General features: G+C 51.4%; 4 protein-coding genes and 1 long non-coding RNA gene across 11 annotated transcripts; 3 read left to right on the top strand and 2 right to left on the bottom strand.

The window, feature by feature from the left end:
* Positions 1-10,726: 10,726 nt before the first annotated feature.
* Clec11a (C-type lectin domain containing 11A) lies at positions 10,727-19,193 on the bottom strand. Of its 3 annotated transcripts, none has more exons than XM_052712643.1 (5): positions 17,930-19,193; positions 12,883-14,676; positions 12,533-12,734; positions 12,103-12,294; positions 10,727-11,281 (listed from the first exon to the last, which is right to left on the bottom strand). In XM_052712643.1, exons 2-5 carry the CDS (start codon positions 13,021-13,023, stop codon positions 10,836-10,838), a joined length of 981 nt encoding a protein of 326 aa, XP_052568603.1. In that variant the 5' UTR covers positions 13,024-14,676; positions 17,930-19,193; the 3' UTR covers positions 10,727-10,835. The 3 variants fall into 3 exon arrangements, with proteins under 3 accessions (XP_052568603.1, XP_052568602.1, XP_052568604.1); XM_052712642.1 differs by lacking the exon at positions 17,930-19,193 and adding an exon at positions 17,386-17,496; XM_052712644.1 differs by lacking the exon at positions 17,930-19,193 and adding an exon at positions 17,386-17,496 and having other exon boundaries at positions 14,512-14,676.
* On the top strand, positions 16,671-67,608 carry Shank1 (SH3 and multiple ankyrin repeat domains 1). 5 transcript variants are annotated; one of them, XM_052712639.1, is made up of 26 exons: positions 16,671-16,790; positions 19,200-19,497; positions 19,655-19,858; positions 20,314-20,385; positions 22,671-22,779; positions 22,974-23,125; positions 25,564-25,731; positions 26,135-26,251; positions 31,589-31,666; positions 31,908-31,974; positions 32,256-32,586; positions 33,344-33,537; positions 39,724-39,837; positions 39,975-40,050; positions 40,471-40,497; positions 48,998-49,080; positions 49,327-49,451; positions 49,967-50,102; positions 50,570-50,650; positions 51,157-51,180; positions 51,363-51,431; positions 51,751-51,869; positions 58,260-58,356; positions 58,908-61,995; positions 63,917-63,997; positions 64,409-64,520. In XM_052712639.1, the coding sequence occupies exons 2-25, from the start codon at positions 19,243-19,245 to the stop codon at positions 63,960-63,962; spliced, it is 5,832 nt and encodes a 1,943-aa protein (XP_052568599.1). In that variant the 5' UTR covers positions 16,671-16,790; positions 19,200-19,242; the 3' UTR covers positions 63,963-63,997; positions 64,409-64,520. The 5 variants fall into 5 exon arrangements, with proteins under 5 accessions (XP_052568599.1, XP_052568595.1, XP_052568598.1 ...); XM_052712635.1 differs by lacking the exon at positions 63,917-63,997 and having other exon boundaries at positions 64,409-67,608; XM_052712638.1 differs by lacking the exons at positions 63,917-63,997; positions 64,409-64,520 and adding an exon at positions 62,106-62,545.
* On the bottom strand, positions 65,783-90,325 carry CUNH19orf81 (chromosome unknown C19orf81 homolog). Its single transcript, XM_052712641.1, has 5 exons — positions 89,842-90,325; positions 69,769-69,841; positions 69,539-69,659; positions 68,363-68,496; positions 65,783-67,895 (listed from the first exon to the last, which is right to left on the bottom strand). Exons 1-5 carry the CDS (start codon positions 90,323-90,325, stop codon positions 67,700-67,702), a joined length of 1,008 nt encoding a protein of 335 aa, XP_052568601.1. The 3' UTR covers positions 65,783-67,699.
* Positions 90,326-93,722: 3,397 nt separating this feature from the next.
* LOC128094327 (uncharacterized) lies at positions 93,723-95,864 on the top strand. Its single transcript, XR_008212915.1, has 2 exons — positions 93,723-93,836; positions 94,153-95,864. It is a non-coding gene; the product is annotated as an uncharacterized LOC128094327 (long non-coding RNA).
* A 2,634-nt stretch (positions 95,865-98,498) lies between these two features.
* On the top strand, positions 98,499-112,831 carry Syt3 (synaptotagmin 3). Its single transcript, XM_052763004.1, is given in 18 exon segments — positions 98,499-98,748; positions 99,809-99,955; positions 99,957-99,975; positions 103,661-104,189; positions 105,776-105,875; positions 105,877-106,086; positions 106,088-106,153; positions 106,414-106,461; positions 106,464-106,556; positions 106,559-106,591; positions 106,593-106,630; positions 107,382-107,388; positions 108,594-108,698; positions 108,700-108,715; positions 108,838-109,009; positions 109,102-109,234; positions 111,757-111,844; positions 112,334-112,831. Coding segments are annotated over 16 exon segments (1,767 nt in total). The 5' UTR covers positions 98,499-98,748; positions 99,809-99,823; the 3' UTR covers positions 111,823-111,844; positions 112,334-112,831.
* The last annotated feature ends 5,234 nt before the right edge of the window (positions 112,832-118,065 follow it).

Raw genomic sequence — 118,065 nt, 5'->3', positions numbered from 1 at the left:
TGGGGATTCGTAGAGACAGGATCCCCCATTCGGTCTGAGATTTCATAGAGGTAAGAAGTCTCTGGTGGCTGGCTGCTCTGCTTCTCTGATATTTCAGCGTTCACCCTCAATATCTGACTCCAGGTTTTTATTGCTAAGGTTAATTAGATTCACGCTTCATTGGAGTCCCAACCTCCCTTCAATCATATCATGGCCCTGAGTTTACTTCTCAAATCCCTCAAACTTTATCCAAAGTTCTCGAGATCCCTTGGCATTTCCATATCATCCCTAGTCCTCATGGAAGGTCGAGCAAACCAATCATTGCCTCAAAAACGTTCACAGAACTTCACCTAGACTGGATAAAGCTTGTGCACTTAGCTCTCCTAGGCTGAGGTCCCTCCCCAAATGGCCTCTCTCCACTTCTCTGTTTGAGCTTATGTATGGGCGACAGCTCTTAACTCCTGCTCTCTTATCTCAGCCTTCACATCTCCTCACTCACTTGCTTACCCCCCTGCTCACCTCCCTGCACTCTATTCTCTGGACATTCACCAACCATTCTCTACCATGGCCTTCTGACCACTCCAACCCATCATCTTTTAATATTGGGAACCTGGTCTTCCCTCTTTCCTGGACCAGTGACTCTACCACTCTCCCCCTAACGGAAAGAGACATCCTTGTCACTCCCACTTCTGTTAAACTTGAGGGCCTCCCCCAAAAGGGTATACACCTCACATCTTAAACCCTTCACTCCAAAATTCAAAACAACGGGATGAATCTTTATTTTACACTTCAACTCCCACAGACCCTTGCTCTCTTAAACTCCAGAAGACACAAAGACTGTCTTTGATCTCTGGTTTCACACAGTTGACTATGCTCAACTTCACTACATTGGGCCTTGCTCCCTCCTCCTCTATTTCTTCCTTTTTACACCTGCCTAGGGGTGGCTCTGCATAGGGATGTTTAACATCCAAGAAACCCTCACTTCTAACCAACAGCCCATCCTGTCAAAGGCTGATCCTGTTCCCTAGAACTCCTTTATCCATCTCTCCTTCATGGTCTTACGTAAGTGTTACAGCTCTGAAGGGAAAGGTATCTCAGCAGTCAGAAGTCAAGGGTTACCACAAAGTCATGCCTTACAACAAACTTCACTCACAAGATTTATTGGGAGGGAGTAATCCAGGAGAGTGGCTGTCTCTGCCAGGGTAGAAAAGGGAAGCCCCAAGCTGCTGTGGGATGTTCTGTATGGCAAATGTGTTGCTGATTAGTCATTAAATAAAACATTGATTGGCCATTGGCTAGGCAGGAAGTGTAGGCGGGACAAGGAGGAGAATAAAGTGGAAGGCTGAGTCAGAGAGACACTGCCAGCTGCCAGGATGACAAATAGCATGTGAAGATGCCGGTAAGCCACAAGCCATGTGGCAAGGTATAGATTAATGGAAATGGATTAATTTAAGCTGTAAGAACAGTTAGCAAGAAGCCTGCCACGGCCATACAGTTTGTAACCATTATCAGTCTCTGTGTTTACTTGGTTGGGTCTGACGGCTGTGGGACTGGCAGGTGAGAGAGATTTGTCCTGACTGTGGGCCAGGCAGGAAAACTCTACCTACAAATGGCGTCCAACGTGGTGGCAAGAGTTTCCACCTAAAAACCTGAGAAAAGATTCTAAAACGGAGCTAAAAACAGTTCCTAATTGTCTCTCTCAAATGAGCGGCAGCTGCTGGTTTGAGCTACTGGTGGGTTCCTAGCGTGCGTGCTCGACCTGCCTATGGCGGGAATGAGGCCTTTGCAAGTGGCACTTTGAGCTGCATAGTGGATTTAGCCTTTGCTGGTGCAGAGCAAAAGGGGAGGTTTCTGGGCTACACGCTGCTTGGCTAAAAGCATAGACCCCCGATAGCTCCCAGAGCTGGCGGTAAACCATGGCCATGTTGGGAAGCTGAGGTGGGTGGATCCAGCAGCCACAGCTGCTGCAGTTTAAGGCAATAGATTCACAATAAGACAGATTCAGATGTAATAGTTTACAATGTGTGTAAAAGATACGTAGGCTTGAAAGAGACAAAAAAGATGATATATAGAGTTATAGAAATAAATACATAGTTTTAAAAAATAAAGTCTTTAAAGAGACAGTAAAGGTAGTATAAAAAATAAGCCACGTAAAAATGGATATTACACAGAGAATCTGGATTGTGTTGTCTTTGGGACTTTTAACTGCAGAAAAACATTTGATTGTAAAAGCTGTTGAGTTATGTCAAAATGTATACTTTAAAGGTACCTTGACTTCAAAATTTGGATATAAGGATATGTTGCTTTGGAAAAGAGTCTCTTTTGTTTCCACAGAAAGCCAGAGGCTATGGATTTGTTCAAGATTAAGATACATCAGGTTTGACCAGCCAAGACCCCCTGAAAGGTCTCCTATGACACCATGGCCCAGATGATCCAACATCCAGAATGGTTTCAAGGCAACTGGCTCAGACGATGCAGCCTCATGGACTATTCCATAATCCTAAAATTTTCTTTGTTTCCCCATAAGATACAGCGCCCCCCTCCAGCAGGAAGTAGTAAGAGAAGCTACGCCCAAATTCCCAAATTATATGTAATTTTACTTTGTTAAGGTTAAAACCTTCCTTTTTGAAAAAAAAAAGGGGGAAGTGCTGTGGGATGTTCTGTATGGCAAATGTGTTGCTGATTAGTCATTAAATAAAACATTGATTGGCCATTGGCTAGGCAGGAAGTGTAGGCGGGACAAGGAGGAGAATAAAGTGGAAGGCTGAGTCAGAGAGACACTGCCAGCTGCCAGGATGACAAATAGCATGTGAAGATGCCGGTAAGCCACAAGCCATGTGGCAAGGTATAGATTAATGGAAATGGATTAATTTAAGCTGTAAGAACAGTTAGCAAGAAGCCTGCCACGGCCATACAGTTTGTAACCAATATCAGTCTCTGTGTTTACTTGGTTGGGTCTGACGGCTGTGGGACTGGCAGGTGAGAGAGATTTGTCCTGACTGTGGGCCAGGCAGGAAAACTCCAGCAACACCAAGCTGAACTGGTACAGAGCTTATAGGGTGAAGCTTTCCAAGGTAGGGATTTTCTGGGTAATGATTGGTAGGGTTTCAATGTCAATTTCAAAATTAGTTGGATTTTGTGCTCAGGGATTGGTTGGTTTCATTATCTGGGACTGGCTGTTTTTCATGCTCTGGGATTGATTGGTTTTCAATTCCTGAATTGGATAGGGGCAGGGTGTATTTCTTTGGTCTTAGGTCTAGGATTTTCTTTCACTGGCCCTTTTTAACCCTACAGCTTACCTCCATGCCTGTTTCTCTATGACCAAAGCAAAGATTACCATAAGAAGTGGCCAGAAACTTACCGAGGTTTCCCATTGTGGTCCTGCAAATACCATAAGACAAATGTAAGCTTTTTAATCCCTCCTCTTATCTTTACATACAGAAGGGATCCTTGCACCTCTACATTCAAGCTCCATGGGACACCAGATGGGAGTAGGGTGTCACTGTATTATGACCTATTCAGCAGGTGCCCAGTGAGCACAGTCAAAATACAAAGAGTATATACCCCATTCTCCCAGCATCTAATTACAGAAAAAATAGAAGATGTGATCCAACATTTATCAAAAGTTCTTACCTCCCTAACATATCCCCTCTTAGATGACACTAATCTCAAATTGCTGTCCTCATGGTTACTCCATCTCTTGTTTCAGACCTAAATCTCCATATATCAGTTACTAAATATTGCTCTGCCTGGCTGCTTTGGAGAATGCTGATTGTGTATCCGTCCCAGAACAAACTCACAACTGCCACTTGTGTCTTCATCCATCACCTTATCACCTCTCCCCTCAATACCCCTTGTCAATTGCTCTGAACCAAGTATCACTACAGCCCCTTTTCTTTCCCATATTTTCCTCTTTGATAATGCAGGCTGCTTTAACTCCTCAGGGACACATTTTATGGGCACACAGATTCTTCAAACTATAATGATACCCTAAACCTCAGCACTACCACCCAGTCCCTATGCTTAAATGTTCATGATATTTTCATCCTTTGTGACACTCAGATTTACCAATGCCTTCCCATCTGGTGGTCTGGAACTTGTTCCCTGGTGTTCCTTTTTCCAAAACTAGAGATATACCTGGTGAAGAATCGTCACTGGGTGCCAACACAGAGTTTATAGTGTCAGGGCATGATAAACAAGCTGTTCAAATCTTACCCTTTCTTGTAGTCCAGACAACTGCTGGTATCTCCACTGGAACAGTGAGATTAACTACTTCTCTAACAAGCTATCATCAACTTTCCCCACAGTTCATCCAAGACTTCTAACAGGTGGTTCAGACCATCCTCACCCTCTAGGACCATATATACTCACTGGACACCGTAATGCTACAAAAATCAGTGAGGGCTAGATCAACAGCAGAGAAGGGTGATGTTGTCCTGACTTTCTTTTTAGGGCTGCCAGCTCCCAAATAATGACATGGAGAATTATTATTAATTATGAAAGCTTGGCCTTTGGCTGAGGCTTGTTCCCAACTAGCTCTTATAACTTAATTATTCTGTTTCTATTAACATTTCAACACATGGCTTTTTACCTGTCATCCATTCTGTATGTCCAACTTGTGCCACGTCTCGCTGGCTAAATCCTCATGCCTAGATTCATCCTGCTGAATTCCTCTCTCTGCCTGGAGGTCCTGCCTATCTATTGGCTGTTCATCAAACCAATCAGAATAAAACATCAACACATGTTCACACAGTATGATAAATATCCCACAACATTTCCCCCTTTTTGTCTAAATAAAAGGAAAGGTTTTTAACTCTAGCACAATAAAAATGTACACAATAAGAACAATTATCAAGGGCTGGAGAGATGGCTCAGCGGTTAAGAGCTCTGGCTGCTCTTCCAGAGGTCCTGAGTTCAATTCCCAGCAACCACATGGTGGCTCACAACCATCTGTAATGAGATCTGGTGCCCTCTTCTGGCCTGCAGACATACATGCAGACAGAACACTGTATACGTAATAAATAAATAAAATAAAAAAAAAGAACAATTATCAAGTAAGTATTACTGTGGAGGTCCACAAAGGTTTCCTAGTGAGAACTGAGCTTATTTTACCCAGCACAGCGGCATTAGAGGATGGCTTGACCATGTGCGTGGTTACCAGGTGTTTGGAAGGGTCTGCACTTGGATGTGCAGTATGCTTTGATCTAGCAAGAGGAGGTCTTTTGCTCTGCTCCTTGGCATTCCTTTAAAAAGCCCTTTAGAAGAGACAGAAGGAGCTGGTGGATAAGGATCCAGGCTCTCCAGAGCTATCCTGTGTTTCTATCTGTCTCTTTCCCTCTATCCTTCTATCTAAATATTTCTCACTTCTCCCTCCTCAAGAGTAGTAACCTGGGGTAAAAGTGGGAGCAGGCCTCCCATAGATTACATTCACAATGTCCAGTCCATTTGTATTTGGCAAATTTGGAGAAATTATTCTATTATCTATCCTATCTTGATGAGTCCAAAGTTTTATACCTAAACCACTTTCTATCATAATTGTATTACCATCTTAAAAATATCTTTTTAGACCATAAAACATTTTCTTAGATAGATAACTTAAGCTTTTATGTCTCTCATCCTTTATACACTTTAAATCTCCTTTTTTTTTTTTTTTTTTTTTTTTGGTTTTTCGAGACTTAAATCTCCTTTTAAGTTTGTTTTTCTGAATTTGGTAACAAAGAAAATGGCATAACTATCTAGTCTTCAGCCCCATCAGAGATCCAAAAAGGATAAAATATTACCTAAGTAAGCAGGAAGTGCAAAGCAAACAACTTCTCAAACTATAGAAATGACAGAGACAGCTGGCTGCCTGGACAGTTACCCAAGATTCCTCTGCAATGTTGGGGCATCCATCTCAAGTCTACAGGCCTAGAATATCTGACAGACTTTTCTGTGAAGCATGAATTTCTGAAGGGCTGTCCTACTTTGTCTTGTCCAAGTTCAGCAGTCACTTCCTTTGTGTCCTGCTTGTCCAGTTTGAACAGCATACTGTCTGCAGTTGAGGCAAGGGCAGTTCCTAGCCAAAATGGCTTGCTTTGCCATATAGAAAGCAAACTCCATATGGGGGTTCTTTGACACCCATCATCTTCTCTGAAATAGATCGGTGATGCCAGGAACAGACATGTCTCACTGTCATGAAAAGCCTTATGTTAGTAAAACATCTTCAATGCCATATTTTGTAGCTCTCTGAGGTGTTTGAAGACCACTTATCTTTCTAAAATATATCTGTTTTACCTTTAAAACATACCTAACATGACTATAAGTTTGATTGTAACAGGTGACTACTAACCTGCATTTCTTAACTATCCTAAATAATTTGTAATAATAGCTTTCAAGGAGTAGAACTTTACATTTTTAAATGAGCTCTATAGGTTCAATACCTTAAATGAAAGTAGAAACATATATATACAGGATGTTATGACAAAAAAATCCTTAAATTTGTATCAATATACAAAAATACTTAAAGAAGAGTAGAATCATATGAACAGTATAAAAATAACCCTTAATTTGTCTCAATATACAAAAAATCCATACCAATGTGCAATGTTTGAGACTAGTAGTTGCTTTTTAGTTTAAAAGTAGATTAAACAATCTACCTTTTTATCCTATCATTCCAAGACCCCCTTTTTTCTTTTCAGAAAGAGATCCCTTAATTTAACTTCCTTTGCTTAGCTTCCTCCCCGACCATGTAACAACTTGCAACTAACCTACCTGAACAACGACAGATATCTATAACCCACTGTGTGACCAAAAACCACCCACCCCACCTCTTGGGAATATGGGCATTCTTAAAATTACTTTCTGTTGTCTGGGGGTGATGGCATCTTTAGGGGACCCTGAGAAAATTGAGATAATGGTCAAGTCCTGGGAGAGTTAGCTGTAACATTTGTTGTCCAGTCTCTGTGTGATGGGAAAGTTCAGGGCTTATCTGAAGACCTGGCTAGAGTAGTCTGTGAGGTTGGACCATCTCAGCTGGCAGCTTTAAAGTTGTCTTGAGCAATTTTTTGAGGAAACTTCAGTAGAGGTATTCTGAGAGGCTGGATCACCTGGGCTACTTGTCTTTATTAGTATCTGGTTCTTTTGTTCTTGAAAACACACAAACATTTAAAGGTAAAATACATATCTGCACTAACAGGAGTATAGAATGTGCAGTGTGCATAAATCAGCTAATGATTTTCTGTTCTATGTTTGAGCAGGTAAAGGCATCTGTCAACTTTATAAGTCCATTTGGACTGCATAACCAAACTGTAATATAAATCTCCATCCATGCCATATGAAAGGATGGCATGTAATAATAAGTCATGAGGACTCTGTAGCCAATAAGATTTATCATGTCTCATCCAGTCTCAGAGCTGTTCCCATGGTAAAAAGATCAGCATATACATCACCTGTCTTGTGATTTTTTTCTTGGTTTCTTCCTTCATGTCTGAAGCTATGATTTTCAGGAGGTCTCCCCCTATCAAATCTGATCTTTATTAATTTTGAAGGAATCCATAGCTTTTTGTTTCCTGTGGAAACAAAGGCATAACCTCTCTCCCACAACGCAACACATTTCCTTACTTCCATTCTGAAGTTAAGACATTCTTAAAATATATAGGCTAGTTTGATTTAGTAGTTAATTCCTTAATCCAATGTCTCTCTACAGCTGTTGTTTTTTGTTCACTAGTATTTAAATACTTCAAAGTTAACAAAGCACTATATAAGATCCAGACATTGTGTTATATTTTCATCCTTGCGTGGCTTATCTCCTTACCCTACTTTACTCTCTCTTTAAAGACTTTATTATTTTTAAACCATTTATTTTTTATGACTGTCTATACCCATTTTATCTTCTTTTGTCAACACCTAAGCACATTTTCAAGCATACTGTACCTGTCCAGAGGTTTTCTCGGCCTAGACCTGTTGTTTATTTGTTTGTTGCACATCTGCAGTGTTTCTCTGACCACATGAGCCAAACCTTAACCAGCTGGGCTACCCACTCCGTGTCTCTGCTTAGCACATGGTGCTGGTGGCTGGCTCTGCCCACTTTGGGTCTATGAGAGCTGAGGGTCATGCCTGTGGGTCCCAGCCTGGAGCCATGTTTACCCAGCTCTGGGAATTTTTTTTATCTAGTGCTGAGTAGCACACCACCTGCTCAAGTGCTCAGCTAAACAGCAGGGCCTCTTGAAGGGCCTGGCCTTTTCATGGTGCTGGGGATAAAAGCTCCAGTCCTCACACTTCCAGAGCAAGCACTGTACTGACTGAGCCATCTCCCTAGCCCTCGAGTCTGTTTGTTTTTTGGTTTTGTGGTGTTTGTCTGTTCAGACGGGTTCACTCTGTAATCCAGGCTGGCCTAAAACTTTAGCCTCTGCCTCGTCTTCCTAAATGCTGGGATTGCAGGCGTCAGCCTCTACTTCTGGCTGCAGAGAATTTTCATGTGTGTTTTTGTTTGTTTGTTTGTTTTTTGAGACAGAGTTTCTCTGTGTAGTTTTGGTGCCTGTCCTGGATCTCCCTCTGTAGACCAGGCTGGCCTTGAACTCACAGAGATCCACCTGGCTCTGCCTCCTGAGTGCTGGGATCAAAGGCGTGCGCCACCACCCGGCTTCATGTGTGTTTTTAATATTCTATTCAGTAAATGTTGTGAAGAACAAACCTGCCTCCATCTTAGACTTAAAATCCATTTTATAGTAAAGACAAACTGGGCTTGTCCTGTTTATGATTAAACCTCTGTTTCTCAAGGATTGGGCTATGCCCCACCTGTAACCTTAACTACAAATGGTTCTGTACTGCTTGTTCAGGAAATGGCAGCCATGTCTTTTGTTTCAAAAGACTGCTATAACTACCTTGTTACAATCACCTTGCACCTTTCAATCCTGTCTTTGTTTCAGTAGGTCGTTATGACTAACTTGTTATGCTATGTTCTGCTCCTGTAACCCCAGCTATTTTGCCCATCAAATCCCACATTTGAAAGTTCCCTACCCCTGAGCTATAAAAACCTTGTCCTTCCTCACAGTCAATGCCTGACCTCCCTCTTGAACCCCACCTTAGGGGGAGGCAGCTGGTGTACACAGATAAAATAGCTTGCTTTAATTAATTACATGCTTACTTTAATTAATTTGGCTATAATGATTTAGGATGATGGTCTTTCTCCTCAAATCTTTGGGATTAACAGTCAACACCCAACTTTTCTAACCATTTCCTACACATATGTATGTATTTTACATGAAGCAATTTCACTTTTAAAAAATTGTTACCATCTGCCAATGAAAATTCACAAGTTTTTTTCCGGGGGGGGGGGGGTTGTTTCAACTCTTGTTGGAAAGGCGTTACACAGTAACGATCCAGGGACAGGACACTTCCCTAGGTGCACCGGGTAAGGCCAGTGGGAGGAGAGAACTCAGTTTTCATTGGAGACAGCTGTTCTCTCACTTCACTGCCAAGGGCGTGATCCTCAGGCATACTGGGAAATGTGGGCCAACACCACATGGAAGGAGAAGGTGGGGCTTGCTAGAGGACCTGCATGAGACCTGGGCTCAGGGATGGGAAGACTGACCTGGCTTCTCAGACAGGAAATAACTGAGGGAACCTGAGTGTTCACATGAGGAAAGTTTTGTGTCTGACCACATGTCCTGGAGGTTGTGAGACATAAAGTTGTGGTGGGTGTCTCTGTCTCTCTTCTCTGGTATGGGTGATGAAATGGTGCCCTGCCCCTCACTCGGGAAAGCAGGTCTGAGACACTGGTCAACGCAAAACAAGATTAAATGTCAGTACCTGGAGCAAACCTTGATGTTTCTTGGTTTCTCTGCTCAGGAGTAAAGCCAACGTGTAAAACAATGACAGGGCGCAGGTCCTAAAGGTTCCATGAGGAAGCATGCTAGGAATGTTGGCATCCACATAGGTGCATGAATATGCCAGACATCTGTGCACAACCACGTGTTCCTATGCACAAATGCTCTCCAACATTCTGTATTTTAAAAAGACAGGTGCAAGTATCCAAAGTCAGGGTCTGGTTCTTCCTGATTTTCCCCAGGCAAGATAAAGGCCAGGTGTCTCCACAGGCCCTCAAATTATATTACAGGGTTTATTGGCACTGAGCTTAGCTGGGAGCTTGAAGCTTCAAGGACACTTGGGGACATGGAGAGGTTGCATAGGGTATCTCTCCGGGGAGCCCAATCGGCCGGGACTGGTGGCACTTCGGATCCAAAGAGGGTTCTGGATTCAGGGTGCAAAGTGCAAGGCAAGGCGTACAGTGTGAGGCTCAGGGTGCACGATGTAGGGTACAGTGTGCAGAGTGCACGTTTGTAGGTGTGATGGTGAACATTACACTTAAACGTTTAGACTTACTATGCCTGAGAGACAAAATCAAAAACTGCCTCAGGGTCCTGTACGGACCGTCCCGTCCACCCCCACCCCCGACGTTAAAGACTCTTCTTAAAGTGACTGATCTTGTAAAGTTTGCTGTTCTAGCAAGATAGTAAGACTGCTATTTCTGCTTCTGTAATCAAACTTGCTTCCTCTCCTCAAAAGATGACTAGGACAACTGCAGGACATTCACGTTAAAATAAGCCCCTGCCTACACGTAGGCAGACTACATGTAATCTTGCGGGGGGTTTTGCCCACAAGCATATCAGCTCTGGGCTGATATGGCTAGGGGCTGCATCTTTGAAGTTCTCTCAGGTGCAGACCTGGCCGCAATCAGTCTGGGTGCCAGTATCTAAAATAAAAAGCCTCTAATTATTAAAATTTATTCATGGTTCCTGTCAACCTCTGAGCGACCCCAGACAGTAGGGTGCACCGAGCAGAACGTGTGCTCGAGCTCTGGGGCAAGGACCGGCTCTCTAAAAGGGGAACTCGCAGATGAAGTAGAGGCGCCGCTCACAGTCATGGTCCCACCAGGAACCGTCGTCTGAGGCCTGCGCCACGCAGTTCTCCAGGACGCCGCCATTGGGCTGATTCGGGCTGAGGGGATGTGATGCCGGGCTAGGCTGGGCGCCGGGCTCCGGGCTGGGTGCGCGGTGCCAGGCGAAGAAGGACACGCGCTGACCGTTCTCGAAAAGGTAGAGCCCTTCCGAGCGCCGGTCGTTGACGCCCAGCCACACTGGCCAGTTGTAGGGGGCGAGGGCAGAGCGCAAGTACCTGCCTATGGCATCCATCTGCTGGCGGTCTGCCGGCTGCGCTAGACTCCCGCCCCGCGCCTTGCACCGCGCCTGCGCTGCCGCCTGTGTCTCGAAGTCCCGCGATAGCAGGAAGCACTTGTGGCCCAGGCGCAGGCCCTTCAGGCAGCCTGCGTGCGTGGTGAGGCGGAGTCAGAACACTGAGCAAGAGGGGGCGGGGCCAGAGCTTAGGGCTTCGGGTGATCGATGAGGCGGAACCAAGGTTTCAAGAGGCGGGAGAGGGCGGGGTCCGTAGGTAAGCCAGAGCCGTTGAGCGGTGCATGAGGGTAGAGGGCGGAGCCAGATAAAGGAGGGTTAGGACTTGCGATGGCCAATGAGGTAGAGACAGGCCTACTGGGGGCGTGGCCAAAGCTCGGGGCGGGCGAGACCAATGAAGCAGAGCCAGGGCTGCAGGGGGCGGGGTCAGAGCCTTAGGGGCTGGAAGAGGGCGGAGTCAGAGTTAGAACGGCTGTGACCAGTGAGGCCAAGACCCGGCTGTTGGGGGCGAGGCTAAAAGAAGACAGTCCTTCTGTGGTCGAAACTTATTAGTGGGAGCCAGAGCATTGAGGACAGGGAGGGCGTGGGTAATGGGCGGGATTAGAGCTTCAGTGACCAATAAGGCCTAGCCAGGCTGTCAGGGGCAGGGCCAACACATTTGTGGGTATAAAAACGGTGGGGCCGGAGGGAAGCCTTAGAGCAGCAGTGTCTAATGAGGTGGAGCCAGGGCCTTAGGGGGCGTGGCCAGGGTGTGGGCGGTACCAGACAGTGGGTGGGGCTTCCAGGGTGTGGCACAGGTTGAAGCGAGGACTGTCTCACCCACCTCACAATCCAGCTACAGATGTGCCGACACATCCCAGTTCTATGTGGACCTGACACCCTTGGTCCCCAGGTCTTCAGACTTCCCTGGGTCGCCTCCTCCCACCTAAGCCCTCTTGGTGCTGCTGAAACTCACCCTCCAAGCGGCCGTGCTCCTGCTCAGCACGGACCTGTGCCTCCTTCAGGGCTTGCACGGAGTCGCGGGTGTCACTTGTAGCATCCCGCAGCTGCCGCAGTCCCTGGGTCAGCTGGACCACACGGGTGTCCAAAGCGTGCAGACGAATGTGCAATTGGTGTAGGCCTGCATCCAGGCCAGCCAAGCGGCCCACTGTGAAGGGACAGAATACGCAACTGGAGGCACAATCAGGGGCCCTAAGGAAAAGGGAGGGCATGGCCCTCGGACTCCCAAAGATGGGATGGAAGAGGTAATCTGGACTATGTAGATGAGGTTCAGTGGTTTGGGCTCTTGACAGGCATGTCTGGGGACGTGGGGCTCCCCTGATGTGTCTGCCCTCCAGGTGGGTCAGTGATTGCCACACAGGCCATGCTGGCTTCTGGATACTCACAGATGTAAGTGATGGTGTCCTCTGGTGTAGGAGAAGGGCTGGGAAAAGGATTGGAACTGGAAGTAGGTGCTGTGGTGATTTCCTCTTCCTCTTCTTCTCCTTGAGTCTCCTTGGTCCCCCAGACCCCTTTGCCTTCAGGATTTCCAGCAACACTATCCTTATTTCCCAGCCCAGTGGGTCGCCCCAGGGCCTCCTGTAGATTCTGGGGCAGAGAACACGTGTTAGTCTCCTTCCCACCTACCCTCTCAGCTCTTTCTCTGAACCCATTGCCCCACCTAAGCCCCATTATTTTTCTTTGCCCATCTCTACAACCCTTCATCCCAAGCCCACAGTGCCCCTCCGACACTCACCTTCAACATCAGTGACTTTCGCTCCTCCTCCAAGGCCCCTCCCCAACCTCCCTCCCACTCCCTCCCAGGACCCCGGGCTCCATGGCCCAAACCCAAAACCTGAGGGACCACTAGGGCCCCCAAGAGCCAGGCTGCCTGCATCCAGCTGGGCTTCCCAGCACTCAAACTAATAAAGGTCAGGATGAGTGGGATAGGACTGGGGTCTCGGCTGGCAAGTGCCTCTCAGTCCTCCTTCTGCTGGGCTTTCTCTTCTGCCTCCCCTCCTGATCTGGTCTGTCTCAACTTTTGGTCTCTTCAGCTTCTCTTGGTGTGTCTCCCCGCCCCTCTTGGCTTCCAGGAGGCTCTGCCTCTGTGGCCAGAAACCTCCAACGTTCCAAGGCCTAATCCCGCCTTGGGTTTCTCCACACCCACCCCTTGCTGCTTTCCAGATTTCTGCTTCTGCCCCCACCCCCCCGCCACTTTTCCTCCCTTTTGTAAGTACAAGCACTTAGATGGAGAAAGTTCTGTAGGGTAGCCTTAATACTGGTAGGCCTCAGCCTTGGTCCATGAGCCTTCTCAGAACAAAGCAGGCCATGACAGGATGCTGGCTTTTGCCTCTCTTCCCTTCTCCCCCTCCTGGCCATTCCTAAGGAGGGAGCAGACTGCAGGGTATACTAAGGTTGTTATTATCCTGTGGTCACCACTGACGACACAGCCTAATGAAGGGGACTCTTCTACCATTCTCAGGCTCCAGGCTCTCCCAATCCTCACCCAGATGGTCTATCCTGGCCCTCCCAGCCCTTGTGTATGCCTGCTTGTGGGGACATGTGTGAACAGCATCATGTGTACAGCTTGAAAGGTGTAACTCCAAGATTCTCCTGCAGGTCAGGCCCTGAGCAGGTTAATGCTGGGGTGGGAGGTGGTGGTGGTGGGCCCAGTGGTTCCCCCACCAAGGAAAGGAAGGGGTAGACAGTCAGAGCAGCTATCTCCAGGAAGTGAGCTAACCAAGCAAGGGACTCTGAGCAGAGAACATTCTGCAAGCTGCCTCACCCCAGCCTAGACCACTGCAGTCACCTCCCCCTGCTCTCCCCCTCCTTCCTCCAAGCCCCTCCAATCTGGGCTGCTTGCCTGCTGCAGCCAGAGCAATCCTTCCAAACTATAAATCAGATCACATTACTCCCCGCGCCCCTGCTTCCTCACTTTCCCATCAGAAGCAGGAGAGAAGCCAAACCTGGGCCTCAGTCCTCAGTGCAGCCTGCAGGGCGAAGGCCTGGAGAGAGCTGTTTTCTGCAAGTCTTACCCCATTTCCCCTCACCCTCTACCTCGGCCCTGTCCTCCTGTCCCTTTCCTCCTGGAGACTCTTCCCTCAGCTCCTTCTCATCACTGGAGTTTCAGCCCTGACCACCCTACGAAACGCCCCCTTTTCTTCGAGGTATGGTCCAACCAGTATGGCTTTGTTTATTTACATCTGTCTCTTGCAGACCAAGGATTGGACTGTTGGTTAGTTCTGTATCCCCGAGTCAAAGCAGGGCTTCCTAGTGCCTAGTAAGTGCTAAGTTAAGCCGCTGAGTAAGAAGACCACCGTTCCTGGCAGAGTAACAGCAGCTTGGTCCAAGGCCTCCAAGACAGACTTTAGTGTTTAGGTGGCACCTGAGTTCTCAAGGTGTCTGAAGGCTGTGGGAGGATCCAATGCCAGGGAGTGGAAGGCTGTGCCATGCCCACTCCATGCCAGGACCATGACTCCTGCAGGGCTTTTCCAGCTACAGTCCAGCAAGTCTTGCCAATTCATGAGCCAGAGATCTGGGGGCCCAAGCTCTGCAGGGAGAAAGCAAAGAGGGCTCAGAGAGGGGACATGGCAGCCCTGTGGAGGTCATGGGTGTGGTGGCATCTAGCCAAGGCTGCTGGCTCCAAGCAGGTGCCTCACATCTGCTCTCGGCTGCTGAGAGCCCCATGAGGGGCCTTGGAAAGGAACACACCAGTTTTCAAGAAAGCCTGGTACATGGAGGGCAGAGTGACCTTGGGCAGCCTACTGGCTCCCTCAGAGCCTCTCAGATGCTGGTCGTCGTCACACAGAGGTCCCTCATCAGAGGCTGGAGACCTCCATATAATGCATAACAGCCTTGTAAACTATGGAGTTCTTCATAGCCGCTCAGTGCCTGTGCCAGCACCGACAGCTGTTCTCCACGGGCTCAGCTGCTCAGCACCTGGGTGGGTGCATCAAGATGAGGGCCTCTCTGAGATGGTACCGACTCCAGCTTATCCCAGGATGTTCCCGAGAGCCTGCAGCTGCAGATGAACCCAGAAGCTACCTAGAACTGCCCTTTGTCGGTGCTGGTGTTCCCTAGTGGCTCTGGGGATGCTGCTGAAGCTGGGGCAAAGTGGAAATCAGGACTGAAGATGAAGGATGATGAATGAATCTGCCTTGCCACTGTGAATGTACCAGGCAGGAGAGCGCTAACTACCTGCACATTCTTAGCTTTGTGTGCTCGTGTGTGTGTGTGTGTGTGAAATCAGGGGTGATATATGATGAATGAAGACACACAACCTCAGGCATGTTCTTTGGAATACCACCAGGCTAGTGGAGACTACGGAGACAGCTTCTATGTTCATCATCCTTGACACCACCTCTTTATAGCTGGGTGACCTGGAGCAAGTTACTTAGCCTCTCTGTGCTTGAACAGGAAAGAAGTCCCTAAACCTGGCACCTGTACTCAGGGATAGTCGTGCAGGGGGCGCTATGATTAGGGTGTGCAGTCAAACAGGAGTACACACCTGTGATGGACAGCGGGTGGGTGAGCTCCCTCAGACAGCATGCATGTCTGTCTACTGTGTGCTTCTGTGGACAGATCTGAGCAGGCAATTGGAGTATGGTGTGGGTAAATCTTGCAGGGTGCTGTCGGTATGCTGTGACACTGGGGTGTGACATTGTCCATGAAGCCGGGTGTGTATCTCTGGTCATGTGTACTGGGCAGGCATGCCCTAAGGAGTAGGCAGCTGTGGGTATGCTTCCTTTCCAGGACCAGGTGGGGGAAGGGACATATGCCTATCTCAGGTACTTCCATATGTGGGGGCTCATGTGGAAAGGGGTGTGTGTGTGTGTGTGTGTGTGTGTGTGTGTGTGTGTGTGTGTGATCTATAACCCTCAGCATTCAATTTGGGAATATACAGACTCTCTACAAATACAAACAGCACCCCACCATGTGTAGAAAGAGTGGGGAGCACTCTGGGAGAGGGGCTCCTCTGGGAGGAGCAGGACCCCATTTGGGATACATGGGGGTAAGCAGGGGTGGAATCTGGGTTTGGGGATGGGGCCGTGGAGATGAAGGGTGGAGGAGGGCGAGGGGAGAGGGGCGGAGCTGCGTTTGGGGGAGGATGGGCGAGGTTTGGGGGCGCGGGGAGGGGCGATGTCTCTCTGCGGGCTCCTGGAGGGAGGGGAGAGGGCGGAGGGAGGGGAGGGAGGGAGAGAGGAGAGCAAGAGAGAGAGAGAGAGAGAGAGAGAGAGAGAGACCGGGTGAGGGAGAGACAGCTAGTGCGAGAGAGCGAGCCGGGTGGCAGTGGAGGCGCCGAGCGGGGAGCAGGCGGCGGCGCGGCGGCCCCAGGCAGAGGAGGAGGAGGAGGCAGAGCCGGCGGGAGCCGCGGCGCCCGTAGCCCGGCCGGACCCCAGCCCCGGGGCGGGCGAGGAGGGGCGCGCGGGCGCGGCAGAAAGGGGGGCGCGCTGCGGATGGCCGGGCCCGGCCCGCGGGGGGGGTGAGGTCCGCAGCCCCCCCGCCCTCCCCCCAGCCCTCGCCCGCCCCCTCCCCGGCCCGCTCGCCCTCCGGGGCGGTGGGGCATGGCCTGAGGGTCCCCCGTGAACGGGGGGGTGGGGGGTGGGGGGAGGGGGGAGGGGCCGCGGGCGCCGCCGACCGGGACTCAGCAGCCCCGCCAGGCAGGTAAGGGCACCGGGCACCCCAGGTGGGTTCTGGGGTAGGGTGCAGCTGCGAGAGCTGGGGTTGCGGGAGAGGGCGGGGGCGCCCCGGATGTCCTTGGCCTGGCGCCGGCTCCAGCCTGGGTGTGCATTTAGGGTGTGTGTGTAGGGGGGTGCGGGTGTGGAAGGGAGCGTGGCCCCTACGGGTGACATCAAATTGGGTTGCGACCCAGTCCCGGGTGCCCCGTCCCAGATCGCATCCTTGCTGGGAGGGTGTGACCCATCCCCCACGTGCTGCGCCCCCTAAGCTGTACTGGTCTCTTAGGCTCTTCAGGGCCACCGCTGGGTCCCGGTCCCCGCCTCCCAACCCTGCCGGCCACTCCCCCGTCTCGCCCACTCTGGCGCACCTGGGCCCCTCCCCTAGGTCACCCTGGTCCCGAACCCCTCCAAGCCCAGGGTCTGGGCCAGAGCGTCCTACGCCGCCTAGACCCGCCGCCCCTTCCAGGCATCTCCAGTTCCTTCCCACTCGCGCCTCGTTTGCCCATCGCACCTCCGGTCCCTTCTCCGCGGGCCGGCGCGCCCCTTCTGCTCCCGCCCCCAGTCCCAGCTCCTTCTCTGACCTGGGGCTGTCTGTCCCCTCACCAGTCTTCCTGCCTCAGCCCCAACTCCCGCCTTCCTCCACCTCCATTCATTCTCCCAGGGCCCGGCTCTTGGCCACGCCAGCAGTCCCCTGTCCCCCCACAGCCTCGCAGGGCACCCCCTCTCTCCCCATCGCCAACCCCCCCTTTGCCGATTCCTCAGCCCGTCTCGGTACCAGCTGCGTGCCAGCTATTCTTAGCCGCCGAGCTTTTGATTCATGCCGCCCCGGCGGAGTGTGCCCGCTCCCTCCCTCGAGGCCGGAGGGGGAGGGGCCCGAGCTGTCCTGGGTGTTGGGGCAGTAGTGCCCGCGCTGTGGGTGCCCGGCCCATGCTGACCTTTCATCCCACCTGCCACCTCGTTCCTGTAGAGCTGGGGCTACAGAGGGGATGTCAGCCAGGGTCAGCCTAGGGGGAGTGGCTGAGGTCACACTGCCAGGCGGGATGTGGTGTAGGGCGGTCATTGGACTGAGCTAGAGACCCGGAGTCTCCTCCCAAGCCCGGCGGGTTGGGCAACAAGGCCAGGTACCTGGGCGAGGGGCCCGGAGGGGCTTCGGAGCTTGGTCCCCACGAGGGGGAGGGGTCCTCAGCCCGCGGTTAGACGCCTGCTCGCCTACAGTTCTTGGAACTCTCTTCCTTAAACATTTCGTCTTTCCTTCCCCAACCCTCCTCCCCCCCAGCCCATCCCCACTCCCCCAAAGTCAGCAGTACCCTCCACTGCTTCCCATCTCCATGGCAACGGTGCAGGAGCCGGGCCTGGTGTGGGGTGGGAGGGACCAGACCAGACATTCTGCTTTCCGGTTCTAGAGTGGGGAGTGGGGGGTAGTGAACAGGAGAGAAGAGGACCGCATTTGGAAAGGAGCCACCCCTCAGTAGACCACTTTGAGAGGGACGACCCTCCCACCTCCTGGTCCCCCATATTGCTGCAGCCCACTTCTTAGCCTCCTCCCCAGCCACCCCACCCAATCCAAGTTCTCTTCGGTGGAGCCACGAGTACCAAACAGTGCCAACCCACCCACCCTGCTGTGCCAGTCCTGAAACACACCCACAGGTCACCTGCAGCTGCCCACACCCACCCAGGCCACCGCAGCTTGTCACCTGGACCGTCCAGCCAGGGCCAGCCTCCCTATCCACCCACACATCCTCTTCACATGCCCCAGTAACCTCTCATAGGTCCCCTGGGCACAGCTCAGGGGAACTTCTCTTTTCTGTACATCCACCCACATTTGTATCCCTCGATCCCCTCCAGGGACAGCTCATTCCTCAGCAGCAGCCCTCCAAACATGTGGTCAGCCACACTTCAGTGAAGTCACCAGCTCTCGGGCACCTCCTGCTGCCCCAGGCTCAAAACTCACACCTCCATCTCTCCCTTACTATAAAAGCCAGTCTCAGCCTCCCTGGGGTGAAGAGGCCAGGCTCTGGCCAGGAGGGCAGGATGCCGGAGTGGATTGGTCCACCTGTCTGTCCTTAGCTAATTTTAGCTTCATTTTCTGTGGCTTGACAAAGTGGGCCAGTAGCTCCCGCGGTGATTCTGTGATTTCTGGGACATACTGGGTCAGCCACAAAGTGGAGCGCAGGGGGGGTGGGGGCTGCATGCAGGGCCAAGGACAGGGAGGAGAAGGGTGCCAGGAAGGCTGCTGAGGTGGTGTCAGTTTGTCTGTGCAGAGGTCTGAGGGCATGCCTAATCTCCCTTGCCTCCCAGGGAGGCAGAGGGAACAGGCTGCCACTATGTCTGTCACTGGGTGGTACTGGTAGGCTCTGAATGCCTCTACACTGAGGGACACCCTTGCCTTGCCCAGCTGCCTGTGATGCTGCTGTCCCCCGTCGCCCCGTGGCCCCACGATGACCCACAGCCCCGCGACAAGCGAGGACGAGGAACGCCACAGTGCCAGCGAGTGTCCCGAGGGGGGCTCAGAATCCGACAGCTCCCCAGACGGGCCAGGGAGAGGCCCCCAGGGGACTCGGGGCCCGGGCAGCGGAACACCTGGTAACCTGGCCTCTACCCGAGGCCTTCAGGGACGCTCCATGTCTGTCCCCGACGACGCCCACTTCAGCATGATGGTTTTCAGGATTGGCATCCCTGACTTGCACCAGACGGTGAGTGGCTACTCACCAGTCAGCTGACAGACACATTGACCGAGTCTGTTTCCCCACCCCCAATCCCAGCTCCAGCTGGACGCTACTCCTTTTCAGCCTACCCTTGGCCCTCAGACCCTCGACCCAACCTAGTCCTGGCCATCCTGTCTCCCACCAGAAATGCCTGCGCTTCAACCCTGATGCCACCATCTGGACAGCCAAACAGCAAGTACTCTGTGCCCTGAGTGAGAGCCTACAGGATGTGCTTAACTACGGACTGTTCCAGCCGGCCACCTCAGGCCGGGATGCCAACTTCCTGGAAGAAGAGAGGCTGCTGAGAGAATACCCCCAGTCCTTTGAAAAGGGGGTACCCTACCTGGAGGTGAGGCTACAGAACTCTTAACAGAAGTCATACCTTGGAACACACCCACTCTGACTCCAAGAGAACCCCAGTGGGCACTTCAAGACTTCCCGAGAACTCACAGGAGAGAGATCCTGAGTCCAAATCGCCAGCTGAGTTGGCTCTTTCCCCTCCCTAAGCTCCCTATGCCATCAGCTGGTGAGGGAATCCCAACTACAGTAGTTACTCTCGAACATTCTGTGTGTGTGTGTGTGTGTGTGTGTGTGTGTGTGTGTGTGTGTGTGTGTTACACTTACAAGGCAGGGGTTATAGTGCAACAGACCTTGATGACCTGGTGCGCTTGGAAAGGTGACTCTACCTAGGGCCATTTCCATGCTAACCCTGAACTCATGGGAGGAAGGGAGAAGTGTCAGACATTCTCCAACAAAGAGTCTGATTACAAATCTGTGTCTCTTCAAACCCCACCCCGGTCTCAGTTCCGCTACAAGACCCGAGTCTACAAACAGACCAACCTGGATGAGAAACAGCTGGCCAAACTGCACACGAAGGTAAGAGTGCCCTGGCATAGGCCTCCCCTGGGTGTGCCCCCCCCTGCACCCAGAGCACCCTGTCCATCACCTTCTTTTCCAGTCTTTCCCCAGCAGCTCTCCTCTCTGCCAGTTATGCCAAGTCCTCCATTTAACTTTGAATCCTGTTTGGAGACACCCATCTATCTCCATCATGACCCCTTCGCACTTCCCTCTATTGACCTCACTTGCCCAAACCGATGCCATCTGTGCCTGGTGTGTGCATTTGCAGGGGTGGTGGTGATGGTGGTGGTGGTGATGGTGGTGGCGGTGGTATGAGTGGATGGGAGCACATGTGGAGGCCAGAGGACAGTTTGGGGGGAGTCAGTTTTTTCTTTCCACAACATGGATCTTGGGGATGGAACTCATAGGGTCAGGCTTGGTGGCAAGCACCTTTACCTGGTGAGCCATCTCACTGGCCCCACTTTATTAGTCTGTTACTGGTCTGAGGCTCACCATGTTGGGAGACTAGCTGACCAGGAAACCCCAGGGATGTGGCTGACTCCACCTCCCCAGCACTGGGATCACAAGTGCACACCATCACCCCTGGCTCTCTCATGTAGGTTCTAGGGAATCAAACTAGGGTCTTTGCATGACAAGACTTCACTTCTAGCCCTCCAACCCATTCTTTTAACTCTGCCTTCTCTGCTCAGAGCACTTAGGGCCCTTTCCTTACCCTGCCTCAGTCAATTTCCTGCCTAGGGAGTATTTCACAGACACCCACAATTCCCCAGTCCTGTAGCCTGTATTTCCATCAACCCCAGACTGCCTTTCCTCTTCAGCCACATTTATTCTGCTGGGTCCTTTCCCTCCAGGCCTTGGGTGATGTCCCCCTGTGTCTGCCCTAGTCCCCGAGGAGCTAGGGGGAAGTTGGGAGGCTGATGTGGCCAGAGGGGGACAATTCTTGACGTTTAATGGAAAGAAAGTCTCCCCCTTTCCCCCCAAAGCTTCTCTGTCCCACACCATCCACTCGCTTCTTTTCTCCCTCCCTCCCTGTGCCATTCACTTTGGGAAGCAGTGACCATGTTCAACTCCTTTGTACATGTGACAGGTGTGAATTGAGTCACACTGCAGAAACAGTACAAAAATCCATTTTTTTAAAAGATATTTTATTTTTAATTATGTATGTGCATGTGTCTGTGTGTGGGTATGTGCATGTAAATGCAGGTGCCCAAGGAAGCTAGAAACACCAGATCCCCCTGGAGCTAGAGTTACCTGCCATTGGTTGGTGCTGGGAACTGAACTCAGGTCCTCTGTAAGAGTAGCAAGCTCTCTGAAAAGCTAAGGCTTCTCTCTAGCCCCCATGATATTTTTTTTAAATTTACACTTATTTATTTATTTATTTATTTATTTATTTATTTATTTATTTATTTATTTATTTATTATTGTGTGTGTCTGGTGGTGGGGTGGAGATGGCATGTTCCTGTTACGGCTCACATGTGGAGGTCAGAGGGTAATTTCTAGAGCTCATTTTTCATCCCTCATGTATGTTCTGGGGATCAAATTCAGGTTGGCAGGCTTGGCTGCAAACACCTTTATGGCTGAGCTATCTCATCACCCCCAAACCATGATATTTTAATTATTTTCTTGTGGATCTTTGTGTATCAAAACAGTAACATTAGGGATATATTCCTTTAAGAACATGTGTCATCAGGATGCTTTTCAACACAGTTCACAGTTCCCCTTTGTCTTGGGGTTTTTATTGCTGTGAAGAGACACCATGACCCTTATGGCTACTCTCATAAAGGGAAACATTTAACTGGGGCTAGTTTACAGTTTCAGAGGTTTCAGTCCATTATTGTCATGTGTGGAAACATGGCAGCACACAGGCAGACCTGGTGCTGGAGAGGTAGCAGAGAGTTCTATATCCCAATTAGCAGGCAGAAGGAAGAGAGAGTTCTGAAACCTCAAAGCCTGCCCCCAATGACACACTTCTTCCAATAAGACCACACCTACTTCAATAATACCACTCCTTATGAGCCTGTAGAGGCCATCTTCGTTCAGACTCCCACACCCTTCTATTTCAGAATATTCCTTTTAAGACAGGGTCTCACTGTACAGCTTGGGCAGGCCTAGAACTCATCACCCTCCTGTCTCTGCCCCCAAGTGCTGAGATGCCTGGCGTGACCCACCACACCAGACTTCCTTTTTGCCTTGGGAAGGGGCTGGCTGTGTACCCACTGGGTGGTGCTGTCTCTGATTGCTGCTCTCTTTGCTTGACCCCCTGATCTCTCTGATTCCCCTGCCTTTCTTTGTATGTGATCCAGACGGGGTTGAAGAAGTTCCTGGAATATGTGCAGCTCGGGACGTCCGACAAGGTGGCAAGGCTGCTGGACAAGGGGCTGGACCCCAATTACCATGACTCAGATTCAGGAGGTAGGAAGAGGCATGGGCTGGGAAGGACTGGGGTGAGGAGCAGGATTGGGTAGAGAGGGCAGGGCACCTCCTCAACCCCAGAGGGTGAGGCTGAGTGACCAAAGGTTGTAGGGGGCTGAGCTAGGAGACCAGGGTGGAGTCTAAGAGGCAAGGGCCAAAAGTCCTGCCTCTGAAGGTCTTCTCTTGTCCTTCAGAGACACCTTTGACCCTGGCGGCCCAGACTGAAGGCTCAGTAGAGGTGATTCGAACGCTGTGCCTGGGTGGGGCTCACATCGACTTCAGGGCCCGGGATGGCATGACAGCGCTGCACAAGGCTGCATGTGCTCGGCACTGCCTGGCACTCACGGTGAGGCTGCTATAATCCCCAGGTGGTGGGGCCTCTTCTCCTTCCCCTTTATTTCTCCAACCCTATTTCCTTCATTTCTGTTCAAAAGAATCCCTCTTCAGCAGGTCTGATGTACACGCCTGCAATCCTAGCATTCAGGGGCTCAAGGCTGGCCTAGGTTCCATGAGACCCTGTCTCACTGCCCTCCAACCCAAACAGTACCTCTGTGTCCCCACCACAAAATCTGTTTCTGCACTCTGGCAAATACACAGTTCCTGCTGTCAGTCTTCCAGGTGCCCCAGCTTAGTCTAGAAGCTGGTTGTGACTCAGCCGGGCAGGTCCACATAAGCTTCCTCCCTGGGCACTCAGAATGGCCCCCTTCCCTCTGCCCATCCGGTGTGCACCCTACCTCTGCCTCCCCAAAGTACCTACCCTTAAAGGCCTTAGAACACAGAAAATGAGTCCCTGCTATTCAGGAAGTCCATCTCCATGCACACCCTGGATTTGCTCCTCTGTTCATCCTTGCTAGCTCAGCACCTCACCTCCCAGCACACTCATTTTCACAGGCCATCCAGATCCTTCTTCTCATACCTAAGACACAAAATACACCTCCCCGAAACCAGGTGTGGAGGCACAAGCCTGGTATCTCAGCACTTGGGAGGTAGAAGAAGGAGGATGAGGAGTGTAAGGTCAATCTTGACTACATAATGAGTTTGAGGCTAGCCTGGGCCTCGTGGGACTCTCTCAACAAAGAAACAAAATGTGGTTTCCCAAACAGATAAGCCCTATGTGCCCATAAAATGCACAGAACAAATTTGTGTGCAGTTTTCGTGTGTGTGTGTGTGTGTGTGTGTGTGTGTGTGTGTGTGTGTGTGTGTGTGTAACCCATGAGCAAGCATGTACAAATGTGGCAGCCAGAGAACAACTTTAACTTTCGGCCCTCAGGAACGAACCACCATATTTCTCCAAATGGAGCTCCCTAATTAGGCTAGTCTGGCTGGCCAGTGAGCCCCAGGAACCCACCTGTCTCTGCCTCTCCAGTGTTGATATCGCAGTCGTATACTTTTTACACATGGATTGTTGAGATCAAGCTCAGGTCTCTATGTTTGCATGGCAGACGCTTTGCCATGAGCCTCCCACCCCTCCCCCAGCCCTTGCTTGCAGTCTTATTTTAAAATATTCTTACTCTTCTGCCTCTCCCAGGTCACCTGATCCCTCTTTAGGTATAGGTCAGGACAGGCTGCTTCCAAAGATTGAGGCACCCATATTCACAGACGCCCCAGTTCAATGATGCACCCTTCTTATCACACTCTTTCCCCAAGAGCCCTTGGTGCGGCCAAACACTTGGCATGAAGAATTGTTGTTTATTGCCAGAACCAAGGGATACTCCTTATGTCCCTGTGTGTGTGTGTGTGTGTGTGTGTGTGTGTTTCTAAATCTTTGCTACCTAACCACTGGCCACTCCAGGCTGTTTAGATTTAAATGAATTAAAATGGAATAAAATTAAAATGGCACTTCCATGGACTCACCAGCCCCAGTCAGGTACTCATCGCTCCCCCGTGGCCACCATGTTGGATGACATCACTGGAGACAGGTCATTGTAGTTAGTGTCTGACCACACAGGGCTGCTATGGGGCTGTCTACCCAGGGGCAGCTGTCAGCACTTGTTCTTACACAGGTTTAAACTCCTCCTTCTTTTTCCCCCTTTCTCTGTTTCCCCTAGAACTCCCACTCTCAAGGAGACTGGCTCAATATTTGAGTTCACCCCAGGCTTGCCTTTCCCAGGCTACCTTTTGTGGGAGTCTGTGTAGTGCTCCCGCACTTGATCAGGGGCGTACTTAAACTTAGATCCCATCCGTCTATCTGTCTTCCCTCCAACCATGCCATGTATTAAGGGTCCAGTGGCTCATCAAAAGTCACCCACTAGAGAAAGATTGAGCTGCATGTCAGAGTGACAGGGTCCTGTGGAGGCGTCCACCTTGTCTTCTTAAGGGCTGGGACTCATACAGACTGGGGAGAGTCTGGCTCAGTCTGTAAGACTGTGGGAGGGGCTGGAGAGGCGGCTGTGTCCGCAGAGTACTTGCTGTGCAAGCGTGAGGAGCTGGGTTCAGTCTCAGCACATAAGCAGAAAAGCAGAGTGTGGCGGCACATACCTGTCATTTCAGTGCTGGGGAGAGAGACAGGAGGATTCCCGGGCCTTGTTGGTCAGCTGTTCTATCTGAATTGGTGAGCTTAAGGGTCAGTGAGAGACTCTGTCTCGAAAAAACAAAATGGAGAGCAATTGAGGAAGTTAATTAGCATTAACCCCTGCCTCCTCTATGTGCACACACACAGGCATTGGAACAGAAATGAGACAGGTATGAGCCTCTATGGGTCATTCAAGGCTCATCTCCCTACCAGCCCCTTGGAACTAGAACTGCCATCTGTCCTTTCTTCCTGAGTTGTCTGTCCCTCTGTAGGCACTTCTGGACCTTGGGGGCTCCCCCAACTACAAGGACCGCCGAGGGCTGACCCCCCTGTTCCACACAGCTATGGTGGGGGGTGACCCCCGCTGCTGCGAGCTGCTTCTGTACAACAGGGCCCAGCTGGGCATTGCGGATGAGAACGGCTGGCAGGAGATCCACCAGGTATCCAGATGCAGTCCCGAGCACTGGGGAGAGCTCGGATACCTGGGCTTTGCAGCATCCAAGGGGCTGGGATGCGAACGAGATGGAAGAGATGGCAGGGTTTCTTACAGAGAGGAGAGTGAAATTAACATAGTCTGCCCAGAGGAAAAGGTAAAAGGATTCAGACAATAGATACATAGATGAGGCTGGTTGCTTGACTCACTTGAAGGGCTAGCCTGAGTGTTTATACATTGGAGTAACGGAATGCTTAGAGTCAGGAAGCTAATGTCCTGAGTCCCTGAACAGGAATAAGGGCAAAAATAGAAAGGGTGTGGATGCAGACTTCTAACCTCGAGGAAGAGAGAGGGCCTTGGAAGGATTCAGATGAGGTCTAATCAGGCCTATGCACTCCCTGTACCCCCAGGCCTGCCAACGGGGCCACTCCCAGCACCTGGAACACCTGCTCTTCTATGGGGCTGAGCCTGGAGCCCAGAATGCCTCAGGAAACACAGCCCTGCACATCTGTGCTCTCTACAACAAGGTCAGCCCAAGCAACATCCATTTCCCCTTCAAAGACACATGCTTCACACCAGTTCACTCAAGCCTCCTACCTCTGCAACCTCTGTTCCTTCACCATTTCCACCACCTATCCATCCATCTACCCATTCATCCATCTACCCATTCATCCATCTACCCATTCATCTATCTACCCATTCATCCATCTATCCATTCACCTATCTATCCACTCACTTATCCATCTACCTACCCATTTATCCATCCACTCACTCATCCACCACTTATCCATTCATCCATCCATCCATCCACACACCCACTCATTCATCCACCCATCCACCCACCCATCTATAAACCTATTTACTTATCCATCCATCCACCTACCCACTCACTCATCCATCCATCATCCAATCATCACCCACCTACCTATCCACTAACTTATCCATCCACCTATCCATCATCCATCCATCCATCCATCCATCCATCCATCCATCCATCCACCTACATACCCTCATCCCTCCAGCCATCATCCGCCCATCTACCCATCATGTTTAATGAGCTTCTCCCCTGTGTCTAGCTCCAAGCTTTATACTGAGCTGCTGATCTAATCCTAGGTGCTCAGTAAAGTTATGGAGACTCATGTTCCCTTGGGAGCTGTGTCTGGACTTGGGTGGAGGTGGCTTTCTGAATGATGTCAAGGCAGCAGGGGCAGATGAGGGGAGAAAGAGTGCTCCAGGAGGGGAGCACAAGCTGTGTAACAGCCAAGCGGCTGAGCAAGTGGGGACAGAGGGATGAGAAAAGTACAGCCTGGGGATGAGAATGCTGTACATTCAGCAACTCAATGTTTTGCGGAGGGTCCCCTCTCCAGGAATTTTGGGGAGAGGTGGACTGTAAAAAGGAGGCAAGGATCCCATCAAATGGGACTACTGCCAACAAGAGCTAAGACCCCTTTGCCACCTGAGTACTGAGAGACCCCAGGTGAGCCAGGCCCCTTGGGGCTCCAGCCTCCCCTCCCCTCAGGTTCTCCGAGACCCTTGCCCTTGAAGAACTGCTTGGAGGACTTCAGGGTAGGGAGGGCAGCACCTGCTGGGATGCTGCTGATCTGCCTTCCCTTCCTCCAGGAAGTCTTCCAAAACAGCCCCAGCCCCTTCTGCCTCCTGAGAACTCTCAGTGCTGGGGATATGGCGGGTATCCAAGTGCCGCCTTGTGGCAGTGAGCAGAATGCTCAACGCCAAGGGAGGACTGGTGTTCCTCAAACCCAGCAACATGGTTCTGACATTTCCTTCTCGCTTGCTCCTGCTTTCTCTACTGCTCCTTATGCAGGCCTCTGGGCCAAGACCTCTGACTGAGGCAGGTACTTGATGGAGAGAGCAGAAGCCCCAGCCCCACACACCCAGGAAGACCCTGAACAAGCGCCTTCTACTTTCTGAGGCTTTGTCCTCCCCCAAATGAGAATCATGTCAGCTGATTGAAAGGGATGAGTGATTGTGTTCATTAAGTATTCATCCCTAGAAGACAGCCGTGATAATAATTGTTATTATTAGTATCATCACCAGTGTCAATTGCCAGGATGCGGTCAGAAGGCTGGCATTCATCTGAGCAGGGAAAATTGAGTACAGAGAATTATGCAGCAGCCACTATTCCCCCAAAGAGGGCCAGATGAGCATATTGTTTTGTCTTCTTCAGTTCCCCCACTTCCCGCCATCTGTGAAATGGGTCAGTCATGAATATCCTTCAAAGGATCAAGCAGGTGAACACTCTGCTTGCTATCAGATCAAGTAGATGCTTAGCAAATGTGAGTTCATCTTCTACTTCTCACCCCTGTCTTCTTTCTGCTCATTCTAGCCAGCCACCCATGGACACATCAGTACACCCATCTGCCACACACCCATCTACCACCCACCCATCTACACATTTATCCACACACCCACTCATCCACCTAACAACCCATCCATCCATCCCTCCACCTACTCACCATCCATCCCCTTCATTCATCTACTCACCCATTCATATACAACCAATGCATCCATCCATTCATCCACACACCCACTTATCCATCTACCCACCCATCTACCACCAATCCATCCATCCATCCATCCATCCATCCATCCATCCATCCATCTCTCTATTCATATACCATCTAACCATCCACCCACCTACCCATCCATCTACTCATCCATTCACCTACCTGTCCATCTGTCTGTCCACCCATCCATTTATTGACCCATCCATCCTGCTAGCAAAGGTCAGGTTCCCTAGGCTGTGAGCCTCTGAAGGGTGGGGACAGAATCTGGTAGATTCTGGTTCTGTTCCAAGCCCCCAAAACATAGTGATTCTTTTGCATCCAAACATCCATCCCTGCACCCATCCATCCATCTATTTATATATCCATCTGTTCATCCATTCACCTGTCTGGGCCGGGTCTGACTGTCACCTTTTTCTATCTGTCACCTTGGCCCTGTGGCATGCACATGTAGCCCCTGCTGGTGGTCTGGTCCTAGACTGTGAGTCTCTCTCAAAATGGGGACAGAATCTCATAGACTGCTCTGTCTCAAGCTCCCAGAAAACAGTGATCCTTGATGCCTCTGTGTGCAGTGAGCAGATGAATGAATGCATGACTGAATGAATGATGGAGCTGTGGGTCCCCACCAGAACTGTGCACAGCTCTGGGCTCAGTACTCTTGACAGGTGGCTGCTGTTTTTGACAGATTGAATGACTCAACAAATGAATGAATAATTAAGTGACTTGAGCAAATGAGTTTTGATTGATAGCTCGTCATCCTCCATCTTCATCTCTTCCAAGTGCATTTCTTGAGCACCTACTGTGTGTTTGGTGCCAGGTTCTGGGGATGGGAGACGAGTCAGAGATGGTGACAACCTCAGGAAAGGTAGAAGAAGCTCTCAGTTTCGTGGATGTTTAAGCAAATAATTGCAGTCCCTTGAGATAAGTGCTAGTTTGTAAATAAACACAAGATTCTCCAGGCGCCCAGTGGAGGGAGCTACTCACTAAAGTGGGACATTTTAACTTGGTCAGACAGGGGATAAACTATGAAGCTTGTGAACTACACTGTAGCCCAAGCCCTTCAAGGTGGGGGAGGCGTGAAAGCATGCAAAACACACATATATGACGGCCTGGGAATATATGGCTATACATGCTTACGCACAACACAACCAGAACATAAACTGGACTTGCTTTGCTATCCAGGAAGTGATGTTAGCAGTCAGACCCAGACAGACAAACACTAAGATCTGAAGGCCAAGTTCACACCCCGCCTGCTCCAGTAACAGGCTGCAAGGGTTCAGGCGCAAATGTCGCCCTGCTCTGATCCCATCCTGTAGGACAGGCTTGTACTGAGTGCGAAGTATACACTTAAGGGGGTTCCTGTGTAGAAGGTGTGGTAAAGAGGCACTTATGAATTCACATTCAAGGGAGCCAGAGTGGAATGGAACTGCAGGCCAATGTGGACAAAGGCCAGATGACATTCCCCCACTGAGTGAATGTTCCTGGGCAGTCCCTGTGGGCTGGACATTGCTGTCCGAGGTTGGTGTCACAGACAGAACCATGCCTCTGTATGACTTACCATAGAAGACAGTAACGTAGAATATGGGATGCTGGCATACAGTGTTTTGAAGGAAATGGGTTAATATTGGCGTAGAAGAATACTGATGCATGCAAGAGAGTCAGAAAGAGATAAGGAGGGAGGGATATGTGAACAAGTTCCTGTTAGCACTCAGGAGGTGGAACAAAAAGATTGGCATGCATTTGAGGCCAGCCTGGGCTGCACAGCTAGTGCCAGGCTATCCTGAGACCCTGCCTCAGGCAGACAACAAAAGATAGGACAATGAGGAAAGGGCTCTCTGGAAAAAATGGTGCTTTATAAAATGAAATGGGAGTTGCTGTGTAGAAATCAATGGATGGAGAATTCCAAGCAGCTCTTTAGCGTGCAAAGGTCCTTGAGCAGAAGCTTGTCTGCTCTGGGGAGGAAGTGTCCAGCATGGTTGGAGCAAGGGAATGTGAGAGGTATTGAGGTTGGGGTAGGATAGCCAAGTGGGTTGTTTGGGTGAGGCCTCTTGGGTCATTTCAGAGACCTAGTTTAGTTAAGTGACTGATGGGGTGTGCATGTCCCCACTGTCTCCCACCTGACCTCTACGCTTTATGCTGTGTGTACTATTCCTTCTGAGTCTGGCAGAGAGTGCAATTAAGACAGATTTGGGGGACTGGGGATGATGGCTCGGAGCTTAAAAGCACTTGCAGGCAAGCATGAGGACCTGGATTCAAATTCCAAGAACCTATGTAAAAACAGGTGTGGTAGCATGAATGTGTAATCCCACTGCTCTTACAGGAAGATGGGAAGTAGAGACAGGGAAAGCCTCCCAAACTCATGGACCAGCTAGCCTAACATAGGCAGCATCAAACAAGAGACCTTGTCTCAAACAAAGCGGAAAGCAGCATTGTCTTCTGACCTCCACATGGGCATAGTCACCCACAGGAACACATACACACATACACATATCGTTCACACACACAGACATGCATGCACAGATACAGACCTGGAATGGAATCTGAGGTCAATCAGTCACCAGCCACGTGACCTTGAACAATGCAGAGAGCTGAGTTTCCTTGTCTGTTGAGATAAGCACAGTGATTTCTGCCAGGCAACTCAGTGAGCTGCCTTCTAAAGCTCAGTTCCTGGAACACAAGACAAGGAGCCCTTCACAGAGCCCAGGGGTCCTTCTGTCTTAGCCACATCTGGAACCCAACCCCCTTAGCAGGAGACAGCTACTGGAATCTGGTGGTAGAAATCAGAGTAGTAGTATTACTTCAATATGAATCAACATAAAATTACTAGAGATATATTTTTGCATCCTAAGTCCATGTAACTTCTTATTTATTTATACATTGTAGTGCTGGAGATTGAACCCAGGACTTTCCACATGTTAGGCAGGTAACCTACAACTAAGCCACACCACAGCCCCACAGTGGGGAATTCTAGGCAGGGCCTCTCCCACTGGTCTACATCCTAAGCTCACTTTTTACTTTTTATCTCAAGACAGCATTTTGCTAAGTTGATCAAGCTCGTCTTGGCCTTGTAATCCTTCTGTCTTAGCCTCCCAAATAAACTAGGGTGATGGATGTGAGCCACCAGGCCTAGCTTCCCAGCGTATTTTATACACATAGTCCATCTCTCCCTCCGAATAGCCACATATAAAGAATGAGTCACACTGTCCAGAGGCTGCTGTCCTGGGTAGTGCTGGCTTAGGTGAGAGTATTTCTGAAGCCCCTGGCATAACCGCTGTGTTACTCACGCTAACTCACTTACCATTCATTTTTCTTTCCTCCTGGACCACTGGCTGTCACTCTCAGGAGACCTGTGCCAGGATCCTCCTTTATCGTGGAGCAAACAAGGATGTGAAAAATAATAACGGACAGACACCCTTCCAGGTCTGGGGTTCAGGGTTGATAGGCGCTTGCAGGGACTGAGTGAGGGGACACAGAGGACCAAGGGGACCCGAGGAATGGCGGTGGGGAATGCTGCAAGGGGAGCATGGTCTGGGAGAGGGAGAGGGTCGGGTCAGCGGAGCGGAAGGCGGGTTGATAGAGTGGAAGGCTGGCTTAGGGGAATTCAAGATGTTTCCTGACCTTGCTCTCTGCTGAGCATCTGCCCCCTGCACCCCTCCTACAGGTGGCTGTGATTGCTGGGAATTTTGAGCTGGGGGAACTGATCCGTAACCATCGAGAACAGGATGTGGGTGAGTGAAAAGGAGTTGGGGTGAAGGAGGAACTGAGGTTCATGTTGGGGATTACAGAGTTGGTGGCCCGACTGGAAGGTGCCAGGGTGGGACACAGACTCCTCAAAGTTCCAGAGAGGTCTGAGGTGTGTGTGTGTGGGGGGTGACTCAGCACTGCTCCTACCCCCACTTTCTCATCTCCACCTTTCTCTCTCTCCCACCACCTCTCGCCCTCACGGTCCCTACCTGCCTCTGTTTCCCCATCCCACCTGCCTGCCCCGATCACCACTGTTCACTCTCAGTACCCTTCCAGGAGTCCCCCAAGTATGCAGCCCGGCGTCGGGGAACCCCAGGTGCAGGGCTGACTGTACCTCCAGCGCTGCTGCGAGCTAACAGCGACACAAGCATGGCTCTGCCTGATTGGATGGTGTTTTCGGCCCCAGGGGCCTCATCATCTGGGACCCCTGGCCCTACCTCAGGACCCCAGGGCCAGTCACAGCCCTCAGCCCCCAGCACTAAGCTCAGTAGTGGGACCCTCCGAAGTGCCAGCAGCCCCCGAGGTGCCCGGGCACGCTCCCCATCCCGAGGGAGACATCCTGAAGATGCCAAGAGACAGCCTCGAGGCCGGCCCAGGTAGGCAGGACTCAGGCCCCCAGCCCCCAGCCCAGCCATTTTAGCACCCACACAGCCAGCCCAGCTACCCACTTCCTGTCCCAAGAGTGGTGGGTCCTCTACCCACCTGCATCTCTAATAGTCTTATGGGTAAAATGAGGGTGTTAGGGATGCTTGGTCTCACTCCTGGCATGAGGTGAGATAGGACACTAAAAGAAAAAGCCTGCAACCTATGAGCACAGACAGGTGTCAGGGTAAAGAGAGAGGAAAGAGAGCAGGAAGAGAAAATTGAGGTGGGCAGGGACTTTGGGAACAATGTCCAAGGCTGTTCAGGAGTTCAGGGAGGGGACGCTGAGAGCTGAGGGAGCAGAAGGGACTGTTCTATGGTAAGGATGCCAGGGAGAGAGGGAGGCTCACAAGGTGTGCCCCAGGTCCCAAGAAGGTGGAGAAGACTGGGAACAGTTGGCTGTGGCCCTGGACCTGCCCTAAGAGGAAGCTAGGAGTCACTGAAGGCTCATGAGCTGGGGGATGTACCAGCACAGGTCCCAGAAGCTGAATCAGGCTGCGTTGTGCAGATCATGGGAGGGATAGAATTGGGAGCCTGAAGACGGGAGACAGGGGTGCAGCTGGTCTCCCAAGGGCACCAGAGCTTGGAAAAGCACTCAATCCCTGTCCCCACCCTGATTCTCTGCCTTCCTTCCATCCAAGGACCCTTGTCCCCCCAGAAGTACCCTGTCCCTCCACTCCCCCCTGCCTCTCACAACTTCTGTGTATGCAGCTCCAGCGGGACACCCCGAGAAGGGCCGGCTGGGGGAACTGGGGGCTCAGGGGGCCCTGGGGGCTCCCTGGGCAGCAGAGGCAGACGTAGGAAGCTCTATTCAGCGGTACCCGGACGCTCCTTCATGGCCGTGAAGTCATACCAGGCGCAAGGCGAGGGGGAGATCTCTCTGAGTAAAGGCGAGAAGATCAAAGGTGACTGGATGGGGCTGAGAGGGTGCAAGGGAGGGGACCTCAGTCTGGAGACCCGAGAGCCCTGAGAGGCTCCTCTGGCTCGGAGGAGAGGGTGCAGGGTGAGGGGACCTCAGTCTGGGGACCCGAGAGCCCTGAGAGGCTCCTCTGGCTCGGAGGAGAGGGTGCAGGGTGAGGGGACCTCAGTCTGGGGACCCGAGAGCCCTGAGAGGCTCCTCTGGCTCGGAGGAGAGGGTGCAGGGTGAGGGGACCTCAGTCTGGGGACCTGAGAGCCCTGAGAGGCTCCTCTGACTCGGAGGAGAGGGTACAGAGTGAGGGGAATCTCACTCTGGGGACCCGAGAGCCCTGAGAGGCTCCTCTGACTTGGAGAAGAGGGAGGCACTGTATGGAACAGTGTCAGGAGGAAGAGGGAAACTGAGCAGTGGAGGGAGACCATTGATTGACATGTAGGCTGGATGGGAGCTTTTTTTCTTTCTTTCTTTTTGTGTGTATGTATGTTTATGGTATAGGTGCATGTGTGCAAATGTGTTTGAATGTGTGTGAGCACATGTGTGTGCAGGTATTGGTGCGTGTGTGTAGTATGTATGTGGAGGGCAGAGGCTGACATGGGGTGTCTTTCTCAATCTCTGTCCATATTGATTTTTGCAACAGGGTCTCTCACTGAACTCAGCCAGGCTGGCTACCCACCTATCTCTGCTTCCTGTGCTGGGTGTTACAGACACCCACAGCTGCACCTGGCCTTTTGTGTGGGTTCTGGGGATCCAAACTCAGGTCTTTGTGCTTGCACAGCAGGCAGTTTACCTACTGGGCCATTTTCTCTCGCTCCTGGAGCTTTTCTTCTTGAGGCGGGGGTCTCATGCTTCCCAAGCTTGTCTCAAATTCACTTAGTAACACAGGTTCACCTTGAGCTTCTGGTTATCCTGCCTCCACCTCCTGAGTGCTGGAATTACAAGTGACCATGCCTGGCCATCTCTCCAGAGGGCAGGGACTAGCCCACAACTTGCAGCCTTCACAGCATGGACAGTGTGTGTTCCTGGACAAATGGATGCCTTGGACACAGGGAACCATGTTGAAGGCAATATAATTCATATCAAACAGAGGGTAATTTTCTGCCAGATTCTTATCTGTCCAGGAGCCCTGCAGTGTAGCAGCTGGGCAGCAGGCTGTCTGAGCTCAGATCTTGGCCCCACCACCTCTTAGAGGAAAGAGTTCTAGAAACCAACTTCTCTGAGCCCTGGTCTCACTGTCTTTAAAACAAGACTCTCGGGCGAATCAGGAAAGTCACTAAGTCTCTTAGATCCAGTCTTTGGATGCTATAATGCTGTGTAAGAACCAGCCTTCCTTCTCATAAGCACTTAAAGAAAGACCAGTGATGACTGCCCCAGCAAGAGGGTCCTTCCAGGGGACACAGATGTGAGGAAGGCCTTGAAGGGTGTTCAGAGGGCCTCATCCAGCAAGTTGAATCCTTTATGAACTTAGTGGTCTGTTTTCCCATAGCAAGCAAGGATAGGGAGGTCAGTGTGTGTGTGTGTGTGTGTGTGTGTGTGTGTGTGTGTGTGTGTGTGTGTGTGTGTGCCTGTATCTGTTATCTATCATGTATACATAAACATGTAACTTTGAATCTAGCCTACAATCTGTTAGCTGTATCTATATTATGTACCTAGCAATCCATCATGTATCTATCTGCTTGTCTATCATCTGTATATCTAGCAATCTGTGTGTCTATCAGTCTTGAGGTAAGGTGTCATGCTGTAGCCCAGCGTAGCCTTGAACTGATTCTGTAGCCAAGACTTGCCTTAACTCCCAGCAGTCTTCTTGCCTCAGCTCCCTGAATGCTGGGATGGCATACATGAACCAGCACATTTTGGTTTCTAACATTCTGTAGCATTTATGTAGAAAACGCTTCCATGGTCTCCTTGTGTCCTCAGCTACTAGGGTGCCTCAAGTTTTAGGGATATTTGGATGTCTTGTTCAATTTTCATTTCACATACTGTCATCTGGCCTCTCTCCAGACACCATTTTCTGTCCACCACCACCCCCCATTTAAAAAGGTATTTTATTCATTTATATTTGTATATACTATGGGAATATATATGGTGCCTATGCCTGTGTGAATATGGAGACCACCATTTGCCTGTTTCTTTGAGGCAGAGTCTAGGCTGAAAGCCAGCAAGTCCCAGCAATCCTTTTGTCTCCACCCACCTTAGAACTGGGACTATAGGCATCCAATGGACACCCAGCTTGTTACATAGGTGCTGGGTCCTGAACTCTAGTCCTAACGATTGCACACAAATGTTCTTAATCACTGAGCCATCTCTCCAGCCCTACTTCCATTTCTGAGAGCTTGTTTAGAGGTCCTAGCAGGGGGGTGCAAATACTCACATACCCTTGATTGAAGAATGGTTTTCCTCTGTAAGAGAAAGCCATTTTCTTAGACTGAGTGCACATTTCATGGGGGACGCACATGGAATGGTAAGGAGGAAGGGGACACCTGGCTAGCCAGCCAAGCCAGCCAGATCATCCAAATCCACCTTGGAAATCAGTAGGATGAGAGATGTTACAGCTGGCTTCCCTTCACATCCACCCTCACTATTTTTAAAAAATCGTTATTTATTTTTGGTTTATATGTATGTATGCTTTGCCTGCACGAATGTATGTGTACCATGTGCATGCCCAGTGCTATGAAAGTCAAAAGAGGGCATCAGACCCCCTGGAATTGAAATTATCGATGGTTGTGACCCACCATGTGGTCGCTGAGACTAGAACCTGGGTCCTTTGTAAGAGCAGCCAGTGCTCTTAACCTGAGTCATCTTTCCATCCCCCACTTCCCTATTTTTTTAAGACAAAGTGTCTCACTATGTAGCCCTCCCTAACCTGGGACTCACTGTTGTAGACCAGGTTGTCCTTAGACTTGCAGTAATCCTCCTGTATCAGCCTCTGGAGTGCCGGGGATAAAGGCATATGCCCCCATGCCCAGCCTCTTCTGTCCCCTCGATCAATATTCCCCATGTAGATGTTCCTCCAAGGGCTGCTGGTCTGGAAGCTCTCCTCGGGCGGGAACTACATGGTTGTGTCCAGCTGTGTATCCTGGTACCTGACACTTGATCAGTGCTCAATAAGTGTTTCTGCAAGCAAATGATTGATCTCAAGCCCAAGCAGTCAGGTCTGGCAGAACCGACTGAGAGCACAGGTCCCTGAATGCCCTTTTGATAACTTGCAGCCATGACCCAGGGCTTCCTCTCATGGCATTGCCCCAGATCCTTGGGAGAGGGGGCAGTGTGTAGGGAGAAGTATCCGGGAACCTCATGGCGACTCCTACTGTCATCTGAGCTCTAGGGAGACTTTTCAAGTGTGATCCTCAGCATCTTTGTGTGTGTGTGTGTGTGTGTGTGTGTGTGTGTGTGTGTGTGTGTGTAGCTATGTGTACACTTGATCCTCAGGACCAGTCCTCCTTGCTTTTTTGAGACAGGGACTGTCACTACTCTGGAACTTGTCAAGTAGGCTAGGCTGGCCAGCAAGCCCCAGAGGTCTACCTGTCTGTACCTTCCCACAATGAGATTACAGTATGTGCCACTGTATCCGACTTTCTCCATGGGTTCTGGAGGACTGAATTCAGGTCCTCACACTTGTGAGGCAGGCACTTCATCTGCTAAGCCATATTCCAGCCCTTTAATTTTTTTTTTTCAGTAGTTGGAATTGAGTTCAGGAGACAAGCATTCCATCATTAAGTTAAGCACCCCAGCACCTCACTAGGGGATTCTAGGCAGGGGCTCTACCACTGAGCAACACCTCAGTTCTTCACTGAGGGATTCTAGGTAGGGGCTCTACCACTAAGCCACACTCATAGCCCTTCTTTCACTTTTTCATTCTGAGACAGGGTCTCACTAAGTTGCATAGGTTGGCTTTGAACTCACTCTGAATCCAGAAACATCTTGAATGTGCAATCTTCTTGCCTCAGCCTTCTGAGCGGCTAGGATAACAAGCCTGTGCTACCAGCCCCAGCTTGCCTTCAGATTTTTTAAAAACAATTTATTTTTATTTTATATGCATTGGTGTTTTGCCTGCATGTGTGTCTGTGTGAGGGTGTCAGATCTTAGAGTTACAGACAGTTGTGAGCTGCCATGTGAGTGCTGGGAATAGAATCCAAGTCCTTGGGAAGAGCAGTCAGTGTTCTTAGCCACTGAGCCATCTCTCTAGCCCCCACCTTCAAATTTTTAACCTAGAAAGAGTTGAGGACTGAGTGAGGAGAGAAAATAGGTGAAGGACCAAGTCCAGACAGAGTTGGGGAAAATACTGGAGATAGAGAAAAGACAGTGTGTCTGTTGCTATTAGCAACAGTGTTTAGGTCCTTGGATGGGAATTCAGGCACACAGTAGCCACTCAAAGCTGTATTCCTGGAACCACACAGGCTTGTGTTCGAATTCTGACATGCCGGTAACTAGCCTTGTGACCTGCGGTAGGTGGCAGGTGGCTCTTGGAGTCGAGCTTCAGCTTCTTTGTCACTAACATGGGGGTAGTAAAAGTATCCTCTCTCGAGTTCTAGCCTGGAATCAGAGCCCAGGCTCCTTGCCATCTCTCTCTGCTTCAACCAGACAAGGGACAGGATGGTGACATGTGGCAGGACAGGTCTGCTCAAAGGGCGGAGCGTTGCCGCTGCCGACAGCTGTGGGTGGGGAGGGAGGATGATCAGAGCCAGGGAGGAGACAGAGACTCCAGGGAGCATCGGGGTAGGAGTGGGGATAGCTGTCTCCAGAGCAGTCATCTGAGCCATAGCACTTTGGAAGGAAACACCCAGCTAGGCTGTGGATGGTAACTAGAAGGGACAAGGACCAAGTGTGGACCTGCCCCTAATCAGGGGGGACTGTGCCACAGAATCCACTCTGCTCCCCAAGCCTACCTGATGTGCTCCTCAGGTTCAGGAAGCTCACATGCCGGAGTGTCCCAACTTGGCTCTCCACTGTGCTCTCTCCCATTCCTCAGACCTTCTGTTTTTGGTTTTGAGGCAGGGTCTCTTGTAGCCCAGGCTGGCCTTGAGCTCTCTAGGTACTGAGAATGACGTTAAAGTCCTCGTCCATCTGCCTCCACTGCTGGGGTTATAGATGTGTACCACCATAACAGTTTTGCTTTGTTTGGGGGTTTGAGTGTGAGTGTGGTGTGTGCACACTTGTGTACAGGTGCACATATGCAGAGGCCAGAGGAGGGCTCTGGGTGTCCTGCTGAGTCACTCTCTGCCTTAGTCCCTTAGGACAGGGTCTCTCACTAGACTTGGAGCTGGGCTAGTGACAAGCAAGCCCAATGGTCCTCCTGTTTCCCAACAGCAGTGTTAAAGGTCTGTGTGGCCACACTCAGCTTTTGTTTCAACACAGCTGCTGGCATTCAAACTCTGGTCCTTAGGGTTGACCAATAAGCATTCTTACCCACTGAGTCATCTCATCACCCCCTATCCCTAAGTTTTTGTTAAAATCTTGTGATATAGCCCAGGCTAGCCTCGAATTCACACAAATCCTGTATCAGTTCTTTCTTTTTTCAAATAATTTTTATTTTACTTTATGTGTATGATCACTTTGCCTGTGTGTACACCACTTGTGTGCTCCTGGAACTGAGTTACATATGGTTGTGAGCTGCCATGTGGGTGCTGAGAATTGAACCCAGGTCCTCTGGAAGAGCAGCCAGTGCTCTCAACCTCTGAGCCATCCCTCCAGCCTGCAGTCAGTACCCTTAACTGCTAAGCAATCTCTCCAGCCCCCATGCCTCAAATACATCTTAAGGACATCTTTGGGTGTCGGGATAACAGGATGGTGTGTACCAAGTATGTTGGGAGCAAAAGAGAAGCCTAGACACCTCAAGAAGGGGCTGGCTTCCAACTGTTAGAGGGCTTAGCGGGCATGCACAAAGTTCTGGGTGCTATCCCCAGCACCACATAAACTGGATTTGGTGGTGCACACCTGTCATCCCAGCACTGAAGATGTGAAGGCAAGTGAATCAGGAGTTCAAGGTCATAACCAGCTGTACAGTGAGTTTGAGGCTGGCCTAGAATACATGGTAACTCGTCTCAAAAATATAGTGAGGCAAGGGAGGAGGAGGAGGAGGAAGAGGAGGAGGAGGGGGTGGGTAGAAGAGAAGAAAGAGGCGGGGGAAATAAAGGAAGGAAAGCTCAAAACATTTCCCTGTCCCCACTGTCCTATCCAGTGCTCAGCATCGGGGAAGGAGGCTTCTGGGAAGGCCAGGTCAAAGGTCGAGTTGGCTGGTTCCCCTCTGACTGCCTAGAAGAGGTGGCAAACCGCTCCCAGGAAGGGAGACAAGGTAACAGGGAAAGGTCTCCGTCACACCCTGCAGTCCTCCTGTCTCTCCTGCCCCACCGCATGGGGGTGCAGGAGTCTGGGGGTAGGCTTGAGCTTGCTGTTTACAAAGTGAGGGACCAAGGCTTTTTGTCCCCGCAGAAAGCCGAAGCGACAAGGCAAAGAGGCTCTTCAGGCATTATACAGTGGGCTCCTACGACAGCTTCGATGCCCCAAGGTAAATGTCCCCACACTCTTGGGTGTCCCCCCATTCCCAGCTCCCTTCGCACACCACACTTTAAGGCCTCTCTCTCCCGTCGATCTACTTGAAAGCTGGGAGAAGGCAGAATTCCGTTAATGAACAGCCCAATCCCAAATCTGCCCCTGGCAGCCACTGAGACCATCTAGTTTAGGGATACCCAAAACATGGGTTAGGGTGTCTTGGGGTCCCAGGTTCTTGTGTGGGGGCTAGTTAAGAGCCCTGCTCTCCTTCCTGTTCCCCCATCTGTGTGCAGTCCCATACTGTGGACATATGTACATCCTGTGTGTCAGACAGTGTGTGTGGGGGGGAACCAGCAGGACCCAATGGGTGGGAACAGGGAGAGGGGCACACTGACACCTGTCCCCTCCTTGGCTGCTGGCGGACTTGCCTCTGAAGTCTGATCAATGGGATTGACTCAGGGAGGTGAGAGGGGCGGGGCAGGGTGGGGATTGGGCCAGGACGGGGTGCTTGTATATGGGGGATGAGAATGTGTATGTGTGCATGACCAGAGTTGAGGAGTCCCAGCGCGTGGACATCGTCTCTGCCAGTGTGCATGACGCATCCGCGTGCATGTACAGGCAGAAGGCCCTTAGTTGGATATCACTGTAAATATACCCTAACCAAGGCTGTGTGCGGCAGTCCTCAGTGCACATGGGTGCATTTGTGTCAGTGTTGACTGTGGGGCTGGCTTTGCACATGTGTGCTTCTCTGACTGTGGGCAAGCACTGCCAGAGATGTGCACGTGTCTGCTCACATGTGACCAGGTGACAGATCTCTACACACCCTGTGTCACTGTGTGGGCTGTGTTAGCCCAGTGCTCTGTCTGTCTTGTCTTCTCTTGATTGGTCTGGAATTCAGAACCTGGAATGCTGTGGGAGGGAAGGGCAGAGGAGGGATAGGCTCTAGGGGCACAGGGCTCTGCTGTGGGGAAGAGATGCCATAATCCAGGGTCTGAAAGATGACACCCTCCTCTGCCACCCCATCCCACCCCAATCCAAGGAAGGGTCTCCCTGTTCACAGTATCCCTCCATTAAATGTGTCCAAACCTGTGTCTGTGTTCTGGCCAGTGGGGGAAAGGTCTGGGCGGGGGAGGAGAAAGGAATGATATCATGGGTGGGGACAGGGTGGGGCTGGGGTGCCAGCCACCCTGCGCCCCAGGGTCTGAGGCGGATCATCTTGTGCCTGTTCACCTGGTACGTCTCTGGCTCTGGGCACTGGGTGAGTATGGAGGCTCCCCAAGTCAGCCTCTCTGGAGGGGAGGTGTCTCCTGGGCCTGGGTCTTGGGGTGATGGGAGGGGTCTCTTTCAACCCCAGTCTCCATCTTCCCTTTCTTATAACTACGTTTCTGTCCCTTCTCCGCCTCTCCTGGGGCTGAGATCCAAGTGTCCCTTCAATAATGCCTTCCCTCTGCTCTACCTGACCCAGTCTGCAGTGACCTGGCTTGTGTGCTCACACTCCGCATCTTACTGTTGGTCCCCAGCATCCCAGCTAGAGCTGGGCCGCACTCGCTTGTGTACCTACCCTCGTGCGGTGTGCCACCCTCTCTCCTCCTGCCTGGGGGGGCGGGGCGGGGGGGGTCCCCGGCTCTGGTGAGTTGTGGTGTGTGTCCCCTCACTGCTCTCTGTTTCGGTGTTCTGGGTCCCAGTTGAGTGTCTTGGGTCCTTCACCCCACGCCACCACTACCCCCCCCCACCCGCACCCTGCCTTTCGCCTTTCCTTACTATGTTGGGGATGAGGTGTGTGTGTGTGTGTGTGTGTGTGTGTGTGTGTGTGTGTGTGTGTGTGTCTACGCTGAGGGTGGGCTGTTTGCCCTCTCTTGGGGACGTGTCTGCCTCTCTAACCCTTGGGTGTCCCTTGCCTTGAAAGTGTGGTTCTGTCTGTCTGCTCGTCCCCGCACGCGGTGGCGAGGCATCTTATATGATGTGTGGCGCTGCGTCCTTCTCCCCGCGCTCCCGCTCTCTGGCTCACTCTCTCTGCACCTGCGCGAGAGGACTCTGGAAAGGGGGGGGTATAGCTGGGGGGGGGGACAGACCGGAAGTGACTCCCTCCCCCTCCCCGAGCCTTGCCCCTCCCCCTCCTCCCGCCAAAGGGGCCCCCGCGTTACCCTCCCCCGCCCGCCCCCCCTCCGCCCGGCTGCCCGGCGCAGGACGCCAAGGGGTTAACGCTGGGCCGCTGCTGCCTCCGGAGCTGTCCGCGGTGCTGGAGCCTCAGCCATGCGCTGTCCCCCACGCGCCCCCCGCGGCATGTGAGCCCCCCGGGGCTGCCCGCCTTCCCGAAGGGGGGTGCGCGCCCCCTCCCCCGGCCCCTCCCCCCCTCCCGGCGCGGGTCAGCATGAGGCGGGGCCTGGGGGCCCGGACACGGGGGTTCAGCCGAGCGGGGACGGGGACGCGGCGGCGGCGGCGACGGCGGCCGCGGTGGTGGCGGGGGCGGCCCGGATCGGGACCCGGGCCGGGGCCAGGGCCGCGGTGGCGATGGCTTTGTCTGCAGTCGGGGGTGGCCCCGGCGGGGGCGCCCTACCCCAGCCGCCCCCTGCGCTCTCCTCCAGCTGGCCGGCGCTGGGGCCCCGGCGGCGCAGCGTCTGGTACATTTACAGGTAACGGAGCGCCCCTCCGTGCGTTCAGGGCCCCCAGACCTGTCCACTTTCCTCTTCGCAGACTCCCTTCTCTAGGCCTGAACCCTCCCAGACCCTCTCTCAGCAGCTCAACACCCGCCTCTCTTCCACCTCCCTCCTTCCTGTGCCTCAGATGCGGCTCCAGGGCCTCCTCTGCTCTCCACCAGGACTTTTTGCCCACCCCCCAACGAAAAGACCCCACTGCAGCTAGACTCTGCAACCCACTCTTGCCCTTTCTGGTACCCCTAACTCCTCTACTCTAAGGAGCCCTTCCCCAGGGTCCCTCCCCAGATACCCCAGGCCCCCTATTCCCTCCAATCCTCCGCATCCCCGCCCCTCTTCCTAGAGTCAGCAAGTCCCCCCATTCATACCCCTGTCTCCCATTCACAGTCGGTCCCACACACACACACCTCCATCACACAGGCATCCCGCCCCCAGCCTTCCCTCCCCTCCTCTTTTTCCGCTGCGTGTGTCACTGTGCGGCTGTGCGTGTGTCAGTGATGTGTGTGCCTGTGACCGCCTGCGTGTGTGAGGGACAGACAGAGATGGGAGGCTGTGGGCTCCAAGCCCACCCCCCCCCCGTGTCCATCTGTGTGTCCCTGCGTGGGGGTGTCTGTCTCTGTGTGACTTGGAGCCATAACGAGGCTGTCTGGGGACTGTGGTGCGTATGTGCGCCTGTGTGTCTGTGTGCGTGCGCGCACACGTGTGTGTGTGTGTGTGTGTGTGTGTCTGTGTGTGTGTGTGTGTGATAGAGTGCATCTGTCCCAGAGACTGCGGCTGTGTTTCCCAACACCCAACCTCCTACGCCTGGCCTGCCCCCTTCTCCCCTGCTCCCCCCACCACCAGTTTGCTCTTGTGTTTCTGTCCCCATGTGCCCTGCTCTGTGCCCTGCTCTGTGCCCCCAGGAGTCTGTGCATGGGGACGAACGACCTGAGGTTCTGCCCTCTGTGGGGATGGGGGCACGTGGGCTGAACCTCATCAAGCTTCTGCATGGGGCTCTGGCACCTGCCTGTGTGCTGTTCTCAGCATGGGGACAGAGACTGGCTTCCTTGCATGCGGGGGCCCTGTGCAGGCCGTGGGGAGGCCTGCCGAGATGGGAACACAGGGAGGGAACTGAGGGCCGGAGGGAGCACTGTGGATGGCAGCCGGCTCCAGGCTGTGGCATCCTGAGTGGGCAAGAGGGACCTGGGTGGGGGTGGGGAGCAATCGCGCCGCAGTCTCCAAGAGGGAAGCAGCAAGCCCTGGAGACCTTCTCTGGGACACCGAGGGATGGCCTGGGGAAGGACATGGTGCCAGCTCCTGATGAGCAGGTAGTCCGCACCACATACGGCGGTGCTGGGGGGTGGGTGCTGGATAGAGGGGCAATGGGATGTGTGGAGAGGGGTTAGGTACTGGAATTTGGGGGTGCTGAGTGCCAAGAAAGGAGATGGGATGAGGATAGAAGGCAAGCAGTAAGAAGAGGATTTGGGAGCACGAATGGGGCACCAGAGCCTGGAGTTTGCAGGGAAAGAGGCTGCTGGGAAAACCAGCCCGGTCAGCAGGGCAAGCTGCAGATACCCAAAGGAGAAAGAGCTTCCCATGGCAGTGTGAAAGGAATGTGAGGGCTACTGGGGGACTCCATGAACTTCTGTGTATAGGGAAGCAAGAGAATGTGGAGTGCTGAGGCCCGAGAATTTTGGAGAGGAGGCCGGCAGGGGTTAGGAGGTGGCAGAAATACGGAAAGGACCCCTTGGAAGAAGGGATAAGCAGAGTGCAGGGGGTGGTCTCCCTGCATATCCTAAGGACGCCCCCCAGACTGGCTGGCTGGAGGGGGTAGTTTGGGGAAACATGGGGATGCAGGGCGGTAAGGAGTGAGGTGTAGAAGAGGGAGCAGGCTCCCAGGGGGGAAGGGTGGAGGCGACTGCGGGAGGCTGAGAAGCAGGAAAGCGAGGAGGAGGTCTGGGGATGGGAGTGCCGCACCTGGCAGAGGGCACACAAAGAGCTGTAGAAATAGAGACACTCCTGCAGCGTGCTGGGGTCCATAGGCAGGAGGGACAGACGTGGGGGCTGTGGTAATGGAAGGGCTTGGGTGTTACTGGGGTGTGTGGCTTTCTGGAAACCTAGCTGTGGTCTTGACAGTTCTAGCTGTTGTCATCTTGAGCAGGCCCTTGCTCTGTGCCTTAGTTTACATAGCTTTACAGATGGGAACACTCACAAACAACCCCACCCGGGAATGCTGTAATGACTTAAATATTAAATGACCCAAAAGTGGTTGGCATTGCATGATTCTTGATGTATTTGTGTCACTAGCCGAAGTGAGGATAAACCCCAGAGGCTGGAGGGGCATTTGGGGTTTGTCTTAGTCAAGGGTGTCTATTGCTGAAACAAAACACCATGAAAGCAAGTTGGGGAGGAAAGGGTTTGTTTGGTTTACACTTCCCTAACACTGTTCACTGAGGGAAGTCTAGACAGGAGCTCAAACAGGGAAGAATCCTGGAGACAAGAGCTGATGCAGAGGCCATGGAGATGTGATGCTTACTGGCTTGCTTCCCATGGCTTGCTCAGCCTGCTTTCTTATAGAACCCAGGACTTCTAGCCCAGATATGGTACCACCCACAATGGGCTGGGCCCTTCCCAATCAGTCACTGGTTAAGAAAATGCCCTACAGCAGAATGCTCTGGAGGCATTTCCCAATCAAGGGTCCCTCCTTTCAGATGACTCTAGTTTGTGTGTCAAGTTGACATGAGACCAGCCAGCATAGAGGCCTCCTGCTGAACTTTGGGGTAAACGTATGTGTCTGAGGTATGGGTGGTGTGACATGAAAGGAATTGTAACTGCAGTTACTCAAGTATTTTCTCAGGTATGAAAGAATGTTACTTATCAGCTAGGTATAGTGATGCACACCTTGAATCCTAGCACTCGGGAGGCAGAGGCAGGCGGATCTCTGTGAGTTTGAGGGCAGCCTGGTCTACAGAGTGAGTTCCAGGACAGCCAGAGCTGCATAGTGAGAGCCTGACTGGAAAACAAATACACAATGTTACTGTGTGTCTCTGCAGAGTTTCTTAACCTTTTTGTGTCTTACTTCCTCACCCATAAAATGGAAGTTAGTGGTATTAAGTCTTCTTCCTGGACTGGCTGAGAGGAGCTAACCCAGTGGGTCTGTTGTCAAGGGCTTTCAGCGCTGCCAGACCTGCAGCGAGCCTTGGCATATGATCAAGAGTCTTGTGTCTGAGGACAGGGTACGTGGGAGAAGGCTGATATGTAGAGCTGGGGCTGAAAGAGATTGCAGAGTTGGGTGTGGTGGCTAACACCCATCACCCCAACACTAGGAAGGCTGAAACAAGAGGATTGATGTGAGTTGTAGACCAGCCTGGGTTGCAGGGGGGGGGGGGGGAGGAGAGAGAAAAGAGAGAGAGGGGAGAGAGAAGAGAGAGAGAGAGGAGAGAGGAGGGAGAGAGAGAGAGAGGAGAGAGAGAGAGGAGAAAGAGGAGGGAGAGAGAGAGAGAGGAGAGAGAGGAGAGAGAGAGAGGAGAAAGAGGAGGGAGAGGAGGGAAAGAGAGAAAAGAGAGAGGAGACGGGGGTGGGGGGGAGAAAGGGGGAGAGAGAGGAGGGGGAGAGAGAGGGACTTCAGAGTATGGGGAAAGGTGAGGTAGCAGGCATGCATGAATGACTGAAGGTGACTTGGCTTGGTGAGGTGTAAGGGGGAGCCTGAAGGGCATTGCTGCCTCATGAGGAGGTTCTTGTGGGTGTGGAGAGGGTGACAGAGTAGTAAGGATATAAGGACTTAGAAGAGGTCATCACCGTGTGTCGGGATGGGGATGAGACCGTCACAGAACACAGTCAGAGCCAAACTGCCCTGACCTCTGAATAATCTCCCAGACTGTCCATTCACCTTCCAGCCTCCTTAGACCCATTTCTCCCATCCCCCCGACCCCTCCCCTTTCTTCAGCCCTTCAGTCTTCTCCCAGCACCTGCTCCATGCAGCTGCAAAGACTGCTGGGGGGAACTGGGGAGGGCTGTGGGGGAGGAGGTGAGAACCTATGGACAGGTTTGTTGGCCTCTGGGTAAGCGCAATGGCTGGGGTATGCCTCTGTGCGCATGCATGATGTGGTACCCATTCAACACGGCAAGGACAGAGGCAGCACACAGGCATGTGCACAATACCCACTGATGTATGGGTGCACAGGTTTTTACCGTGGAAGCTGTGGGGGTCATGGGAACTTACAGAGGCATTGGTGGGGGAGGAGGCATTAGAATACAGTAGGCACACAATTAGGTGTTATCCCCGTGTGCTGGGAGGTACTCAGAGGGCGTGTGATGGGAATACACTGATATCAAAGTGAGGCGAGTCAGAATCAGGGCATACTGGGATGTGTGGGGGTGTCACTGAAATATACTGGAGTACTTGTGGAGGGCTGTTAGCTGAATATGTGGGGGTGGGTAATTGGGGAGCCCGCATGGATATTATTGGAGTGGCTTAGAGCCACACAGATCTAGCTGGGATTTGTTGTGTGCGTATGCGCGCGCGAGCGTGCGTGCCTGTGTGTGTGTGTGTGTGTGCATGCGTGTGTGTGTGCGTGCGTGCGTGTGTGTGTGTGTGTGTGTGTGTGTGTGTGTGTGTGTGTGTGTGTAGGGGGGAATGTCTGAGCATTGCTGCAGCACAGAGCGTGTGCATGGCACCGGCCCTGGGTTCTAGATGCTAACAAAGACTGCTGCTGCAGAGACACTGCGGTGTGTGTGTTCTAGTGGTGCATGTGTTATGGGGTATTCTGAAAGGAAGTGGCTTGAGGGAGAGCAGTTCAAGTGTCCCTGCCCGTATACTGGGATGAACAGGGAGTGGCTGTAGCTTGCTGAGGCGGTAGAGTGGTAACCCGGGATCTGAGGCTGTGTTGCAACCAACCTGAGCAAGCGTAGAAATGAGTGCCATGATTGGAACTTTACCGGTTTCCTCTGTGTTGATATCCTACTAAGGTGTCCTGGTGAGGTATATGGCTCTAGAACTGACACCATATTCAGGGAGAAGTGCTGTTTATTTTTTTCCAGTGCTGGTAATGGAACCCAGAGCCTTTGTGCATGCTAAGCAGGTGCTCTACCACTGATCCATACCCTAGCCCCTCTCTGAAGGATTCTAGGCAGATGCTCTAGCAATAAGCCTCCAGCCCCTCACTGGGGGATTCTAGGCAGGGGCTCCACCACTGAGCCACACCCCAGCCCCTCACTGGGGGATTCTAGGCAGGGGCTCTACCACTGAGCCACACCCCAGCCCCTCACTGGGGGATTCTAGGCAGGGGCTCTACCACTGAGCCACACCCCAGCCCCTCATTGGGGGATTCTAGGCAAGAGCTTTACTGCTAAGCTATATCCCCAGCTCTCTTTTCACATTTTATCTTCAGACAGAGCCTCACTAAGTTGCTCAGCTGATCTTGAGCTTTTGACCCTCTTTCTCAGCAACCCCCTCTAGTAACTGGGATGACAGGCTTGCATCACCAGGACTGGTGATTGGTGTGTGACCAGAGTGTGCTGACAGCCTGTGTGTGTGTGTGTGACACACTTGAAACTTAACAAGGGATGCAGCAGTCAGCACTGTCCACCGGAACTTCTAATAACTGACAGGAATGTCCTGTGTCAGCACTGTCATCAGGAACATCACGTGGCCACTGAGAGCTGACACTTTACATTTAAGTTTGATTAATGTTGATAAAATAATAGTCATGTGCAGCTAGCAGCTACCATACCGGACAGGGTAATGTAAACATTGTTTTGATTGGTCCTCTGGAGGTATTCCCGTAGTAAAGGAGATGGGATATGTTTGTACATTCACTCTCTTGACTTGACACTTTGGCCTGAGGACATGGTGTGGGCTTTGTGCTACACTGTGTGTGTAGTACAACTTCTGAACTCTCTCACAGTCTCCTCAGGCAGGTTCCCCCGATAGACTTGGAAACTGAAGCACAAAAGGTTAAAGTCCTAGGTTCAAGGTCACAGACAGGAAGCTGCCAGCCAGGACCCAGGCAGGGCTGTGAAAATTCAGAGCCTCTTCTGCCCACCCCACTGGGTGCCTGGTGCACTGTGGGCTCAGTAACAGCTCTGCTGAATGGATGGGTGGATGGATTCACGGAAGGATGAATGAGGAAAGAGTGGGCGGAAACAAGAGCACCCTGGGCTTTGAGGGGGTGTCTTGAGCATAAGTACAGACTGGATGGGGGTGGGAACTGCAGTGAATGGTCTCCATGCAGGGGCTGGGGCACCCTGTGACTGGGTGGGGCACCGACTCTGTGCCTCATGAGCCCTTCTCCATCCCCCCCCCCATCCCTTCCTCCTGCCTCCTGCCAGTGATTACATCATCAAGGAGAAGACAGTCTTGCTGCAGAAGAAGGACAGTGAGGGGTTCGGGTTCGTGCTACGGGGGGCCAAGGGTGAGTGCTGGCCGGGGAGGGGATGGGAGATCCTCTCTGACCCAAGAAGCAGGGCCTGGATAGGGAGGATGGAAAAAGAGAAGGGACCCCCCTATACACACACCCTTAAGCCCACCCATTGCCCCACCCTGGGGTGCTGGTCCCTCAGCTCCCATGAGTCCTCTGTGACTTGGGTCTGAGCCCCATCCCCTGCTCGGCCTCTCCACCCCCTCCTCTCCGACCCCGCCGGCTCCTCCCCGTCTGCAGCGCAGACCCCCATCGAGGAATTCACCCCCACCCCGGCCTTCCCGGCGCTGCAGTACCTCGAGTCTGTGGACGAGGGTGGCGTGGCATGGCGGGCTGGACTACGAATGGGAGACTTCCTCATCGAGGTGAGCCCCAGACACACTGTCCTCCTGGGTTCCTGGGGACAAGCCCTAAGCCCACAAAGCCACAAAGTCAGCTGCTCTGGTCATCACACTGAGTCTGTGGAATCATCCCGTCCAGCAACTCTTCCTGGACTCTTGCAAGGTGCCCATACTAGTGGGGTGGCTTACACCTGTCAGTCCACCTAGTCGTTCCTGGAAAACTGCCACCACCACTAGTTCCAGGCCAGCCTGGGCTACCTCATGAGTTCCAGGCCAGCCTGGGCTACCTCATGAGTTCCAGGCCAGCCTGGGCCACAGAGTATAAATGTGCCTGAAAATAAAACTAAAAAAGGATCACAGAATTGTCCCCCAATATATGCAATATTGAGACATGAAGGGTGCAGGTCAGCCCATTCCTGGGGACATGGGAATTATAGGGAGCCATGGGAGGGTCATAGGGATGAGAAAGGTTGGCGTAGGAGGTCACTCTGCCAGGGACTCTAGCACTGAAAGTCTTCTACCCTTCCCTCATGACACAGGTGAATGGACAGAATGTAGTAAAGGTTGGCCACCGTCAGGTGGTCAACATGATCCGCCAGGGAGGCAACACACTGATGGTCAAGGTGGTGATGGTGACCAGACATCCAGACATGGACGAGGCCGTCCACAAGAAAGGTACTTCTTCACCGCTGTGGCCTTAGCAGTGTTGGTAGAGAGCTGGCCTGGCACACACAGAGCCCTGAGCTCCAGCCCCAAAGCTGCAGGAAGAGGCATCATGATGCACACCTGCAATCCTAGCACTCGGGCGGTGGAGGCAGGAGGATCAGAAGTCTGAGGTCATCCTGGGCTACTTAGTGAGTTTGGGCTAGCCTAGGCTACATGAGACTTTGTATCAAAATAAAGGGGCTTCTCCAGCCACCAAATTAAGACTCTTAGGGCCACTCCTCAACCCCCCCCCACAAGGCCCTCCTTCCCCTTCAAGGCCTGCCTGTTCATAACTTTCTGGGGAGAAACTGAGGCAGAGAAGGCTCAGCGTGCTGGGGTGCTGTTCTCAGAGTTCTGGAAGCACAGTGAAAGGAATGGGTGTCAAGGGGTCTTCTCCCTGCAACACTGACACCTCCCACCCATCCCCACCTTTCCAGCATCCCAGCAGGCTAAGCGGCTCCCGCCCCCAGCCATCTCCCTGCGTTCCAAGTCTATGACCTCAGAGCTGGAGGAAATGGGTGAGCCTGCGGGGCTGCCGGGGCCGAGGGCCAGGGGCGGCCAGGGGCCAGGGGCTGGACCACCCTTGACTTTGTCAGTGTTGTTAGTCACGAGGGGTCCTTGTCCTCCTCCTGTCCCGCCCCCCCTCCGTGTCCTTGGGCCGGGTTCTATGGCCTGTGTGTCACTGGGGAGTTTTTCAGTCTCGCCTCTGCCCTCTTGTATCTCTGTTTCTCTGTCCCGGGTCTCTGGGGGTCTGTATGTGTCCCCCCACCATGGGTCACTCTCCTTTTGTCCCTTCCCCCTTCACCTGGCTCCCTCAACCAACAGAGGAAGGTTAGCAGCTCCTTGCAGGCAGAATCTCACGACCTGGGGCGGGTCTCGTTTCCCCCTGACCTGGGCCAGTTGGGCAGATGACTGACTGTTCCACCACTCGGGTCCCTAGGGAGGTGGGCATTCCAAAGAGGGGTCCCTCACCTCCCCTTGATGTCCTAACTCTTGGCTCCTCTGCTGTCTACCCCTGGGCTAGTCTCCCCCTGGAAGAAGAAAATTGGTGAGTGGGCTCAGGTCTGGTGGGAGGGTCCCAGTCTCCCGACCCCACCGGCGGATTTACCCTTCCCCTGACCCCAGCCCCTCACTGCCCCACCTCGCGCTGGCCACACCCGCTGGTCCACACCTGCCGGCCATGCCCTCTGCAGGGCAACCTTGATCTTCATCCTTCTCCTTTGCCCACAGAATATGAACAACAGCCTGCGCCAGTGCCCAGCATGGAGAAAAAGCGGACTGTGTATCAGATGGCACTCAGTAAGATGTCACAGCATGGCTCCCCAAACCCCCCCACCCTACAGCCTCTGGGGATGCCGCATGCACTCCTCGCCTCTTACTTCCTGTGAGCTCAGCACTGGGGCCCTGGAACCCCGGTTACTTCACACCATCCTTGTACCACCCACTCTCCTGTGCTTTGTCATCCCCGGGCCCTGCCTGCTGGGCTGGGAGGTGTCCCCAGAGACAGAAATAGGACCACGGGAGCTCTATATCATACCCCTGGGCAGCCAGGTCTCTGCGGCCGGCCAAGGTAACTTTCGCTTTCACTGTCTCTTTGACTGTCTTTACTTCCCCACAGACAAACTGGATGAGATCTTGGCAGCTGCTCAACAGACCATCAGTGCAAGTGAGGGTCCTGGGCCGGGTGGCCTCGCGTCCCTGGGCAAGCACCGGCCCAAAGGATTCTTTGCCACTGAGGTAGGTAACCTGGTGTAGAAGGAAACTGAGGGGATCATGTGCTGATGTGAAGACTCCCAAATGTCTTCTATATCTGAGCTCTACGCTAGTCCAGAGAAGTACCACACTTTCTCCCAAATGTCTTCTACATCTAAGCTCTGCACTAGTCTTGAGAAGTACCACACTCTCTTCCTCCTCTCCCATCTCATCTCCCCTCTTTCCTTCCCACCTTAGGGATCTCATGTAAGACAAAGGGATGCTATAGAGATGTGGGTTCATGCCTATCATCCCAGATCCTGGGAAGCTGAGTCAGGAGCGTTGCTGTGAGTTTGAGATCAGCCTGAGCTACATAGGGAGACCTTTTCTCCAGACCGGGGGGAAAAAAAAGTCATAGTTACATATCCTCAGCATGATCCTGGATGCTCAACAGAGGTTTGATGGCTATTAAAATATTGATGCTGGGACTGGAGAGATGGCTCAGGGGTTAAGAGTATTTACTGTTCTTGCAGAAGACTGACAATTGCCTACAACTCCCACTCCAGAAGTTCTGATGCCCTCTTCTGTCCTCCTAGGGCACAGCACTGTCCACGTGCACGGTCCCACATGCAGACCGCAGACATGTGGACACACACATGATTTTTTTTTTTTTTTTTTAAATAGAGTTGAAAGTAATTGAAGAAGACACCTAATGCGGACCTCTGGCCCCCACACACATACATGTGTGTGCACGCACGTGTGCACACGCACTGTGAACAATGGATTGTGTGCCCTCTCCACCTGCCTTTGGGGTAGCAGGCAAAGGCTGATCTCTGTCAAGTTCAACATATTTCAGATATTGTATTCCATACAGATTACCTCACTCCTGCCTTAGAATATTCTTGTGAGGTATGCAGCAGTGGTTAGCTCACTTACAGATGTGGAAATGAAACTCAGAAAAGACCCAAACCCTGCCTGGGCTCTTCTGGCTCACCCCCATGGGTTTGGCCCTTTGACACCAACACACGCACATCAGACCCGTGTGTGCTATTCTGCCCTCCACCTGTCACTTCTGGAGGTAACCCACTGCCTGGCATCTCCCTTAGCCTGTGCCCTCTGCCTGCCAAGGCTCTGTCCTCAGGCCACACTCACAGCCTGGTGGCCCAGACGCATTTACTCTAAGGTGAGCCCAGGATCTGCTTGGCAGGTTGGTGTGGGCTTTCTCAGCTGTGCTCACTGCATCTGGGTCTTAGATCAAGTGCAGAGTGATGTGTATAGAGACAACCTGTGATGTGGACACTAAAATAACTGTTCTGTGGGGGGTGGAACGTAGGGTCTCACGCATTTTACCACTGAGACATACCTCCAGCTCCTTCACTGGGGGATCCTAAAAAGGGGCTTTACCACTGGGCTATGACCCCAGGCCCTCACTGAGGAGATTCTAGGCCAGCAGTTCTCAATGTGTGGGTTAGGACCCTTTTTACAGGGGTCACATATCAGATACCCTGCATATCAGATATTTACAGAACAGTTCATACCAATAGCAAAATTACAGTTATGAAGAGGCAATGAAATAATTTTAAGGTTGGGGGTCACCACAGCATGAGGAACTGTATTCAAGGGAGGCAGTGTTAAGAAAGTTGAGAAGCTCTATCACTCAGCTACACCCCTATTCCCTCCCTAAAGGATTCTAGGCAGTGACTCTACTGAGCCACACCCCCCAGCCCCTCACTGGTAGGTGTTATGTAAGTGCTGTAAGTGGCTATATCTCCAACCTTCAAAATAGTTTTTGTTTTGTTTTGTTTTGTTTTGTTTTTCAAGACAGAGTTTCTCTGTGTAGCTTTGGAGCCTGTCCTGGAACTCGCTCTGTAGTCCAGACTGGCCTCGAACTCACAGAGATCCGGCTGGCTCTGCCTCCCAAGTGCTGGGATCAAAGGCGTGCGCCACCGCCACCCAGCCCTTCAAAATAACTTTTAAGTGAATTTTGAAGTCAGAAGTAGTGACTCACACCTATAATCTAAGCATTCCAGGGGCTGAGGCAGGAGGATTGCCATGAGTTTTAAGGACCAACCTAGGCTACAGAGTGTGACTGATTCAGAAAACCAAAGGGTAAAACAGATTTGTTGCTACAGCGATATCAGCGTCTTTTGGCCAGCATGTTACCCAGGGAGGCTGGGCTGTGGTGCCTCAGTGCTGAAGCTGCGAAGTCTGCAGCAGCTTAACACTGTTCGTAGAGATGCTGCTGCGAGGAGGGAGGGAGATCTCTGTGATCTCTTGGGAAGCAGGGGTGCAGCCGCCCATCTTGCTGAGACCAGCAGAGCTCACTGCCCGTAGCTTGAAGGGAGAAAAGGGCTGAGTTTTCCACGGGATGGTGTGAAGACACGGGTGTCATTTATTCCCTCAAGACCACACACTCCAACCCCAGAGAGCCCGTGCTTTTATGCAGAGGCAGGGAGCAGGTTTTGCAGCCAGATTCCTGGAATTTCCAGTCTAGAGGCTACTTCTCTGGCTAGTAGAGTGTCCTGCAGGCCCCAGCCCTCCCTTCATGCCCATCCTTGGCTTCTTAAGATGTCTGAAATGTCTGCAGTTGTTAGGGTGGCTTATCTGCTGTGCCATCCTGCCACACAAGTTCAGAGTAAGAAAAAAAAAATGAGAGCTGGGGGTGCATCCCGTGGAAGAGCGCATGCCCAGCAGGTGAAAGGCCCTGTGTTCAATCTGCAGCACCAATAAAAGGGGGGAGGGGTAGGAAGGAAGAAGGGAGGCAGAAAGGGGAGGGAAAGAGAAGGAAAGGAATGAAGCATGGAGGAAAGAGGAGGGAGGCGGAAGAGAGTGTGGAGTGAGAGAAATGAAGGAGGAAGGATGGAGACAGGAGGCAGGCAGAGAGAGGAATCAGAAGGGCACAGGTCCCACAGCCTGGCTGTGCATTCATATCCTGGACATATCCTCTCCCTCTGTGGCTTTGAACCATGCTACCTCATCCCCAGCATTTGTTTCCTGCTCTGTAAAATTGGTTGAAGCCTGGCTGCACTCAGGAGGGTCAAACGAGGTCAACTCCTGTCACGGAGGGCTCTCAACAGCAGCAGCCTTCCTCTGAGCCTGGGTGCAATCACCCTCTGACCTCACGCCAACACTCCCGGGAGCCCGAGCCTTCACTTCCACTTCTGAGTTGCATGGATCCCTAACTGTCATCAGACAGCCTCAGCCCGCACCCAGCCCAGCTCTTACTTGTGAGTGTGCAAGTGTGTATGCACACGTGCCCGTGGAAACCAGAGGACAGCCTTCGGTGTCCATCCTCTGGTGCCGCTCGTACTGTTTTGTGAGGTATCTCGAAAACAGGCTCTCTTGCTGCACCTGGAGGCCACCCATTAGGCTCCAGAGAGTCACCGGTCTTCTCCACCCCGCGCTATGATTGCGCACACATGCCCCACGCTAGGCTTTTCCCGTGGGGTCTGGGAATTGAACTCGGGTCCTTCCTTGCGCTTGCATGGTAGGCACTTTACCAACTGAGCCATCCCCCAGCCTTAGCGCTTAAATTTTGATCCTTCTGTTTCTTTCTTGCTAATCATCTAGCAGATGCTCGAACAAATTTAAAGACAGGAGCTCACAACCTCTTATTGCGGTTATTCTATATATGGACAGACTTCTAGAAAGTTCTTCCTTACATGGACCCCAAATTTACCTTCTCTGAACTTCTACCTTTTCATCATGGTCTTCTCCAACCCGTTTCCTTGGAGAGGAAGGATCACCTCAGTTTTATAGACGACAAATGGTGTTAGGGAATTGACTTGCTCAGGACCCTTGGAAAATGATATCTAATCAAAACGGAGGTCTGCTGAGACAGACCCCACTGTCAGCTAACCCAAGCAGGTGGGGTGTTTTTTCCAAATAATTAATTTTTTAAGTGTGTGTTTGTAGGGGGGGCAGTATATATTGGGCATGTGTATGTGCTGTAGGCATGTGGTGTGTGGCATGTGTATGTATGGTCTATGTGTATAGTGTGGTGTATTTATGGTGAGTGTACATGGTATGTATATATGTGTATGATATATGTGGTATGTTTATGAGTATATGGTGTGTGTATAGTGTGTGTATGTGTGTATGGTGTGGGGTGTGTGGTATACAGTGTACGGTGTAGGGGGTATGGTGTGTGTATGGTGTGTGGTGTGTGTATGATGTGAGAGGTGAGGGTGGTATACGTGTGGTGGTGGTGGGTAGGGTGTATGGTATGTGTTTATGTGTGTGTGGTGTGCAAGTGTGACACATTCCAAGACCAGAGCAGGGCAGATAACTTCCTCCATCACTCTCTATCTTGTGCCTTTGAGACAGAGTCTCACTGAACCAGAAGCTCACAGTTTTGTCTAAATTGGCAATCTGTCAAGATCTAGGGATCCACCTTTTCCCCTCACCACACATGCGCCTCGATGCTGGTATTGCAGGCATGGGCAGCCAGGCCCAGATTTTTAGGTAGGTACTGGAGATTCAAACTCAGGACCTCGCACATGCAGAACAAGTGCTCTTACACACTGAGACATCTCCCAGCCCCTCACCCATTGTTTTGACCTGAGCTTTTCCAAAGGTGTTCTTTGGTCAGGCCAGGCTCCCTTCAGAACCTGCTCTTCTCCCGGGGGAGCCTCCCTCCTGCTCTTATTACCTCAGGGCTCCTCGTTCCGTCCCAGGCACCCTAACGCCACTTGTTTCACACTAATATTTGTGACTCTCACCCCTTCCTTTTTACCACCTCCCCCTCGGGTCACCTTGACCCCTCCCTCATCCCCATGCCCCTTCCCTGTCCAACTGTCCCCTCCCCCATCACCACAGCCCCTTCCCCATCATCCTGACTGTCCTCCTGATCCCTGATCCCTGTGAGGAGCCGTTTCTAGACTCTCGGATTCTTTGCTGGTCTAATGGGGTAACAGGCACCTAAGCTGTTTCTGGGTTGCCTGGGGACCCGTGGAAACAGCACCTCCACAGGGTATCTGTCTTCCCAGGTTTGGGCTATTTTTTTCTTTTTTCTTGAGTGTTGGTTATTTTCCGGAGACAGGGTGTCCTGCTGTAGCTGACTCTGCCTGGAACTCACTTGTAGACCAGGCTAGTCTGGAACTCATGGTAATCCTCCTGCTTCAGCCTCTCCAGTTCTGGGATGACAAGTGTAAATCACCACACTGGACTCTGTGTTCAATTCTCTAATTTATTTGCGGCCTGCCTTTCATATAGATATAGCCAGGACATCTGTGGCTTCTAGAACAGCCCTTGTTAGTGGAATGAATGAGACCCAGGTAGGCCCGTACAGGGATGGCGCACTCAAGATCCAGGAAAGCCTTGAATCTCTCAGGTCATCACTGCCCTCCAGAGCTCTCCAGGAGGATGGAGATAGTCCACATGTCTTGTATGGATTCAGACACAGCCAGTGTGATGAATGGATGGAAAGTCAGATGGACAGAAAAAAATTATGGATAGTTGGAATAATAGATAGAATGGTGGGTGGAAGATAGATGGATGGAATGATGAATAGATGAAATAATGGATGAGTGGTCAGACAGATGGATGCATGCAATGATGGATGGGTGCAATGATGGACACAAGATCAGACAGACGGGTAGGTAGAAATGATGAATGCACAAAACAATGGATAGATGGTCGGACAGACAGACATTTTTCTTTAATGAGATAAATGGGGCTGGAAAGATGGTTCAGAGGCTTTGTTGTGTCATCGTGAGGGTGGCAGTTTGGATCCCAGGCTCACATAGCCCAGCATCCCCCAAATCTGCAACTCTAGCTCTGGTGCCCATCTGGCATCTGTGAGCAGAGGCATGTGTGAGCACCTGCACACACGCGCACACACACACACGCGCACACACACATCCTTAAGATACTGACGGATTGAGATTGAAGAGCAGCTCTTGCGCTGTGGAAGCTCATGTGGGTCTCTGAGGTGAGAGCAGTGGCTGTGTGCCAGTTTGGCTTCATACCTCGGTGTTTCTGTGGGTCTGACATGGGCCGCAGTTGCTGGGATCAGAACTGAGGTCCTCATGCTTGTGTGTGTGTGGCAAAGTACTTTACGGCTAAGCCGTCTCCCCAGCCCTGATTTCTTTTGAAAGATTCTGCCAAGTCTGGAAAAGAGACCAGAAAGGCATGAACAAGAGAAGAGGCAGCTGCTGCAGGCCAGAAGGGTGTCACCTGGGTACAGGCCATGACTGCAGGTGGCACCTGGTTTGGTGGGACAGCTCATCTGCTTGCTTTTCTTTTCTTCTCTGGACTGCCACCCCAGAGAACGTTCTCCCACGAGCTGCTTTCTAGCTTCTCCACGCCGTGTTTCTGCCATGCAGGAACTCAGAGGAGAAAGTAACCCTCAGGGTGTGGAGAACTCTGACTGATCCTCCTCTGCTCTCTTCTCTCTCTCTCTCTCTCTCTCTCTCTCTAACTGCTACACTGAAGTCAAGCTTTGATCCCCACCACCGCTCCCAGCCAAGTTACGACCGGCCTTCCTTCCTGCCTCCTGGACCTGGCCTTATGCTCCGGCAGAAGTCTATTGGTATGTCTCCAAGAATGGGATGTGGCCCTGGTATGTCTCCAAGAATGGGATGTGGCCCGGGAGCACAAGAGAGGACTGTCTAGGTTTGGTAATGTGTTCCAGCACCACATTTGACCCTGGTTAGATGAGGTCGAGTCTGGATGAACCCAGGTTTGCTTCTTCCCAGCTGTGTGACTTGGGGTAGGTAGCATCTAGAAAACCGGGATCTTGTGTTCAGAGGATGGAGCATTGGCAGCAGGCAGGTAGTAAGTGGAGGCAGATACTTGTTGAAGGAGAAGCCAGCTGCTTCCTGCGCGGCTCTGTGTAAAATGATAGATAGCCTTTTCTTCTCAAGCCTGCTTTAAACTCACTCCAAGTCACCATTATCATGTGCGCAGACCTTTGAACAATTAGTAAACGGCGCCCCCTCATGGCCGGATGATGAAATTCCATTTAATTGAGCCTTTTCCCTTGAGCCCTGCTGATGATTGCTGTCGTGCAGTGCGCAGCTTGTATCTAGGAAGAGCTGGGCCAGTTTCCAATGCCTCCCTCGGTCTTGTGTGTCTCAACAGGGGCTGCGGAAGATGACAGACCCTACCTAGCACCCCCAGCCATGAAATTCAGCCGTAGTCTGTCAGTCCCCGGTTCAGAGGACATACCCCCACCACCCACTACATCTCCACCAGAACCTCCCTACAGCACACCTCCGGCCCCCTCCTCTTCTGGGCGCCTCACTCCCTCCCCTCGGGGAGGCCCCTTCAACCCCGGTTCTGGGGGTCCCCTCTCTGCCTCCTCCCCTTCATCTTTCGATGGGCCATCTCCTCCTGACACCCGTGGTGGAGGCAGAGAGAAGAGCCTGTATCACAGTGGAGCCCTACCCCCTGCCCATCATCATCCATCTCATCATCACCATCATCACGCCCCACCTCCACAGCCCCACCATCACCATGCACACCCTCCTCACCCACCGGAGATGGAGACAGGAGGTTCCCCCGACGATCCCCCACCTCGATTGGCCCTGGGACCCCAGCCTAGCCTTCGAGGCTGGCGGGGCGGAGGACCCAGCCCAACCTCAGGGGCCCCATCACCTTCCCACCACAGTAGCAGCGGAGGCAGCAGCGGCCCCACTCAGGCTACCGCCCTGCGCTACTTCCAGCTGCCCCCGAGGGCGGCCAGTGCAGCTATGTATGTGCCTGCTCGCTCGGGCCGAGGTCGCAAGGGCCCACTGGTCAAGCAGACCAAAGTGGAAGGCGAGCCCCAGAAGGGCAGCCTCCCTCCTGCGTCCTCCCCAACATCCCCGGCGTTGCCACGGCCTGAACCACCTCCGGCTGGGCCGTCGGAGAAAAATTCCATCCCCATCCCTACCATTATCATCAAAGCCCCATCCACCAGTAGCAGCGGCCGCAGCAGCCAGGGGAGCAGCACAGAGGCCGAGCCCCCCACCCAGCCCGACGGCGCGGGCGGTGGCGGATCCTCGCCCAGCCCTGCGCCTGCCACGTCCCCAGTGCCGCCGTCCCCGTCGCCCGTGCCCACCCCTGGGTCGCCCAGCGGCCCAGCCACCCTGGACTTCACCAGCCAGTTTGGAGCAGCCCTGGTGGGCGCGGCGCGGAGGGAGGGAGGCTGGCAGAACGAAGCCCGGCGGCGGTCCACGCTGTTCCTGTCCACCGATGCGGGAGATGAGGATGGAGGCGACAGCGGGCTGGGCCCGGGGGCGCCCCCAGGTCCCCGGCTGCGCCATTCCAAATCCATTGATGAAGGCATGTTCTCCGCCGAGCCGTACCTCCGACTAGAGTCGGGGGGCAGCAGCGGGGGGTACGGGGCCTATGCAGCCGGCAGCCGAGCCTACGGGGGCAGCGGGAGCAGCAGCGCCTTCACTAGCTTCCTACCCCCGAGGCCCCTGGTGCATCCGCTGACTGGCAAGGCCTTGGATCCCGCCTCTCCGCTGGGGCTGGCCTTGGCCGCCCGGGAGCGGGCCTTGAAGGAATCCTCGGACGGTGGGGGCACCCCCCAGCCGCCTCCGAGACCTCCATCGCCACGCTACGACGCCCCGCCGCCCACCCTCCACCACCACTCACCCCACTCACCGCATTCGCCACATGCGCGTCACGAGCCAGTGTTGCGCCTCTGGGGAGACCCGGCGCGCCGGGAGCTGGGGTACCGGGCAGGCCTAGGAAGTCAGGAGAAGGCTCTTCCCGCCAGTCCACCCGCAGCTCGCCGCTCTCTACTGCACCGTCTACCCCCGACGGCTCCTGGGGTCGGGCCGCTCCTGCTGCAGCTGGGGCCGGAACCCCCAACTCCCCTTCCCGGGGTGAGCAAGGCCTGGCGCACTGCAGCCCCCGAGGAGCCTGAGCGGCTGCCTCTGCATGTGCGGTTCCTTGAGAATTGCCAGGCCCGGCCTCCCACAGCGGGAGCGAGAGGGTCTTCCACTGAAGATGGGCCCGGGGTTCCACCGCCCAGCCCTCGCAGGGTCTTGCCAGCCTCTCCAACCTCCCCGCGGGTCAGTGAGGAGAACGGCCTTCCGCTGCTGGTCCTGCCGCCGCCAGCGCCTTCGGTGGATGTGGACGACGGCGAGTTTCTTTTTGCGGAGCCGCTGCCTCCACCCCTGGAGTTTTCCAATAGCTTCGAAAAGCCAGAGTCGCCTCTCACGCCCGGGCCTCCCCACCCGCTGCCAGACCCTCCCTCCCCGGCTACCCCTCTACCTGCAGCCCCACCCCCGGCTGTGGCCGCAGCCCCTCCCACCCTGGATTCCACCGCATCCAGCCTGACCTCTTACGACAGCGAAGTGGCCACGCTGACCCAGGGGGCTCCTACGGCTCCTGGGGATACTCCTGCTCCAGGCCCGCCGGCTCCAGCAGCCCCAGCTCCCCCAGCCCCGCAGCCAGGCCCTGATCCTCCACCTGGCACGGATTCTGGAATTGAGGAGGTGGACAGTCGGAGCAGCAGCGATCACCCGCTGGAGACCATCAGCAGCGCGTCCACACTCAGCAGTTTGTCGGCCGAAGGAGGAGGCAACACTGGGGGCGGGGCTGGGGGCGGGGCCGGGGTGGCCAGTGGGACTGAGCTCCTGGACACCTACGTTGCCTACCTGGATGGCCAGGCCTTCGGGGGCAGTGGGACTCCTGGCCCACCATACCCCCCACAGCTCATGACTCCCTCCAAGCTCCGGGGCCGGGCGCTTGGGGCTGGTGGAAATTTGAGACCTGGTCCCAGTGGGGGACTCCGAGATCCTGTCACCCCCACCAGCCCTACTGTCTCTGTGACCGGAGCTGGAACAGATGGGCTACTGGCCTTGAGTGCTTGCTCCGGACCCTCAACGGCAGGTGTGGCAGGGGGTCCCGTGGCGGTTGAGCCAGAAGTCCCGCCTGTACCTTTGCCCACTGCCTCGTCCTTGCCTCGGAAGCTGCTACCGTGGGAGGAGGGTCCGGGACCCCCACCACCACCCCTGCCAGGGCCCCTGTCCCAGCCTCAGGCCTCTGCCTTGGCCACGGTCAAAGCCAGCATCATCAGCGAACTCAGCTCCAAGCTCCAGCAGTTTGGTGGGTCCTCTGCCGCGGGAGGAGCTCTGCCTTGGGCTCGGGGAGGCAGCGGGGGCAGCACAGACAGCCACCACGGAGGAGCCAGTTACATCCCAGAGAGGACCTCCTCCCTGCAGCGCCAGAGGTGAGCAGAGGCCTGTGGCTGGCGGGTGGCGGGTGGCTATGGCAGGTGCTGGAGCCCAAGGTCCCCAAAGAGCCTCGGAGTTACAGAAAACAAACTGGGCTGTTTTGCAGGGATCGGACCTCTAAGAAGCACACTTTCAGCTCCATGGTCACCATAACCCATGGCCCAAGATGAATGGCTACATGTTTTTATTTTGTTTTTGATGGTCCTGGGGATCAAACCTAGGGCTTCAGGCATGCTAAACAAGTGCTCACTACTGAGCCACAGCCACAGCCCCTCACTGGGGGAGTCTAGTCGGGGGCTCACACCCCAGCCTCTTACTGGGGGGCTGTAGGCAGGGGCTCAACTACTGAGCAACACCCCCAACCTTCGTATTATGTTTTGAGTCAGGACCTAATGAAGTTGCTTTGTCTGGCCTTGAACTCTGTTTAGAGTTCAAGAACCAAGTTTAGACTTGTAATCCTCCTGCCTCAACCTCCCCAGTAACTGGAATGACAGACCTACACCACCAAACCTAAGATACAAAATACTAACAACAACAAAAAATGCATTAAGCCGGGCGGTGGTGGCGCACGCCTTTAATCCCAGCACTCGGGAGGCAGAGCCAGGCGGATCTCTGTGAGTTCGAGGCCAGCCTGGTCTCCAAAGCGAGTACCAGGAAAGGCGCAAAGCTACACAGAGAAACCCTGTCTCTAAAAACCAAAAAAAAAAAAAAAAAAAAAAAAAAAAAAAAAAAAAAAAAAAAAAAAAAAAAAACAAAAAATGCATTAAGTGAAAGTGTCTGTGTGGCTCTTCACGGCACCAGGTGGATGACACCTCCCCGTAGAAGGAGGGGGCACAGTGCCTACTTGAAAGGGATTGGGACAGAATTTAACTTGAGCCATTGCTATCAACATGATGGAGGAGGGCTGGGCATCTTTGAAGAACCTAGCACCCACTAGATGGGAAGATAGGGGCCCGTGCTGTTGTTCCCCAAATACTTCTTAGTTGTGGTCTCTTTGAAGCTGTGACCCATGCATGCAATGGCTAGTCACGGGGAATGCACTTTTACTCAGGTGCAGTGAGGGGAGTTTGAAACTCTGTAGTGCACTGTAATTCTGTTCCCCGCTTAACATTCCAGTGTGGATTTAGCAGGCTTTGGAGATACGAACAGTTCACTCATTACTCTCCATGGGTGGATGGAGGATGCTGCATTAGTCATCATATGCTTGGATTAGATGTTTAGCACAGTAGTGTGCCCTCCTGGATAAGGTGAGGGGCCACAGTAGACAGTTCAAGACAGGTCCAGAGTCCATCTTGCTCCTAGTTTATTAAGGCTCCGATGCCACACCCCCAGCCCCTCACTGAGGGATTCTAAGCAAAGGCTCTACCACTGAGCCACACCCCAGCCCCTCACTTGGGGATTCTAGGCAGGGGCTCTACCACTGAGCCACATCCCCAGCCCCTCACTGGGGGATTCTAGGCAGGGGCTCTACCACTGAGCCCCACCCCAGCCCCTCACTGGGGGATTCTAGGCAGGGAAGGGCTCTACCACTGAGCCACACCTCCAGCTAGACAGTAGGCACAATAATTACAGCTACTCTCCCAAAACGACCCAAGAATTAGTTGGTTACAGTTCTTCTCTCAGAAAAGGTCACCAGACTGTGTGGGGGAAGAGTGACCTGCCCAGTGGGAATAGCCAGTTCAGGGCCTGCGGTGTGGCCGTGCTGAAGGGAGCTCAAGGGATGAGGGGAACCTTTTTCTCCCCTTGTTTCTTCTCTCTTTCATCTCCCTCTCTTCACCTCTCTCTCTCTGTTCTCTGTCCCCATCCCCTTCCATCTCTCTCCCCCCTGAATACCCACCCTCTTTTTCGTTTGTTTGTTTTGTTTTGTTTCTGTCTTCCTGTCTTCCACTCTGCTACGACTGACCATAACCAAAAAAGGCAGTATAGAGTAGTGGTTAAGAGCTCAGACTTTGGTGACTTCTAACTGGGCTCTGCCACTCCCTGGCTGTGTGTCCTTAGGCAAGTTTCTTAAGCTCTCTGTGCTCTTGATGGTAATAGTAACCTTCCACCAGGGCTGTTGTGGGGATGAAATTGAGATGTGATTCAGAAAGCCTTTAGAACAATGCCTGACACACACGAGCTGCAGCAAGTGGTGGCCGGTGTTATTGCTATCACTTAACGCTTCTTTTTCTTCCACCTCTCTTGGCTATCACCCTCTCCCTGTCCTATTTCTTGCCCTGTACTTCTCTCCTGCCATTCATCTGACCCTTCCTCACCACCACCCCATCTTCTCCATTTCTGCCCCTACCCTTGTGTCTCTCCCTCTGAATCATGACTTCTGCCTCTTTTTCACCCTTGCCCTCAACACTTCCCCCCAAACCCTTCTCCCCCACCCTTGGCCCCCTACCCCCACCCCTTGTCACATTCCAGGCTCTCCGAAGACTCCCAGACCTCTCTCCTCTCCAAACCCAGCAGCAGCATCTTTCAGAACTGGCCTAAACCCCCTCTGCCTCCACTCCCCACCGGATCTGGGGTCTCCTCTTCAACAGCTGCAGCCCCAGGAGCTATATCCCCTTCAGCCTCATCCGCCTCAGCTTCCACCCGACACCTGCAGGGCGTGGAATTTGAGATGCGGCCTCCGTTGCTCCGCCGGGCACCCAGCCCCTCGCTGTTGCCTGCCTCGGATCACAAGGTCAGCCCAGCGCCCAGGCCCTCTTCTTTGCCCATCCTGCCTTCAGGACCCCTCTACCCGGGCCTCTTCGACATCCGTAGCTCCCCGACCGGAGGGGCAGGAGGCTCGGCTGACCCCTTTGCTCCAGTCTTTGTGCCGCCACACCCCGGGATATCTGGGGGTCTCGGAGGAGCCTTGTCGGGGGCCTCTCGCTCCCTATCACCCACCCGCCTGCTCTCGTTACCCCCCGACAAGCCGTTCGGCGCCAAGCCTCTGGGGTTCTGGACCAAGTTTGACGTCGCCGATTGGCTGGAGTGGCTGGGCTTATCAGAGCACCGAGCCCAGTTCCTAGACCACGAGATTGATGGCTCCCACCTGCCCGCCTTGACCAAGGAGGACTATGTGGACCTGGGCGTGACCAGGGTGGGCCACCGTATGAACATTGACCGGGCTCTCAAATTTTTCCTGGAGAGGTGATGGCTGGCCTGGACGGACCAACCCGTCCATAGGACCCTTGAGCCCGCTGACCTCTTGACCTCTGACCCCTCTGACCATCATTCTCTCCCCACCCCCTCAGGGGGCCAGGGATTCTGCTAAAACTGTGCCCTGCCCCGTCTCCCCAGGCCTGACTGAAGTCCCCAAGTGGACCGGATACAGGCCAGACACTGGCACCTCACAAGAGGTGGGCAGCTGATACTAGACTGCGTGCGAGCGGAATAGAGGGTGGGGGGAGGTTAGAAAATGACACAGGGGTGCTGAGAAGGAGGGAAAGGTTGACTGGGAGGGGGAACAGACAGAGCCATAGAGGGTCAGCCCAGAGCCTGTCCGGATGGGGGGGAGCTGCCCCCCAGACCGCAGGGGAAGGTGTGCCCTCCGATTCCATCACCTGCGCCCCTCTAATAACCCTTTCCGCCTCTCCAGGCCCCTCAGCCTCCCCCTCTCCCTGGCACTCTCAGCTGCCCCGCCCCCTGCCTCTTGCACGCCGCCGGCTTCCCTCCCTGGCTGCAGTTTTGCACAAGCTTGCCCCCTGGCTGTCTTGCACACCGCTGGCCTGCAAGGCCCTCTCAGCTCCCTAACACGCCGCGTTCTTTTCTCTCTCAAGCGCCACGGCCTTTGCTAGCTTGCTCACTGCGTTCCTTTTCTTCTTGGGACGGGGGTGGGGGGGTTGCACCCTTTATTTCTCTGATCACCCTGGACCCATGCTGCAGACACACATGGGACTTTCCTTCCTCTCCTTCTCACAGACCCAGGCATACTCCTGTAGCCCCTGGTCACCCCTTTTTTTCTGCTCTGTCCTTGCACACTCGGAACACATTTACCTCCATTTCATACTTGGGGATACTTTCCTGTCCTGGCGCCCCCAAGCCCTTACTCTCCTTCTCATGATGGCACTCCTGTCCCCTGCCTTCTCCATTTTCTCTGACACATTTTCTCGCACATCCCTGGCACATTCACAGCCCAGGTCTCTCAGTCTCTCTCTCTCTCTCTCTCTCTCTCTCTCTCTCTGGTTATTCGAGACAGGGTTTCTCTGTGTAGCCCTGGCTGTCTCTGGTACTCACTCTGTAGCCCAGGCTGGCCTCAAACTCAGAGATCCACCTGCCTCTGCTTCCTGAGTGTTGGGATTAAAGGCGTGGGCCACTACCCCCGGCTACTTCTGTTCACTTTTATCCTTTCTTTTCTGTGCCCTCTTGCACACTTCCTCTTGTGCACTTACGCTCCCCAGCCCCTTTGCTTCTCCCCAGGAACTTTTTTTTTTTTTTAATGGTGCTCAGGTGCGGACTGTGCCTGCTGCGCTATTCTGGTCTTTCTAGGTAACTCTGCCCAGTTGCCCTGCAGAGCCTGGCCTCTTTTCAGTTTGCACACTCGCCTCTCTCTTACGCACTCTTAGCCAGTCCTCTCCTCCTCTTTTCCTGCACCTATCCTAGGTCTTTGCTCACCTCCTGCTGTTCCTAGAGAGAGGAGACCCTGCGCGTGCACGCTGGCTCCCTGCTCACTAGGCTGTCACTCAGACTATCCATCCGTCTGTCTGTCCATTTTGCACGAAGATCCCCTCTTCCCCTAACCCTTTTTTCTCTCCCAGATTACTCTCCTCCAACCTTCCAGCATGGCTCCTCCCTCCCCGCACGTTCCCCCTTCCCTGCTTCTGGGGCTTAGGAATTTAAAGCCACCTCTCCTCCCCTAGGTAGCCCCCTCCCCTGCTGTGGGTAAAGGGGGAAGGGCATCGCCCTCAGGTTCCCCACCGTGTTCAGCTGCCAAAGAAGGGAGCTCCCCTCCCCCCAGCCCATTCCCTAAAGCTGCCCCCAGGCCCGCCAGGGGCGCTCCGTCCACGAGGGGAGGGCCAGCCCCCTCCCCTCACCACGTCAGGGAAACGCAGGGAACCTTGTGGGAGGGTCGCGGGAGGGGGGAGGGGTGGCAAGGACTGGAGTGGAGGTGGCGCTGGGCCCCTACCCGCCCCCTCCCCCTAGTCGGATGCCCCCCGTCCGCAGGGGGCCTACGCGGCGCCTGTCTATCAAGGGCTTGTTAATTCCGGATGGGTGCCGCGGGGTTGGGGAGGGAGTAGGGGGTGGGATCGGGGGTGGAAGGAGTGGGGAGAGGGAAGGGGGAGGGCCTGAATGGGGGAGCGGGGTGGAGAGGAGAGACGAAGCAAAAAGAAACAATAGCAAAAGAAAAAAACTATACAAATCAAAATAAAAATAAAAAACCCTAGAACACACACAAATCCTAACGGGGGAAAAAAAATCCTGAAATAAAAGCCCTAGAACTGTCTTCCAAGGGGGCGGGAGGGGACGAGAAAGGAGTTGGGTTCCTCTTGCAGGATCGCAGGGATGGGGTGTGACCTGGAGGCAGAAGACAGTGGAGGTCCGCCCCGCCCCCCACGCCCAACAGGACTTTGCTGAGAGAAATGGCTTTTGTATCAGGTCATTCTTTATAATTAAACTCACAGTATCCACCCCCTCGAGCCGGCCCCGCCTCCTTCCTAGGGAGGCCACGCCCCTTGGATTCGCCGGGTCTGGGGGCGGGGCGCAGGTGGGACCCGCCCCCGCCACGCGTCAATCTTCCTCGGACGGCTCCGCCCCCAGAGCCTCGAGCATTCGCCGTCGGACCAGGGATCGGCGCAGGTGAAGGCGGTAGTCGCCCAGCAGCAGATCGTCGTGGCGCACGAGTGGGTGCGCGGTTCCGCGGAGGCTGAGTCCCGAGCGCAGCAGGCGCGAGCGCGTCTGGAAGTCTGTGACCGTGATGAGCCACCTGCGGGCGCGGCGAATACCGAGGGACGTCGCTAGGATTTCGCCCTGTCCGCCTTCGCTCGCGGACGCCGCTGCGGTCTCTGCTGCTCGGTATCTCTTTCGCCTCACCAAGGATGCTCCAGACCCGGCCTCGCTGCTGTCCTTATCGGACTCAGCCAGAGATGCCACTCAGGCCAGGACCCGCCCCTCTGGGTGGCTCTGGGCCTCATACTTCACTGACGCCCTCACCTTCACTTCACCTTCTCTAGGCTTCAGTCTTTCGGTTGCTCTCAGCTCCACCCCTCACTCTCCTCCTTACTCTAACCCTACCCACCAGCCTCCTACTCTAGGCCCCGCCCCTCCTTCCCCACCTCACTCGCGCGGGCTCCGCCTCCCAGTTCCGTTTGCTAAGACCCGCTGCTTGGCTACACCCCTCCCAATTCTATCCGTCGTATGCTCACCCTCGACCACGCCCATGCATGGACTCACCTGTCCCTGCGGCCCGCGGTCCCGCAGATGACATTCATGTTCTCATACCGGATGCTGCTCAAGCGCCCACTCTCCAGGGCCCCGGGCAGCTCGGCCTCCAGAGCCTCCAGCACCTCTAGGTGCGTGAAATCCTCCTGCGTGTGGGTGCATACAGCTTCAGCTCTTTTCTCCCCGGTTGGAGCCTGGCCCAGACTCCACCTGCAGAACACTAGGTTCTGTCACTCTTGTCAAAGGGGACACCACAGGTGTCTCTCGGGTGAGAAGGCATCTGCCACTCGAGGTCATTCTCAAAAACCAGAATGATTACAATTTCACCACCCTACAGGAAAATTCTCCCAGAAACCAGCCATGGTTTAAGATGATGCCTTAACGTTCTGGAAGATTCTCGCCAGAATTTGGACCTATGATCTCATGTTAAGGTGGTGCAGTTATCAGAAGGATCAGAGGAGGTTGTTTCAGGAGATGTGTTGATCACCGTGCCAAAGGGGAGAAACAGTTGTCCAAGCATATGAAACCCATGAGGATGGGCTGGCGGTACAGCTCAGTGGTGAAGGCGCTTTGATGGCTTGAGTTCAATCCCCAGAACCCACACAAAGGTGGGGAGAGAGAACTGAGCTGTCCTCTGACCTCCACCTGTCAGACAGGTGTGTCTGCAGGAAAGGCCGAATGGCCGCCTCCTACCCATGTACTAACCAGGCCTGCTTAGCTTCCGAGCTCAAAAGATCTGCTGTGCCCAGGGTGGTATGGTGGTACACTGGGGTGCCTCCCTCAAAGGCACAAAGGAAAGGAGAAACAGGGTGGGGACTTGTCCCCAAGAAATGAGGACAGCAACCCCCATGACAGAGTAAAGTCACATGGACACCCAAAGAGGTGCCTAGGACACAGTAGGTGCCTCTTACTGTCAGACACAAACAGATATGGTCGTGTGTGTGTGTGCACGTGTGCACATATGCTCTGTTGGAAACAGAGCTCAGGTAGCCCAGGCTAGCCTTGAACTCACTGTGTAACTGAGGCTGACCTCGAACTCCTGCTCCTCCCAACTTGGCCTCTAGAGTGCTGGGATACTGGACCATGTCTGGCCCTTAACCTGAACTTTAACACTGCCCACCTCAGTTCTGACCAGTTGATCCTCTCACTACCCAAACCAAACTGTGCAAAGAGCTGATGGCCTCTCACCGAAGTCTCCATGCAGAGGCAGAGGGGCTGGGCAGAGGGCGGTGCTGAAAACTTTCGGATGCATGGGAGCTCCCGATCCAGTGCCTCGTATTCTGAGATGACCTGCCGAAGGTACTGCTTTCTGGGGGAGGGGGAGCAAGGCAAGGCAAGGGACCTCTGAGGTCAGGGGCTGCTGGTGTCACCTCTGCAAGAGCTGAAGTCAGAGCTCATGGAGCTAGGGGGGTACTCACGAGGATTTGATGGGTCTGCCCAGGCTCCTAGCCATGGGCTCCTCTATAGCCTCCAGATCCACAAGGATGGAGCCTAGGGACAAGAGAACCCAGTGTCACCGGCCAAGGGCCCTTGGCAGCCATGACTCCCTTCAGAAGAGAATCACCCAGCAGTGTGCACACCGCCTCCGAAAGCTAGATCTCAGAGGCCGGTCCCTGAGATACCATCTGGAAGCTACAAAATCCACCCTTCCACTCTGGCTCTGAGATTCCAGATTCCTCATTAGGCTCAGCCTGAAGGAGCCAGCAAGAGGAAATACCACTCTGCCCAGAATTAATACCAAAATCCACCCTGCTGGTTGGAATTTGACTGATAAGTTCCTCACATGTGACTCCTTGTCAACCTTATCATTAGCTAATGGGCCTCTCTTTTCCCCTGGCTAGTGATTGACACACATGACCTATTTCCCTCTTTACTTCAACCCTAGGGGTTGTACAGGCACAAGGGTGTCTAGCCTCCCCGACCAGCTCCTTTGTGGCCTGGCAACCAAGTTCTCACCAACGGTGTGAGCAGGAGTGAGCCATCTACATAAGAGATTGTCTACCAGGCGTGGTAGCACACACACCTGTCACTGCAGCACTAGGAAGGCTGTGGCAGAGGTTTGCCATAAGCTAAAGGCAGTTCGGTCTACACAGTGACTGTGGGGTCAACCTGGGCTTCACAGGAAAGGGGGGGGATGGAGGAAGACGAGGGGGAGAAGGAAGAAGAGGAAGGAGGCAGAGAGAGAAGGAAGGAAGGAAGGAAGGAAGGAAGGAAGGAAGGAAGGGAACTTTCTGATGTGTGGCTCCTTCCTTCAGATGGGCTGGAATGTGAATGGAGTAGTAACCCAGTTTCAACCATGCTGGGATATGCTGAGCAACAATATAGAAGGATCCTGGGCCTATGAGCTGTCTTGCAGAGTTCAAGCATCCCACAACACACTCTGAGACAAATTTAGGTCTGCCTCCTTTATGTTATTGTGTTTCAATGCAGAAGAGAGAAGAGTTGCCCCTGACAAGGCTGTAGGATGCTCTTCTTGGAAGAAACAATTACCCTTGACAGCAACTCCAGACAGGGCCACTAGGGCAAGACCCACTGAGATGAGAGCACTGTGAGATTATGTCATAGCAGGGACCAGACACATAGAAACATAGAAACTGCTGGGTGGTGGTGGCATGCACCTTTAATCCCAGCACTTGGGAAGCAGAGGCAGGCAGATCTCTGAGTTCATGGCTACCCTGGTCTACAGAGGAAGTTCCAGCACAGCCAGGACTACATAGAGAAACCCTGTCTCGAAAACCAAAAACAAAACAAAACAAAAAACATAGAAACTACATAAATGATAGAACAGCCCCTCCTGGCTCAGAGCTGATGGCTGTATCTCACCTCAGCACCCTGTGCTTGAAGACCCCACATGCTCCATCTTGAATTTGAAATAAAACACTTTGTGCACATGTACTCTCCCAAATGTAGTGTGAGGACCTTGTTTAAAGGCAGCGTTCTAATGCCCAGCCCAAGATTAGAACCAGCATTTTGTTGTTGTTGTTGTGTTGCTGTGATTGTTTTTCAAGACAGGGGCTATATAGCACTCACTGGCTGACCTGGAACTCAGAGACCCACCTTCCTCAGCCTCCCGATTACTGGGATTAAAGGAGTGGGCCAGCATGCCCAGCTACTTCTGTTCACTTTTATCTTTTCTTTCCTTTCTTTCCACCACCACCCCAGCTCAGAATGTGCATTTTTAAGAAGATCCCTGACTTACTGCCTCTTTCCCATCTTCTGGCTCTGTCATACTTCAAATACAGAAGTTTTCTGGAATGTATCACTGTAATGTGTCAAGTGATTCATTGATGGTGCTAGGAATCAAACCTGGGGCCTTTCAAAATGCTAGGCAGATGCTCTACCACTAAGACAAGACCCCAGACCCTCACTGGGGTTTCTAGGCCAGCGGCTTCCTGGTAATGTACATGTCTGATCATGTCATGCCACCTTGTTACATGTTGCTTCCTCCCTGAGAATGCTGCAGAAAGTCTCCCATGTACACACACTCTGCTTCATTCTTCATACAGGCACAATTACTTAACTAATTCCACATATTATACAATTGGTTGTCAACACATTTCTGAGCAGTGTAAAGGCCATTTACTCAACTGTGTGGTTTTTTTGTTTTGTTTTGTTAGTTTTTCGAGACAGGGTTTCTCTGTGTAGCCTTGCGCCTTTCCTGGAACTCACTTGGTAGCCCAGGCTGGCCTCGAATTCACAGAGATCCGCCTGGCTCTGCCTCCCGAGTGCTGGGATTAAAGGCGTGCGCCACCACCGCCCGTCAACTGTGTGTTTAGTACATGTCCGTGTGTGTGGAGGTCAGAGGTGAACGTCAGGTGCTATTCCTCAGGCACTGTGTCCACTTTTGTTTTGAGACAGAATCGCTCACAGGCCAGGAGCTCGCCAAGTTGACTAGGCAGGCCAGTCCACGAGCCCCAGGGACCTGCCTGTCTCTGCCTGTGCAGTGCTGGGATTCCAAGTGTGCACCAACATACCTGCTTTGTTTTTGGAATAGTTGTGTTATTTTCTCTTTTTTCTGGAGCTGAGGACTGAACCCAGGGCCTTGTACTTGCTAGGAAGCGCTCTACCACTGAGCTAAATCCCCAACCTCGAAAGATTTATTTTCATTTTTATTTGTGTCTCTCTGTGTATCCCACACGTGTGTGAGTGCCTGCAGAGGCTGGAGGAGGGCACCCGATCTTCTGGAGCTGGAATAATAAGTGGTTGCTAGCTACCTGCTGTGAGTCCTGGGAACCAAACTCGGGTCCTCTGCGAGAACGGCTGAGCTATCTCTCCTGCCCATTTGTTTTGTCTCGTGGGTTCTGGGGATTGGATTTAGGCCCTTTATGCTAGCATGACAAGTGCTTTGCTCACTGAGCCATCCACAGCCCTTTCGATGGTGTTTAAAGGCAGGGCCTCAATCTACAGCCCAGGTTGTCTTGAACTCATTATGTGCTGCGGGCCGCAGGAATATATCATAATATGGCAAAGTCACTACCTGGAGGAATCAGGGAGTTCCTCCAGAGGAAGCCAAATCCCAAGGAGTTTTTGGTGTTACTTGGCTTGTTATATATCAGCTGTATTCTGTTATGAAAATCATGTGTGCCTTCGAGGTTTTCCCAATTGACTTTCCCCTAAGAAGGGCTAATGTGTGTGGACTGATTACTCTCTGGACATACACATTCCAGGTATTTGGAGAACAGCCTCAGGAAAGGCTTTCTCTGGAATCAGATTACCTCCCTTGGCCACTTTCAAGGACTACAGGAAACACCACCCAGGTGGGCGCCCAACTTCTGAGGATAACAATAACAGCCCACGTGCAAGTCTCCTGACTTAAAATCCACAAGGAGACACCGCCCAGGTGGGCCCCAACTTTCAAGGACTAACAGTGATAGCAGCCCACATACAAGTCTCTTGACTTAAAGTAAATTCCACAAGGGGACACCGCCTAGGTCAGGTGGACATTAAGTAATAGCTTTATACAATTTAGCTCAGGCCCGTCTTTCTTACAGCCTTACTAACTTTAGACCTCTAACTCCTTACCTAACCACTTCTAGGAATATTTAGATTTTTAACATTCTTTACCAAACACATTTTAGACTATAGTTGTGCACATAAGATCCCTCTTAGATATTACCCGAATTTAGCCTTTAGTCAATTCATTAGTCACTTCCCCTTTGGGTCGCAAATGGTAATTAACAACTATTGCCCCTCTTTGTGATCCTTATCATCCCTCCATTTGATCCTGATAGGGGACAATCACTGCCTGAGGAAGTTCAGGCTGGGTGTCCTGGGTGGAGGGGAGGATTGTGATTTTTGGGGGGATATATAACTGTAAAGCGAGGGCCGAGGGAAGGATTAAAGCGAATGGACCAAAGAACTCTGCCTGCATAGATTGATTTGCCGACTTTAAAGAACAGATTCTCAGCTGGTTGATAGATTCTTCCCCGGACCCTGGAAAGGAGACTATTAGGGGCTGAACCCCAATAGTCCCCGATAATTATGTAGCCCCGGCTGGCCTTGAACTCATGGCAATCCTCCTGCCTCCACCTCTTGAGTGCTAGGATGGTAGGTGTACAACACCATACCCAGTCAGTCCACAGCCTCAATGTGTTTTATTGTTGTTGTTTTTTAATATTTATTTTTAATTTTGTGTGACATACCCATGGAGGCCAGAAGAGGGCGTCAGATCCTCTGGAGCTAGAGGTGGAGGTGGTTGTGAGGCACCCAGCATGAGTGATGGAAACTGAACTTGGGTCCTTGTCAAGAGCAGCATGCACATCTTTCCAGCCTCAGACTTGGTGTTCTTGCCCTAGCATCCAGCAAAATGCCAAGTGCAGAGATGGCCCCAGATGAGTGCTGACTGGGAAAGTCCCAGGAGACATGAGCTGCAGCCCTTGTGTGAACTGCTTGAGTCCCAACTCAGCAAAGCAACTGGAAACTAACAAAAACAAGCAAATAGATCTGGACAGAGGTTGGGGATTTATGTCCAGATTTAGACATAAGAATCTAAATATGTACTACACAAGGGAATCTCCTGGAAGAATTGTGGATTTTGTCAGCTGTCACTATGACATGGTGGATATGCATCCTTAAAAATTCCTAGCAGAGCCGGGCGGTGGTGGTGCACGCCTTTAATCCCAGCACTCGGGAGGCAGAGCCAGGCGGATCTCTGTGAGTTCGAGGCCAGCCTGGGCTACCAAGTGAGTTCCAGGAAAGGCACAAAGCTACACAGAGAAACCCTGTCTCGAAAAACCAAAAAAAAAAAAAAAAAAAAAAAAAAAATTCCTAGCAGTTGGAATGGGACTATGGGGATGGCTCAGTCAGTAATGTGCTCACCTTGTGTTAGCTTTGCTTTTAATCGTCTACTTGACACAATCTGGAATCGTCTCGGAAGAGTCCCAGTGAGGGACTGTCCGGATCAGGGTGTTCTGTGGGCGTGTCTGGAGGATGATTGTGTTAACAGAAGTGAGTGCACACCCACTGTGGGCAGCATTGCTCTCTGGGCACAGTGTCATTCTCTGGGCATGGGACCCTAGATTGTATGAACAAGAGTGGAGACAGCAAGGAGAGCACCAGCATGCATGTGTGCATGGGCTCACTGCCCTCTGCTCTTGCCACTGCATGTGACCTGACTAGCAGCCTCAAGTTCCTGATGCCTTGACTTCCCTGATGTCATAGACCTGGGACTGTGAGCCAAATAATCTTTTTCTCCCTTAATTTTTCGGGGGGTCGGGGTGTTTTGTTACTGCAACAGGAAACAAAGTAAGAGACCATGCAAGCATAAACACTTAAGTGTGGTCCCCAGAACTCATGTCAGTATATGCCTGTGATCCCAGTGCTGGGGCTATGGATGCAGAAGGACGCTGGGCTTGTTCATCAGACAGTGAGAGAGCCTGTCTCAAAAAAAAAAAAAGTGGCCTGTGATTGAATATGTCAACTTCTAAACTACACACACACACACACACACACACACACACACACACACACACACACTCACACACACACACTCACACACACACTCACATACACACACAGACTCACACACACTCACATACACACACTCACATACACTCATACACTCACACCAACTCTCTCTCACACACACACACACACACACACACACCCCAATATGAAGACACAGCTGAAATCAAAATTGGTAAAAATGATATTGTGTCTACAATTTGTGGTCTGTATAATGTCCACACAAATGTAGTGGGGTGCCTGTGTGAAACACAATTAGGAAAATATTGCTCACATTGCAGCTAAGTATTGCTGGGACAGTGAGTTCACTAAACTATTGTCTTGATTTTGCCATAGGGTGAAACTCTTCATATTAAAACTCTCTGCATTTCTATCCTGATAACCTAGAAGGAAGCTGATATGCCCTGGAAATGTGTGGCCACTTGGAAGATGTGGCATGGCAACCACAGAGACATCTGTGAAGAATGAGAATGATTTCTCAGGAAAGGTGACGTTAAATACATACCAGATTTTTCTAAACTATGGCAGCATTTCTAATCCCCATAACTGTGCAGTTGATTACTAAATAAGTATATTTATTCAGTGGTAGAACACTTTCATAGCTTGCCCATCACCACACACACACACACACACACACACACACACACACACACACACACACACACAAAATCAGGCATGGTGGCCAGGGTCTGTCATCCCAGTTATTCAGAAGACTGCACAAGGACATCAAAAATTCAAGGCTAGCCTGAGCTACAAATAGTGACCCTGCCTCAAATAACAAAAGGCTGGGCATGTAGATCAGTGGTACAGCCCTGCCTAGAACTTCGCAGTGCCTTAGTCACTGTTCTATTGCTGTGAAGAGACACCATGACCAAGGCAACTCTTATCAGAAAAAGCATTTAACTGGGGCTGGCCTACAGTTTCAGAAGCTTAGTTCATTATCATCATGGCAAGGAGCATGGTGGCAGGCAGGCAGTCATGGTGCTGGAGAAGTAGCTGAGAGCTATATCATGATCCACAAGCTGACATGGACTTTTGAAACCTCAAAGCCTACCCCAGTACACTCTTCCTCCAACAAGGTCACACCTCCTAATCCTTCTAATCCTTTCAAATGGTTCCACTCCCTATTGACTAAGCTTTCAAATATATGAGCCTAAGGGACCATTCCTACTCAAACCATCACATTCCACTCCCTGGCCCCATAGGCTTGTAGCCATAACATAATGTAGAAATGTATTCAGTCCAACTTCAAAAGTCCCCATAATCTACCACAATCTGAACACTGTTTAAAAGTCCAACGTCCAAAGTCTCTTCTGAGACTCATGGCAATCTCTTAAACTGTAACCTCTGTAAAATCAAAATAAAAAATCAGATTACATACTTCTAATATACATAATATAGAATATACATTATTGTTCCAAAAGGGAGGAAAAGGAGCACAGTAGGGAAATACGGGACCAAAGCAAGACCAAAAACCAGTAGGGCAAACTCCAAATTCAAATTCAAATGTCAAAGATTGGACATGAAGTTTGCACTCTTCAGATCTCCAACTCCTTCCAGGGGGTGGTGGTGCACGCTTTTAAGCCCAGCACTTGGGAGACAGAGGCAGGTGGATCTCTGAGTTTGAGACCAGCCCAGTCTAGAGAGCTATTTCTAGGACAGCCAAGGCTACAAAAAGAAGCCCTGTCTCAAAAAATAAATAAAATAAAATACAAACAAAAAACAGATCTCCAACTTCTTTAAGCTTTATTGACTGCAACACACTTCCTTCTCTTGGGCTGGTTCCATTCCCTGTGAGCAGATTTCCCCACAACTATAGCATCTCCAACATCTTGGGGTCTCGAACACAATCCAGGCATCACCTCCACAGCTTCATGCAATGGCCTCTTTGAGCCTCCATGCAGGGCCACCCCTACACACACCAGACCTCAGTGGTTTTCCTTAGCTGCAGATGAAGATTTCACAACCGCTCGCTTGTATCCTTGATTCTAAAGCCAAAACCACATGGCCAAACCTGCAAAGTTCTGCTGCTTCCTGGGGTTGGCACTTGGCTCCCTTGTTCAATTACATTTACATTGGCTTTCTGTTATTGATGTTTTCCTTCACTGCTTAAGATTTCCTTTAATTCTGTTTCACAAAGTGGATGTGGTCTTGTCCTGAGGTCACTACTCCCTTTATTCCATTTAGCACCAAGCTTTTCTTTAAGCTTTTTATCTCTTTGGCATTGGATTTAGCTCCATTATACTTCCTTGTTGTGGTGTTTTGAAAGAAAATGCTCCCCAAAAGGAGTGGCACTATTAGGAGGTGTGGCCTTGTTAGAGTACATGTGGTCTTGCTGGAGGAAGTGTGTCACTGTGGAGGCATACTTTGAGGTCTCCTATATGCTCAAGATAACACCCAGTGCCTTAGACCACTTCTTATTGCCTGCAAGATATAGGATTCTCAGGTACCTCTCCAGCACCATGTCTGCCTGCACACCACCATGTCCCATCGTGATGATAATGGCCTGAACCTCTGAACTGTAAGCCACCCCAATTAAGTGTTTTCCTTTATAAGAATTACCATGGTCATGGTGTCTCTTTACAGCAATAGAAACCCTAAGGCAATGGTTCTCCTTTTCTTCTCTAACTGTACATTTTGTATTTTTCTTTGTCCAGCTCCTTCCTTTTCATTGTACATCTGCAGAAGAGTGATCACTACCCAGATAGTGGTGGCACACGCTTTAATCCCAGTACTCAGGAGAGGCAGGCAGATCTCTGAGTTTGAGGCCAGCCTGGTCTACAGAACGAGTTCCAGGACAGCCAGGAGAAACCCTGTCTCAAAAAACCAAAAGAGAGACACAGAGAGAGACAGAGACAGAGACAGAGAGAGAGTAATTACTAATAACCACATGACACAGTCAATACTAGGCTATCTTGACATCTCCTCTGCCACTGCCATTATTAATCCAAAAGTTCTTCAATTTAGTCTCAGGCAGGTAATTCGAACAAAAGGGCAAAAAAAAGACCACATTCTTTTCCAAAATATCACAAGAATGGTGTTCTATTGCTGTGAATAGACACCATGACCACAGCAACTCTTATAAAGGAAAGCATTTAATTGGGGCTGCCTTACAGTTCAGAGGTTTAGTCCCTTGTCATCATGGCAGGAAACAGGGAAGCATGCAGGCAGACATGGTGCTGGAGAAGGAACAGATAGTTCTATGTATGGATCTGTAGGCAGCAGGCAGAGAAAAACCCTCTGGGCTTGGCTGGGGCTTCTGAAACCTCAAAGCCCACCCCTAGTGGCACTCCAACAAGGAAGGCCACACCTCCTAATCCTTCTAAGTAGTGCCATTCCTTGATGACTAAGCATTCAAATATATGAATCAATGGGGGCAATTCTTATTCAAACCACCACAAATGCTCTCTAGGCCATTTTGTTCCCTCTGAAACTTCTTGAGCTGGGCCCCCATGGTTCAAATCACCCTCAACAATGTCTTCCATGTGTAACATACTTTCTTTTGGCCACCAACTAACTCCCAAATCATGACATGGAGACTTCTTATTAGTCATGAATGTTTGACCTTATCTTATGCTTGTCCCACTAGCTCTTATAACTTATTTTAACCTGTTTATTTTGCCTCAGGGCTTTTTACCTTTCTTTCATTCTGTATGTCTTGCTTTTCCTGCTTTGTCTATGTCTAGCTGGCTGGTGGCTGCTGACTGGCTGGCCCTAGGCATCTCCCTCTCTTTCTCCATGTTCTCTCTTCTCATTCTCCTCTGAACCTAGATTCCTCTTCCTTTCTTCTCTCTGCCCCTCAGCCCCACCCATCCCTCTACGACCTGGCTATTGGCCATTCAGCTTATTATTAGACCAATCAGGTGCCTTAGGCAGGCAAGGTGAAACAGCAACACATCTTTACACCATTAAACAAATGCAGTATAAACAATGTAACAAACATTTACATAGTTAAAGTAATATTCCGCAACATTTCCTTCTTTTTGTTAAAGTTTAACATAGTCACACTATATACAATAAGAACAATTATCAAGTAAGAATTACATTTACAATATCCAGTCCTTTGCATTTGACAAATTCAGAGAAGTCACTCTATTATCTGTACCTAATTTACCTTCTATCATAACTAAGGAAAATTGTAACTATCTAGTCTTCAACTCCATCAAAGACCCCAGAAGGATATAATATTACCTTAGTTAAACAGGAAGTGCAGAGCAAGCAACTCCCAAAACTATAGAAATGACAGGGAGCATCAGGCTGCCTGAACAGTCACCCAAGGTTCCTCTGCAACATTGGGGTATCCATCTTCATCCTACAGGCCTAGAAGACCTGGCAGACTTTTCTATGAAGCAAAAATTTTGAAGGACTATACTGCCTTGTTTTGGCAAAGCTCGGCAGTTGCTCTCCCTTGTCCAGTTTGGATGGTCAGCAGTTGGGAAAAGGGCAGTTTCTTGTCCAAATGGCTAGCTCTGTCACAATGAAAGCAGACTCAATATGGAGGTTCTTTGACACACATGTCCTTTTTTGAAGTAGATTGGTGCTGCCAGGAGCAGACGTGCCTCACTGTCATGAAAAGCCCTGTGTTAACAAAACATTTTAAATGCCATATCCTGTAGGTTTTTGAAGTGTTTGAAGACTACCTATCTAAAATACAGCTCTGTATGATCTTGAAAACATACCTAACATAACTACAAGTTTGATCATTATAGGTAACTAACTACTAACCACCCCTTCTTAATTATCCTAAATAGTTTATAATAACAGCTTTCAAGGACTAGAATTTTACCTTATGTTTTCAAATGAACTGCATAGGTACAATGCCTTAAACAAAAGCAGAAACATATATATAGTATGTTATAATAAAAAATAACCTTAAATTCGCATCAATATACAAATCCATACCAATGTAAAATATTTGAGACTAACAGTTTCTCTTGGGGCTAGAGAGATGGTGCAGAGGTTAAGAGCACTGGCTGCTCTTCCAGAGGTCCTGAGTTCAATTCCCAGCACCCACATGGTGGCTCACAACCATCTATAATGAGATCTGGTGCCCTCTTCTGGCATGCAGGCAGAACACTGTATACATAATACATAAATATATCTTTAAAAAAATAGATTCACGCTGGGCGGTGGTGGCGCACGCCTTTAATCCCAGCACTCGGGAGGCAGAGCCAGGCGGGTCTCTGTGAGTTCGAGGCCAGCCTGGGCTACCAAGTGAGTTCCAGGAAAAGGCGCAAAGCTACACAGAGAAACCCTGTCTCGAAAAAACAAAAAAACAAAAAACAACAAAAAAAAATAGATTCAATAATCTACCCTTTTATCCTATCATTCCTATATCCCCCCATTTCTTTTCAGAAACAGATCCCTGAATCCAGCCTCCTTTGCTTAGTTTCTTCCCTTACCATGACCAATAACAATTTGCAACCAACGCCCCCTACATGATGACAAGCATCCATAACCCACTGAATGACCAAACCACCCATCCCACCTCTTGCGAATGTGGGTGTCATGTTCTTAAAATTATTTCCTGTTGTTTAAGGATGATGATATCTCTACGAGACCCTGAGAAAATTGAGATAATGGTTAAGTAAATTCTGGGAAAACTAGCTGTAACATTTGTTGTCCTGGGTCAGAACTGTTCCCATGCAGAGGGATCAGTATATACATCCCCTATCTTATAGTTTTTCTTGGTTTCATTCTTTATATCTGTAACCAAGATTTTCAGGATGTCTTTACTGTGTATCTCTAGCCTTTTTTGACCACCTGAGCCAAACCTTAAACTGCTAAGCAGCTTTGCACTGGTGGCTGACTCCATGCTGCTCAAGCCCATGAGAGCTGAGCTTTATGGCCATGAAGCCTGGCTGACAGCAGCGTTCACCTGGGAGCTGCATTCAACTGCCCCAGCTCTGGGATGTTGGTGCCTACACGGTGGCAGGTATTCCTACTTAGCTTGCTGTTTCTACTTAGCATACCGTACAGCAAAGCCTCTTAAGGGAACAGTGTCCGGGGTGTTTGTTTGTTTGTTTCAGCTTTCACAGGCCCTATGTAGAAATTTGAGCCCCATGTTGGAATGCTAAATGTAACATATTTTCTTTTGGCCACCAACCAGCTCCCAAATCATAACACAGAGACTTCTTATTAGTTATGAATGCTTGGCCTTATCTTATGCTTGTCCCACTAGCTCTTATAACTTATTTTAACCTGTTTCTCTTCATCTATGTTTTGCCTCAGCCCCTTTTACCTTTCTTTCATTCTGTATGTCCTACTTTCCTGCTTCATCCATGTCTGGCTGGCTCCAGACATCTCCCCCTTTCTCTCTCCCTTATCTCTGCAGCCTAGATTCCTACTCCTACTTATTTTCTCTGCCCACTAGCCCTGCCTGTCCCTCTACTGCCTAGCTATTAGCCCTCCAATTTTTTATTAGACCAATCAGGTGCTTTAGGCAGGCAAGGTAAAACAGCAACACATCTTTACATAATTAAACAAATGCAGTATAAACAAATGTACCGCACCTTTACATAGTTCAAGTAATATTCCGCAACGTACGCAACCTACATGCTCGTACTAGAATGGCCCATTGAGCCTCACTTAAAGCACTCAGCTGCTTTTCTAATCCAAACTCCAAAAGTCCACATTCCTCCATCCAGCAGCCTGGTCAGGCTTGTCACGGAAACACCCTGCTCCCTGGCACCAACTCCTGTCCTAGTCAGTGTTCGATTGCTTCGAAGAGACACCATGACCAAGGTGACTTTAATCGGGGTCTTGCTCAAAGTTTCAGAGGCTTAGTCCATTCCCATCATGTCAGGGAGCACGGCAGCACACATGGCACCAGAGCAGCAGCTGAGAGCTACATCCTGATTCATAGGCGGAGAGAGGGCTGGGGCTAGCAAGGGCTTTTGAAACCTCAAATCCCAACTCCAGAAACACAGGTTCTCCAACAAGGCCACACCTACTAATACCTTCAAACAGTTCCGATCCTTGGTGAGTAAGCATTCAAATATATGAACCTATGAGAGCCATTCTTATTCAAACCACCTCATCTAGTGAGGAGCTGGGGACGTGGCTCAGTGGTAGAGCACCTGCCTAGGATCACCCAGTGTAGGAATGAGAGCATGGCTCAGTTTTGGAGCCCCTGCCTAGTGCTCACAAATCCTGAGGTTTGATTCCAAACACTGAAAAAAAAAGTGTTTACTAATTTGTTAGATGCAAGAATTTTACTCCTTAACAGTGGTGATCAGAGTGCAGAGCTAAGCCACTAGAGACCAGGCGGTGGTGGCACACACCTTTAATCCCAGCACATGACTGATCTCATGCCTTTAATACCAGTACTTGGGAGGCACAGGCCTTTAATCTCAGCACTTGGGAGGAAGAGACAGGAAGTGATATGGCTGGGTGGGGAGAGGAAGTGAAAAGGTGGGGTGGAGACAGGAGCTGACCCCTTTCGGTCTGAAGATTTGGGAGAGGTAAGAAGTCTCTCTAGTGGCTGGCTTCTATACTTCTCCAATCTTTCAGCATTTATCCCGATATCTGACTCTTATTTTTATTAAGACCAATTAGAATTTGTGCTATATCTGATGCCCAACATGGGGCACGAATTCACGAAAAAGTCTCTTGCCTGTGGCTTTGCAGCCACCAGCACAGGCTGGAACTGCACTCAGACTGAGTCTCTACCCTGCCAGCTAAGGTTTTCCTTTCTTTTCCTCAAGCCTCTGAGCGAGTTGGGATTTTCTGTTGCAGCCTCTCTGCAGCAAACTCCATAGGCATTTGGGCTCTAAACACCGCAGGAGTTAGCTGCTTTCTCACGTTCTCCCAGGCAGATGGCTGGCTCTTTGGCTTCTTTTCTCCCGATGGGTTGTAGGCTTTCCCTGGACCCCCTCCTCAGCCTGCTGCCACACTAGGTAGGTACCTTGAAACCCACTCAGGATTCTACTGTTCTATGCAGAAGCAATCAGCCTCACATCTTTATCATCATTGTCAGCAGATTTGGTGAGACAATTGAGAATTCTTAAAGGGAGGAATTAGTTAAAAGAGAGAGGGTTTTTTTCACATTAAAAAATGGGAAACACTATTAAAATGGAGGGAGTTAGGTCTCTGTATGATAATATGCTGGACAGTTTGAAGATGGAGCAATTAAATGAAAGGATAATTAATTTGGATGGGATTTATGTATTGTCAATTATAAATATTATCTGTTTGATCATTTTCGTTATATCACTAAAGAAGTTAATATGAGTGCAAAGATAAAAGTTTTAGAAAAACTTATTAAAACAGATCATAGAGATATTCAAACCCAGACAGAGGAATTTAAAGGAGAACCAACCTCAGCATTGCATTATAAGATTACAGAGGAACAGCCTAAGGTTTTCAAACAGCCAACCTTAATCTATCCAGTAACCTTATAGGAACTGCCAAATGATAGATGTCCCGAGGCTGTGGAAGAGCTGAATGGACTCCTGGGCAAATGTTAGATTTGAAGCGATTCAAGGAAGTGATATTCTCATATGGCATGCATTCACCTTTTGTGAAACAGATGTTAAACTCATGGTCAACTTGTAATATACTTACCCTTCAAGACTGGAGAGACTTGGTTACAGCAGTTTTGGAGCCTGGTCCTTAGTTACAGTGGAGGACCTTGTGGAAAGATGAGGCTAAGACCATTGAACAACAAAGTGGGACTAGAGGCATAGAAATCTCCCAAGACCAACTTTTTGGAGAGGGAGATTATGCTAATGTATAAAAGCAATCTCTATATGATGACCATATCCTGGCTTTATGCTGCATGGCAGCCTTGAATGCTTGGGACAGAATTGAAAAAGTAAGAGAGAAACCTGAGTCATTTGCTAACATTATACAGGACCCAAAACAAACTTTCACTGATTTCTTACAAAGATTGACTCCAGCAGTAAATAGAATGATACCAAATTCAGAAGCTAGACAAATAATAATTGAATCTTTGGCTTTTGAGTGCTAATGCACAATGCCAAAGAGTAATTAGGCCTTTAAAGGCAAGATCCACCCCCTTAGAGGGATGGATCCAAGATACAGTCAATATTGAATCTCATAATCATGATGATGCTTGGATAAGAGAGGTGATTTCCAGAGATATGAAGAAAAATTGAAATATCAAGTGTTTCAACTATGGTAAGCAAGGTCACCTAAAAAGGGATTGTAAACAGGGCATTCCTAGAAACAATGTTTTTTTCTAAGAATAATCCCAATAGAACACCCCTCCCTTCTGGATTTTGCAGAAGGTGTGGCAAAGGCAGACATTGGACTAATGAATGTAGATCAACAAGGGACAGACAAGGTAACGATTTGCCATCGGAAAACCATGTCAAATTTGGTTCAATTGTTTCCTGTCACCATGGAGGAAACTCCTTCCCAGAGCAATCAAAGAACCTAATGCCTATTGTAAGAAACCACACTGCTCTGGATGATAGAACAGCTATAAAAGACAGAACAAAAATATTCAGAAGAAATCATAAAGTAAGTATTATAAAGATTAGATTTGAACGAGAGACCTCTTGATTAGAAGAGACGATAGTTCATCAAACAGCATGACCGTTCAATCTAAACTAACTTGTACAACTAACAAATGCTTCTCATTTGATCAGACATAACTTGCAAAAAGGGAAACTCCCAAAGTTAGGGTTGAGGCAGGTTTTTTTTTTTGTCTTTTCAGGAAAATGAAGGCAACCAGCTAAGGAATCTGAAGACCACCTGACAAATGAGACTTATGAAGAAAAAGGATAAATCATCCAGAAAAAAATGTCCCAAGAAGAGTAAATTGACCTATTGCTATATCATATCTCCAACAGGATAAAATTTCATAAATTTTTCCAAATGTTTGTTTCTGCTGTTCTCTACAGACACATAATTCAAATGGTCTTTTTGTAACCCCAGTCCAATTAAAAATTAAAGCTGGCTTTGGAGTTGGAGTGTGGCTCTCTCCTTCTCTAAAACCAAGCATGGAAGGAAAATCCAAATCTCTGTCTTATGTCAAAGATCCACCTGCCTCTGCCTCCCAAGTGCTGGGATTAAAGGCGTGCGCCATCACTGCCCAGCTTTAAAGCTTTTCTTAAGGTATAAATATTATCTCAAAATTTATAAGATTAATATATATTTTAAACTTTTTGTCATGATTTTAACGGTCATATAGAGTGCTAACTAATTCTACAAAAAGGCTTCATCTATATTCCTGTATATGACTTCAGGTTTGAGTCTCTATCAGGAAACTAGGAATTAAGTTTTTGTACTTTGGATGTACATAGCAAATATTTATCCTTTAACCTCTTTGAGATCTCCTACATATGACATTTAAAATGTTTAAGTTTTCTGCAATGAACCATGGCCATGCTTAACAGCAACCTTTGAAGTCTCCAAAAGGATGATGTGGCCCCATAAAAATAATTCCATCAGGGCTATGATAACACCACAAAGCTGAAAAACACCATCTAAAAATCGGCTTTGGATTACAAATTGCTCATGACAATTTCATGGTGGCTAGCTGAGATGATCCAGCCTCACACACTACTTTAGCCAGGATTTGAGATAAGCCCTGCACTTTCCCATTTTGCAGAGACTGGACAACAAATGATACAGCTACCTCTCCCAGGACTTGAAAATTAACCAAAATTTTTCTTTTCAGGATCCCCTAAAGATGCTGTCACCCCTAAACAGCAGGAAGTAAATTTAAGAACAGGATGCCCACATTCCCAAGAGGTGGGGTGGGTGTTTTATGGTTGCTCAATGGGTTATGAATATTTGTCATTGTTTAAGGTGGTTGGTTACAAGTTGTTATTGATAATGGTTTAAAAAAAACTGAAGAAAGGAGATTAGATTCAGGGTTCTAAGAAAAAAAGGGGACATAGAAATGATAGGATAAAGGGTTGCTTATTGAATCTACTCTGAAAAGAAAAAAGGAGGATATAGATGGGATAAAAGGGTAGATTATTAAATATACTTTTAAAGAGCAACTATTTATTTTAAATATTTTTACATTGATATGGATCTTTGTATATTGATATAAAGTTGAAATTATTTTTGTTAGAACAAACTGTACATACATTTCTAATCTTGTTCAAGGTATTGTACCTATACATCTTATTTAATAATGTAATGCAAATTGCTAGTCCTTGAAGGTTATTATTACAAACTATTCAGGGTAATAAAGAAATGTAGGTTAGTAATTAGTCACCTATTACAATCAAACTTATAGTCACATTAGGTATGTTTTCAAGGTAAAAAAGAGATATATTTTAGATAGGTCATCTTCAAACACTTCAGAAATCTACAGAACATGGCATTTAAGCTGTTTTAATAACATATGTTCTTTTTTTGTGTGTGGGACAATGAGACATGTCTGCTACTGGTAGCACCAATCTATTTCAGAGAAGATTATGAGCATCAAAGAAACTCCATATGGAGTTTACTTTCTTTGTGGCAAAAATTAGCCACTGGGCAAGAAAATGCCCTTGCCTCAACTGCTGACAGTATGCTGTCCAAATTGGACAAGCAGGACAAAAAAGAAAGTGACTGCTGAACTTTGCCAAGACAAGGTAAGACAGCCCTTTAGATTACCCTGCTTCACAGAAAAGTCTGTCAGACATGGTAGGCCTGTAGGCCGAAGATGGATGCCCCAACGTTACAGAGGAACTTTGGCTGACTGTCCAAGAAGTCAGCTGTTTCTGTCATTTTTCACATTTTTTTTGGAAATCGCTTGTTTGCACTTCCTGCTTACTCAGATAATATTATTTCCTTCTCTGGTCTCTGATGGAGTTGAAGACTTTACAGCTATAGTTTTCCTTGTTACCAGATTCAGAAAAGAAATTCACTAAAGAGGTGTAAACTGTATAAGGTTGAGAGACATCAAAAGATAGTTTTGGTTGGTAATACAAATTAGAATAGAAAATGAATTAGGTACAACACTTTGGACTCACCAAGATAGGATAGATAATGGAGTATTTTCTCTGAATTTGTCAAATGCTAATGGACTAGACATTATTGATGTATTTATTGCCTGTATACATTGTACTTATTTTATGTAATTTTTCTTTTCTTTTTTTTTTTTTAAAGATTTATTTATTTATGTATACAGCATGTTTAACTGCAGGCCAGAAGAGGGCACCAGATCTCATTATAGATGGTTGTGAGCTACCATGTGGTTACTGGGAATTGAACTCAGGATCTCTGGAAGAGCAGTCAGTGCTCTTAACCTCTGAGCCATCTCTCCAGCCCTGTAATTTTTCTTATATTAGTTATAACTTTTTTGTTTTGTTTTTGTTTTGTTTTGTTTTAGACAAAAAGGGGGAAGTGTGGTGATATTTTTGTTTGTGCTCTAACAAATAAAGCTTGCCTGGAGATCAGAGTGCAGAGCTAGCCACTAGAGGCCAGGCAGTGGTGGCACACACCTTTAATCCTAGCACTTGGGATCTCATGCCTTTGATCCCAGTACTTGGGAGGCACAGGCCTTAAATCCCAGCACTTGGGAGGAGCACACAGGAAGTAATATGGCTGGTTGGGGAGAGGAAGTGATAAGTCTGAGGATTCAGTAGAAGTCTTTCTAGTGGCTGGCTCATTTACTTCTCTGATCTTTCAGCATTTATCTGATATCTGAATCCAGGTTTTTATTAAGACCAATTAGAATTCGTGCTACACTTAACAGCGTCTCTATGGCTTTCTATGTATCCTGGAGAACAATGGAAAGCACCCATACACCAGAAAACTTGAAACAGTATTAGCCAAATGACTGATACCCACTCTTTCCCTGAGAATTTCCACTCTAGCAGAAATGGAGAGGAAATCTTTCCTCAGGGCAAGCACAGAATGCTTCCCTAAGGAGGTGTGGTCCATAGTGGGACTTAAAGACTGTAGGAATATGTTAAGTTTAGATGTGAAGTGTCCCTACTGGCTCACAGTTTGAACACATGATACCCAATTGGGGGTGCTATTTTGCAGGCAATGGGATCTTTTAGAAGTGGGGGGTTAGGTGGAGGAAGTGGGCCACATGGGGGGCAGGTCTTGAGGTTTATAGTTTTGCTCCCAGGTTCTCAGAAATATTCATTATGCTTAAACCAAAATATCCCAGCTCCAGTTTGTCAGCACCACCTGACAAACATTTTAAAAACTAGGACTGCTTGAGTCCTAGTGGTAGAAAGTTTTGTTAAGTGAGCCGTGGGTACAGCTAGAGCTGGAAGTCATAATAAGGTTCCTCTTGTTAGGTAAAACAAGGTGGATAAATGAGTGTTTGCAGCTGAGATGAGAGAACATCTGGGGAGCTCTGAGAATGAAGACTTCTGGAAATGATGGTTGAAATTATGAAATTATGAAACCATGAGGTGGGCATGAAATCAGAACTCTGAGAGATGAAAGAAACTGGGTCCCTAATGGTGTCACTAAATTTAACCTCTCTCTGCTTTTTGTGTAGGACAATGTCATTTCTACTCTGTACCGAGTAAGTTTCTACTATTTATAGCCATGCAGAGTCTTACTGGGATGTCACTCAGCATTACTGGGTGAACTGTGCTGAAAGGGGCTGCCAGCCTGGGACTGACATGAGCAAGAGGCAGCCGTGGTCTGGCTGTATGTTAGGAAGACTCCCTGGAACCAGGCTGGGCCCCGGCGGAACAGAGACTAATGACAGGAAGGTAAGGTCTGTGGACAGAGAAAAGACCCAGAGACAGCCAGCGGTCAGTAAGACAAGGATGATGGGCTGTGGAGGGCCAGAGGAACTGGGTAGGGCTGAGGTGGAAGATTGGCACCTGGGGTCTGGTTCAGTCTCCGTCCGAAAATAAGAACCAGGGACTTAGGAGAACGGGAAGACGTTAAACTATTGTGCAAAACCAAGGAGTGAAGGTATCCAGGGGCAAAATGGACTCGGAGGCATTGTTGAAGTCCGGGAAGCTCATGGGAACTGTAGTTCTGGGCCCAGAAATATTAGCCAGGACACTGCAGCATTTCATGGTAAATTCTTTGTAAACCGAGGGTATTTGCCAGGGAACTGCAGAGGGTGATAGGAAATGGGGTTCTAAACGCAGAGCATTAGCTAGGGAACTGCAGTGTGTCCTGGGAAATGTAGTTTTAGGCCCAGAAGTGCGTTCAGAGCGGGGCAGAACTTCGTGTAAAGGGTTATTAATTAGCCCGACAACTGCAGAGGCTGGTGGAAAATGTAGTTCTGGGCCCAGAATACTGGCCAGGGACCTGCAGAGTCCTCTGATAAATGTAGTTCGTACACCAGAGTCTTGGCTAGGGATCTGCAATGCCTCCTGGGAAATGTAGTTTGATTCCAGAATATTAGCAAGGGAGCCTCCTGGGAAACGTAGTTATGTGCGCGGGGAAACTGCAACGTCCTCTGAGAGACATAGTTTGGGGTTTTCCACACTGGCCAGAGACTTTCAGAGTCCCAAGGGAAATGTAGTTCTGTACCCAGTCTCAGCCAGGGAAGGGCAGGGGCTCCTGGGAAATGTAGTTCGAGGCTCGAGGGCCGACTGTACCGGAAAGCAGGTTCGCCTGCTCCCAGGCCTGCTCACCTGCCTCCCTGTGCAAGCCGGGGGCGCCCAGGTTAGGGGAGCAGAGCGGCTCCACTTCTGGCTGCATCCTGGAGAGGCGGGTCGGAGGAGGTCCAGGAAGAAGGGGTGAGGTGCTCACACTGGGCCACACACCCCAGATCTTTTCCTCGGCTTCTGCTTCTTGCTCTTTGAAACCACGTGGGATAAACCCGGAACTGGAAGGCTGAGACCACAAGGACACGCGCGTTCCCCTAACCTCGGGGACTCGGTGTGCGCCCCAGTTCCTGCGTCCCTTCTTCTCTGCTTCCTTCCCCGTCTCTCCCTGTCTCCTGTCCTCTCTTTCTCCACCCCTCCTGCCCCATCCTTGTCCTCGGTTCTCCCCCCACTTCTCTACCTGCCTCCCTCCCAACCCCAGGCCCCAGTTGTCCTCTGGACTTTTCCCAAAAGTCTCACCCCTATTCCCCGCCTCACTGGTCTCTCCCTCCATCTCCCCACCCTTCTCCATCAGCCTCCCCAGCACCTCCCCAGCCCCCCGAATTGCCCCCTCTTCATTCTTTGGAGTCTCTCCCCAACCCTGTCACCCTCTCTGAGCCCCCCTGCTTCCCCTTCCCCTTCTCCCAGGGCGATTCCTCAGTCTCCCTTCCATAGCTGCTTCTGCCCCCATCCCCGCTGCCCCACCCCGCCCCTCTCTCATCCCTGCTCTGTGTCCACTTGCCCTCTGCTCATCCCCGACTAGATACCTGGAGACAAACAGAAACTGGGTTCTCTGGGGTGGGGGAGGGGACGATAGGCTGGGCCTGGTTACCATGGTGCCGGGAGGCGGGTGGGGAGCAGGGCTGGGGCGATTATTCCTGAATGTGGGGAAAGTGGAACTGAGGCCAGGACTGGAGGCTTTATGCAGGCAGGTGCCTGGTGAGGCCATCCTTTGTGAGTATGTAAGTTTCGTCTATGTGCCCCCAGGCTCCCTCTTTGTGTCTTGTATCTCCCTCTTAATTATCCCCGCCCCCGCTTTGAGCCGGTCTGCCTCTGTCTGGCCCTTGCCTTCCAGCTGAAGAAATGATAGTGATGTGTCACCACACCCGCCCGGGACTGGAATCCTTACTCTCCTTCTCCGGCTGTCACTCCAGACTGCTTCCTGAGTTTACAGATCCATCCCAGATTCTGCAACCAAAGCTAAGGAGTCTCGTTCTCTTTCTCTAAGGGTGGTGGTGGCCAGTGTGTCACCCTGCAGATACAGAACTTGCTTGAGAGCAAAGACAAATGGTGGGGAAGGCAGCCAGCTTTCCAGTGATTGGCATGGCTGGGTCCAGCTGTGCCTGAAGCTCAAAATTCTGTTAGGAGTCGAGAAACTTAAACTTCGATCAGTTTAACTGTTTTTTTTTGGGGGGGGGGATTGTTTTTTTTTCAAGACAGGGCTCACCATGTAGCCCTGGAACTTACTATGTAGACCAGGCTGGCCTTGAACTCACAGTTGTTGGCCTGCTTCTGCCTGCTGAGTGCTGGGATTAAAGTCGTGCCCCACTATGACTGGCTGTTATTGGCAATTTTAAAAGTCCATACTTGAATGGTCTCAGTCAGTCTTCTGTGGCCATTGTAGTGGGTAGATGTTTCAGCTTTGACCTGCAAGTACTACCCTTAGTGAGGCTTCTAGTAACTGCCATGCCTACCTATGAGGGTGGTGGGATGTTCTGTATGTTACATGTGTTGTTCTGATTGGGTAATAAATAAAACACTGATTGGCCAGTAGCCAGGCAGGAAGTATAGGCGGGACAAAGAGAAGAGAATTGGGGGAAGTGGAAGGCTGAGGCGGAGAGACCTACCAGCCTCCCCTGTGACAAGCAGCATGTGAAGATGCCGGTAAGCCACGAGGCAAGTGGCAAAGTACAGATTAATAGAAATGGGTTAATTTAAGATATAAGAACATTTAGCAAGAAGCCTGAGCCATTAGGCCAAACAGTTTAAAAAATATAAGCGTCTGTGTGTTTATTTTATAAGTGGGCTGTCAGACTGCCGGGGCTTGGCGGGACCTGGAGAGAAAACTCTCCAGCTACACTCAAAGCCTGCCCCACGAGACACACTTCCTTCAGCAAGGCCACACCTAAACTGCCCAAACAAACGCCACAACTGGGCATCAAGTTAATTAAATGCCTTGGGGAAACATCTCATTCAAACCTGATGTTCTTTTGGATCATTTCTCTCATCTCTTGCTAAGTGACAGTGGCTCACTGAAAGTCCTCTGTCCTGGTTAGCTTTAACTGTCAACTCCACACAGCTTAGAGTCGTGTGAGAGAAGCCTCATCTGAGGGATTTCCTAGCCCAGATTGGCCTGTGGGCTTTCTGGATTTTTAGTGGCTGTTGCAGGACCCAGCCCACTGTGGGTGGCACCATTCCTTAGGCGGTGGGCCTGGAATTTATAAGGAAGATAGCCAAGCAGAGGCATGGATGGCAGGCATGCTAGGAAGCAATTTTCCAACATGGTCCCCGCCTTCAGGACTTGCCTTGGCTTCCCTCTGTGATGAACCGTGCCCTGCAAGTGTGAGTGAAAAAAGCCCTTTCCTCCCCTAAGTTCCTTTTGGTCAGAGCATTTTATCACAGCAACAAAAAAGTAGCTAGACCTTTTGTAAAACAGGAGACAGGCCTTGGCGGGTGGAGCCAGGGAGCCTCACGGTGGGTGAGGGAGACACACCATGCAGACATGGCATTCATGTAGAAAGTTTTATTAGTGGGGGAAGGGAAGAAAACAGGCAAGGTCTAAGGAGAGGAGAGGAAGAAGAGAAAGAAAAGGAAGGGAGGAGAGGCGTGCTACCTCCTGGCAATAGAGAGGAAGGAAGAGAGAAGAGGAGGGCTTTCTCTTAAAGAGGACTTTAAGATGACGTTGTCAGGGCACTGGGTGGGCCAGGGGTGGGTCTGAACGCTAACAAGAACAACTATCAATCCTCCAAATTCTGTTCTCACTTCTCTCTCTCTCAAAGGTAAGTAAGTAAAATCAGATACACACATGCATACATGTGTTTTATTTATTCTTTGGCAATTTCATATATGTATAGAATGTATTCTGATAAAGCTCGGGCTCTCTGCACCTCCTCAGCCCCCAGTCTGCTGTCTCTTCTTACTTTGGAACCTCTCTCCAACATTGTCACCCTCTCTTATTTCCCTCCCAATCCTGGAAGTCTTTCCCCCAACACCTCCCTCTCCTACTTTCGTGGTTTTTTTTTTAATAACCCCGTATTTAATTAGAATTGCTTGTATGAACATGGGTGTGGTTATTTACCGGAGCACAACAATCTGCCAGTAGCTACACTACTGAAGAAAAATGGCTTCCCCTCAACCAATAACCATTGACCAACAGCCCCTCAGCGAGGGGAGAGGTCCCCTGAGCCTCTCCCACTTCCTTGCCCCCCACATTCATCTCTTTCTGAATTGGAATCACCAGACTTCCACCAGCCTTCTGCGTCTTCGTCACGCTCTGTGTTCCTACCTTTCTGTGTGTCCTGTACACCTCTGTCTAACGCATCTCTCCCTGTATCTCTCTCCTCCTCCCTCTCTTCCTCTCTATTGCTGTGTCTCCAATTCTTCATTTCTCTGTCTCTGTTCCCTGGCTGGTGCCTCTGCCAAGCTGCCAACCACTCCTCTCTGCCACTCTGCCACCCCTGTTAGGCCATCAGCAGCCCTTGGCCACCAGCCCAGGGCCCACGTTCCCGCACCAGCATTTTCCTCTAGCTCTACAATGATGTCAGTACTGCAGCGACGCTGGCCACAGCCCTGTTTGGAAACTTTCCTTTCCCACTTGCCTCTAGACAAACCCTGGCAGCTTGGCTGACCTCTCTCTCGGGGTTAGCTCTTGCTACCGAGCACCGGGAGGGAACCAGTGTTCATGCAGACATGGGCATTTATCCCTGGACAGGGCTGTGTGCCAATCTGTATGGCTTCTCTTTGAATCCCAGGGCCTAGCCTGGCCCACCTCAAGCACTGTTTTTTAGGTGGCGTTGGGTGGCACCATGAGGGATTCCCAGCAGGTAGGTAGGAATGGGTGGGTGGAGGGAATACCTCGGTGGGGGATGGGGGAGGAAAGCAAAGGGATTTGTGCACACTTGTTCATTTGTTCACCCACTACCCTATCATTTATTCTTCAAATGTCCAACCATAAACACCATCATCCATCCATCACTCTAGTGTTCAACCTTTCAGTCATCCATCAGACTTTCCCTCCATCCAAATATCATCCCTCTCTCCACTCCTCCATCTGTACTAGCTACTTTTCTATTGTTGTGATAAAACACCATGACCAAAGGCAACTTAGAGAAAAATTTATTTGAGCTTTTGGTTCTGGAGGGGGAGTCCATAACGGCTGAGGAGACATGACAGAAGACAGCCAGAGCAGGAAGCTGAGAGATCACATCTTCAACCACAAAGAGGAAGCAGAAAGAGGGAACTGGAAGTGGGACGAGACCTTGAACACTCAAAGCCCAGCGCGAGTGAGTAATCACTTCCTACAGCAAGACTCGGCCTCCAAAAGATCCTGCAACCTCCCTAAGCAGACCACCAACTAGGACCAAGTGTTCAGATACATGACACTAATGAGGACAATTCTCATTCAAACCATCGCACCAGTCACCATCCATCCATTCGCCCACTCATTCCTTCTTTATTTACCTTCATTCATTCATTTATTTATTCAATTTGGTGAGTTGTCTGCGATGTGTCCGGCACTGTTCAAGACAGTGAGGACATCAGAGAGTGAAAGAGCAGCCTGATGGCATCCTCACTGACTGGGCCCAGCCTCCTCGTGCCCAGGCCTCACTCAGGCTCTCCCTCCCCCAAGCATCCCCTCTGTCTTAGGTACTTAGTTCTGCTGTGATGGGGAAGCACCATCATGGTGGGCATGGCGCTGGGGGAGTGGCTGCGGACTCACATCTTATCCACAAGTTGCAGGCAGAGAGAAGGAGACTGAGCCTGCTGTGGGCTTCTGAAAGCTTACAGCCCTCCCTCAGTGGCACACTGCATCCAGTGAGGCCACACCTACTCCAGCAAGGCACTTCCCATCCTTCTCAAACAGTTTCTCTGACTGGGAACCAAGCATTCAAACATATGAGCTGTGGAGACCGTTCTCATTCAAGCCAGCACACCCTCCTCCCTTCACCTGTTCCTGCTTAGACCCCCCACTCCTCTGAGGTCAGCTCGTGTGTCCAGAGCCTTCCTTGGTGTCTTTCTCAGCACTCGACACCCTGGACTTCTCTTCACAGTCCCAAGGAGGCTCTCCGCTGTCTCCTCAGCCGGTGCTCTCAATGTTAGCTTTTTTAAATTTTTAAAAAATAGTTCACCCATTGTATCTTTTGTGCGTGTGGACACGTGCATGCCATGGCATACATGTGTAGACCAGAGGAAAACTTGGGGATGTCAGATCAAACTCAGAACATCAGGCTTGGTGGCCAGCTCCGTCACCCACTAAGCCGGCTTGTCTTCCTGGAAAGAACTGATGAACTGTATTACTTACTTTTCCACTAAGTCGAGTAGGATGAAGGTGGCCAGCTCACTCTCTATTTCCTGGTTCCCATTCCTCACACCCAGTGGCAATAACACCCAAGGTCCTCTAATATCCCAGAAGCATATAAAATCAAGGCTCCAGATTGAGACCCCAAATAACTTTCAGATTAACCCAGCCACTTCCCGTCTGTGAGGGTGGGTCTGGTACTTGCCTTCTAGGACCGTCCATTTTCTCACTTGTCAAATGCAGCTAAGGATTAAACCAACAAGTATAACCACTAGTTTTGACAACACTAAATACTAACCGTGAAAGCATCTCAGCTCTACCACTGAGCCCTAGTCCCTCACCAGGGAGTTCTAGGCAGGAGCACTACCACTGAGCACACCCTCAGCCCCTTACCTGAGGGTTACTAGACAGGTACTCTACTACTGAGCTACATCCCCTGCCCTCACTGGGTAACTAGGCAGGCAGGACTCAGGATAATTTAATTTAATCTTCAAAATGATGTAGTATCTGATTTTGTAATCATCAGGGCTGGAATAAAACTGTTAGTAAAGTGCTTCCTGTGCAAATGTGTTACATTTGAGCCCCAGAACCTTCATTAACAAGTCCAGCTGTGGTTGCGCCCACCTTTAATCTCAGCTCTGGGTGGTAGAAGCAGGTGGATCCGTGGGACTCACAGGCCGGCCAGCCTAGCCTACTTGGTGAGTCCCTGTCCCAAAAAACAAGAGAGGGGCTGGAGAGGTGGCTTAGCCATTAAAGGTTAAGCTCACAACCAAGAATATAAAAAGATAGATGGCACCCTGACGTCTGCACATACATGTGCATGCATTCACACACACATACTTGCACACACGTGAACCAATTATCATCATCTTTGGGGCGGGGGTGTAGGAACACAGGCTAGTAATTCTAGCACTCAGCTGAAGCAACAGGATTGCCAGTTCTCATCTGGTCTGGGCTCCATAGTAAAACCTGGTATCCAAAAAGTGTTTTTAATTTAAAAATCTTCCTCATTTATAAAGAGGGAAACTAAGGCAGTTAGAAATAAACCCACCCAGGGTTGTGTCCTGTGCTGAGCTGGCGTTTGAACACAAATGCGTTTTCCCGAGATGCACAGACGGCTAGTTCTTGCTGCAGCTGCCTCGGAAGACTCACAGTGTTTCTTTGGAAATGTGTCATGCGAAGCTAGCAAGCCCATCTGTGTGCACATTTCAGAGTGTGTATGTCACCGCCTGTGTCTCCCCACAGGATGGATTTCTCCTGAACCCTGGTCAGGCTGAGCTGCATGGCTGGGATGGGTTGCTTGTGAGACTAGCCACTAAGGCCAGTCACACCTTTGGTGGGCAGACACCCATGCATGCCTGCTCAGACTGTAAGAGGATGCTAGAAACATAAGCATGGGACCCTGGATGGAGCCAGGAATGTTTTTGGAGGCTTCTGATGACTGCTGAATGCATGCATAGCTTACAACGGAGGCGGACAATCTAGTTAAAAGGGTCACATTCAACCCAAGGTCTCAGACATACTAAGCAAACACTCTTCCACTGGCCTATAGTCCAAGCTCCTCACTGGGAGATTCTACTAAACAAGGGCTCTACTCTTGAGCAACGCCCCCAGCCGCTCAAAAGGACAGGATTCTAGGTAGGGGCTCTACTTCTGAGCAACGTCCCCAGGTCCTCACTGGAGGATTCTAGGCAGTTGCTGTACTGCTGAGCTACAACCCCAGCCCTCTTTTTATTTTGAGACAGGGTCTCACTAATCTACAGAGACTGGCCTTGAACTCATTCGTAGCCCAGGCTGGCCTAAAACTTGCTCTCCTCCCTCACCATCCAGTGACTGGGATGAGAGACCTCTGCCCTCAGGCCTGGCAGCAGTCGGTCTTTCCATTGGAGGTTGTGTTTATTTTGTGTAACTGGTTGGGGGGGGGGGGAAGGAGGACAATAGCAATGGGTGAGACAGAGACCTCCAAGACCCCGGATCTGAGGGATTGAATCTCCGTTGGCCTCAGTTGTTCTGTGAAATGGGAATAACATGATTGCACTCATCCTATGCCAAAGTGAGGATTCCACGAGAAGATGTCTTCAAAGCTCTTAACTCATTACATTGGTAATGGTGAGCAGCGCTTATCATTAGCTGCTGTTAACAATGCAAAACCCGATGCTTCCTGCCCATAAGTAGTTGTTAGCACCTACCTGGTGCCAGGGCTTGATGCACATTTACTGGTTTCTCAGAGGAGGTAATTCCATTGTATTTTGCTGAACATCAGGATTTGGGATGCTTCAAGTCTCAAGGGAACTAGGGCAGGATTCAAATCTAGTGCCTATGGCTCTACTTCAGACCTGAGACCCTCCTGTGGCCAGCTTTTCCTTCTTGCCTGCTCAGCTGCAAACCCTGATGCCCTCTGGAGGGCAGAGTATTTGTGGCCTGGGACTTGTGAGTCCTAGACTCTGGGTCCCTCAGGTGGCCTCGAATTGGGTGGAACCCTGCAGCCAGAGTCCAGGGAGGTGCACACCGCGGGCATAGCGATTTTGGCTTTTGGGTTGGCGGGGAGGTGGGGAGCGGCGAGGGGAGGAGCCGAGGAGCTGCGACAGGGGCGGGGAGGAGCCAGGCGGCACCGCGGCGGGCGGGCGCGCGCGCTGGGCTGCAGCAACCGCGGCCTCCGGTGAGTCCGCCCCTCCCCCTCCCCCGCCCCCGCCCTAGCCTCATCCCAAGGGGGCGGCCCCGAAGAGGTCGGTGCAAAAAGGGGCACATCTGGAACTGGGGAGTTGGAGTCTGCAAGGGCCAGCTGGACGCCCCGGGGGAGGGGCACGTGGCCCTGGAAAAAAGGTGATCCTGATCCCAAACACCTGGGTGCACTCCACCCCTCGCCCACCCATCTCCCCATGGCCTTGGGATCAGTGACCCATCCCATGGCCCCTAAGGATTAGAGCCACGTGACCCCTCGAGGTCCTGGACCCCGTTCACCTCTCCTGCAGCGTCTCGGGACTCTGACATTTTAACCCTTCCAACACCCTCCTCTCAAAAAAAAAAAAAAAAATCTTCTGCAGCCCAGAGATACAATTAAAGACTTCAACTCCCAGCAGCCCATGCAGCTCCGGTGCGATGAAGCCGCAGTAGCACTAGCAGCAAGACCTAATGGGAGTTGTAGTCCCTAGGCGTTTAACACGCTACTGGGGGCCAGGAGGTGGGAGGGGGCGGCTGGACCTCTCTGGGGTCACCTGGGGTCGCGCAGCTACTTCAAGTAGGGCAAGATGCAAAGCTTGGGCTGATTTTTTCTCTTCCTGGCTTGGGGTCCCCAGATTAGACACCCTTCTTTCCACCTGGCAAGCGTGAGGACCGGTCCGCAGCGGCTAGACCTCGTCCACCCCTGCAACCCCCATGGGCTACCGCCCTCCGCCACCTCGGCTGCCACCCCAGGGACAAGGCAGGGTTAGGCACAGGTGAGTCTGACCCTGGCCGAATGGGAGTCTTCCTCAGCAGCCCCCCTTCACCTGACTCTGTCTGGCTCTTGGTCTTTCCTTCCGGGCCCCCTTTTCCCATGTCTGATGTCTAGCCCCAAACCTTGTGTCCTCTCTCCTCTCCCACCTCCATCTCTCGATCCTGTTCTCTTCTTTCTGACCATGTGTCTGTCTGTCTATGCGCCCAACTCTCTTCTCCTCGCCTTGTGTCTGAGGTCTCCAGCCATTGTCTGGCTGTCGGACTAGGGATCCAGCATCTTCTCTCTCCTGAGCTAACCTGTCTCTCTTTGGAAGGTATTTCTGCCCACACTCCTGCTCTCTCTCTCCTCCTCTCTCTCTCTCTCTCCTCTCTCTCTCTCTCTCTCTCTCTCTCTCTCTCTCTCTCTCTCTTCTCTCTCTGCACCATGTCTTGGATATAATGAAGTACATGCCATTCCCCGACCTGAACGTGCTCCACGTTCTGTGTGCATCATTCCCTGGCTACTGGACTTCACTTAGCCCTCTCTCTGATCTCTCTCTTATATCCGTCTCTCTTATCTCCCCTTCCCTCAACTTGAGGTTTCTGCCCCCCCCCCCCCCCGTTTCTGTCGCTCTTTCTCTTTCCTCCAACCCTCCAGCAGCTTCCCACCCTGAGCCCCCCACCAAAGCGGTTCCACCGGCCCCCAATGCTTTGACCTGCCACAGCCAAGCTGTCCACTATGGATGGCTGCCTCCACCTTCCACTTTGGGTCAGAGTGCCTGCCCCTGACTTCCTTCCTTGTGGTCCCCCGGGGGCATGCTCCTTTAGTCTGACAGTACCCACCTTTTGCTGTGGCTCTGTTGATCTGTTTGCTCCTTGATGCTTCTCATTGGATGATGATCCCAAGAAGTGTCCTTAGCACCTACCTGTGTGTCGTTTCATCCTCTAATCCTGGCCCTGAGCCTGCCACCATCTGACCCTCTGCCCCTCTACCAGCCCTTCTCCCCATTAGCTTTCTTTCCTTATCCCTGCGAGCTGTTCCTGCCCCCATCTGCACCTCTCCCACCCCACTCTTAAGTGTAGGACCACGTGGCCATTATGTCTGGGGACTATGAAGATGACCTCTGTCGGCGGGCCCTCATCCTGGTCTCAGACCTCTGTGCCCGGATCCGAGATGCTGATACCAACGACAGGTGCCAAGAATTCAACGAACTGCGAATCAGAGGCTATCCCCCGGGGTCCGGATGCAGGTCAGAACCCCAGCTGTCCCAACCGGCCACTGCCTTCTACCCAGCTCCACAGCAGCAAAGACTCTGGGGAGGTCAGAGCAGGGGCTGCTCAACTTTCCATGGCCTGGTGGATAGCCCCACCGAGAGTCTTGCCTGCTGCTGCTGCTTTGTCTAAACCACTGAACTGGAAGAAATAGCTGTGTGTTTGGTCCCATCTAACTCCTGACCTTGGAGTTGGAGACTTCCTCCTTCCTAATTATGGCCACCAAATATCTCCTTCAGAAATCATGAATCTTTTTATTTCCCTCTTTTTTTTTTTAGGTGAGGAGAGGGTTGAGGTGATATCAGATAGGGCCTTATGGAGTCCAGGTTGGTCTTAAACTTGAAACAATCCTCCTGCCTCAGTCTCCCAGGTGCTGGGATTCCAGATGTGAACCCACTATACCCAGCTCTGAGAGAATTAATTATGCCCAAAAGCTAACAGACTAAACCAGCCAAAAGCAGGGGGGCTGGTGAGGGGGGCGGGGGAGGGGTGCAGAGTTCAGGAGACATCAGGAATGACTGTTCAGTGTTCCCTCCCTTTGAGGTCACAGGTCCACCTTTAATTCTCCCATTGTATGTGACACATTACCCACCAGAGAAGCTCCCCAAAACCTTAGTACTTAGGGGTTTTGTTTGAGTTTGGTCATGTGATATATTCATTAATTTTTGCGTCGCTGTGGCCAAACTCCTGGTGGAAACAAAGAAGGAAAGATTTGCTTGGCTCATGGGTTTGGAGGTGTAACTCCACCGAGTGGAGAAGGGAGTGGGGAACAGCAGCACAGGCATCATGGCTGACAGGAAGCAGAGGATCCTGGGGATGCTGGTGCTAGTTTCTTCTTTTATTGCATTTGGACCTCTAGCCCACAAGCCAGTGCTGGCTGTGTTAGGGTGGGTCTTCCCCCTCCAAGAATCCTCTCTGGAAATGCCCTCACATATGCAGAGGTGTGCTTCAGGCTCTTAGGCTTTTGCTGCTGGTGTGTGTGTGTGTGTGTGTGTGTGTGTGTGCGTGTGCTCGCGCATGTACACGAGTGCATTCGAAAGTCAGAGAACTCTTTAGGAGCCTTCCACTTTTTTAATTTTTATTTTATGTGTCTACATATTTTGCTTGCATGTATGTCTGTGCACCACACACCTACCAGTGCCCACAGAGGCCAAAAGAGCCTGTCAGATCCCCTGAAACTGGAGTTACAGATGGTCGTGAGTACCATGTGGGTACTAGGAATTAAACCCAGGTCTTCTGCAAGATTAGCAAGTGTTCTTAACTGCTGACACATACCTTTTAATTTTTTGAGACAGGGTCCCTCATCAGCCTTGAACTCACCAAGCAGGCTAGGCTGAGTGGCCAGTGAGCCCCAGAGATCTGCGTGTCTGTGTCTGTGGGCGCTGGGATGACAGGTGTGCACCACCATGCCTGGCTGGTGTTACATGGGCTCTGGAGAGCGACCTGAGGCCTTGTGCCTGTAGGACAGACACTTCGCTGACTGAGTCACCAGCCCCTTGTTGTTGTGTGTGTTGATAGAGCGTCTCACTCTGTAACCCAGACTGGCCTGGAACTCACTATGTAGCCCAGGCTGGCCTTAAACTCAGAGCAATCCTCCTATCTCAGCCCCCTAGGTGCTGAGATGACAGACATGGGCCACCCACACCTAGCTCCTAGGTGATTCTAAATCTAGCCAACTTGACAGTGAAGAGCCACCGTCCCAGGTAGATGTGGTGGGCTGTCTGTGTGGCCGGCAGCCCTTCATCTTTAGCCCTTCCAGAGTGTGAGCGGATGGCCCATAGCTCCCAACATAGTTTAGCACTGCCATCAACTGCCCAGCATGGCTCAAGACAGTGAGGAGGACATCTCAAGTGTTTGGAGCTCTCTAGGGGCTGATCAGGCTTGGGCAGAGTGCATTGTCTGTTCTAGGTACATAGCTGCCTTGGCCTTCCACTCCCTGTGCTGAGCAGACAGGCATGGGGAGCTGGAGAAGCTTGAAGGATCCAGAGTCCTCTGGAATGGGGATCCTGTACTGGCAATGTTAGAAGCATCTGGCCAGTTTCCTCTATGACCCTGATGGCCTGATGCCTTCCATGTACAAAAGTTGCTAAAATCCTGGACTCTGGTTTCCAGTAGTATTTAGGACTCTCAGTGGGGTGGGGTGACCACTTGGACAGGAACACACTAAGGGAGGTGGCAGGACACCAATGCCTGGCACATGTTCCTGAGACTCCCCTCTTTCTCACAGCCTCAGTCTTCTCAGCTGGGAGGTGGAATATATCATATGTAGGTTACACAGTAGCATGAGGATTAATGTTACACCCTGCTTTTGCTTCACCAAGTGGTCTAGAACTAGGAGGTGCTTCCTTTTTCTGGAGTGTTCCTTAAACACAGCAATTATAGTTGGATGTCCCAGGTGGCAATGGCTGAGCTACCTGCCCCCACCCACCATGGTTCTCCATATAGATAGAGCAAGGTCTCGTCCTTATTCTACCTCCAATCCCAGGAGTCACCTCCAAAATAAATCCTCACAGCCTGGAGAGTTACATCCCTGAAACCCCACTCCTGGTATCAATTACTAAAGGATCCACAAAACCTCACTCCTAGTACTAATTACTGAGAGTGCCACAAAACATTGGCTGTAAGAAATGGGCCATGCTGGGCTTTCTCAGCAAAACATGGCAGCATGTTAAGGGCATTCAGAAGGTATCAATTAGTGTGTATATCATGTGACAGCAGTCATGAGACTGATTATTTGAATAAGAAAGTCTCTCTAGGGCCACTGTTCATCAAGCAGTACTGAGATGTGATAGTAAGAACATAGGTTTTGAAGTATGGCACGTGTGTGTGTGTGTGTGTGTGTGTGTGTGTGTGTGTGTGTGTGTGCGCCCACTTGCACAGTAGGCCAGAGGTCAATCACAGATGTTATTTCTCAGGCACTGTCCACCTTGTCTTTTGAAACAGACTCCCTCATTCACCAAGCAGGCTAGGCTGACTGGCCAGCAAGCTCCTGAAGATGTACCTTACCCTGCCTCCCCCGTGCTGGGATCACAAGCACATGCCGCCCTGCCCGGCCTTTCTGGGCAGGCACTGGGAATCAAACTCAGCTGTCACACTTGTGCAGCAAGGACTTCACTCACTGAGTGTCTCCCCAGTCCCCATGGATCACATCCTGTCTGGACCTCCACTTCTTGTTGTCAAAACTGGACTGATTATGTCGTCGGTCTCCCAGGGTGCCCTGGGGTGTCCATTCTATTGTCACATCTCAACAAATATTGCTGTTGTACTCTGTCGTTTGCCTTCATTACTGTCCGCTGCAGCAAAGGGCAGCGTCGACTCATTTCCAAGGACAGACAGCAAAGTTTTTCCTAGATGGTCTCCAAACTTTTGGGGGTCTTGTCCTTCAGAAGTTTGCTCTGCAGAGAAGCAACATGAGCTATTGGTGGAGAGAACAAACCCTGGAGACAGTCTCTGGGACTTTCATCTCCAATCTGTCACCTGCTGCCTACAGAATTTTACAGAATGCCTCTGTAAAGCAACCACTGTATAGCGGTGTGACCACAGACGAAGCATAGAGTTCAAACTCAGTCACACTGGGAAGATACTCAGGATAGTACGCGCCAGATATTCTTGGGACAGCACTGACCCCTCATGACCCCTGACCTCTCTCTTCACTCTTTCCAGACATTTCCGTGAGCCTGCTGTCAGTCATCGTGACGTTCTGTGGCATCGTCCTCTTGGGTGTCTCTCTCTTCGTGTCCTGGAAGTTGTGCTGGGTGCCCTGGAGGGACAAAGGGGGCTCAGCAGTGGGCGGCGGCCCCCTGCGCAAAGACCTAGCCCCTGGGGTTGGGCTGGCAGGCCTAGTAGGAGGTGGTGGGCACCACCTGGGAGCCAGCCTGGGTGGCCATCCCCTGCTGGGTGGCCCACACCATCATGCACACACAGCCCACCACCCACCCTTTGCCGAGCTGCTGGAGCCAGGTGGTCTCGGGGGTGCCGAGCCTCCAGAACCTTCCTACCTGGACATGGACTCATATCCAGAGGCTGCTGTGGCCTCTGTGGTAGCCGCTGGGGTCAAACCAAGCCAGACATCCCCAGAGCTGCCTTCTGAGGGTGGCACGGGCTCTGGGCTGCTCCTGCTGCCTCCCAGTGGTGGGGGCTTGCCCAGTGCCCAGTCTCATCAGCAGGTCACAAGTCTAGCACCTACCACCAGGTGAGAAATGGTGTTGGGCTGGGGCCTTCAGCGTGAGACTCTGCTTCTCTTCTCTGTCTTGTTCATATCCTTGGCTCTCCTGAGATCAGGGTCAGGACAGGTAGTGGGATATTGACTCCTGAATCCTAGGGAGGATGTGACTGAGGCCTAGACTCCTGGACTAAAGAGGGAAAGGAGCAGGCCTGGCCTTGGATTCCTGGGTCCAGATACAGAAGCAGCCTGGAGACAAGAATCCAGGTTTAGAAGCTAGCTACATGCTATCCCAGCCATTTCATGGGCTGAGACAGAAGGATCTAAAATTTGAGGTTAGCCTGGGCACTTAGCGAAACCTGTTTTTGTTTTGTTTTGTTTTTGTTTTTTCGAGATGAGGTTTCTCTGTGTAGTTTTGGTGCCTGTCCTGGATCTCGCTCTGTAGACCAGGCTGGCCTCGAACTCACAGAGATCCACCTGGCTCTGTCTCCTGTGTGCTGGGACTAAAGGCGTGCGCCACGACTACCTGGCGAAACCTGGTTTTAAAATTAAAAAAAAAAAAAATGAAAGCTAGGATGTATCTCAGTGGGAGAACCTAGAATTCCCCAGTAAAGTTGTGGGGGTATGGCTGAGTGATCCCTCAGTGAGGTGCAATGGTGTGGTTCTGCAGAAGAGCTCTGGCCTAGCTTACAGAAAGCCCTAGGTTCAGTCTCTGGGGGACAGGGGTGTGTGGTTTCTGAGGTGTAGGCAATTCTTGATCCCATTCAGTGTAAGCTGTGATTGTAACCTGGACCCAGTGTTCACCTGACCATTCTCATTCTTCCTCATTCTGTGCATGTAAGCTTAGGGTCTGGTAGGAGCTGGGCCTGAGATGCATGCTGTGCCCCAGGCCTCCACCCTCAGGGCTCTGACAGTCCAAGGGGTACAAGCTAGGAAGACAGGAAAACAGCTCTGGGCACTGCCAAGAGCCCCAAGGAGATCCCAGCCCATGCTTGGAGGAAGCTGAGACTTTCCTGGAGGTGGAGGTACCTTGACAGCCATTCACAAGGTGGGGGAGCTAAGACAGATGTGCAGGTGGAGTGTGGACACAGTCATTTCAGGCAGGAGAAAGCGGGAACAGAAGAGACCAAGTTCTCCGTGGCAAAGCCTGGGACATGAAGCTGCAGACCCCAGCCCATTCAAGGCTAGAAGTGGCAGGTGTAAGGCTGTGTCCTGAGGGCACTGAAGAGCCACAGCAGGGATGTGGGCTAAGGGGGAAAGGTGTCAACTCTGGAGTCATCTACGGGGCAGGGAGAGAAATGAAGGCCAGCAGCCCAGGCAGGCAGAGGACAGGCTCAGTCGACAGGCTAGGGAGGCGGGAGGTCAGTGGAAGATGACTTTGAGGATCTGGGTGGGGTATCGGAATGAAAAAGTCATTCTGGCCACCAACTTGAGTCCTGATGACCTTCAGCTCTGGCCGGAGCTAGTTTAGAAATGTGGTAACCCCCTGCTGTAGATAGGGAAACTGAGCCTCAGGAAGCACAAGTGTCTTATCCAGTTGAGGACAGGATTACTCCTGGCTGGGAATCAGATGGAATCAGATCTGAACCTCACCTTCATCTCCTCCTGGCGCACAGGTACCCAGCCCTGCCCCGGCCCCTCACCCAGCAGACTCTGACCACCCAAGCAGACCCGAGCAGCGAGGAGCGACCACCCGCACTGCCCTTACCCTTGCCGGGGTGGCGAAGAAAAAGCCAAACTCATTGGTCAGATCAAGCCAGAGCTGTACCAGGGCACTGGACCTGGTGGCCGGCGAGGCGGCGGGGGCTCTGGGGAGGCAGGGGCACCCTGTGGCCGCATCAGTTTTGCCCTGCGGTATCTCTATGGTTCTGACCAGCTTGTGGTGCGGATCCTGCAGGCCCTGGACCTCCCAGCAAAGGACTCCAATGGGTTTCTCAGACCCCTATGTCAAGATCTACCTGCTACCTGATCGCAAAAAGAAATTCCAGACCAAGGTCAGGGCAAGGAGGAAGGGTTCAACAGTGTGTGGGGGGATCCACCAGGTTTGAGGAAGGGAGCTAGGGAGGACCCCTGGGTCTGAGGGAGGAGGGCTGAGGTCAGGATCCCTGGGTCTGCAGGAGGAGGGGTAAGGGCCCTGGACCCCTGGGTCTGAGGGAGGAGGCTGTGGGACAGGATGCTTGGGGTAGACATGGAGCACATGATTCTAGGAACAAGGCCAGTGTACATCCTGCCTGTCTCTGCCTCCATCCCCCAGGTGCACAGGAAGACGCTGAACCCTGTCTTCAACGAGACGTTTTCAGTTCTCGGTTTCCCCTGGCTGAGCTGGCCCAGCGCAAGCTACATTTCAGCGTCTATGACTTTGACCGCTTCTCGCGGCACGATCTCATTGGCCAGGGTAGGTTTTGGACAACCTGCTGGAACTGGCTGAGCAGCCCCCCCGACCGCCCGCTCTGGAGGGACATCCTGGAGGGGTGGCTCGGTCAGTGGCTGCACCCACAATGGGGCCCCCCTCTGTACCCTCAGGTCCCCCGCTGTCACTCCCCTCACCCTGGGACTCACTGCCCTCCTCAGTTCCCAACCCTGAGTGTTAGAAGCATTATTTTGCAGGGAATATTGCAGACACAGAAGCTAGATGGTAGAGGGACTGGGGGGGGGGGGGATCTCTGCCCTCCCCAACTTTATGAAACACTATTGTCAGGCCCTGGGCCTAGATTCCCACCCTGAATATCTCAAGACTTCTCAATGCATCCCTGTGACTTTCTGCCCTCTGGCCCAGATGTCAGCTCATCCCAACTCATCCCAACATCCTCTTGTTCATTTCCAGACTTCCAGGTGCTCAGACCCTCTCCTGAAGGTCTTAATTCTTCAAACCCTATGAAAAGGGGTTTCCTTTCCTTCTGTCTTTTTGGGGTTCCTTGGGAATCCTGCCACCTGGGTCTTCTGACATCTTATGTAGTGGGTTCCCCCCACTTTTCCCAGCATCAGATCCAAGAGTCCACAGCCCTGATCCCCTGATTTTATGACTTCTGCTGTGAGGCCGTTCACTCCTCTGCAGCCCCAATGCCATGCCCAGGCCTGACTGAGTGTTCTGGCCCTTGGGTCCTCAGGCCTCACACCCAAACCCCAGTTCCTAGCCACAATTTCCTACCAGTTTGGGGAAGGCCAGGGGCTGAGGGGTGAGACAAGAATATCTCCTCCTATCAGGAAGAGGGCAGCTCTGAGACCCAGTGTCCTCAGCTGTCAGGGATGTGGTTTGAAGCAGGCGCTGGCAGCTCTTCCATAGGGGCGCTCTCCATGGTCAGCTTGCTTGTCTTCAGGCCCCGTCTCCAGGACCTGGGAACTCACATTCACCCTGCTGCCAGCTGAGGTGCCCCACGTGAGGGAGGGCCTCACTCTGCCTCCACCGTGTCTCGCCCAACCTCCTGCTTCTTACTTGTCATCACCGAGGGCTTCACTCCTCCACTCACCAGAGTGGGGAGGGAGAAGGAGACAGAGCTCTAGAGGAGCAAGGGCCAAGCTGGGAGCAGACGATCAGAGGGGACAGGGTTGGTAGCTGGAGGCCATAAGGAGAAAAGACAGAGCCCCACTCAGAGCCTCCTGGCCTGTATTGCTCAAGGACGGGAAGATTCCTGCAGAGCACAGGAGACACCCGAAGAGCAGAATGAAGCTTCCGGGTGAGGAGGCCAGTTGCTCCTTTCGGGACACTTCGCAATGAAGCGGGTGGCCGAGAGCGCCGTGGACCTGTGCCCAGGGGCCTCCAGCCTCTGACCCACACTGACTCAGGCCCTGCTCAGGCTCTCACTGCTGTCAAAGCTTTTGCCCAGGCTCTTCTTTCTGCCGGTGAAAACCCTTCCCCTCCCTGCTTTGGTTTCATCCCCGACCCTTCAAAGCCTTAGCGCTGTCATCTTGTCTCAGCAGCCCCTGTGGTCCCCTGACACTGGGCCCTGGTCCTCTGGGTGACTTATACCTGCCATGACTGCCCCCCCTTCTCTCTAGGTCTCTATCTCAGTCTCCAACTGCCTCTCTGTTTTGGTCTTTGTTTCTCCTGCCACCACCCCCAGCTCGGCCGGGTCTGAGTGTCTGTTCTGTCTGTCTGTCTCTCTCTCTCTCTCTCTCTCTCTGCCCATTTCTCTGTGTTTTCTGTCTCTCTCCAATCTCTATACCTCTCTCTCTCTCTCTCTGTCTCTGTCTCTCAGTTTCTGTCTCTTGTCAGCTCTCTCTCCCTTTCCCTGGTCTCTGTGTCCCGCCCTCTTCTCTACAGAACAAAACAGGCTTTGATGGTAGTGAACAGCTGTGGCAGGGAAGCTATGGGGCCCTTGGCCCAGAGTCAGACTGTTCAGTGCATGGGAACCGAACAGGTGGCGAAAGAGGAGGCAGGATGGGAGAGAGCTGCGAGGAGAGAGAGTCACAGGCCGCCCTCTGTCCCCACTGCAGGAAAAGGCAGATCTTGGGGAGCTCAACTTCTCACTCTGCTACCTCCCCACGGCTGGGCGCCTCACCGTGACCATCATCAAAGCCTCTAACCTCAAAGCAATGGACTCTCACTGGTTTCTCAGGTGTGTCCGGGGTTGAGGCCTGAGGAAGAAGGATAGGGTCTGAGACCAGAGGGCTCAGGCCCGGACCCCCGGGCCTGAGAGGGCCAGAGGCCTCTGCTCAGTCTCCTGGCTTCTCTGCACAGACCCCTACGTGAAGGCCTCTCTGATCAGTGAGGGGCGACGTCTGAAGAAACGGAAGACCTCCATTAAGAAGAACACGCTGAACCCCACATATAATGAGGCCCTGGTGTTCGACGTGGCTCCTGAGAGTGTGGAGAATGTGGGACTCAGCATCGCAGTGGTGGACTATGACTGGTGAGAGGCACCAGTGAGGTGGGGCAAGCTGGGGTGGGATGTGGCCGGCTCCCTCCTCTGACCTTTCCGGTAATCACTTCCCCAATCCCCAGCATCGGCCACAACGAGGTGATCGGTGTGTGTCGCGTGGGTCCAGAGGCTGCGGACCCACATGGCAGAGAACACTGGGCAGAGATGCTGGCCAACCCTCGCAAGCCTGTGGAGCACTGGCACCAGCTGGTGGAGGTGAGTTAAGGCTGCTGCTGTCGTGCACGGGCACTGGGGGTTCAGTGAGGCCCCCCACTGCCCGTGTCTGACTGCCCCGTGGGCTGGAGGCAAGTCACTCAACTCTCCACTCCTCCGCTTCCTTTCCCGGGACCCCAGCCTGTGACTAACAGCGATGGCGAGGGCTGCTGTGAGGATTCAGTTCGCTGAGTGCTCTGCAGTGGCCAGCTGCTGTTCTTTCCCACATACGCTAAACACAAAATATAGGAAGAAACTGAGTGATAAAACCTCTTTTTTTTTTTCTCTCCCTCAGAGCAAGGTGTGAATATTAGTAGATGGTGGTGTAGCGGGTGAGAACAATTTTTTAATGAATAAGAAAATATCAGGCAGGAGGGCGTAGCTCGGCAACAGAGCACTTTCTTGCCATGTGCAGAAACACAAACCACACAATAACAACAATAAATCCCAAACACAACACAACAAAATGCCACAGGGTAGTGTCTATTGTAAAGAGCACTGTGTGTCCGTGTCTTGCCCAGGGGCTGTGGTCTGAGTCTTCTGAGGTAGGAGGCCTTCTGCACAGGCCCTGGGAGAACTTTGTGGAATAGAGGGCACTAGGGAGGAGCTTACAAGGAGGTTCATGTGGGCAAAGTGGAAGGTGACACAGGCTGAGGAGACTGGGCAGTAGTGGCCACTTCTTTAAAAGTGTATTTTATGTGTATTAGTGCTCTGCCTGCTTGTACAGCTGCACACCATGTGTGTGCAATGCTTGTGGGAGCCGGAAGAGGGCATCAGATCCCCTGGAACAGGACTTACTGTTGTGAGTGGCCATGTGGGTGCTGGGAACAGAACTCAGGTCCTCTGGAAGAGCAGCCCGTGCTCTTAACCCTCAGGCCACCTCTCCAGTCCCCACCAGTGGCCGCTTTTGTATTAGAAGCTGTGCAACCACCTCTCAGCCTTGCAGAAGCTGATTAAAGTAGTCTCTTGGGCTGGAGAGGCGGTTCAGTTAGTAAAGGCTTGCTGTGCGAGAGGACCGTGTTTAAATCCCCAAATGCAGGTAAAAGTCGGGCCTGGAGTCATGCCAAAACCCCAGCAGTGAGGAGGCAGAGACAGGAGCCTGGGGCTCACTGGCCATCCGGCACAGCCTAGTTGGTGAGCCCCAGGCCCCAGTGAAAGACTTTGTCTCAAAACACAAAGTGAGGCTGGGGAGGCGGTGCAGTGGCTAAGAGCCCTTGCTCTGCAAGCATGAGGGAGGACTGGAACCACAGTGCTGAGGGCAGAGGCAGCCGGGTCCTGGAGCTCACTTCCAGCCAGCCTAGCTGAAGTGGGGAGCTTCTGCTTCAGGGAGAGCCCCTGTCTCAAGGCGAGATGGAGAAAGAGCCTATGGAGGACCCATGTTCTGCTCTGGCCTCTGTATTTATGTGCACAGACATGTAACAGGTGTGGGCACATGCACACACATAAACACATCACACATACAGCACACACAAGTCATGCACATATACACCACTACACAGCAACACATGTATACACCACACACACACACACACAAACACAAACACACATTCACACTCACCTGTGGGTCCACAGAAGCTGTCAAATGTGGCCATTTTCTCTGTAAAGATGTCCAATTTGAAAATATTGACAAATTTGCTTTCATTGAAGCCAAGAAAGTAAAACTACGGTAAATTATGTTTAGAATAATGTAGATTTCAGGGCTTTAATTTTGTTTCTTGGTAGTTTTCCATTACTTTGGTATTCTAAGGAAAGATTTACCCTGAAACAGTGATAAACTGGGTGCCATGGCTTACATCTGTAAGACACACCTTGGGAAGACAAGACAAGGAGTTCGTCTTGGGTTTCAAGCCAGCCTGGAGTACAGAGTCAGTTCCAGGTCTGATTGGGCTATGGAGTGAGGCTGTCTAAGTTTAAGGTTAACCCTAACCCTGAGTCAATTCCTTTCTCGGAACACTCACACACACAAGCCCCTTTTCCAGTAGGTTGAACAGCCAGGCCCAGAGCTCAGGGTTGACTGAGATCTTGAGAGATGCCCCACTGTGAGGACAGAGGCTGTGAACTCCTGGGTATTCACTTTTCCAATGATCTCACTCACTCCACTTCTCTGGAAACTTCCAGGAAGCCATACTGCCAGCACTAGAAGGTTCAGGGTGCCCTTTGCTGGAGGCAGGCGCAGCCCCTGAGACTCAGCCCATAGTGCTGTGTGTGTGGCCACAAACTGATGGCCTCCACCTAGACCACCCTGCCCATGGCCTGCTTGTCAGCTCTCTGTGGCTCCGCAGTACCCCAGGACAAAGTTTCAGCCTTCTGAGGCCCGCACCTGTCTTGTAGCCCCTTTGCATAACCTTGCCTTTCTTGCATTTTTAGGGATTTATCTTTTGTGCCTGAGTTTCCCCAATGGTAGAATGATGGTGATATCACTTCCCACATCCCCTGGGAACTAAGGAAGACAGCAGGTAGATAAGGAGCAGGACAGAAGCTTCCTGCTGGGTAAGGTGGTTGTTCTCTTTCATCCCCAACTCCAGGAGAAGACTCTAACCAGCTTCACGAAAGGCGGCAAAGGACTCTCAGAGAAAGAGAACTCAGAGTGAGGGCAAGATCCAGAGAAGGCAGGTGTGCCTCTGAGCTCTGGCTAAGGGAGGAGGCTGGGCCTGGACCCTGGGACTAAGGGAGGAGGGCTGGGCCTGGATCCCTGGATCTGAGGGAGGAGGGCTGGGCCTGGACCCTGGGTCTGAGGGAGGAGGCTGGGCCTGGACCCTGGGTCTGAGGGAGGAGGCTGGGCCTGGACTCTGGGTCTGAGGGAGGAGGGCTGGGCCTGGACCCTGGGTCTGAGGGAGGAGGGCTGAGTCTGGACCCCTGGGTCTGAGGGAGGAGGGCTGGGCCTGGACCCTGGGTCTGAGGGAGGAGGGCTGGGCCTGGACCCTGGGTCTGAGGGAGGAGGCTGGGCCTGGACTCTGGGTCTGAGGGAGGAGGCTGGGCCTGGACTCTGGGTCTGAGGGAGGAGGCCGGCCTTCTAACCTCTCCCTCCTTGGAGTTGATACAGCTGCGGTGGTTACTCCCTAACCTCTCAGCCTCTTCTGTCCCTTCCACTCCTGTTTCTAGGTCTGGTCTAGGCCTGGGATCAGACCAGGTACCCTCAGGACCCCATCCCTTCCTGCCCGGACTGTGAACTCATCTCCTCGAAGCCATAATGTCCGAGCTGCTGGTGCGGGGCGGCCTGGGCCTGCCCCTCCTTATCCTGGAGGTGTGAGGCTGGGAGGCCGCAGGTCCAGCTCCCTGTTTCAGGGTGGGAGGTTCTCAGCCTCCATTGTCTGTCTCTTATCCCCAGAGTTCCCCCTAGAGGCAAGGGGTTGTGCATGTCTGGGGACCCCTGCCCCCATCCCTCTGTCTGTCTGTCTGTCCCTTTGCTGTTGTCTAAGTCTTGCTGTTCTGGCCTGTGACCTCACCGTGAATGTCAACAGACCAATCTTTGATGTCCCCTGAGCAGACACACCCTCCAGCGTCCACCCCTTGTGTCCCCCATCTGCGTCTGGCCGATCCCCTCTGCTGCTGCTATCATCACCAGAAATAAACACACTCTGTGGGTGTCCTTCCACCTGAGCTCCTGTCTCCCTGGGACCAGGAGGTGTGCTGGAGCATGGCACTGTGTGTGGCTAGGCCACTAAGCAATTTCTTTGAGCCTTAGCCTCTAAATGATATTTTCAGATGAAATCCAAAACAGAAGTTTGAACTATAAGAGATGAAGTGACAGAGATTTCCTGTGCACTTCTCACGAACCTTCCATCCCAGATAATGTCAGGCACTGAATAGGTGGCCTTCCTCTCTTGCATACGGGCTGTCTACCGGATATCCTGCAATGACATGCAGGCAGGTACCTCGGACAGGGGCCTCCACATGCAATCATCTTGTTCCTCTAGAGAATTCTAGAACTGCCCAAATCTAGCTGTAACTAACTCTGGGTTGCAGAGCATTCTGGGAAAGTGACCTCTTGTCATGTGGGTTCTCCTCCATGAGGGCTTTATCAGCAGCAAGGAAGCATGAGCAGGGGGACGAATGGGGGGGGGCATTAACAGGACTCGCCCAGGACCCACCAAACCACCTGAGAGAAGATGACTTCTGAGAAGATGAAACGAGGACCGTGCCTTCTTAGGCATCCTCATGGGAAAGAGTTTGCGATTGGTCCTGCTCAGGCTGGATGGCCACCTTCAGTCATGTGACTTAAGTCTGGTGAGTGTGCTGTAGGACGCCATCTCCTCCCTCCACCACGGTTGGTCCAGACGCTCTGCAGACCTCATCCCTTCTTGGTCCTATGGCAAGTGCATCTCACATTTATAATTCTTCATCAGGAACACAGGGGCCATTGATGGATGTTCCTGCAAGAACTGTACATCGAGGGGAGGGGGGGCCTCTGTATGTCTGACGTAGCCCACCATTTGCTCCTTATTCACAACTGCCTTCTCTTACTCGTCTACCAATTCTCCCACTGGGGGAATCTGTAGAGCAGCTGCTCTCTTGGTCTGGCAGCCAGGACTTCAAAATGGTGGACTGAGCACACAGGAAGGTATCTTCCGGGACCAGAAGTCACAAGTCAAGATGTGTTCGGTTGCTTCCTCCCGTGATGCTGAGGGAGAGTTCAACCCATGCTTGTCCCATGGCAACTGATGGAGGTGGGCAAGCCCGCCTTGCATAGCTAGCATCCACCACTCCAGTCCAGCTGTCTCCCTCACAGCACTGCCCTTTGTCCCCCATCTAGGTTTGTTTTGTTTGAGACAGGATCTCACACAGCTCAGGATGGCTTGAACACATCATGTAGCGCAGGACAACCTTGAGTTCCTGATTCTTTAGCCTCTACCGCCTAAGTGCTGGGGTGACAGGTGTGCATCACCATGCCCAGTGTTTGTGAAGTTGGAGTGGAACCCAGAGCCGCCTGCATGCTGAGCTAGCCCTCCTACTGAACTGTTAACCCTTAGCCTCTCTGCTTGTCTGTTAGAAGAACACCTGCTATTAAATGTGGGGACCAGTCTAAAGCCAGGATGATCTTATCTGGAGATCCTTAACTGCATCTGCCAAGGCCCTGGTCTTGGTTCTAATGCTGAGGACATGACCATCTTTTGAGTACTACCATGACACGACTCCTCCCTTGGAAACTCAGTTTATTTTTAAAAAACATTATTTGTTTTATGTGCATGTGTGCAGGTGCCGGTGTGAGGAGGCCAGAGGACAAACTTCAACAGTTGATTGTCTCCTTCCGCCATATGGGTCTCAAGGAATCAAACCCATCAGGTCATCAGGCTTGGGAGCAAGTGCTTTTACCCATCGACTCATTTCATCCTCCCCTCCCCTCCCCTCCCCTGCCCTCCCCTCCCTTCTCCTTCTCCCTTCCCCTCTTCTCCCTTTCTCTTCTTTCTTCCTTCCCACTCCTCTCTCCAGGGGTCCCCTCTCCTCTCCTCCCCTCCCCCTCTCCTCCCCTCCCCTCCCCTCCCCTCCCCTCTCCTCCCCTCTCCTCTCCTCTCCTCTCCTCCCCTCCCCTCCCCTCCCCTCTCCTCCCCTCTCCTCTCCTCTCCTCTCCTCCCCTCCCCTCCTCTCTCTCCCAGGCTGACCTTGAACTCATGGTGATTTTCCTGCCTTAGCTTCCCAAGTACTGACATCGTAGCCATGAGCTACCATATCCAGGCCAGATACCTTTTGAAGATGAACCAGCATTCCATTATCTGCAAATGTACAACCTTTTGTTCATCTAGTTATCTAATACTTTGTTGTGTTGCACTTTTGCAGCTGGAGACTGAACCCAGGGCTCTGTGGGCTCTGTGCATGCTAGCAAAGCCCTCCATATTGCACCATATCCTCAGTGCTGCTCACTCATCAGTTGAAAGACTTAAATTACTTCCTCTCACCTTTTAGCTTCTGTGAATAATGGAACATGGGTGCAGAAGTATCTCTGAAAAAATCAGAGTTGCATATGGTGGTGCACACTGTATCCCAGTACTTGGGGAGGCTGAGGCAGGAAGAGCCTGGGCTACATAATAAGTTGAAGCCAGCATGAAGTACACGAGATGCTGTCTCAGAAAAAACAACCTATACATTTTATTATACTTAGGCCTAACCTCATTAAGGTTGTCTGAAAACTAACAAACTTATGGGGCTGGAGAGACGGCTCACTGGTTAAAAGTGCTTGCTGCTCTCACAGCGGGTCTGACTTTGGTTTCCAGTATCTCTGTCAGGCAGCCCACAACCACCTGTAACTCCAGCTCCCGGGGACCGGATGCCCTCTTCGGGACTCTGTGGACATCTGCATTCATATGCACATACATAAATCTTCAAAAAATATCTCTGGCTCCCCAAATTCAGCCACCTAACAGAAGGCATCTCAGTACTGAACACTGAGATCCATTTCTTACGCCCTGAAGCTAAGTGTGATCAAAAACTCTGATTGAATAGGCCTGACACATGCATCTCTGGTAGAGCATAACCAAAGCATGTGGATTTGGGATGAGAAGGGATGATATGAAAATCATGAATAAAAAAAGAGCCAGTGAGATGGTTCAGTGAATAAAGGTACTTGCTGCCAAGCTTGATGACCTGAGTTTGACCAGGGACCCACATGGTGGAAAGAGAGAGCCAGTCCTCGCAACAACAAATCCTCTAACCTCCTCACATGTGCTATGGCACATGCATACCAAGCAAATAAGTGTAATTTTTACAAAGAGAATCGAAGAGTTGCAAATTGTGAAGAAATCTTTGCAAAATGCAGCAGGTAAAGGATTCCTGCCAAAATATATAAAAAACTCTGAAAACTCTGAAGAAAGAAAGAACTCAGACAACCCAGCCAGGCACAGTGGCCCATACTTGTTGTCATAGCAGTCAGGTGTTGGAGGGCAGAGGAACAGGAGGGCAGGGCCAACTTCAGCTGTATAGCAAGTCCAAAGTCAGCCTCGGCCACATGAGACCAGACTCAAAAAACCAAACAAAAATAAAACCCTAGATAACTCAATTTACAAATGAACAAAAGGTCTCAACCTTCACTAAAGATGATACACACATGTCAAACAAATGACAGGTACACTTTTTGTGCCTATGACAAAACTTGTGATCAGACAAGGGAAGGAAGGTTTGGGTGGGCTCATGGTTACAAAGGTTTCAGCCCATCTTGGTGGGGCAAATCTGCTCTATCACAGAAGCCAGGACGCAGAGAGAGCATGCTTATGGACATACGAAGATGCTCCATCTAGACCCACAGCTCATAGTGACAGTGCCACTCACACCAAGGGGCATGGCTCTTTACCTTTAATTAATCCTTTCTGGAGACATCCTGAAGACACTCAAAGTTGTGTTTTATGAATGCCCTAGGTGTGTCTGAATCCAATCAAGTTGACAATCAAAATCGTAAATCATTGTGACTGGGAAACAGCTCAGTGCATGAAGCACATGCTGGGCAAGCGTGAGGACTGGAGTTCAGATCCCCAACTCCTAGATGCACCCTGGGTGCAGTGGTGTGCACCTGCAGCCTCACATGGCTCGGGAGGGAGAGACAGGAGGACCCCACAACCTCACCTGCCAGCCAGTCTAGCTAAAATGTGGGGCTCAAGATTCAGTAAGAAACCCTGCCCCCCCCAAAAAAAAAAGCCAAGGTGGAGATCCAGGTGTGATTGGTGCTACACACCTTAATTCCAGCACTCCGATGGCAGAGGCAGGCAGATATCTGTGAGTTTAAGGTCAGCCTGATGACCCAAATTTGATCTCCAGAATCTACATAGTGAAAGGAGAGAACTGACTCCTGCAAATTGTCCTCTGACCTCCACATGTGTGCTGTGGCATGAACACACTCACACATGTGCACACACACACAATATTAAACATATTAAGTACATAGAAATATGTTCAATACTGTATGTCATCAGCAAATTGCAAATTAAAACAATAAAACCCTCCTGCCACCCAGAAGAATGTAATGCCCAAGGCAACTCTTGTAAAGGAAAGCATTTAATTGGGGGCTTGCTTACAGTTTTTGAGGGCTAGTCCATGATCATCATGGAGGCAAGCAGACAGACATAGCGCTGGAGCAGTAGCTGAGAGCTTTAAATCCTAATCCACAGAGAGCAGGCAGAGAGGGAGGGAGGAAGCGAGGATGAGAGAGACTGGCCTTAAAGTCCAAAGTCACAGTACCTCCTCCAACAAGGCCACACCTCCACCTACAAGGCTCCACCTCCTCCAACAAGGTCACACCTTCTTCAACAAGGCCATGCCTCCCCTAACAAGGCCACACCCTCCTCCAGCAAGGCCACACCTCTTAATATTTCCCAGTCACTTTAACAACTGGGACTAAGCATGCTAATGACCTATGGGGCCATTCTCTTTCAAAGCACTATAGTCCCCAATCCAAAACATCAATATCACCAAATGCTTGTGAGGACATGAAGTACCACAAATGCTCCTTTTTGCAGGTGGGAATGCCAAGTCACACAGCTGTTTTTGAGGATACTTTGGCCTTTTTCTCACAAGAACAAAGCGCACTCAGTACCTGGAGCCTCAGTCGCGCTCCTCGGCATTAACCCAGAAGAGTTAAAACATGTTAGAATGTTTGTAGCAGCTCCCTTCATGATCACCCGCGCTTGGAGGCAACAACAACAAAAAATGTATTAGCTAATCTTCTCTGCTGGGACAAAATTACCAACCAAAGCAGCCTAAGGAAGGAAGGGTTCATTTTATCCCAGTGTGAGGGCACAGCCATGCCGGCAGGGAAACCATGGTGATGGCAACTTGAAACCGCGAGTCACGCTGCACCCACGGTCAGGAAGCAGAGGGAGGAAAGACTGTGCTCAGATCCCTTTCTCTTC

Source organism: Peromyscus californicus, unplaced genomic scaffold (genome assembly GCF_007827085.1).
Source record: "Peromyscus californicus insignis strain IS unplaced genomic scaffold, ASM782708v3 Scaffold_4__1_contigs__length_199733344, whole genome shotgun sequence".
NCBI classification, from domain to species: domain Eukaryota; kingdom Metazoa; phylum Chordata; class Mammalia; order Rodentia; family Cricetidae; genus Peromyscus; species Peromyscus californicus.
This window is presented reverse-complemented; position numbering and strand designations above follow the sequence as displayed.

Bases quoted from the DNA above. Each gene is read 5' to 3' on its own strand.
- Clec11a (XM_052712643.1), bottom strand. From the start codon at position 13,023: ATGCAGGCAGCCTGGCTCTTGGGGGCCCTAGTGGTCCCTCAGGTTTTG. The intron at 12,735-12,882 runs GTGAGTGTCGGA...TCTCTGCCCCAG, and splicing joins GAAAGTCACTGATGTTGAAG to AATCTACAGGAGGCCCTGGG. The intron at 12,295-12,532 runs GTGAGTATCCAG...GTCCCTTCACAG, and splicing joins GGACACCATCACTTACATCT to TGGGCCGCTTGGCTGGCCTG.
- CUNH19orf81 (XM_052712641.1), bottom strand. From the start codon at position 90,325: ATGGAGAAGGGTGGGGAGATGGAGGGAGAGACCAGTGAGGCGGGGAAT. The intron at 69,842-89,841 runs GTGAGCAGGCCT...TCTTGTCCCTAG, and splicing joins CGGCTTGCACAGGGAGGCAG to GCTCCATCCTTGTGGATCTG. The intron at 68,497-69,538 runs GTGAGAGGCCAT...ACCCACACGCAG, and splicing joins GCCTCTGCATGGAGACTTCG to GAGGATTTCACGCACCTAGA.
- Shank1 (XM_052712635.1), top strand. From the start codon at position 19,243: ATGACCCACAGCCCCGCGACAAGCGAGGACGAGGAACGCCACAGTGCC. The intron at 33,538-39,723 runs GTGACTGGATGG...TGTCCTATCCAG, and splicing joins TAAAGGCGAGAAGATCAAAG to TGCTCAGCATCGGGGAAGGA. The intron at 40,498-48,997 runs GTGAGAGGGGCG...GCCTCCTGCCAG, and splicing joins AATGGGATTGACTCAGGGAG to TGATTACATCATCAAGGAGA.